Source organism: Tinamus guttatus, unplaced genomic scaffold (genome assembly GCF_059628265.1).
Source record: "Tinamus guttatus ecotype Peru unplaced genomic scaffold, ASM5962826v1 Tinamus_guttatus_pri_ptg000389l, whole genome shotgun sequence".
Lineage (NCBI taxonomy): Eukaryota > Metazoa > Chordata > Aves > Tinamiformes > Tinamidae > Tinamus > Tinamus guttatus.
Window position 1 is genome coordinate 6304214 of NW_028288923.1, and position 144179 is coordinate 6448392.

General features: G+C 39.5%; 1 protein-coding gene across 3 annotated transcripts; it reads right to left on the minus strand.

Annotated features, from left to right (window-relative positions):
* Window positions 1-15105: 15105 nt before the first annotated feature.
* TOX3 (TOX high mobility group box family member 3) lies at window positions 15106-79262 on the minus strand. 3 transcript variants are annotated; one of them, XM_088530878.1, is made up of 7 exons: window positions 78894-79262; window positions 37253-37318; window positions 33410-33661; window positions 21349-21618; window positions 20408-20635; window positions 19004-19084; window positions 15106-16981 (listed from the first exon to the last, which is right to left on the minus strand). In XM_088530878.1, the coding sequence occupies exons 1-7, from the start codon at window positions 78978-78980 to the stop codon at window positions 16241-16243; spliced, it is 1725 nt and encodes a 574-aa protein (XP_088387004.1). In that variant the 5' UTR covers window positions 78981-79262; the 3' UTR covers window positions 15106-16240. The 3 variants fall into 3 exon arrangements, with proteins under 3 accessions (XP_088387004.1, XP_088387003.1, XP_088387005.1); XM_088530877.1 differs by having other exon boundaries at window positions 33410-33664; XM_088530879.1 differs by lacking the exon at window positions 37253-37318.
* Window positions 79263-144179: the final 64917 nt, after the last annotated feature.

Here is a 144179-nt window from a genome sequence, read left to right on the forward strand (position 1 = left end):
AACAGAAATCTCTTCTGTCCATCAGGCTTACACAGAAAGTTTGGGTTTTTGTTTATTTGTTTGTTTTTTCTTTTTACTTTTAACCAAAAGATTCCTGATTTGAACCAGTGTTACCACTTGTTTTCAAGGTAAAACTGAAATGAGCAGTCAATGCAAAGAGAGCCAAAGTTTGTTTTGTCTCATGCTACGTCATCATCCCACAAGCCTTTACACTGCTCTGTAGCAGGATCCCTGGCTGTGGCAACAACAACGATCACCAAATTTATTCTCTGCTGTTTACTTTGAAAAGCTTCTGCCTTTTGGGTTGCAATGGCTCTTCATCAGAGAGGTAGTTTTGCTTGTTCCTCCCTCCTTGTGTCTGCACAAGGTTTCTGGAAATGTTGATTTGCAAGTGGGAAGATCTTGGAGATAGTCCCCATGCAGGGACACATGGGAGCACTTGGGACAGGGAGAATAATCTCCACAGAGATGCAGCCCAAGTGCACAGATCTGTGACAGAGCCACTGGAAAGACCAGGTCCCACTTCTTACAGCTATTGCTGAAGGCCACCTGACTCATCTGGAAAGAAACAGAATGCCAGGTTGTCCTCAGTTTCAGCTGCCACAGTTTTCTATGGGGCCATGAAGATAAGGAGAGGCTGGAAAAGCCCAGGTCATAATTCTGCGTTCCCTGGCAGATTTTTTAGCTGTGGCATTATGTGAGAGAGGAATCTGTCCTCGGGTGCCTGCTTTTCTCCTGCCATAAGTCATGGCTTGTAATGCCGCATTCAATACCAGTGAAATGAAAAGAGCCCCTCTCTGTAGGAGGCACTGGGACAGACTTGTCACCGAGCAAAGGCCTCCATGCAGGGAGTGCTGCAATGCGATGAATGCCAGTGTTTATCCGGCAGGAACCTGGAGCATCTGAATTTCTCTTTTGTTTTTTTTTTGTTTGTTTGTTTTTTCTTTTTCCTTCTTTACTATCTTTTCATCTGAGTGAAAAGTTTGTGAGGAAGAGCCACTGTGCAGTTTAAAAACAGATTAGAGAGCAGATGTTCATCTAATTCAAGAACCCACCATGAATTTTTGTTTGTTGTTAGATTGCGTTAGGACCACAGGAAAAACAAGGCTGCTGCTCAAGCATGTTTGTGTGTATTGCTCATCAAGCCATCCTACGATGGTCTTTAAATGACAGTTTAAAGCAGAGAGTCTAGTCTTGGCAGCACAGCCACAATAACATTCATTAGTAGTAGCTGAGCCAAGCTGTTCCTCCGATCTCCTGGTGCCACCTGAGTTTACACAAGCCTGCACAGCCACATGTGTCACTCCTGTCACTGTAAAGTATGACATATAGTCCACGTTATTATTACTTCGGCCTTACTTTTTAGTAAATGTTTATCTCCTAATGATAAATTTTTTTAGGCTCTAGGAACCAAAGCTCCAGATGGGACCTACCAGCACATGGTTGTCTGGTCATGGCTGGTGTCCATCAGGACACATTTCCAACTTAATCTAAATCACTTTAGATTTACTATTTGTTTTCTTTTTCCTCCCCACAGGTTGAAAGCATTTGATATGGCATCCTGGAAATCTGTACCTTTTGACTATAGCACTTGGCCAAAAGCCAGTGGATCTTAGTTATGTCACTAATCAGTCAGTCCCCAGTTCAAAAGGCATAAACAAAGATACATGAGTCAATGCTAATAAAAATATTAAAACAAGGACTCCCAAACATTCTTCATCTATTGATCAGACAAGGAAAACCACAAAAACAAGAAAAAATTTAAGCCAGTTTCCAATATGGCCATTCAGGGACTCCAAACTTACGGTGCTCATTCACACAAAGGTTACTGATGCATTGCTCTAGTGATTTAAAGATACATCCCCTCGAAGGGGATATAAATATGAAAACCTTAAGGTCCATTTGTATTGCTGGAGAGCAGGGAAAATGCCCTTAGGGTAAATGAGAGTTAAGATAATAGATTTTGAGGCCAGAAGGGATCTCTGTGATTTTCTAGTCTGATACGGAATGGAATGGAACTTTACTTAATAATTCATTGGCCAAGCTGATGTCTTCTGGTCGAAGGGTTGCATGTCAGTGCCACTGGTAGCCACCACACAGGGAGCCAGGAGAGCATTTTGCAGTGCACATCTCAAAGCCATATGATGTAGAGAAGGTTTCTTGGGGCATTCAGATTTGTAAGAGCTGGAGTCCTTGAGCTTGGGAGAAGATTTAATAGCCTGGGAGCGCTAAGGATATGCAGCATTGCCTTAGCATTTCCGATATGGGACACTGCAGCAGCAGAAACAGGCAGCAGGACCAGTATTCAGAAAAACTAGCTTTTAAGAATTATTTTCTTGCTACTTAAGGCAACTGCCTTTATAGACATGGAGACCACATTCATCTTCACCCCCTTGCTCAGCTGCCAGCAGTCACGTTTTGTGGTGGAAAGAAACATGGTACTGAAGTGGTCGTGGCGGAAAGCGAGGAGGTGGAGAGACTCTGGCTCCAAGGGGAATGCAACAGTTGCAGTCTGAACCACCAGACCTTGCCAACGCTGACCTTGAGTACGAGCTCCCAGCATCAGAGCTACAAAAGTTCATAGGCACTTTGCTGGATGAAGCTCTTTGTGCTTTAGTCGACCTACTTGTAAAACATTGGATCCAAAAGTATGGCCTTGCCGAAAACCAGATGCAGCAAGCGAGCTGAGCAATCTTGAGTAATTAAATTGTAATAAAAAAATTGCTTCATTCATTAACTATGGTAATTGACCAAAAAGCAATAGGACACCTGCTCTTTTCATTATAACTGCCTGGCTATAATTTAGGGTGTGATCTTTCTGTGAAACAGGTCATTTAGGTTTAACATGACTTTAGATGGTTTTATTAAACAGCTCATTAATGTCCTCACTTTTTTTTTTTTCCAAATCATTGGTTTCAACAGAGTTTGACCAAAGACCAGGATTTATATCAAACAATGTCATCAGATTTCTAAGAGTATTCTCATTCCCTTGTTTCATTTGTTTCATTGCTTCCCATTCCTGTCTAGCATCCTGTCTCTCAAAGTTCGCTGGATGCTCCATTCCATATTTTTTTATTATTTAAATGTGATAGCATACTCTCTCATTGTTATTTTTATTTGTTATGTGCCAATACATGGAAGCGTCTCCTATACAGAGTATGGTCTGACAGACAGATGTATTCGAGGTGTAGGATTTTTATTTTTTATTAGAATGTTTTGTTTTGTTTTGTTTTGTTTTTACATCCTGCACAATTAGAATTTATTCTCTAAGTGCCTGGATCTCAATACTGGGCCAATTCCTGGTGCCCTGCTTGGACAGAATTCCTAGGATAACACTGTACTTTTCCAGATTACAACCACTCTTGCAATTTTTTAACCAAGAACTCAATCAAACACATTTCTCTGAATTTTATGTAGAGACAGAGCCTGTACTAAGAAACAAGGAAAAGAAGTCAGATGAATTCATACAAAATAGCAATTTCAATGTTTATAGTGTCAAAATTACCCCATGTCCTCCGATTATGTTTTGAGAATTTCTTCCTAGCTGTTTCATAAGGGCTTCACTTATTTTCGGTTTCAGCTGTACAGCTTGTACTGCACACTGAATGATTTAAGCAAGCAGATTTAGAGTTCAGTAGACAGTGTTCTTTGTTAGATTTTAGTCACATACCAAATTCAATAGACTCTCTGCTGCAGGCGTACATCAAAATGCCAGGAAGGCATGAGACATTGTTGAATATGTTGGAGTTTATTGTTTAGAAAAAAAATTAAACTTGGACTCTCATTCAATCTTTAATTAAATAGTCATACTCTCAAGCTCAAGGGACAAAGGAGGAAAAGGAATAAAGGCAGTTGTTCTGCAAAATACAACAGCTATTTCTTTATCTCTGTATTGAACAAGTCTGTATATGTCATCCTCTCTGAAAATAAGTATCAGTATTTTGGGTAAATGTGTTCCAAGCAGCAAATTACCATCACTACTGCTAGCTATTACCTACATAAGATCATTAACGAACAGACAGCTTTTCTGTATAAACAGAGCTGTGTTTGTTTCCTAATAAGAACTGCCATCATATTCTCTGTTGGTGAGTTTTGGAAAACAAGTCTTAGATCTCTGTGTAAAGATCTCACACAAAACTGAACAGCGATATGTGATAGCTAGCTAGAAAAACAGCCAGTCATTTTGTTACTCCCTGTCTGTAGATTTGTCCTTAAATATGAACACAGAGCAGACTGTCTCTTAAATCCTAAGCATGAAGCTTAAATTGCTTAGACTGAAGACCTGCCCAGAGTCTGCCAAGCCCACAAGTTCAAGCAATGTTTTCCAAGGCCACTATTGCTGATCTGACCAGTAATTCTGCCAGCAGGATTTGGAGTGGGAAGGCCTGAAACATGCCCAAAATGTGGACGAGCCCTGCCACAAGCGCCAGGACCTGCTCGCTGTGTCACCACAACGCCCGAAGCGTTGGCCTTCGAGCGGTCACCAAAGGACACACACTGCTCTCTAGTAGGCAGGAACGCGTTTCTTGTGTAATTCTGCTTTAGTGTGGAGGCAAGGGTTTAATTCCGTGCCATCCAAGCGCGTGGTCCTCACAAATCTATGCAATATCACATTGTCAACCAACAGTGAAAGAACAACGTCCTTGGCTGTTCTCTGATGTTGAATGTGCCATCATGAGAATAACTAATCGAAAAGAAAAATCTCTTTTATCCTAGGAATTGATAGAAAAAAATATGAAGCAACATCCTTTATTTCAGCTAATTTACTGAGAAAAGGAAATGATACAAAATGTAAACTATTCAGTCATTAAATTGTAATCTTGTTTTCCTCCTTGCAGGACCTATTCAACAGTAGCATGCAGCAAAGTAATCAGTAGCACTTTAAACCAAGCTTCTTAATGTTCATATGCTTAATAATATTTAATATGGTTAGTAAAAGTTATTTATGTTTCTTCTGCAGTTTTACAGACTTATGGCCAAAATACGTGCCATTTTCTCACTTTGAATTGCAAAGGTCAGTAAAATCTCCTAGTTAGTTGTGTGCTGTGGCAGCAGTGACCAAAGAACAACCATTAAAGCTGTGTACTGCCGACTTTATTAATGTTTGGAAAATAAAATATGAAAAGACTCCTTCAGTGCTTGGTAATTAAACTAACAACAGAATATAAAGCATTTTCCCATTTTCTTAGGCTCTTGTTTTTACAATGTTACCCATTCTGCAAAGAGCATTGGTATCCCACTCACAGATGCTCTGTGGACAAGTAGTGCAGGATCTGACCTTTCCCATCCATGTGTCTAAGCTGATGAGGTCTTTAGGTGAGACTACAACACCTGTTTGGCTGTTTGGTTCAGTTCTTTTAAAGCAGAACCTAACTTTTTTACTTAATTGAACAAGCTTGAAGTAAATTCTACCAATGTTTATTTTCAAACTAGAATAGCCAATAATCATTTGCAATCCAGGTGCAGGGGAGGTACACGAGAACCTTTTTAAATGTAAAATAACATGATTCTGTGACAAATAGAAAGGAAATCATTTTCAGTCTAAAAGGAGTTGGAAAATTCATGATGTGTACTCATTAAAAGCGCCTTCAAGATATCAAGACAGGCTTTCTCTATAAATGCAGGATGAATAAAAATGGTAAGTAACAGCTATGATGTGCAAAACACTTCAAGGAGCACATTTGTTTTTGTTTTGTGGAGTTTTGCTTTTTAATCTAAGCAAACTTGTATTGCTTTAAATATATATATATATATGGATCAGAAACAAGAAATGGAGTTGGGAAGAAAGTCCAAATCCACCAGTGTTGTGAAGAAGTGCCGGGATTTGCCCCCATCTTCCTCAACCAAAGGGAGGCCTCTCTGCAGCTCCACATATTCTGGGCAAATCTCCGTGTTCGGAGGAGATGGGGATTCACTGAACTAAAATAGTGGTAGGATTAATTCAGCTTTGTAACTGAGGAAGGCAACATCTTTCAGTGATGAATTCTCAAGTATCCTCTCGGGTGAGGGAGGTGAGACACCAGGCTTGCAAACACCTGAATCACGATGTGCTTCACAGGGAAACGACAGCAAGACCATGTCAACTCTTCTCACGCCAACTATGTACCAAAAATGTCCCCAAAGTTCAGGACTGTTAGCAATTGTTAATGCCGCGTTGCGAAGTTAAGCAGAGGCACTAAACTCAGTGCAGGCACCTAAGCATCACTCTGGGCTACAGTAGTTCTTTTAGTTAATAAAATATTGAAGCTAAGGCGATTCTTTTCCTGCTCTATTAGGACCTGATCCAGCAGCACTGAAGTCATTGAGAGCTTTACCATGGACTTCAAGAGGGGATGGCTGAAACCTGTCGCTGAAATAAAACTATAGACTGGAAATACTCTATGTACTGCTGTAATGGGTTAAAGAATCTTTTTTCAAGTGCTGCTTAATTCATGGAGGAATCATCTGTTTCCAGTTAGCTGAACAACACAGCTTCAAGGACTAAGTTTCTTTTAGTGCCTGACCAGCAAATCTCAGTCACAGCAACATTTGCCCTGAGCTGCAGATGATTTGCTTTGCCACATTTGCTTTGCCCCTGCTTTGCCACACATGAAACCCAGAAGGATGTTTTAAAGAAACATGTACAGTTATCAGCACTTAGACAGTCAAGACTTTAATTAGTCACCAAGAATAATAACCTCCTGCTCCAGTGTTTCCTGGAGCCACCTATACAAACTGCTCCTTCACATTTAATAGAAACCTCCATAACAAACTTTTCTTCTCACTCCACTTTCACAGAGCAAAATCTTTAACAGAAGTGAAAAATAAAATAAAAGTGCAACACAGATCCTTTGGGAATTCTCATTATTTCCATTTTGGATGTTTGAAGAAAGATGAGATAGATAGATTATAATCGGTTACAGGCTTTTCTACTGTTCTTAATTATGTTTCCTACTCAGGGATACACTTCCTAAGGAGCTTAACTCTTAAGCATGTGCTTACAATCATCAAATCCAAGTAGTAGAAGGTAGGGCTGGGTTGCCAAGAACCAGAAATGGTCTTGTAGTTGGCCATAGATACGTCTGGTTTATCACCAGGTTCAAAAGGCAGCAAGGGGCCATTGGTGCCTGAGGGAGATTTAGATTTGTTTGATTTGATTGGGGTTTTTATTACTGTTTATAATTTTCCTGTAATTAAAACCTATGACATTTAAGCATATGCCTAAATACAAACACATGCCAAATCAATCAGCTGAACATCAACAGGCTCCAACACAGGAAGACCCAAATATAATTAGGCAGCCTGGAGGGATTAGCGTCCCCTACCCTGTCCAAGACCCACCATCCATCACCGACCACCCAGCCAACGCGCACAGCTCAGCAACACTCTCCCTCTCAGCACCCGAAATACGCTGATCCCGAGAACGTTAGCGAATTGCCTGGAGCTGTTTCCTTCTCTCCAAGCGTTTCACACCCATTACACTAAGTAGCCTCCTACGTGTGTGCGGCGCCTTGCAGGGACTCTGTGATTCTGACGTGCTTATTGCCAGCCCAATTTTATGAGCAGCAAATACAAATCTGGAGGAATTTCTGCAGCACATAAAAACTCATGAAGTCCATAAATTTGAAGGCAAAAAAAAAAAAAAAAAAAAGGTTCAGGTTTTTGGCATGTTTTAAGAACCCGAAAGCTATTTGAGTTCCTTCTTGGATGGTTTCTTGGCTTAGTCACAATTTTTTTGCTTGTTTTCTCAGCTGAGGCAGTCCCATGAGAAAAGTTTTTTTTTTGTTAAGCACTACGATGGCAATACACAGTGCCCATGGACCCTTTACACCTCCTTGGCTCCCTGCGGACAGCTGGAGATGCGTGAGATTAAACGCAGACTTCCCCACACAAACGCTCCCTCGGCTTCTCTGCTCAGAGCAGAGCAGCAATTGCTCTAGATTGGGGTTTCTTACAGGTGCAAACTAGCCCAGAATAGGCAGTCTATCCCAGAAGAGGTGGACGAAGAAATAGGCTAGCATTTCCTTTCTCCAAGCTTACTTGCAGGTGGCAGCTTTTGCATCGACCGGCTCGCTCCAGCGGCGTGCGGCTCCCTGCAGAGCAACCTCCGTTTGCTGCTGGATAAACACTACCTGAGCCCAGGAGTCCGTGCGTCCTCGTGTGCTCCTGGCTCTCCGGAGCGGCCCAGGAGAGGCAGATTTGCTCCCAGGAACAGGAGGGAGGAGGCCAAGAGCCGTTCAGCCAGGACAGAGGGCCTCGAGATCCCCCTTCGTTGCGCTGGACACACTCACCTTCAGCCAGGAACTGGCCCTGCTGCTGGCAGCTCCTGTTGAGTACAACTGCATGACCTTCCCATAAAATAAAACAGAAAAGAATATTGTGCTTTCCCAGTTACACAACAGCAGTGGTGAAGAATTATACAAAATCTCAGGCTGTTTACGGCTCTTTCTGGGGTTGTGCTTGCGTACACTATATAAACACCATCTGTACAAAAGGGAAGATGCAACCACGGCCTGAGCACAGATGTACAAAGCTGCAGCCTCTCCTCAGCAAGCACCCAGTTAAACCAGTATTGCCTGCATCTCGCCCCAAACTACAGCCTTTCAACAGCTCACCGTTGGACTCACACTCCTGCTTGTTGCAGGGAAGCACACTTATCTCCAGGATTTGCTGGGTTTTTTTGCCAAAATCTCTACACACGTGGCCTGAATGTCAGTGGCCACCTCCAGGGCCGGCTCTGCACCAGGGGTTATGCAGCACTTTCCAGATTTCCCCACGGGAATAGCCTGGGAGGTGTTTGGGGAGACAGCTGCTGGCTGTGAATACCAAAGTAGGGGCTTTTCCCTCTGCACAGGCCCCTGCTTAAGCAGAAAGTACCAACAATGCAGAAGAAAAGCAATAAAAACGAGAGACTCTGGGCTCTGAATGCTTCCTAGGGCCAAGCACTAAACCCCCTTTAGACAGTGACACAACCCACGCTTGTTCTCCTCCGGAGAGCCTGACCCCAAGGAAGCAATCCAACAAAGCGCATATTTTGTCTGCAGTGGCCAAATACTTTGCTCTACAGCAACAAACACCCTTCAGGTAAGACACAGAGGGCAAAAGGGGGAAAAAACCTCCCAGAAATGAATTCTTACTACAATTTAGGCAAACTTTTTTAAAAGAGTAATGTTTTTCTAGTATTATTGACTTTGTTTTAGATGACAGAAGGTTAATCAAAATAAAGCATTACATTTTTCTTCTGTTATTGATTAATGAAGGCCAAATAGCATTACACATAATATACAGCATTTTACATAATGCATTTATATCAAGAATATTTTCTCAGATGCTCAGCAGTCACCGTGCAGTTTTCAGTGGCAGTTGTCCATGTATGGAAGCATCAAGCCTGGACAGAAACACTTTGCTGTGATGGTGGCACATGCCCAACAGTCTGCATTTTCTCATTTCAGTAGGAAAATGGCTTGTTTTCCTTCCCCTGGCAAACATCTCTCTTTGTACAGGATTATTCCTCCTTCTTCTGGAAAAAAAAAATATAACTGGGCATATATCTGCTGCATTTCAGCACTGGTCTTCAGCTAAGGCCTGCCCAAAGCCCCCTGAAACACCCCAGCGCGTCCCTTGCCGGGTCCTGAGCGAGCTCCCCTGGCCACCTTGCATGTCGTGCAGCTCAGCTCATGGAGATGCCTGATCACAGATCAATTAGTTTTCACTGATCAGCAGCTTTGAAACAGAAAGAAATAATCAGCGCAAACTAAGCTTTGAGTTACTTGCAAGCAAAGCTACAGCAGGCTTCAACAGAACCCAACAGATTTTTATTACTATTATTCAAATATTACTTTATTCAAAAGTGTTTAATTTGTTCAAGCTTGCTAGCAAGTTCTGTCCATCTTCTGAAGTGAAGGGTTTCATTTGTATTGGGATAAAAAAAAAGGAAAGGAAAAAAAAAGGGGGAAAAAAGGCTTGCACGTATCTTATAGAGACATAAGTACCTCTGAACTGACACTTGGAATTACATGTATTCCACGAGGAGCTGAAGGTGTGCCATCATATGCTGTATCTGCTGCAAATGACCAAAACTCTTCTAAATTTACCTGTCATGATGTAATAAGGGAGAAAGTCCCTTTACAAAAGGATGATACGTATCATTATCATCATCTATATTCTGCTAGTACCACACTGTACTAAGCAATAACAAAATCCTACATCGGGCCTTGCTATAAAGCACCTAGGAAGATCACACAAAAAATCCCCAGTGTGTGCATGATTTTTACAAACATTTTTCACATACAGTAAGTGTACAGACATGGGCATCTCTTGATACGACTCAGCACTCTCATGGCACACCAGGAGAGGAGCTTACAGGCAAGGCACATACAGACATTGTTTGCTACTGTCATTTCATATATATGTACATACATATGTACACATATATACGTACACATACACACATCCTTGCATAGGTCCATCAGCGCATCAGAATCTTCTGATCAACAGCTGATAAGGCAAAATTTTCAAAAGTGGCCTCTGGTTTTCAGACACTAAACATTTGACACATCTGAAAATCAGGAGCAAGACAGAACTCCAGCAATATTACAGCTGCTTACCAATTTTTAAATATTCATGCTGTCTGGTCAGTTGGAGTACCAAAACCAAGTCCAAGGTTAAGCACCTTTAACTACCAGCAAGAGAAGTAGCTTAAGTGTACAACAGGGGACTTATTATTTATGTAATTGCGTTAATACAATGCTCACATTTGTTATCAGCACACTAGGGGATGTAGCATTAAATTAAATTAGCCTGAGGCAATGATACCCTTTAGGTTTTACAAATATTTCCACTAAGTACAACACTGTTTTGTTTGACTGTATTTACCTATATGCTTTGTAAAATACAAATACGTTACATATGAAGGCATCTGCCTAAGCAAGAGCAGTGCCTGCTGACCCAGGTACAGGTTTTCAGACACGTGCACTGGTGAAACATAGATCTAGATGATTGTGTGTACAAATGATTAGTTGGATGGTTACTTCTTCACACATTTATCATGGTGCAGTCACTGAAGCAGTCCGAAAGGGAGATAACTAGGCTTGAGAATCAGCCCAGTAGCTAGGTTAAAATAAGATTTCATACAAGAAAATGCAGCAAAATGGAAGTTGGGTTATGTGAATATCCTGTGCTGTGCATTCTCATTGCTGTTCCTTGGAATTGTTTGGAAAACTAATACAACATTTTGCAATTAGACCTCCCTGATCTGTGCATGCACTTGAGCAAATGTCTAACTGTAAGCATATGGCTAGTCACTCTAATGAAATTACTACTTATATACATGAATTATCCTCTTGTTTTAAGTGATTTGCTGGATCAAAGCCTTTCTTTTTCAATTAAAGCAGTAGAACTAAACTAATACAATGATCCTAATTGGAGGAAAAAAAAGAACTGAGTCAGAGTGGCTGCATCAACACAGATACCCAAACCCCCAGGCAGAGAACTAGCACATCTGGAGAAAGTGCCCACAAAACAACAACTGCAAACACTGCAACGTTCCAATGTTTTTTTGGCCAACGGACTAAAACATGGAGGAGCTGGAAATATTAACACCTCACAGATTTAGACACAAAAACACAATTTAAAACACTACCTTTTGGCTGCAGCCAACACAGCACCACATAAATCACAGAATCACAGAATGCTTGAGGTTTGAAGGGACCTCTAGAGATCATCTAGTCCAACTCCCCTGCTCCAGCAGGGTCACCTAGAGCATGCGGCACAGTGTCGCATCCAGGTGGGTTTGGAAGATCTCCAGAGAAGGAGACTCCACAGCCTCTCTGGGCAGCCTGTTCTAGGGCTCTGTCACCCTCACAGTAAAGTTCTTCTTCATATGGAGGTGGAACTACCTGTGTTTCAACTTACACCCGTTACCCTTTGTCCTGTCACCAGCCATCACAGAGAAGAGCCTGGCCCCATAATAATGAATCTCTCATGCATCTTATTTGGGTGTCCAAACAGCTCACTTAGAGCATTCGCTGCCTCCAGCAAGTCAGCACCATACAAGCGCTCCCTCGCGTGGATGCACCAGAGAAGCATTAGCTTCCTGGGGACTTTAAGAACCAAGTCCTTTAATATAAATCTCACTTTTCTCTCAGGCACTTGAAAACATTTAGCATTTTTTTCTGCTGAATGTAGCGCTGATAACAGAAGAGCTCCGGAGGCTGCCTGACACCCCAGACAAAACCAGGAGCAGCCACACCCGAGGCCAGATCCCAGATTCCCCCGATACTTGAACACCATCTCAATGACCAATTTGAGGACACCTTTGCTTCTCCAACACCAGTCCGGGTGCTTGATTTAAACTTTGGGGCGCTGCGTGCTCAAGTGCGGGATTTGCTCCATCCCTGGACCAAAGCCCTGCCACTACACAGCAGATTCCTCCACAAGTCCTTTCCCCACAGCACTGTTCTTCACTAAGGAGGCTGCTACCGACTTTTAGAAAAGGATTCACTTTAATTTTCCCTCCCGAAGATGCATGAGGGACCAAGGCTGCTCCAGCCGCGCAGGCCCGCGCCTCAGCCCCGTCACGGCACGCACACTGAGGCACCGCGGCACCGGCGCACGCGTGGCGCCATCTCAGACGGGCTCAGAGGAGAGGGCCAGGCGCCCTGCCTCAGCGCCCTGCCTCGCAGGAGGCCCGAGCGGCTCCGGCCCGCGGGCTGCGCACGCGGCCGCTGAGCAGGGCAGGTGGTGCATAGACACCATTCAGGCCGGCCTATTCACTCTCGGCTCCTCTAACTCTCCATTCATGCATAGCAAAACACCATCTGGTCCTATTTTGCCTCCAGCAATCACAGCTGACCAAAAACGATAATAACAGCTGTTGCGAAACAAAAGCCAAACAAAGGGGGGAGGGAAAGGTTAGAGCCGAGGCCGGCGCCGAAAAACACCCCGTGAAGGCAGGGGTGGAGAAGGAGGCCCTCAAAGAGGCGCTCCCCACGGAGAAGGGCGAGCGCCGGACTCCTAGTTAAACTCAAGATATTTAATCCATCTGTCCGGCTACCCACAATGGTCAGGTGATAATATAAAATTGAGATTATGTTGCATAGAGGTATTTAGGGCCTTTGTTCTCCAAGTGAGGAACTAATGACCCTGTGTCAGCTAAAAATTAAACCTCCTTATGTTCTTTCATCGCGTGTCAGCCTGGGTTAATGCGAAGGGAGAACGTGGTTAACTGGGGTGATAAAGCAGCTGAAACCTTGGGAAAAGCAGGCGGCAGTTAAGTACTTGTAAATGATTGGAAGCAAAACGTTATTAAAAAGGTAGATGACACTGAAATCATAGAGATGCTATTTTTTCACATAAATGGCATATTAAGTGATCTAAATTAACAGTTTTAAGTACGACCTATGGCAGAGTTGTTTACTCAGACTCAGAGAATACGAACGCCAACTTGTGTAGTTTGAAACACAACGGGCTCTGCAATATGCTACAGTGGGTAACATAAAACACGGTTTTGTATCAACGAGGGGGACACTCTGGTTTTGCCATGACTCTACTCTTGATATTTAAAATGTACAGTCCCGCCTGACGCTTTTTTAATTCTTTTTTTTCTTAACTCCAGTAATTAAAACTATTTTTCCTGGAACTGACCAACAGTAATTCAGCAGCTCTTAATCAAACATGATAAAACCCAGGATTTATGAAATCATTTAATGAGTGTAATAACACCTGCTTCTTGCTGCAAATAGTTGAAAACAGACTTCAGTTGTAATTAACTCTTATCACTAGTGACATTTTTCCAGCGATACTTCATAGGTCTTCAAAATGACAATTACCAAACTAATACACAATTACTGTCACATGCAGTTTAGCAATTATTTCTGAAGACATTTGTCTCAAGGTTTCAAGAAGGCCAGAAAATGTTTCCCTTTGTTATGTAACATTGCTTAAAACTGACACACACACACACACACGATCTTTGCTGACCAGCTTCTGCTATGACATTTCCAAGGCACGCAAGCTCCCTCCTCTTTACAGTAAAGTCTAGCTGTCCCAGGCACTATTTGATACATTTGATACAATGGCTATTACAAACACGGGGAGCTGTCAACTAGCAATAATTATAACAAACTTCGATTTATACTTTTTTTCTTTTTCATGCTCCAAGAAATCTATAAATTTATAATTAGCATCTCTTGCTGTTCAATATTTGTACATAATAAACAGCGTACTGAAGGATTATGAAATATTAAAAGGCAGATTCATTATTAATGACTCACACCGTACAGTTCCTCTTCCCCAGCTCAGCTGCAACTTCAGGGGACTCCACAGATCCCCGGTTTTTGGAGGGGTCCCGAGTGTGGTAACCGTGGACACCACCGCGAACAGGATTAGGATTCTGCTCAGGCTTGACGCTTGCTGTTTTTAATTTTCATTTTATCATAAGCAGTTTAAGATTGTTGCCAGTGGTAATTTGCAATTTTTATCAAGACCTCTTCATTATAGCTTCTGACAGGACAGATGCTGTAATTAATCATGCAAGACAACTGGGGATAGTGGTCAGACAGCACTCACGGCACGGCTACTGCCTGCAAAGGAGGAAATAAAGGATTTCTCCTCCCTGTCAAGAGTGAGAACGTACAAACAGCACTAATATCCCAACAACGTGGCTGTTTCTAAACCTGTCATCCAAGATCCTTCCCCACCCATCCCTATCTCCCACGTGCTGCCCTGCTGAGGTCGGGCATTGGCTGCATTTGGAAGGGAAATGCCGAGACACATGCAGGAAGCCGCATTTCACACTCAGTGCCATCTCCGAATGCACCTGCTCGTGGTCCCATTCGTCCCAATATCTGTAACGTGGCCGAGGTGAATGTTGGAGAGCTCTCTCACCTGCCTTCGCTCTCTGCGGCCTTCCAGGAAAACCTTGGAGAAGTCGCATGCAGCTCCGTGGCCATGAGCACTTACGGACACCGGAGCCTTGCGCACCTCGGTACCCACCTACCCGGCGTGTTCGGCAAAACACAAATCCAGAAAGTTAAATAAACTTCCCCAGATAGCATTCTGAGGAACAAGCACTTCTATTCATGTTTTTTTTCTTTTTCTCTCCATCAAAGACTTCTGGCCCACAGGTTTTACTGAAATGTGTTTATTCTATAGCAAGATAAAAGCATTTATTTTAGATAGGCAAAATACAAACAACTTAATTGCTGCTATCATAACTCATAAAAAAGTATAAAACAGCATAAAAACACAATAAGCAATGTAGCAATTAATAATTCATGTTACCAGTGTTTACATTAAAGCCTCATTTATGAAAACTTTACAACACATGATATGAAAACTTACAACTTTTAAAGAAAATATTTACATTGATTATTCGGTCGTGGAGTTTCTTTTAAATATTCTACTGGTTTTACAGCGTATTAAAAACTCTTGCATTTTTTTTTAATCTTAGCTTTTTTTCCTAATAACAGTTTTATTTAAGTGCATTTCCCTTTTAAAAATACAGTGTATTAAATCTGAAACTCATCACTTCGACACAGAATATAATATTCACATTTGTTCTGTAATCGGAATTAATGTCATAGGGTAACCGTTAATATATATTTTTTCATGGTGGGTTTATTTGGAGAAACAAAGTGAAAGGATGGGTCCAACATTTAGGTTTAGTGATTTGCATTTGTTTTTCTGAAAACATTTAAGAAAGAAAAAATTAAGAGCTTTGGCAAAAATCTGTGACTTATTCTATTTTTTCATGACAAAAAATGCCATCAACTAACTCATGTCATACAAGTATGATTGTATGAAATCCAATCACCATTTTACAGGTAGTTACAACTGTGCTTTAAGGGCTTCATGAGTTCCTACTGCCTTGAAGTGCATTATTCACTTTTAGAGAAACAATTGTTATATTATATAACTCTGTAAGACCATTTTGCAGTCATAAGGTCCAGGTATTTATTAGGCCATTTGATTCACATATTGTAGGTAAAGCTTAAATAAATTAAAAAGGCATCACATGAAAAAGAGCACAGTTTTTTTTTTTTAAAAAAAAAGAAAACAAGATGATTTATAGTCAGCTAAAAGATGATACACAGCTACATTGTAGTTCTTTATTGCCTATCTAATAGACACTTTAGAGGATCATTTGATCTGTTATGCATCCCTGCATAACAACCATCAACAATTTACAGTTTCCAGCCAAATATGGTTTACCCCTAAGCCCCTCGATAAACGCACAGCGACGTCGCAGGATCATTTATCTTCAGAAAATACTGACCTGGGATAATACTTGAGTCTGTGCCTGAGGCTGTATTTGTGCCTGGTGCTGCTGAGGTGCTGGCTGCGGGCTCCCCAGGGCCGGGATGGGAGAGGTGAGCTGCGAGGCCACCGGAGAGTGCTGCTGCTGCGGGGAAGGCTGCGACTGGTGTTGCATGTGCTGCAGCTGCTGCTGCAGCTGCTGCTGCATCTGCATGTGCTGCAGCTGCTGCTGCAACTGCTGCTGACTCATTTGCTGCTGGAGATGCTGCTGCTGCTGCAAGTGCTGCTGCATGTGGTGCTGGAAATGCTGCTGTTGCATCTGTTGCTGTATTTGCTGATGCATCTGATGCTGGTGGAGTTGCTGCTGTTGCATCTGCTGCATCTGTTGCTGCTGGAGTTGCTGCATCTGGTGCTGCTGGCTTTGCATGGAGGGACTTACTTGAGATGACGATGGTGTTGCCACCATGTTTGAGCCCATGGAGCTCATCAACGGAGCTGCAATGTTTGTGGGCATGTTTGGAGCAACGGTAACAGAAGCTACAATCTGATTCATGGGCAGTCTCATGGTTAAAGGCTTGGGAGCAATCGCCCTGGGAAGGGACTGCTGAAGAGTTTGAGGAGACGCAGATACTCCTGGGTGTTGCGAAAGAGAAGTATTCAGAATGAGGGAGGAAGACAAATTCGTGGATGCCAGTGTTTGCTGGACGGAACGAATGGTCTGGGCTTCAGCAGACTCTGCAGCCGCCTGTGTTTGGAAAAGAATTTCAAGAGCTGATACTGGAGAAAACAAAGATCCTCTCACATCAAGACTCCAAATTATCAAAATCCCTTCCTGCCCTCCCATGCCTCAATGTAAGCAGCTCAGCATGCCCTTGAGGGCTGCACATTCATCCCAAGAATCTGTACAATTGCTACAGTGGTCCCACTTCAGAACATGCAGAACATCCTCAAATAAGCTTTCATAAGCATATTTCTCATTTCTCCTGTTTCAACACAGAAAATCTAGCTGATGGCACTTAAGATATTCAGAAAGACAAGTACCCTGGCTCAGTATCAATCACAGAATCATAGAATCCTTAAGGTTGGACAGGACCTCCAGGATCATCTAGTCCAACCCCTGCACACGCAGGGTGACCCAGAGCACGTGGCACAGGGCTGCATCCAGGCAGCCCTTGGAGATCTCCACAGACGGAGACTCCACAGCCTCTCTGAGCAGCCTGTTCCCGTGCTCCATCACCCTCACTGCTAATACGTTTTTCCTTAAGTTCCTGCGGAACTTTCGGTGTTTCAGATCAGTTTAGGATATCTTGCATTTTTTAGCAGAACAATCTTGTTGCTTCCTATACCAGACAAAAAGTCACAGGTAATCAAGGAGACTTTTTCATCTTTTTTAATCAGAAAAGACCAACCAGCAGTCGAAAGATCACTGTTCTGGTTTACTGCTGCCTTTCCCACACCTTGATCAGTACCCTAGCGCTCTGGACATGGAACGGATATCAAAAATTCCCTGGCAACCTCTACGGTTTGTTTGCTGTAGTTCCTTGCGTCCAAGGCATCAAGTCCTCAGTACCTCCAGCGGACACAGGCCTAAAGGGAAGGCTTTCAAATGCACACGGCTGAAGCAGCCTGGCCACACTGGAAGCAGAGCATTGCGAGATCGGGAACTCTCATCCCTTTAAAGACATAGCTATATTAGGTGTGTTTTAAGATACTGGGTACATTTAAATTAGGTATATTTAAGCACAGCGGTGAGATTCCTCTCACCAAGTTTTACATGCCTACACTGTACACACTACATCTCAAACAGCTGCCCAGAGTCCCTTTAGAGACAGTGGAGAGGAAAAGTCTCTTCCAGAGCAATTATCTGACATGCTTTAGGCAAGTCCCCTGCAATGTGTCAAATCACACTTTAAAAGCAGCTCTTCCATCCCTGCTCTCAGCAATAACCTTGGCTGAGAAAGCTACAACAAGGATGTCTCAAGTTAAGGGAGATGAATTCTGGATTTAGAGCATATTTCCACTCCCAGTATTCCCAAATACAACCCAGGCACTCAGCAATCCAAGTCCCATGGATTCTGAAAGAAAATGTGACTTCTGATGGTTTTGAGAAGGGAATTTAGGATTAAAAAAAAAAAACTGTCAAAGTTATTTAGAATTCCAGCTGCCATTTGACTTAGCATCCTTGTTTTCATCATATGCGTTTTAACTAAAATCTGGTAAAACACTCAGTGTGGCTCATTGGCAGCCTGTCCATTTTTAAGAATATCCCAAATTCAGGGCCACAGCACAACGCTCTCCCTCACCTGGAAGAAATACTTCTCATATAGCAACCCCAAGCAACTCTCTTTAAAAAAGCAGCACTTGGAGGAAAATAAATCTGCAAATAATTGGCAAATGTTAATGATGTAAAATCATTTTATATATATATATAAATAAAATCAATATATTTTTCATGACTAAATTCTACTTTACAGTCAATGACATAATTTTGCTTCCAAAGATAATTCTTCAGAAAGAAGAACTACATTTGTGTAGTTACTGTTTAGTAATCATTACCGTGGCATTAGAGATACTAAATATAGTGAAAGTACGTTTTTTGCAAAAACTAAGCATGGTTAAAGCAATAGTACCACATCTTTTAAAACTATATTAAAAATCCTAGAATATGTATTTTGTTTTTCAGAACAACTCCTTTTCCCACCCCCATATTTTAAAACCATTGCCAAATGTTTAACTTGCATTATACTAAAGTCACCTCTTGGCTTACCTTGGAAACAAGGCTTGCTCTATAGGCAGCAAGTGCCTTTAGGTATTCTTTTTTGGCAGCTTCAGTTTTTCTTTTGTACACCTATTGAGAGAGATCACAATTTCATGAACTCTAATTACAAAGAATTTTTTTCCAGAATGCTCTCAAAACGAGAAACAAAAAGCAGAGGATAAAAAACACCATATGCTCTAACGGTACACGTGTCAATTCCTGAAAGTTCTCAAGATCCTTGCAGGTGATCTCAGATTGTCAGGTCTGCTTGCTGGACCCTTTCACACTTTTTGTTGATTTATTATGAGTAAAGAAAACTGCTAGAGCAACCAACTGTTTTACAAGAACATGTATGCACCATTCATCTCCCAAGGAAGAGATGTCATGCTGACTGTGTGTACCAGGGAGAATCTCAGACCCTGAAAAGCATCTGAAGTGATCTGAAATAGCAAAAACACCAAGGCAGTAATCGCTTTCAGTGAGTATTAGAACTACTTGTAGAAAATCTTTGCATCTCTGTAAAAGGTGGTTTACAGAGCCCGGACAATTCACTTTCCCCAAAGCCAATACTAGAGACTACCACTGAGCGTGACAAGAACAGTTAGGCAGAAAGCCAATAAATCCTCAATCATTAGAAAACTTAATGTTTACCCTTAAATTATGATCACGTGTAAGATCAGACTAAGAGCTGCTAGGAGTGTATCACAAACTAGAGTTTTTCACACCATGCCAGAAAGGTCTTGTTCTTTCAGGGATCTTGACTTCCATCGCAGCTTCCATTAACTATTAATGGGAGCTGCACAAAAGTACCAATAGCCCCAAAGGAATATATTATTTTTCTAGTTCGTGTGTAGGAGTTACGTGTGTATAGAAAAAAGAATAACCCTCAAGGAAGAAGAGCTGATCTTTGAAAACTCCTCATTCTGCAGTGAGTTGGAGCTGGAGACAGCATTTCACACGCTGTATTGTTGTAATGAGGCATACAGCATTGCCTTCAAAGCTTCAAAATCAACAGGCTTTGTAACAAATTCATAAGGCAGATCAAAGGAAATGGTAAATGGGGTGTACCTTCCCCTTTTCTATTCTAGCTGCTAATTAATAGGAAACAAGGGCTTTGAAATAGGAATCATCAAAAGGTGGTCTTAACAGGCCTCTAGCACAGCATCACCCAAGCTTTCTACAAACTGCCCTTTAAAATTTAAAGACAAACAGAACTATTCAATACTACCTACAGGGTCATATAACAAAATGCATCTTAGAGGGCAAATCTTCAGCAAGTTCAAAATCAATGTAGCTCTACAGGGTAAGATGTCTACATCAGCAAGCAGCATAGCCCGCTCAGAGAGGAGGAGGATTAGTTAGGGGGATTACCGGGTTATTTCTTGCAAGATGTCACTGCATCAATTTTTTTACCTGTTTTTGTTCTTCTCCTAAACTGTCCCACATGGAGGCCACTATTTTTGAAACCTCTCCAAACGTGGCATTCGGGTTCTGCCCTTTAATTGCAGCCTGGGTATCCCTGAAGAACAGCGCATATGCTGACACCGGCTTTTGTGGCTCATTGGGATCTTTCTTTTTCTTCTTCTTCGGAGTCTTGGGCTTCTTGCCAGAATCTGGGGCAGCTCTTTTTTCTCCAGTGGCCTGGGAAAGAGGAACAAAAGCACAGTCTATATATGCCTGAAGTATAAGTCAGAAGAGTTCTGAATGGTTCCGGACAGTTTGGTTTAATAATAAATGGATAAAATTAGCGTGCAGGCAACATTTTGGAGAGTCCTGTTGTGCCAGCCTTACTCCTACCAAATAGGATTTACTGTCAACTTAATCTCATCAGCTCTACTGCAACTAAAAGCATAAATAATTGCTCCTCATTGTGAGCAAGACTCAGAGAGTCAAGGCTCAGAGCCTGTAAGCTTAACCTGAAAAAGGTTACACTACTCCCGCCACTACTTGTTTCTACAAAATTTAAGATCTAATCCACAGTATGTTTTGAACTGGCAACCTGTGTTTTCCCATAAAGATGTAATTCCAGCAACAGAGACTCAAAGGAGCTTGGAGGCATTTCCTTATTCCCAGTCTTAGACTGTCAGACATGGGGCACGGGTGAAAACCACCCTACCCTCCAGGCGAAAATCAGGATCAGTTCTCAGCTTCATTCTGCAGTGGACACCTGCTGTGGCAACCAGCCAGGTCCCCCGCTCCTCGTGCGGGGAGGGGGCTGCGCGGGTTGTCCCACTTTTATTGGGTTAAGTGGACATTACGGCAGCAAGAAGATACCGTAGCTGAAGAAACACCTCTATGGCAGTCATTACATGTTGATAATTTAAGCACTTACAACAGCACGTGGCATGACTTACCCTATTTGATTCATCTGCATCTTCCTCGTTGATAGAGCTGGACGGGGAAGGAGTGGCCGATTTGCTTGCTGGAGGGGAGGGAGAGGTGTGCGGCAAGGCCGTGCCTCCCAAGTTCAGCCCCAGCTGGGCGCTTAGCTGAGACTGGTTGATGGTGGTGAGCTGGGCAGGAGGCATCATTCCTGAATGAGCTGCATCCGTCATGTGCACAATGGACCTCATGATCAGCGAGTGGTCTTGGCGATACTGAGAAACCTGCACGTGACTCTGATCCTGAAAGAGATCCAAGCGTTTCATCATCAGGTGGGCACAGGTAACGTGCTCAGGTAAAGTTATTTTATCAAGGGGGCAGAAGTGCTGCCGCCGCCTTGCAGCTTGGGTCACCTCTCTTTCCCGAGTTGGCACAGTGAGGTGACCACACTTGCCCCAAACTCCACTTCTCTTGTTTCTTGATGAAATAAAAATTGCATTTCTCTATTTCTAAACATGTCTGTTTTTTCCCTCCTGTGGCTGTGCGAAGCAACCACATAAACAACAGAGAAACCGGCTGTCTGACTACACCCAAAAATACTACTACAGTGAGGACACCAACTGCTGTCAAATGCAAAAAGTAAACAAATAAATAAAGGGTAAATAAATAAATAAGAACAGGAAAAGAAAAACATTTTCATTATTCAGAGTTGTTACTAAGAACAGTGGTAGGCGAAAGCAATTCTGTTTGAGTGAGATTTTAAAGCGATCTTAAAGAAAAGCAGAGGCCCTACCATGTCCCAGCACAGTCTGCAGCATGGGACAGAAGTCACTCCTACAGATCCTGCTTTCCTGGAGCCAAATTCATCTTTAATCCAGCAATCAGATATGTATGGAACAAGCAGGCCATGCACCAATCACCACTGAATTTTCTTGCGTTTTGTCTCTCAGAAGTTCAGCATTTGCAGGTTTGAGTCAATAGCATTTCTCAGGAGCAAGAACTATGCCTTCTCATGCATCTGTATATTATCATATTTGGAAAAAAAATTGTAAAACGTGAGGCCCTGAAGGGAAAAGTCAACTGGAACCTGATTATGAGCTACTCAATTTTGTTATTTTTAACTACACACAGGAGATCAATATATAATAAAAGAACATTTAAGGTGAAAAGAAGATTTTCAGAGCAGTTAGTAAATGGAGAGAATAAATAGCTCCCAAATTGATTCAGCAACATCCCTAATCTATATCCACTGCTCAAACAGAGAAAAATGAGAAATAAATTAATTTTCGAAAACTTCCATCATTAATAACCTACACTGCAATTATTAGCAAGTACAACAAGTCTTAATGAAACAACATAAAGCAAAGCAGCAATGCTGCAAAGCGCCCAGCCTGTGCACCACCTCGCTTCCCCAGCGGATTACCACTTTTCCAGGACTATCCTACCACGTGCAGACATGGCCAGGCCAGTTTCCCAAAACCTGCACCAGCAGCAAGGTAATTCAGCCCACGCCACTTGGCTCTTACTTTGTAGGACTTGGTCCCCAAAGAGGACCTCTGAAAATCTAGGATGTCACAAGTGCTGGCAGGGCCAAGCAGCAACACACTTGTTAGAGGTGACAGACACTTAGAGCTCCGCACAATTCGTCCATCCGAAGTCAGACCGATACAGCAAACTGCTCCTTGATAGCACTAAATTACATTAACTCTAAATTCGGGTTTCATGCGTGTCTGTGCTAACACCTCTAGGTAAGAGAGGAGAGCTACTCACTAGCACAGCAGGACATTTATTATGCCAGATGTTTCACCTGGATGCAGTACGGTTGAAGCACATGCTCATGATCTGGATCCTATACATGACATCTCGTTCCTCCTATAGGAGTCCTCCTTTTTCCCATGCCTAGCTCCTTAGAGAAGGGTGATGTGCCAGAAGTGGAGCACTTGATGCAGGAAAGATCAAAATATCAGACTTACTGGTGGAAATACCTATTTGCTCCAGGGCATCTTTTTGTGAAATTTCCTATTGTTAACGATAGGGTCATTTTGATCCAGAATTATGTTGGCAGGGGCATCTGGAAGACATTCAAAGTCATTTTTAAAGGATATCACTTTCTGCATATTACTGCTCTCTTTTTTACTTATAGGCATTATTGTATTGCATGGAAAAAAAGCTCTCTTTCTAAAACAAAAGTGAAGATAATCAGAATGAGCTTCCCTCCTAGAAATTAGCATTCTTCGTTAATCTTGCACTCAGTGTTTCCCTGGAGGCATTCCTGAAAGGCTACTTTCCGATTTATCTTTACTGTTGTGCAAAAGGGCTTTTTTGGCTTTTACACCAAAGGAGCAGAATATGATGACATGGGTTACAAGTGACTTACCCTAAGTCTTGTCATTTTGGTTGCATCCATGATTTCACGGAGCCTAAATTCTCTTGACTTGCACTGACCCAGAATCTAATTTTATACACAAGTCCATGAATTCTTAACTGTCCCTTCTTTTGAAACTATTTGATGTCTGCGTGGGTTTCCATACATGTTTTATTTTCTCCTTTTATCTTTTCAATATTTTCCCCTATTTTTAAGCTAATTAAAAAAAAGAAACTTGAAAACGTCCAGTAAAAGCTATAAACATCAACAATAATATTTTGTAGTTGGCCACCTGACATCAAACAGATGAGAAATAATATATGAAAGACAATATCTTATAGCATTTTTCATTTACTGATCACTTAAAAAAAATATTCTTGTGACAGGTACAAAGAATGTATTTGCCGTGCCTTGTATATAGGTTGCATTGCTAATCACTGTGAAAAAATAATAAGGAAAGGAGTGGGAATTTAACTCTTATTGTGTGGTATGGTGTGGCAGAGCTCCATAGACCCATGTGCAGAGAGGCTTTCAGAAAAGGCAGCATAGCATTTTTCACTTGTACAATAGTTTGCTGTGCAGCAAAAAGGCAGCGCAGCTGGGCATTAGTAACATTCGGTGCACAGTCCTTGCACACACCTTCTGAGCAAACAAATCCAGCTAAATCAAACTTCCATCGGCTATCCTTATTTTTTACTCGATCCTTCAACTTCCTGTTTATTCAGTTTATTCAACTTCCTGTTGAATAAAAAGGATCTTCAACATTTCACTCTCTAGGCAATAATGAGAAGCACCACATACCAGGAATATTCATGGGAATAAAATCAGAATTGCACTAAAACATCTGCATGGCACTCTAATTACATTACTACCCAAATGAAAACTGAAAAGTTAAAAGGTAAAGCTCGTATATGCAGAATAAATCCCATGAGAATACTGTGAAAATACTACATAGTATCATATGCTCATTTCTTACATAAATTTAACCAGAACAGAAGTGATATTTAAGTATTACAGGCACTCAGGATTTTTATTACATTACTCAAAACGCACAGATTAGTTCTGGCAAAAAAAAATCATGAACTTTCAAGTGGAAAGAATCAAGTTTTGAATGACCTTAATTTTCTTTATGGTTTTGGATTGAAATTTGGTGATTTTAGCACAGAGCCAGGCAAAATGTAACAGCTGGTTTTCTAGGCTTGACAGTGAAATGGGAGCATAATGGAAGAAAATGAAAATCCAGAGAGAAATAACTGGTGCGACTCCTTTGCAGCCTAAGGGAACTTAGTCGGGGACCTCTCTGTAGTTGCTCTGCATGGTGCTACAAAAACTGAGGTATGGACACACTGATGCAGGGGGAACGCCAGCCATGCCTCTGGTCTCCTCTTCTATATTGCACAGAAATGCAACACAGGGTCCAACAAGCCTTCCCCTCTCAAAACCACTTCATGGTGGCTCTGCTTGGGCACGCTGGCTTTCTGTCGCCACAGCCTCGTGTTGCTGCGAGCCTCGAAGGCAGCATCAATGCAGTGAGAAGAAGGCAGGATTGAAGGACCTCATACGACGTCCATCCATCAAGCCATCCTACTGTCGTCTGTTTAGAGACAAAATCACCTCTGTCTTGTTAGACGACAGTAGTGCCATTTCTCCCATCGTATATATAGCTGATTTTATTTTGATTTATAAAAGTATGAACTTCTCAAAAAATGACAGAATATCCATCTTCCTCAGCAGCTCACGGAAAGCAAACAAGACAAATATGGGGAAATGAGATTAAAAAAAAAATCCTCTCACATTTTAATTTATATGGCACTTTCAACTGTTTTTTCACAGTCAGTGTATTTAAGCGTGCCAAAGAGAAATACAATATTGGGTGGTATGGGAAAAAATAAGGTAATAAAAGACAGTTGGTTCTTCTGATATCAACACACGAAGCCTCCAGCAGAAACTACAGCCAGAAATACAGTATTTATCTTGATAGCAAAATGATACGAAGGGCCAGCAACGACCTGCAGAGATGCCCTAATTTCCCCTTACCCTGCATTTTGAGTGTCATTTGCATTCAATAGCTTTATCCTGGATTTCTGCCCTGATACAATTTTAATCTCTATGAACATTCAACATGATATTTTAAAATATAACTTAATCTAGGAAATTACTTTTTAGAACATTGTGAGCAATACTGAAGCTCCGACTAAAATCAAAGTCTAGCACATCCAATCACTTCAATAGGCAATGCTTCCACCCAGCCTCTTCCTGAGCTCACCAGGATGGAGCTCAGGGAAGCAGGACCAGGAGCTAACCCGGTACTGCTGGAGCCACATTTCCAAGGAAAGATTTGGTAAAGGTGCTGCTGCAGTTTGAAGTGGGGGGCAAATTTGTTAGGAGATGAATCCTCTTGCGTTCTATCCAACCCTCACAAGTCAGAAGGTGGCTGGGCTCATCTCTTAATAGGGATACCAAGTACTGTGGTAGCCACAGGCCTGATGCTGGCAACACCGCATTCACGAACAATCTGGTGGCTATAGGTCCCACTGCCTTCAAAACAATCAGTCGAGTTCATGAGTATCATGATTTATTCAAAGGCAACATTTAAAAAGTAGGTTTTGGATGTCAGTAAATTCTCTACTACGGCACAGGATTCTTAGCTAGCTCTAATGCACAAATGGGAATAGTGACTCACCCCAGAAGATGGGAGAGTGTTCTCAATCTCACGGAGCCTCCTCAGGCAGCGTCCCGACCCACGGGGAGAAGAGAAGTTTAGCCTGTTGACTGATCCAGAAGTTACGGTGGAGTCTTCCCCCGCTTCTCCCCTTCTTAGTTTACCTTTTATATTTTTTTTAGGTGGAGCTTGAGTGGCTCTAGTCATACTTACTTTTGTTACTGATTGGTGCAAAATTCTCTCGCTTTTCATTTAAAGGCATAGTCAACCACCTCGGAGGCGGGTAACTTTTGGGAGGGAGATGTGTGTATCAACATTATAGTTAGGTTATAATGAGTAAAGCTCAAGCAAAGTTCATCCGAAGTGAGTGATTTACCACTATCGCTGACCCAGCAACAGGCATCTTCTCATATATCTCCCATTCAACAGCTACTGTGTGGCTTATCGGCTGCACGGCACCATCAGGCTCCCACCTCCGCAGGGAGTACAACCGCGTTTGGCTGGAGTGTCTTCACTCATTCCATCCTCCGTTACTCCTCTTGGCACGTGCTAAGAGGTAGATTGGGTTGTCTAGGGAACCGTGGAGGAGTAGAGTCCGTGCATGCCAACCATCCTAGAAGTTGCAACTGTGTCTCAGCCCAAGCAAGCCTCTGTAATGCTTCTGTTAAACCCTAGTTTTTCCTCTAATTTCCCCTTCTCGAGCAATTTTTCCATACATGCCAACAAATCTAACTACGCAAAGCCCAACATTTACAATTATGCCCCCTGTACCCTGCTTTTGGAAGGCAACTTGGAACTTAATACATTTTACTACCTTAGGAATATGTCACTGTCAGTGCAATACAAGCTGAGGCAACATGTTAAAGGATGAATTGAAGTTGAAGTAAATGCACTGCAATGTAAAGAGTGAAATCACCACTGCCCCTGCCAGTCAAGCACTTTTGGATAGGTCAGTACATCTTTACAAGAAACCCTCAACATTCCTGCTCTTCACAAATAAACTATAGATAAAAGAATCCATTATTCTAAATCTTTCTAAGATTGGAATTCACTGCCAACCAAAACAAACGGGATGCTCTTCTCTGACAGAGATTAAGTTCCTAGTGGTCAGAACAGGACCCTCGGTCCCACCACCACCAAAGTGTCCTCTCCGCTCTTCACTGCTGGTGATGCATAAGAACCCTAGCCAAACTCCATCACAGAAAGCCTTACCTAATTTAATTCCCAAACAAGTGCCACAACATCAGACTGTACAGCCTAGTTCAGAAGAAATTGTGCCTGCAGATGGATCTGAAAGATTGGTTGGTGACAGGAGGCTTATGCACATTCTGCTGCCTGGAAAACGCTACAAGCAGGCAATGTCCCGATCCCAGTACTGCTGCAATTACCTTTTTTTGTTGTTCATACGTAACCTAGAGAAGGGCATGGGGGTGGGGGAGACCTCAGGAAGGCAGCAGGGTTTGCTCCCCCCTGGCTTTGGAGGTTTTCGTAGAGATGGGACACTCCACAGCTCTCTCTCACAGTGGCTGTGCACAGTATATGCACACATGGATGTGCTCTTTCCTGTGGTATTACAACGTGGAAAAGTCTGTGCTGACCAAGAATCCAAGAATTCCACAAGAATTCCACCTCCCACTGGAGGTCCAACTGCACAACATGCCAGCCACCTTTTCCAACAGTCCGTATTCGGTCAAGTGTCACTGATCCAGCCCCTAAGAGCATCACTTAATGTGCAATTACTTATTTGGAGATTCATTTCTCCTAGTACTACAAATTCTTAAAAACCAGTGGCTATAACTGCTACTATTTATGTGGGAAACCAGAACCAGACCACCATTCCTGATTTGAAGCTTGAGCTTCGTAGTCACGGTTCCTCAAAGGAAAAGCAAAAATAAAATAACTATTCTCCCAAATAATTATAAACTTCCAGAATTAGCTGTATTTTTTTTGTATCAAAGATGGCAATAAACATGTTCATAACAATAACAAGGGCTTATTTTAATAGAACGTTCCAGGCATTAAACACATTAATGACCCATGAAATAACTGTTTCATCTGTAACGCACTAAACAATGTTGTTATAACATTGCATTAACTGAAAATCTACTCCATTCTCCTTAAATATATGATCACAGACTGAATTTTAAAAGAGATTTGAAAATAAGTTTTTTGTAATGGAAAATTAAACATACAAATTAGAGGCAGGCAGGCAGGTGCATGGTGAAATCAGGGCTTTTGCCAATTTTCAAGCAACTTTTTTAGCTTCTGTTTTTTCTGGTAATCTATTATCTGAGAAAGTAAATTAGTAATTTGGGAAGGGACTCAGTAAAATTGAAGATTTTTAAGTAAAAGGCACCACTATTTTGAAACGTTAATGACATTCTGCATTGCCTTTAACAAGCTAAAATTAGCAACTCAGTTCTTCAAAGCCGCATCATTGAGCTGTTTATTTAAAGCCTTTTCTTGAAACAGCAGCAATAGCCACCTTTAGTGTTTGATCTGAGCACAGTGCCACTCCTAAGCAGCAATATAATTAAAGATGTGCCTATTCCTCCATGAATTAGCCTTAGCTGTGCAGAAGCCTACACAGACCCACAGCACTGCAACCATTATAAAACATAAACGGGCTCCAGTCTTCATCAAAGAGGGAGCACAATTTCTCTGAAAGCTTGAGTAGTATAGGGACCAGCATATGTAAAATTAACAGTCTGTTTCTGGAACATCTGTACTTTTTTGAATAAAAGGAAAAAAAAAAAAGATCAGCCTCAAAAGAGACAATTATTGTACTGTCTTTCTTAGATATCAGAGAAAGAATTTTGAAATTCATCAAAGCTAACCTTCTGTTATGTACAACAGGCTAAGCTGAAAAGAATGTTAACAAGTTCAATTTTCATTCAATCAGCACTACTGCTCTCTGAAATGTTTCATTGCAGGAAAGAAATAAAAATAATCTATATGGTAATTATGAGGATGAATCCCCCAGTAACTTTCAGCTACATGAAAGGTCAGTTCTATTCAAGATATTTTATCAGTCCCCTGCACATACTCCTGTCCTGTCATTTTAAATCTGAACAGCATTTTATTTTCCCATTTACAGCTACCTGCAGAATTAAGTACTTAAGCCAAATAAGAAAAAAAAAAGGGAAAAAAAAAAAAAGAAATGTTGAATGCTGGCAAAGGCTATAATAGCATGGAGATAAATCGTTCAGCTGCTCTCTCTCAAGCCTCTGGGGCTGCAGATTTTTCTTCTCCTGGTGCACTGTGGGTATTCAAAACTTGTTCAACATGATTTCATTTCATTTCAGGCACTGCCTGAGAAAACTAAATTACAGAATCAATCATACAGAAGGTCAGAGTGAGACTTCATTACAAGTATTGCATGCTTGCATGAATATCTTTCATTTATGACTGACCCAATATGTCACAATAGCTGTCTAGTAAAAATAATCCACTTTCTGAAATTGATGTACTACTGATGTCAATGCTACTCAGCAGGCTGGGCAGATTATAGAGAGGTGTTAAAAAAAGGAACCCTCAGGAGCACCGGGTGTAGTTTTATAGAATTGCCACATTTTGCAGATTAAATAATTTTTGTATGGCCAGCTCAACAGAAAACAGAGCATTAATATAAAATAGTGAGGCTTGATTTTTAATGAGGATATTGCTATTGATTTCTACTTATTTATATTCAGGTATTTATACGAACAGCATTTGCATCGCATAAATCCACAGCTTTCTTTGAAGTCAAACATACATCAACGCTCCATTTTTCAGCAGTTCATTTTTGAGTATCAGGATTTTATTTGCATATTATTAAAATATGAAAGTTAATCAAACTGTCTTCATTTTATCTCCTCTTTTTGTTGCTGTTGTCTGTTTTTAAACGCAGTAAAAGACCCTTAAGTAAGATAAATGTGTTGTGTTTGTTGGCAATATTAATGAAGTTAATCAGTATCGTGACAAATTGTCACTCTATAGCACAAGCATCACGCCTGGATATGGCTCTTGTATATCAGAAACCATCTTGTTCTTAATAAAATGGCCAATTGTTAACTCACCAATACAGTCTTCTAATAATTCCTAGGGCTGATTTATTACGAGAATAAACATTGCTCTTGCACTGTGAATTAATTATCAATATAATGCCCCCAATATGTTAAAAGATATATTAAAAGAGTATGTTAAAAAGAATTATTTCTTTTTCCTTTTTTTGTTTGTTTGTTTTTTGTTTTCCTTCCTGCTCTTCCTGTGGGAAATATGTGAGGTACTTGCAAAAGTATTATGAGGTAGCTAGCCAACTCCATACCCTAAGGGAGACATAGGAGACCTTGACATAACCTATTTTTAACCATGCCTCCGGCGATTCTGCATTCAAGTTTATAGGTGAACATGTCAGGTAGTACATAGAAAAAAGCCAAAGACACATAGTATTAATCATAATTCTGTCCAAGCCCATTTTATTTTTTCAACATTTGTGATTTAAAATCTCATGACATTTCTTCAAGGTGAAATTCTTCTACTGGACTTTTCAACAGGGCAGGACTGCATTTATCTAAATTAAATATTGCTTACAGTAAAGCTCCCTAATGCTTCAGAAGATAAGCAATAAACTTGCTGTAGTTCATATTACAATAATTTAACTTTGCATTCAGCTAAAGAAGCTTTAGTGATTAGCAGCACACTATTAATACAGCCTTTAAATAAGACTATTCTAGTATCACTGCAAAAGAACATTGTTCTGTAAGTGTATACGAACATCATAATTATTTTACAGCCCCATCTTTAGTTCTTTCAGATATAGTAAATTCAATTGACCATGAAATGAAATTTCATAGTCAAAATGCCTCCTTTACATTTTTTTTTATTGCTGCAATAAAGTTTTTATAGCTCCAAGGCAAGGTAATTCATGAAATGTCTAATTTAAAGATGAATTCTAATATTATTAATAAATATTTACCAGTTTAATAAAGTGCACATTTTCAGCATAAAATATGATATACTGTTTTCATTTTCAGTTTTTGAAATACAGATTAACTACTGGAAAAGCTCAGTACTAAAGTGAGCTAGAGGAGTCCAGGGCAAACCTGTGCAAGAACCCTCTTAATATTTTTTAAGTTCCTAAGTTACCCAGCATTTATGAGGAGCACAGAAAAGATGGATAACTAAAATACTAGGGAATGGGTCCTTCCACCTGGCACCAACACGCAAAACTTCCAGCAAGAGGCAGGCACCTCGCCCACATATCTACCCCTCTGGCTGCTCCCTACAAGCATTTTCTTATCTGGGACCAAATATTCCAGTGGGACAAAGCAACACACAAGTCCCCAGATCACATCTCTGGAGTGGCCACTACCCTTAAAAACATGACCGGACTCTTGATGGTACGCGGTCCTGTAGGCCCTCTCTTCAACATGTCCTGGGTCAAAGTCTTGCCATTGAAGCCAACAGGAGCTCTGTCATTAATGTCTGCATTGCACTAGCTAGAGAAGAGGCAGGAGGGAAAGCCTCTCATCCGCTGGGAGAGGGGCTGAGAGAAGTGGTCCCTGGCTAGAGGAGGCGTCCTCAGGCAGGAGGTGCGAAGGTGACACACAGCCTTTATTCAGGAAGATCACATTTTAGTGAAAGCGTGCAAAATGAAAAGCCAAACCTCTTGCAGCTTACAAACCACATGATAACACAGAGAAGACTGTTACACACGTCACGTAAGACTGATCTAACCCACGACATTGACTACACGTTCCTGAGTGCCTTTCATCGGATTCAGCGTACGCATACGCTACCACTTCAGTTTTCGTACACAAAATCCCTGGCTCTAAAACCTATGGCATTACTAGTCTTTTCATCTTCTGTGACCCAACATGTCCTGGGCATGCAGAAAGCCCAGGCAAAACGAGGTGTGGCAGGAAGGGTCGTAGCCATCCGGGCCCACCATGACTGCAGAGGCACCAAACTCTGCCTGCGGACCCTGATTACTCCTCCACACGCGTTAGCTGCTTTGCGGGACCTCAGAGGAAACATTCACACTTGCAGCGAAGCCTGCAGAGTTGCAGGAAAACATTTGCTGCACAGACTTGTAAATCTCTAATTAATTGTCACTCACCAGAATAATTAAACAGAACAAATGATTTACGTGAAATCAGAACATGTCAACACGATGACCTTTATTATAGACAACCAATAAATCTGCAGTTCCGTTCCACCAACTTTAGCAAAATGTTCTATGAAACCACTGATCAGAATAAATATAGTCAATGTAAACTGTTCAGCTAAACACTTGTCCTCTCTTCAATATGCAACACAGAAACTAATGCTAATTGTAGCCATTGAGTTTGAAATGCTAAGTATGACTCAGAGCTACATCTGAGCATGGGGAACATGAACACTGCATGTGCCAGCTCAGGGAGAACCAGGCATTGGAGATCCTCTCCAAGGTGGAAAGGGAAAGACAGGAGGAAAGTGGAAACTGCTCATGCGCTGCCGTGAAGGCAGCAGACACCCGCGGTGGCCACGCACGCTCCACCGTCGTGACTTCCACGGCAGCTGTGGGCGCAGGACGGTCTTTTTACGGCCCCATCCTTCTACATGGGGTGGTGGTACTGATGGTACCTACCACCTCTTTCACAAGCTTAAGAAATTGCATTTCCATTTGTATGGATCTATCCCATGCAACACACAGAACAAAAAGATTTTTATTTCTTTACTTATTTGTTCATTACTGCTGGCATAGTACCCATCTCCCTTTCTAAGCTACTCCCAACAGAATGATTTCAAGAAATCTCTGATGACCATGAAACCTAGTCCCCGCATTTGAAATACGGACAGTTTGCACACAATGTGGTAGCATTACCCTATATCTTAAGAGCGATGTTTATCTCCATTGATCCACCAATATGAAACACTTAAACACTTGCCGGGCACCCCACGAACATGTCAGCACATACCGTCCCTCGCCAGGCACATGACTGCTCAATCACCAGCAAATCCTTGGTGCACCAAAACACCAAGAAACCACGCGTGCCTCCCAAGAGGTTAGCCGAAACCAAGAGGCATGAGAAACAGGTCTTACCATGTGCAGCCCGTTACTGTGGACGCCGCCGTCTTGTTCCACCAGGTTCCGGGAGATGGTGATGGAGGGCAAGTCCAAGCTCTGCGGAGGAAACTGCGGTGTGAACTCGCTGCCCGGCGTGGGCAGCTGCTCTCCCAGGCCGGTGAAGGGCAGCAGGACGTCGGCCATGCCCAGGCCGGGCTCCGCCTCGGGCGGTGGCGTGATGGGAGGGATTTCGAACTCCTCGTCGCCCAGGCTCGGCGTGTGGAAGGTCTGCTGGGGAAAGCACGGCACAGAGATCCATGAGGGCATGCTTGTCCTGATGCCGCGTGGGCGGCCGCCATGGCCTGCTCTGGCCACGCGCCCTCCCAGCGCCCATGCTGTGGGTCATGGCACGTACAAAGGGCTTTGCAAATTGTTCCAAGTGAAGATTTAGGTCTCATTATCATACGGCTTTAATAGGGTATCAGTATTAACAGTTTTTTAATGCGTGCTTAATTAGCAACATCTGTCTTTGTTGTGAGGCTGAGTATCAGCTATGCTGGATTTGGCTGTATAACAAACTGCCACTTTACCGATACGTCAGGGCAGTAGCACTGGCAGCTTCGGCCACACTCATGCTCCATCACACCCCGTCTGTGCAGCGCTCACACCCCAGCACCAACCCCACCACACCTCCTTCCTTTCCTTTTTAGCCACTAACAAACATGAAACAGTACAACGGCCTCAACACCTGTTAGCTCTTGTGCCTTGAGCACGGCACTCGCTGCCAACTATCTGCAGGGCTACGCGTGCACATGTCTGTCAGGGATCATCTTTACCCCACAAGGGTCAGTGTCTGGCTGCAGCAGCACTGTCTTGTACTTGAAGAGCAGGCAAGCTCCCCTCATTCAAATTTCCTGTATTATTTCAGCCCCACTGCTGCTTAATAATAGCAACACAGAGCTTGAAATTAGGCTGTCTTATACGTACTCAAATCGAGACCACCTCGACAAAATGGGGCAGTTGGCAATCCTAAAAGAGGCACGTTGTCTCGTTTTGGACGTGCAAGGGGGTTGGTTTGTTTGTGTTAGTTGAGAAATTGTGGTTGCAGGGAGGGATTGTTTTATGGATTATTTACATTGTTTGAAAGAGTGACTTAATGCCAGTTAATTTAAAAATGGTATGTTCAGCGAAAGATCTCATTAGTTGTCGTAAATTGTCATCCTTCAAGCTGTTAATGATGATATAAATTAATAACCGCTTGAGAGAAGATGGAAACGGAAACATGAGGAAAACCTTTGCCTGCATATCGAACCTGTCAGCTGTCATTACTGGGCTCACACCAGAAGTGATGAGGTCCCAGGCTGCGACATGGGAAAAGGCAGCAGAGAGTCTCCCAATGGAGCTCGGCAGCATGTCCTGCAACTCCGGCCTGAGCGGGAAGGCTGGGCCGCAATCTGTGGACACAGGGTGTCCATGGCTCCATGACCAAGGGGGGAATTTTCCTTTCCAGGGAGCCCTGAGTTTACCAACACAAAGGACGGATTGGCCAGGAGAAGTGGTTGGCTAATGAACATCATGGCTGCATTTGCAGTTATTTTGGCACTAATGTGGTCTAGTAACAGATGCAACTGTAATTTGTGACTCATTTGCTACCCCATTACTGCTTAATGAAATCTAACATATCACATTAACAATACGGATAAACACTCATTCTTGATATGTGGCATTTGGCTGTTTTCATTACCACTGTAATTAACACTTGAAATATTATTTCAATAAATATTTAAGGTGCTTTAAAATGGGTCATGGTAATCATGACACAGAGACCAAAAACAAAGCAAATATGTGGCTTCTTAGCCTGAAGATTTACTAGGATTATACCATTAAGGCATTATTTACAGGAATAAAATGGACTTCCAGCTCAGCCGTGCTTACGTCCACAATCATAGTGAAAAAGCTACATTCATGTTAATGTAAAAACACTATAATTAAATATATTGTAATGCAGTAATTGCATGTTAAATTCATGCTTTAATGCACGCACTAACACTTAATCATATTTTTATTCCTTGTTCAAGCAAAGGTGTTCAGTGAGATCAGTATTATTATAGTACCTCTGAACATCTCTTTACATGTCATATTCATGAGATAGTAGTAATTATAAGAATTGAACCTTCCTTCCCCATCTAACATGATAAATCAGACACAGCTGTATAAATATGTAACACAGCTATACAATAATACAATATTTTACTTCAAAGCTGCATTAATCTTAATAGTTACGGCTTACTAGAAAAAAAGAGTACATTGATGAATACCTTAGCATTTTGTAAATGTGAATTTAATTCTCGCAATATAACTTCTCCATGTATGTATATATCTTTTTTAAAAAAACATATAAAGACCCTAAGAATGAAGATGAAATAGATGTAATTTAAGAAGAGAAAAAGCCACTCAGTGAAGTAGTCTTAAATCCAAATCACTGGGCTATTCAGACTGTAAAAAAGATCTGAATAGTATGCAATTTGGGATTGCAGAGAGGTGCTGTGATGACCAAGATGCTGTAACATTTGTGGGATTTATCTTACCAATCGTATTTTTGAAGTTATTAACTCTTCAAATATTTATATTTTACATGCTTAAAAAAAACTGTGTGCATGGTTAAATGCCATCTGTACTGAAATGTTCAAAACATTTGTTCCTTTTGATAAAAATGCAAATCTGGAGAACTGTTGTATCAACATATAACAGCCAATGTCTGACACGGTGAATTATCACAGCTGGAATTAAATTGTCTCTGAACAGCTGCTGGCAGCAGAGCTTTCATCAATGTTTGATTCAAATGTAGGAAAGAAATTCAACAGAAAGAAACATCATGTTGTCATTACAGATGGGGTTTGTGTTCATTATCACAAATAACACTGGAGCCAGTGCCAAACAATATTCCCTTATCTAAGCAGTCTTGCTGGGGAGGAAGAGATGGTGACCATTGTATAAATGATTCATAAAATACTACTCTTAATTCTAATGTTCGCATTTACCGTTACACCTTTTTACTTATTTTCTCCCAGATAACCTTTTTAAAAGCGTACAAGGCAAAGGCAAGGCTGCCCATTTTTCTAACTACTCCTTATGTTTGAAAGATCATTTCTGGCATTTACCCCACGCGTGTGCTTAGCTCTGCCTGCTGCTGCCAGGGCCATCCTGCCCCGCGCGGCCCGAGGGAGCAGAGCTGCTCTCTCTTCAGCATGGGCCAACGGGGCTTCTGCCTGGAGCTGCGTCCTGCTGCAACGAGGTGCCACCAGAAGAGCAAATATAGGAACATGGCAGGTGATGCACCGTCTACCTTGATGTAGCTCCTTCTCAAAGCCAGTGACCAAATGGCCAGCTCGACCCGCAGCGCTGACGCAGGGCCTTGCTCTGCATCCTTGCTGGAAGTTTGACCCCTTTTCACCCAGCACACGTATGCCAGGCAACAAAGTGGGTTTTGTTTTTCTAATTTAGATGAGCATTAAGAATCCAAACAAAAATTTTGCATCCTTGGCTGGAATTAGCACATTAGCTAATAAGGCATATTACTAAGCTTGCCTTCCAAACATACACCTACTGTGCCTTTTGTTTCCTTCTGCTTATATTTTTTTTCATACATAAAGCAGATTTGTTTCTATTGACATGCTATGTAAGTAACAGCCTTATGGGCAGCTAAATTGACTAGTAATGGAGAGCTGTCAGGTTATTTTCTTTCTCATTAAAGTCTTTATTTTGTGCTCCATAAAACACACACAAATTCAGCACTTCACTCTTCAGCCATTCAAAGTCTGTTAAATTATCAAAGCAAACAGCAGAATATGAACACAGATAAAAAGAAAAACCATCTACCTCATTTGCGCCAAGAAATGCATTATTTGCCTCTGCCATGTTCATGTAGTTGTTATTGTTTCCAAACTGGAGGAAAAAGAAAAAAAGAATTTTAATGCATGCCATGACAAACCTTTCTTTACCCCATCACTACTATAGAAAAGGACTACTTCTGAAAAACAGGTGAGATGTAAATTTGCTGATGTTGTTCTGAAATTAGAACCAAACTGAATTTTAGCATTATTGTTGTTACCACACAGACCAAAGGACACAGGCTGCAGGTGGAAGACTTCTGAGCACAGCTCTTCAGCCTTCCCTGGCTATGGAGCAAACTCTGGAAATTAAGTGTCCCTTGGAGAAATACTGCCCTCCAGAAAGGGCATTTTCACTCTTTGGCATCTTTCCAAACAGACATTATTGTATTTCTACAGATGATCCTGATCTTGAGGATGGCTGTAGCTAGAAAACCTATTGTAACATTATTCAGAGTGGAGCTGGTTTTAAAGAGATGAAGGTCAAGAGGGGAAGGCAGAGAGTCTACAGCATTTCCTTTAAATCCCAATCTCAACACAATAATAAAAAGCTAAACAACTCCCCTTTGCCCATCCTTCCTTCCAGCTGAGCTCCCACAACCCCTGGGAACATTAAGGCCAGAAGCTTTCACTGAGGGTTTTACAAATCCAAGAAACTGAGACTGCTGAGATCTTAGAGGTGTGAGGGGGGAGCAGGCTGAGTGACCGCTCCACTGAGATGCAACTCATGGGCTCTTGTATATGGATGGTCAAAGATGCCTCCAAGCACCCCATTGTGACCATTGATTGCTAAAGGTAAATGCTTTTCTTTTAGGGAGTGAGCACAGTAAAGAAGAGATGATCAGCATTTGGCTAAGTGGCCCTTAGTTTGCCTTATTCCCTTAAATGGCATTAGCAAAAAAGCTGGCAGTCTGGGAGGTATTTCTGCTCATTTTCTCAGAGGACACAGGTACTCTACAGTCCTTACTTCAAAGAATCAATACCATGCACGACACAAGCTGCCATGTAAACACTAAACCACCAACTTGCACTTTTCCACGTTTCTAATATATGATCAGGCACAGCATATTGTGAAGCAAAATGAAAGCAACAGAATAGAGAAAAGTTTCTGTGCTGTCTTTACAATGCCCATCACTTCCCTCCTGCTGAAGTCACACTGAATATCCTTACCTTAAGTCTCTATTTTTGAGTTCTGCAACTCACAATTTCTAAGGAAGGCTTTATCTGGCCAGGTCTTTAGGAAAAAAAAAAAAAAAAAAGATTTTTTTTCTCTTTGTCAATACATTAATAAATATAAGTGGCAAACCCTAGCAGCAGGCTAACCTCTGCCACAGGTGTATGACAACAGGTAACTACAGAGATGACAGAGACTGTTTGTTTTCCATCCTTCCTTATATAGTTCTCTCTTCTTCCTCTTTTACTCTGTTTGGCTCATGTCTGATCTTGAGAAATGGATCTGGGGGCTTTCAGGAAAGGGGCTGCTCTGGCAGGATCCCTCATATGGCCACCACTGCCCTGGGGTGCTGATGGGGAGAGTGGAGGTCTGAGACATTTCCACACTCAAAGGCACCTAGTGCTGGGGAGGTGAATTGAGCTGGGGGCAAGGGAGACATTTCCTCCCAGGATGTATTCCTGACATCCTGTGATATCTTCTTTGGGAAAAAAAAAAAAAAAAAAAACAGATGGACACGAGTAACTGGCACGTTGTGCACATGGTGAGGAAACTGGCTGAGAGGCCAGGCTGGCCAAACAGCCAAAACCGATGACACCCATGCAGAGCAAGGAGAAGTGGACTAGACAGCCACCTCTTGGAGCAACCGGACTTGGATTCCTCAAGTATAAAACTCTATTCGCATACTCAGAATTTCAACATGCAACATGAGCTAAGCATTAGGAGCCTAACAAAATATGTAGCCTTGTAGCTACTTAAACTCTGTCATCCTTACTCGGTTAGACAAATACTCAAGGAACATCACCCATTTTTAATGCCCAAAAGTTGCCCAGTCTTTTAAATTAAAGAAAAATGCACAGACAAGTTATTTTTTGGCAAACACGGCTTTGTGTGCATGCATGTGTGCACATGTATTTTTGGCACAAGGACTTAGTGCTTAAGCTCACCAGTGAGATCAACAGGATAGACTTCCGTGCACGTCAGAGAGGAACTAAGACGTATTTACATGGGAAAAAAAAAAAAAATTCAAATGGCTGCAAAGAAGCTTTTCTTTCCTAGAATAACTTTTTAATACAGTAACTTCTCCCAGCGTCAGTTTTTCAAATTATACTCAAGTGCTAATAGGTCCAACAGGCAAAGGTGGCTCTTGCTGAGTAAATATTTGGGAACAAACTTAGCTTGTTTTAATGAGCTTAACTTCCCAGGAGCTATAGCATCTCAAAATGGGAACGTATCTGATGGGATTTTTTTATGTTGGTTGGATCTACATATGTTCTCCTACTACAGGCACTGCTGATTCAAATGCAAAGTGTTCTTCTTCCTTTGTTCTTTATTAAAGTAAAACAATAGAGAAAATGACAATTTTCCACTTAATATTAAGAGTGAGGAAGGAAAATGAAGAAAAATAAAGCAAAAAGTTACAGCTATATGTCCTTACATTCACTCTGTTTTGAAGTTTCAATATTTAAGAATTTGTTGTATATGAATCAGGCACTGATATCAGAACCTGCATAGTTAAGCTTTTGTTAGTATGGATCATAGCTAAAACTCTTTATTTTTCCTCTCTGAATTAAGGATCCACTTAAGGCACACGACAATTATCAGTGAGCATTTTTAAGATTAAACTTCCTTATTATCCAATGGTACCTAGAACAATGAAAGAAAATAAAATGGTTATTATCTTAAGGACCTAAACAATTCAGAAAACAAATTAAGCTTAGAGTGAAATAAGAACTGGGTTAGAAATCCTCTTCTGAACAGTTAGTCTGCGAATGTAATTACTGAAGAAACTACAGCTAATCAGCTGTGAATTGTATCCATTAATTAGTATTTGCCCTGGAGAAATGAGAAAAATCAGTAACAATGTTAACACTGCAATGCACTGATGAGTACTGAAACACAGGGCCCTCAGCATTTAGTCAAGCAGGTGGTTCCAATGGTCCAAGTAATTTAAAAAGCTCTCACCTGAAGTGCAGAGCTGGAATTACAAAGCACTTCTTGCATATCTTTGTATCTATATAAGGCTATAATTAATGGCTTTTAATTTAGAAACACTTTGTGATCAGCTGGGAACAGTTATAAATCACTCTAAATAGAACAAGGGGTTCTTGTCTATTTTAGTAAAATAATTTTGGAAAGATTTTTTTTTGGTGAAATGACTCTTGTTGCAGTCAACAATCTTCTGAAGCGTCACCTGCCCAGACCCCTCAGAAACAGCCCTGAACATTCCTGCCCTTGGCAAGAGGCAGCCAAATTAAAGGCCGCATGTGGCACTTCACCCTGCTGAGGTGTTCTTTGGGGTATCCCACCTGCTGCACTTCAGTGGGACACAAGATGATTGAGAGGCAGCATCTAGCCCAACTATCTGCTTGTCTCAAAACACCTTGCGAGCTACTTAGCCATAGTAATTAGTACTGTTTTTCACAAACCTTTGCAGCTCAGGGTCTCTAAGCACTCTAACTCTTATCGCTACAGGGAATAAAACCTGTTCAGCCTCCTTTGGCAATACACATCATAAGCCCATTTTTACCAAAATAGTCATAAATCCTGCATTTTCAAGCAATATCTGTGATGGCATCCAAATAAGAGGCACAGCAGTCTTACAACCCACTATTTGTTTTCCTTAATTTTAGAAATTCAGCACAGCATTCTAAGTTTTGATAAACGAGATTGGAGTAGTGCCACAAAAGAAAGACTACACCAACATGCTGATGTTATGGAAATTGATTGCAAGCAAATGAAAACTTTTCTGAATTTTTCTGTGAACTGCAGCTTTCATTCCACATGAAAATCACACCATTAAAACTATGGCAGTTTAGTCCCCTGCCCTTTACGGTAGAAGGGCAGTTAGATTTCAACTTGGCTCTACTGAAATCTGCAAAAATGGACCTGAAGGCTGCTATGAGTTTGACTGAATGTCTCCTTACCAATGCCCAGTTGACGGTCTCAAGAAAACTGATTATTTCTAAAATAGCTTATTGAAGCTCTTCTCCTAGCTTCAACCATCAAAACTGAAGCCCAACATCTAGCTTCATTCACCTTTTATCGGAAAGGTGCATATATGTAACACTAAGAGAAAATTCACGTCCTCTCGTCTTTCCCCAGCCTGTGCCCTAGCCAAGACCAAATCAGCAAGTTGAGCGTGCCCAGGCTTTATGGGTTTTACAAGGGCCCCATTTTTACTAACCACATGCTTTCAAAAAACAACTATCATGAGCCAAATCTTAAGATACCAATCTACAAGTCATGAGATTTGCTGCTTTGAATCATCACAGCACCGTGCTGTCTTCTGCATTTACTTAAGCTTTTTTTTTTTTTTTTTTTTGGTCCTGAAAGCCCTAAGGCTAATGAATTCACATGAAGCAAGAAGCTGGTGTTCTAAGATAGAAGTCTTACATGGTGAGCTTCATTTAAAAAAAAAAAAAAAAAAAAAAAACCCTTAGGAACTGGGAATGCAGATCAGTGATTAAATGTTCACAGAGTTCAAATTCCTGCCCCCAAAAAATCTTCAGTAATCTCAGAAGGTTAAATAAAGGCTGTTGGCTTGGTGCTTCTTTTGAACTGTGATGAGTCAAAAGCCTCTGCAATAGAAGTTTACACTGTAGAAACACTCTGGTGTCTGCAAATCTGAGTCATCATAGGCCATGACTGAAAGGAAGAACTTTGAAACTGTTATAGATACACAGAATCACATTCTGGACTTAAAAAACATTAGTGGAAATTTTGCTATTGACTGATTTTAATGGAGAAATTAATTACTTGCAATGTTTAGTCATTAGACGTCATTACAACTTTTGCACATTTCTGCCTTAAATCAGCCAAACCTAAATTAACTTCAAAACATTAGCGCTCACACCCACTATTCCGTACCCCAAAAGTGCAAATATGGAGATGAATAAGTAACTTAAAATTGAAAGTACAGGCACCCACTTATTTATCTCCAAAGAACAAAGTTGTATTTTTATAATCATAGTATTTTTGTGCTCAACAGTCAAATTAATCAGGCAAACCCATTAGACTTTTTATATAATTCTTCCTCCTGGTTAATTTAAAAATGCAACAACAAGGAAATCAATACCATGGGAAGACTTATTGTTGCTGCAAGGAATAAAAACCAGAGCCCTGGAATGTGAATATGGGTTACAGAAAGAAAATTTCAAACAAAATATTCTGTAATGGGACTGAAACACATTTTATCATCTCAGAACATACCAGGATGCAGGAAAGATATTTGGCTTAAAAAGAAAGCGAATAATTCTGCACTAAAAGATTACATTTCATAAACTAGGGAATAAATAAAAGATTTACTAGAAAAGATTACAGAATGATTTTATTTGAAAAGCTTTATCCCAGCCCTTACTGGGAAACAGAGTTCAAGTTTAACAATCACTGATAGCCCTTCAATAATTAATTGTTATTGGCAAGTCAGAATACTCATTTCAAAGTTTCTCAGGATAGTGTATTTACACTAAATTCACGCTGGCTTCATGAAGAACTATGACCTGAACTGGTACTAAACTAGTTTCTGTCAAAGTACTATGCAGATATCTTCTTGCATTCATATTTTAGATAGTTATACATCCAAATTTATCATTTGCAATGTCAATATATTTCTTATGGAAAGTGGCAGCCTCAAAAGATTAAATTTCCAGTACTTCTGCAGTAAAATTACAAGCCATATTTTTAAAATATGTCCATTAATAAAAATCATTCTTTTATGGTATGAACATGCTCATACTTTTATACAGAGTAATATATACTGGCACAAATATATATTATGGCAAGGATCTCAGCTCTATCTTCGTATTTGGCAAATTAATTCCTCAGAGGTTATACTATCCTTATGAGTAAAAAGCAAGATAACAATCCCAAAAGATGTAATTACAGACCAAAACTAAATTACTTTGCAGGTCTAAGTACTGTATCTTAATAATTTCACTGGAGAACATCTTCACTGCATTTGGGCAGATTTGATTTTGCTGCCTGACCAATAATTACAGCTCTGGCAAATACAATGTCTGATAAGGACATCAATTAAGAATAAGCATTGTGTTATTCAAAAAAAAAAAATCATCATGTTCACAGCCTGTCTGATTGAATGAAATGCCAAATTAAATTAATGGAGATTGCTAAGTCTAGCTGGCTGGTGGGGAACCATGCAGAAAGTGGGACAGCATAGACAATAAACTGTCTGTAATTAAAAGATGAGAAGCTGGACTAATGCTACTTCAGCCTGATTACGCCAAACAAAACAATATACACTAAAATTATTCTAGCAGCAAAAGTAGAGGGAAAGGAGATTTTTTTTCCCTTAATATCAACTAGCATTATCTACAGACCCCACTGTCCTCATCAGAGGCATTAAACACTACAGAAAATAACATCTAAGTATTATTTTTTCTCATCATGAAACACAGTTTATTTCCCTAATAAATGTAAAGTAACAGACTGGAATTCTCCAATCACTTCTATATCTATGCAGCCAGCTAATCTCTGTAGAGGCTTTACTGTTAAGTGTGATGTGTTCATAGCAGGAGCAGAGTGCTCTTTCGGGGACAGGAAGTCCTTCCTGACAGCTGCAACACTTCTGAAGCAGTAGGTGGTATTCATATTATCTTATAAAATACAAGTATTTTATTTTTGCTAGTAGAAATGATGAGGCAGATCTTCATAGTTGGTTCACAGATATAATATCAATGAAGTTGTTAGAGATTTATACTCTTAGAGATGAGTGAAGCATCTTTCTAAACCTGAATTTTAAAACCTTATAAATAAAAAAGTTATTTTAACCCAGATAAAGCACACATCCTCGATTTTGACACTACTTAAGACACTCCCAAAGAAATCCGGGTGGTTTTCTGGCAGGATGTATTTGAAGAGACAACGCTCATTGCCAACTGCAAGGAGTATTATTGAGCAGAGGCAGCCAGCCGCCCCCGGGGCCGAGGCTGGGGGATGCTCCGGGGTTTTGAGGAGCAGGAGAGCTGGAGCAGCTGCAGCTAAAGGGATGTCCATCGGGTCGGCCTGCAGGCAGCCGCCCGCGAGCGGATAACGCAGCAGACAACGCGCTCCGCGTACACACACGCTGTGTGCATAGACACACAAAGAATGTATCTTTGTTATCCAAAGATACAGGTGTTGTAGAAGATGCTGATGCTCCAGACTGCAAGTTAGCAGGTATTATACGCGGTAAGTTGGCCCTTGAGCCTTTCAATTCACATGCTCACAGCAAATGTATACTAAGTAATTATAATAGCACAGTACGACAGAAATTAGCTTTCTGAGATCCATTACAATATTGCTCTTATTTTCAAGGGACAATATCTCCTGGACTTGGTTCCTTCCCTAGTAGCTTCTGCCTGCAAGTCTCCACTGGGAGATCATAGTGCACGTGTGAGAAAACCACCTGGGGAGTGTTGGTCTCACTCTGTCCAGCTAGCAGAACTTACACACAGCGGTTAATTCCATGAGTTTCTTCCACAACAATTTCTCTACGATATTCCACAGGTTTCCTGCCTTCTGCTGAGCTGTGCAGCCACACAGGCCCCACAGCCACCAAAAGAGGTTTCTGCAGCGGGTCTTGCGCCACAGAGCTGCACTTGCTGAGGAGCACGTCCATGACGAGCAACTAGCCCACAACGTACAGGACACAGCATGTTAAAGCAGGTGGATCTCAGCCCCTAGTGCTGCAGTCACATCCCCGATGCTGAATTTCAGACAGATGAATAATCTCATTACTGGTTCATTAATTATTAAATCTGTACATAAGTGTCTGAACAATCATACATTTGACAGTCTTTTGATATTTAAAATCTTAAAAGCCTTTAATTCAGTGGGACCATTCAGATTCCTATATTTGAGTCTTAAATGTCTTCAGCACTAACTTTTTTTTTAATGCATTCTCTATGCTTACAGCCAGAAAAGAAATCGCAGTGGAATAAAATACTTGAGCAATGTCCTAAAGAAAACAGACATCTTTATATTTTATTCATATATCCTCAAATCGCTGTCAGACACACTGTTTGCAAATACTGTAGATTTAAAAGTTTTAGGAAAGCAATTAGAATGAAAATATTTGAAATTACTTTAAAAGCTTTCAGCCAGCAAGTAATAACTTTGACAATAATAATAAAAAACACTGAGTTAATCTCTCTAATTCCAGCCAAACTCTTTAATATGAACTCCTTCAGTGAATTCCATGGCCAAAAGCAGTAACTGAATGATATTTTGCCAAGTATGATACTGTGCTAGTTTTAGGAACAGTAATGAAAGGAATATTTAATGGTCTCATGTTAGACATTTTCACATCTCTTTAAGAAGGATACAGTCGATAAAAATTTTTATATGCAAGAAGTAACTTTGTATGAATATACACAGTATTATTTTGCTGATTGACAGTCAAGGCAATTCAATATAAGATAGATTTTCAATGACACTTATTCCATGTTTCAATGGATACATATTAAATGTAGTCCAAAGCACACTCTTGATCCTAATATTCACACAAAGTTAAGGTGTTGTAAAATTAGTTTTTATCTTGAAAGCCCTCTCCAAGACAAGCATAGCCAATGTTTTGCTTACACATGTTCAAAGAGCTTCAATTCACCATTTCAGCTTTTTGTAGACAAAAATGCATTTTCCATTCTGTCCACCTGGGCTCCAAAGGCAGTATAACTGAGAACTGATTCAGGGGGTATCTCAGCAAACGCATACATAAACTGTTTCTCCTCTGTAGAAGATTAATACAAATATAAACCTTAGACCAACCAAGTTTCACATAAAACCCAGCTTCACGAGACCCACAGATGTTACTTCAAAGAGCCATAATGTGCAATCTCTATCATCACACCCTGTTGTAGCCTGAAGCTTAAAACACATGAAGAGACCAAATGTTAAAATAAACACACTTAGTTACAAAGCCAAGGAGAGGCCACTCTAGTTAGGAGTGTTTTTTTTTTTTGTTTGTTTGTTTATGCATTAATATTTGAACAACATGTTTTTTCTTTGCTTTTTAACCCAGACTTTTTCCCAGTGATGAGCTCTGGAGCTATTTTCATCATTATGCGAGTGCCTATTTGTTACTGGGATAAACCACAGCAGACATACACGTTGTGGAAGGAATATGTTGTTCAATGCAGAAACAATTTCTTTGTCCAAGTCTCTCTCCACTCCTCCCACGACTCACCAGGACTAAAAGACACCCCTATACCACCACACTTTTATCCCCTACAGTCTCTTTCTCAGTGATACAAAGGATATTTTTACTTTTTTTTTTTTTTTTTTTTGGATGTGTCAGGGGACAAACCACAGATATAGAATTGCTTCTGCCACATGAACATACTCATTTCACTTTCCTCCTCTGGCCATTACGCTCATACAATCATGGGGTTAATCACGGCTACATCCCATATTTATGTAAGCTGTCTAAGCATTACTCTAAGCATTTCTTAGCATAATGACAGTGTTTTATTCTTAGAATCCCAAGAAATAGTTTTATATCACTATATTCAAGATTACCGTAACATTTTCTCGCACGAATTTAAAGTGATGTGATTATACTGCAATTGGTCTGTAAGTAGCTTTTCGTGGAATCTTATATCGAATTTCACTCACTGGCGAAAATTGTAAATTCCACTCTAGACTGTGATTCAGCTCTACTCCACTAGCAAATTATATCAAGTTTTAAATGCAAAATTGATAGAGAAAGGGTGAAGCAGATGTAGACATTTTATAATAATCATAATGGAGGATTAGTCAAGACACTTTCAGGCTAAAATCAGTACATGCCTGAAATCTTAAATATCTCCGTTCTCAGTCATGTTGATACCACGGTGCCTATGATTTTTTCCAGAGATTAAATACTCTCCATTTTTGAAATACTAATCGGAATCAAAGAGAAAAATGATATTTTTAAAGCCTGTGTTAATTCTACTTCATTATATGCACAGCTGTAGAAAGCAACACCGACAGCAGCAGAGTGCTTGGCTCCTGATCGCCTGGCCACGTTTGGGACCACCAAGAGCACCAGCCAGGAATGGGTCCTCACCAGCGCCTCAGCCCAGGTTGGTGCCCCCAACCCAATGGGGCTCTTGGGCACTGCGTGGCCTACAGGGAATTTTTCACTCGGCTTCTTTGGTCCCTTGCAAGCTTGCTAGGTGCATGATGGAAACATCCGTTTGTCCAGTTCCTTTATCTTACATCAACCTTAAATCTGGAGGATTTCTCTGACATTTTTAGTGGGGGAATAATTACAAATCCCACAATAGTGAGGCCTCCAGAGAGTCTTCAGCAACAACCAACTTTATTTAAACACAGAATTGAACTGGCTGCAGTGCTCTACAATAATGGTAAAGGAGAATTAAATTTAAGAGTAGAATAATCCCTCCTGCTAGCTTGTACTCTTAATTTATGCCACTGAGACTAATCAGGCTTAATTTATCTATCTTTAGCTTCCCGCTGTTTCATTACAACCTAAAGGCAATGTTTGGGGTTGTGGAAACTTTATTTTGTAGGTGGGTAACCTACTTTAATTGCATTTTCATCCGTTAATACAGTCTAGCATTTTTTCCACTTAATTAGGTCACTGTATTTCTTCTTATAGGTGGGCACAGAAATTACTTCCAATATTGGCTACAGCCCTGAGGTTCTGTGGAGATGAAGACCCTGCAAATTCCAATTATGACTAGTGAAATGATTAAAGTTTCATTTAAAACCTTTACTTCCAATAAAAAAGAATGGTACCCTAATGTTAAAATACTGAAAAATATTAAGCTAATTAATATCAGTTAAGAAAAATCAGGTTACTCTTATAATTTTTTTTTCAAATGCAACCTGACCAACAGCCTCACACATGCACCATTCACAAGCTAGCCCTCTGAAGCGTTCAGGTAGAGTTCAGCACTGGTATTTCAAAATGCTAACGTCTAACTGGCATTATTATTAAAGTACATATGAAAAAAGCACACCAGACATTTGAGTAATATAACTTATTTCAGCTGTCACAGAAAGAATACTGCTTTTTAAGATATAAGACTAAAAACGGGCAATAAAAGCTGTCTTGAACAGTGAAGTGCTACCCTTCCTGTCTTGATGTAAGCCAGCTTGAACTTTGATATATGCAAATTCTTCAGTTTTGTTTTGCTTCTTGAGGTATAAGAGACACTAGATAGTAGGGTGGTTTTTGACGAGCTGTTCCACAACTCATAACTCATGCCCTGAAAATACTCTATTAATTCAGTGGAATAAGGCAATTCACTGCCTCATGTTAGACTAAAGATGTACAAGAAGTTGTCTATTTCTTACTTGAATTCAAATCATCAGATTTGACTCTGCATTATTATGTACCATATCTATGAACAAGCAGTAACTTCCCAGGAGATTTATATGATCCCTGTTCTTTGAATGCCCAAGAAACTGTATAAGATTCCTAGAAACAGCAACTGCTTCCAAGCAAGGTTAAAAAGGAGAGGTCAAGTGGGAATAGACACAAGTTTATATTCAAGTAACAATCTATTTTTCATTATTGACCAATGTTATGAAGGTGATCTGAGCTCTACAGAAATATTTCTTTGGGTATCTCCAAGAAAGCAAATATTTTTCATGCAGAGACCCTTCCGAGAAGCAAACAAACAAAAAAGCTTTGCACCAAAACAACACGTTTCTGGCAGGCAGTAGTGTGTCAAAACTAGCTAGCAACTGCTTTTAATTGTCTCATTTTTATTTTATATTTTGAACCTTCTATTTACTTCTCACTTCTAGAAAATAAAATTTTCCAGATATTTGGAATCTTGGTATAGCAGAAGTGAGAAATTAATTCGGAATGCTCTTAGAGGAGTCCTATACACTTTTTTTGAAATTCCCTTGGCTAGAGCTATCTCATTGCTACAGGAAATTTTTGCTCACATAACTTCAGCAAAGCTTTTTTTTTTTTTTTTTTTTTTTTTGGACAAAGCCAGATTATGTTTCCCTGATATCTGAGTTGCATAAGAGTTGAGACCTGCTAATCCCACTTACAGCTCTGGCAGGCAAGTAGAAGGATGCAAAACTGTGCAAAGCAGCAGGAAACTTGACAACTGCTTTGGGAGGTTGTAACAAGAGCAAATTGCAAGAAATCCATGAGGTTGGGGCCTTTGCTGTCTCTGAAATGGAGATGACCATCTCAAAGCTTCCCAACACTTGTGCAACCTGACTTAGAAGACCCTGCACCGTGTTGGTGCCAATGCAAAGGAAAAGATGGAAACAGAGGAATAGCTGTGATGCTCTAGCAATTCTCTCACTACCAAACAAAATATATATTTTTTATTATATGTATTATATATATATATACACACACACACATACAACTACATAAATAAACACTTTTTTTTCACTGGAGAACTGACTTCTCAAGTATGATAGACATCTTGGTTTTGAGGCGAGTGTTACGACATTGCTATAAAACAGTGCACAAATGATGGGTGCTCGCAGGCAGAGAAGGGGCAAAAAGAAAGCAAAACACAACATCATAGTGCAGTGTGATGCCTAACAAAACAGGTTAGTAAAAAATTACTGTATCAGCAAGATAAGGAAAGAATTGAAATAGGTAGGAGAAAAGGGAAGAGAAACTAAGGAGAGATTAGCACCTAACAAAGGATGATCAAGCTTTCCACACTGAAAGGAAAAAAATGCTTTAGAAGCTTGTGATATTATTGTAAAACACCCAGGAAAATAAGATGAGGAGAAACCAGCAATGGATCTTGCATAGGACACAAAGGGTGAGGGGTATTTGCAGAGCGAATAAGGCTCTCCTGCTTAATTCAAAGGTTGGCAGTGATCCTGTGCTATATTCTAGCAACTGGAATATTATCTGCACCTAAACTAGCTACAATAAAAACAAAACAATAAAAGGACTATCAATTTTCATGTTGACATATAAGTATGCCGGCCTCTGTGATCCAGGAAAGATTTCTGCCACGCAGTAATGTTTACCTATCTATGTGCATGGGAGATGAGAAGGGCACGCGTGTCGACTGCATTCCTCGTGGAGGAAGAGATGGAGACACTGAGAGCTGCACAAACAGCTAAATGCTGAACGGAGAGCTCCCCTCCATGCTCCGGCGAGGCTGTGCAAGCCCAGCAGCGCGTGCCAGTGCCAAATCCCTTTCTGCTGTGCTCCCCTTGCCTGCGTTTTCCTCCCACAAATATAATTTGGGGAAAGCCTTCCGCTTCCTGGCCTGGTGACCACCTCTGCAGTGCACTCCTCCTTGGCAGCCCTCTCGCGTGCAGCTCTGCACAAGGGTGCTTGGCTTGCCAAGGCCACCGCAGCTGGTTATTATCAGGATCTTGATTATTATCAGGACTCGCTTATTATCAGGATCCAAAAAACATCAATTTCACATACAATCTACAAAGTGACTTGATCTCTAGCACCATAGAAATGAAACCCACAATCCTCTTAGCCTACCTTAAGTTCAGTTCCTGGACCACCAAAACATCATCATCAACACTTAGAACAACTACCAGCAACACAGATGGAGATTTACAGTGCACCGACTGCTTCCATTCAAAATACATATGGAGAGGCCAGTTTCACCTGCCAGCAGGAGCACAGACAAAGCAGAAGCACACTCAGGTGACCCAACAGTAAAGACTTCCCCACCAGCTTTGGCAGCCATGTGGTTCAAGGGAAGATGACTTACTGTGCATAACGTCAACTTCTCCTTTACCCCATTGCTGTTCACAGGATAATTCACTATCCCTTTGCTTATGCAGATACAACTATTTTTGATGTCACATCACACCACAAAATGAAACCCTCAAATGATTAGGATGAGGGGAATTAAAAAAAAAAAATCTTTTCTCTGGATGAGAAATAAAAGACTGAGGAAGGAATTCTTTAAGCTATTTACACTGACAAAGCAGGCACATTAGGAAGCTGCACATTTACTTACCAATAAAAATGCCCAACTTTCTGGGTACAAGGAGCTTTTTTGAAAATGTCAGCTTTTACATAAAAGCTGAATTATTAGAAAACTGGCCAAGAAAGGAAGAGTTGGAAAGGAGAATTATATAACAAATCTTAACTCTTCTAAAATAGGGCAGCTAGGCTATATAAAATTCTCTCCTGACTAAGTAAAATGCATATGACATAATGGAAGCACTGATTGAAATGTATGCAACCTGTACATAAATCATCCTTTGCTATTGTGTGCCAACAATAAGCTTATGGATTAGTTCAGGACAAAGAAAGTCATACCCATAAGAGTTAAAAGTTTAAAAAGAGAGATCTGGCTTACATCAAACTGACGTTTTAGATAAGAGTCCATGCTATAACAGGTTATACTTGCAAAAATAACTTTGATTGGCATATCATTTATACTAACTACTGCTTGGAAGTTATCCAGAATATGCAGCATACTATAAACTGTTGGGAAATATATCTGTATATTGTTCAATATTTACATTGTGCTTTATTTTGTAAATAGCAGACCTGGTAGAAAATGTAGCGTATTAAAATAGATGTGTTTAAAAAGAATCCCTTTTTCTCTACAGAAAAGTATTTTACTAACAGCAGTTGATAATCTTGTACAGAAATATTCACAGTGAAGCTAAATAAAGTTTCAATGGGAAATATTTGATTGCTTTGTTCAGCTGCTCAAACAGATTTCTATCTCTCCTTATTTGCATATTTCTGAATATTCCCTTTCAGACCCACACCATTTTTGTTAGCAAAATCAATTTTCTGTTGGACAAAAAGTGAGATTTGGTCTAATGATTTTAAGCTTTTAAATAAACATGAACTGAATTGGTGTAGAGAGCTCCCCTTTAAGAAGAGATCTTTGCTGTTTGGAAAGAAAAGAATTCCTCACATTCACTGCTATCAATCGTCAGCAACACATTTTAACACGATGGGAGGAAAAAAATATACAAGGGCAAAACAAAAAGAACGGCAACCAAATTCTGTAGCTACAAAATGGATTGATGCTCAAGTTAATTTTTAAGGAACATTATGCTCCCATGCTCATGCACAGAGCATAAGAAACACCCAACCATGTTATCAAAGTTTTACTGCTGCTCTCCTAACGCTGCAGCAGCGGCCACATTTGTGAAATCATTTCCCCTGCACCTGAAAGAAGAATTGTTCTGAAACTCAGCAGTGCTGCAGAGTCCTTTGCAACAAATCCCGATGAAATGCGGTTTTTCCCAGGTCTGCTCAGTTCTGCTAATAGTTATTGTTTGCACAACTGTAACTAAGTACATTACCAACTAGTTGTTCAATCTATATAAATTTAAGAAACACACATTGCCAAGGAGTGACTCATATATCAGTCTATTATATGCTACAGAGCTGACTGTATTAAACAAATCACTTTCCCTACAGCTGAAGAATAGAAGCTATATACAGAGCAGAGGTTATTGTCTAATTTAAATCTTGGCTCCCTTCCCAGAGCTGTACAAGATTCCAATTTGTGGAAATGTTACTCTCTGCTACTGCCAGAAAGGCTACAGAAAATGGTATTGGGTGCCTTCCAGAAATATGTCTGCAAAATGCCAATCAACAAGTCACTAAAGATTAACAGTATGACTGTACCAAATTAATTTAAATTATAGAAACATATGGCTAGGATGTTTGCACTGCACTTAACACAACACCTGCTTCACAAACAGCTAAGTTGCCTTCTACAGTATGAAATAATATGTCACACACCTTGAACCTCATTCTTATAAATGAGAAAAAATCAGGTAAGAAACAGTCACCAGGGGTTACCATTATTCCCTTTAAACCACCATTTTGCAATGGTTAGATCCCTCTACTTATTTAAAATGTTAACATCAGTTCCAATGAAGTGGTCTTCTCCCGTGAAAGTAATGAGCAACTGCATAAAGCAAGATGAAAATATGACAGAAAGAAGCATCCTGGTATTCCATTTAAGAAATCCGAAATGGTAGGCTCTGGTAATCCAGCTCGTACTCATACATCAGTCCTTCAAATAGTGTCACCAGGACTTCTCAGCAGAGGGTATAGAAAGTTAACATCCCTACATAAGAGACATTCCTCAGAGGCACCATAGACTCATGAAAGTGTTAAAGAATAAAAAAAATACCCAACAAAAGACAAATATGTTAATATTTCCTTGATGTTGCTGTTTCCATTATTTTTATAAAACTTTTTAATATATATGATTGTGTCATTGAACACAAAAAAATGACAGTCCTCAAAATATTTACACGTTAGTGTATGACATATTTCAGCTAAACAGGAAAGGAACTGTTTTATGTTTCTCTCCACTGCTTTTCTATTATTGCCTAGCTAATGGGAATACATCAAACAAATGTTCTACAAGAGCAATAAATACTAAAGTTGACCTATCCATCTGGAAGAAATGAGAACAATACTGCTCACTTTTAGCCCAAATATGACACTGATAAATGAAGCTGTGAGATTCCATCACACTCGCAACAACTTGGACTAGGCACTCACCACGTGACTCCTGTACCAGCAATTTTCCCCATTCATCTTCATTGGGCAGTCACTTGACCTGCCTCCTCACATCCCTGTCCATTTTGAACCTTCGGGACTGTTGTGCTTTCTAGCAATGTTCTCTAAAAGCTCTATTCCCTTTTGAAAAAAAAGAAAAAAAGCTTGGATGAACTTAAACTACATGAGCCATTTCTACTGGAAAGAGAACCTTTAGATGTTAGTCACGATTGAAAAAGAGTAATCACAGCACTGTAGGGGGAGCAACATGTACCCAAGCCAAAGCCAATGCACCTTCCGGCAAAAAGCACAAATGTGCAAGGGCAACCATCCTTTGGATGATCAAAAGGCTCAAATGAGGATGCATATAACAGATCTGCACAAACGAAAAGCCTCCCCTTTCCTTACTCCGTTTTCATTGCTTGAAATGAGCTGGAAGAGGCAGTCATAGTGTTCCTAAACCAACATCTTAAGAGAGTTTCATGGCATTAGTAGTTTTGTATTATGTCCCCATTATTTCCTTTTTCAACAGTACAATAATAACAGCACAGATTTGATTATTCTGTAATGGTGAAAATGAATACCAATTCAATACGAATTTGCTGCTATAATAAAAAGCTCCTAACAGGATTTTTAGAGACCTCCTGGAAAGACTGTTTATAACTTTACGATCACTTAGGGAAATCAGAAAGGCAAAAGACACCAAAAGGATTTAAGCTTTTTGACATTAAAACTATCTATCTCAGGCTCTCATGCAATTGTAGTAGCTTCATTAGGGTAGAGCTACAATGTTTATCTGATACATGTATTGACTGTCCTTTTTCTACAGTGCCCAAGCCACTTATCTTTCCTTTTCAAACAAGCCTTTAGAATTATGAATGTTGTAGACTGTCATGGTAATGTAGCAATTAAAATACTTCCAGATAGATTTCTTTTAGGCACTAAATTCTTCAGTCTTTTCTCATGTTGATGAGGTCTCACATGAGTGGTTCCATACAGCTGCTAAGCGCACCCGGGATCTAGTCATCTAGGAAAACATTGCTTAATGTACATAAAGACTGCAGAATCGGACAGAAAACACAGAAAGATAATACAGAAATGTTGCCTTCTACAGGCAAATGACCAATTACCTCTTGGTACTTCCATAAACAGGTTCTTCAACTCTGCTAGCTGGGATTTATTGCACAAAGATTTTTTTCTTTTTAAAAGTGCTTGTTATTTTCTGTCATTAGTTTAGAGAGTCCTACATGAAACAGAAACTATGCTGAAATACTGAATACATTTTCAAAAGCATGAGTGAAAAAAATTAGCAATATAATGTACAATTTAAAAAGCAAGATCCAACTTAGGTGTGCTTATAGTAGTTATGTTCCTTGACTGCAGGAAGTGTTACAGGTACGAAGGAAGGAATCACCGACACCCTGGAGCAGTGTCACAGTCATGCTGATTTAGCTTCTTTCCAATCATATTTACACATTCTCACATGCTTCTCCATGAGAAAGCAGATTTTGCAGAAAACCCATCAGTGGGTGACATGAGATTTCTCTAGTATTACTTGTACCAGTACCTGCAGATCTGCATTTCTACTCCCAATGGCAAATGCTTCTAGCCATATAAACTGAGCATCTCTTTGGAAGACAGAGACTGAGTTCTCTCTCGCTCATCTGAAATGCTGCAAAATTCACACCTTTTACATCAACTCAAGTTCAAAATGGTCATATAATTTCTTCAGTAGTGTCGACAGGGGCCTTGGCCATTCTCTTCGTATGAATAGATTCATCTTTGATCAGGAATGAGTGAATGTTTTAAAGGCCCTTCTCTGATGAGAAAGAGAGAAAGAAAAATCTCACAAGTGGTTTCCACGTGTGATTCAGCCTAAAGCTGCTGCAGACAGTAGATTCAGAAAATCATCTGGAAAGACTAGACTGTGAATCTTCTCATTCTCAAAATCCACCATACCACCCGAATGTACTATTTCTGGTTGTCTGAGGGGTGTCCTTTCAAGAAGGTAACACCAAAGTTAGTAACAAGACAAATCACTGGAACCCTTGGTTACAAGAAAATGATGATTTTGAAATACTCTACTGCATTACCGCCCTGAATGAAGCGTTATGCCACTAAGATTAAAACAAGTGTTTTTCTGAGGTTGGGAGTTAGAGAAAAGCAGGACAGTAGACAATAAAAAAGTCACTATCAAAAGAGGGGATTGATGTAGTTGTCAGGATACTTGTTCGAAAAAAAAAAAAAAAAAAAAAAACACCACAATCTAACACCTCAATAGCTCTCAGTGTGTCTCCGCAGAGCAAGAGATATACATTAGAGTCCAAGAAGGTAATTCTGGAAAACTACTCTTCAGTCGAAGATCTGATTAAGGTAAAAAAAAGCAGCCATTTCCTCTGCTTCCAAGAAGCCACATCGCATTGTGGGGAGAGGAGAAAAAAGGAGAACTGCTATAGGCTAAAACGAAAAAGATACTCCAAGAAACGAAGTCAAGCAAGGAGAGAAACGGATTTTCACCTCCGCTGGTTGACGTTCGCTGCGGAACATTTCATCCAAAGTGATGATGTTGTGTTATCCTAATGTCAGCTCCGCTGCCACCATAATCTGTCACGCACAGTTACTCAGTGGCTCTTGATGATGAAGCAGCTCCTCAGTTCTTCGAGACTGAGTGTTGTTGAAGCAACCTGTAAAAGGATTTGCTTAACATCTTCAGGAAAGAGAAGCAAAAATACTCTGCATTGCTCAAGTTAGCATACGCAGACTTTAGGGCAATATTCTGTTAATTTGGAACTAGTTTGCTCTGAATAAAAACTCCAGCAAGCAGTTGTGCCTGCACTGCAGACAACTCATCTTAAATTTCATTAATTTCTCCGCATACCTTTAACTTTATTCAGAAAGCCCTTTCAAACGTAGCTCAGGCCTGAACTCTATCATTTATAGTGCAGCATTGTTTGTGTCAAATCTTTGCAGCAGGGTTATCACTACGGGTTAATGGATTTATGTTCTGAAAAGCCATGATTAGAATGGGTTTACCAACAGTGACCCGTATTCTGCATTATGCAGTGAGAAACATATCTAGCAGCATGATTGTTATCAACCATCAAAAGAGATAGTGAGAGCTGGGTAAACAGACAATGCTAAGCTCAAATGCTTCTATTGCTCTATATAGGTATTTTACAGCAGTTCAATTTGACACGTACAAATTGCTGAAGCGAAGATTAAGAAAATAACAGTATTGAGCTCAATGGTAATGGCTTAATTTAGAAAACAATGACGTGAAAGACTTCAAGCGCAGCATGAATATGTATTTAGGATATTCATGGCATTTTATTGAACATTATCATTAGTAGAAGTTATAACAATAGGAAAGAAATCTTAAATTTCATACCAGGTATGATGTTATTACAAGAATTTCATGCAGTTTGAAAAGGCATTTCCTTACTGATGGAAGAGAATCAACACAATTGTACTCCTCTTCTTATGTGTACCATTAGAAATCAAGCATAACATAAATATAATGCAATATTATTTCAAAAAGACTTCACAAGTTTTCTTGGTCCCCTCTACGCATTTCTTAAGGGCTGTTCAATACGCAGCAGTAGAAGACTTACACTGTCCCAGTTTTTCCTTTCCTATGTTTAATTGGAGTATACTGCCTGACATTGAGAAAAGAAAAATAAAATAAAATAAAATAAAATATATTTAAGTGGAATACACACCTGCCTGCTATACCAGCAGAGCATCAGAAATATAGGAAAGCAGGCAACAGTGATTATAACATTAAAAAAACACTCAAGGTAAAGGCAGCTTATCACCCGGTGAACAGCAGCACCTGTGCTCAGCACCACCTGTGGCTACAGGGCAGGATGAGAGTTCCAGGCAATGACGGATGCACTCTTACAGCCCTCCTCTGCTTCAAAGCAAACTTTTCTTGCTATTTCTTTTACCAAATACAGTGATTCTGCATTGAGATACTTCATTCATTGATCTAGGGAATGCACATCAATAAAAAAGAGAATGCAAGCTAGGACCACAGCACACCAGCTCAAAATCTATGCCCGATGAAACTCAAGCTAAAAACGTCATAGGATCATGTCTTAAAAGTTATTAATGCTCACAAGAGCTTTACCTAGCAGCTCAATACACTCTCAATTTCTGCAGAAGAAGGGATTCTTTCCAGTTCAGGTTCAATGCACTTAGAACAATGTGAGCATAGGGGGCAAAACAAGCTTTCCTGATCTTTAATTTTGCCCAGGCTTTGACAGATTTTGCCCTGATTTTGGCAAGTGCTTGTCCACTATTCCAACCACAGGCAGGTGAGCCTGGCTACCCTTCCCAGGAGCAGCTGTGCTGAATCATCGAGCAACACAGCTGCTCGGGGACAACCCAACTGCCAGGAGCTCCATCTTGCAGGTTTTCTGATATGAACCTGCATTTTATACTGAAATAACATATAATATGCATTAAAAATATATATATCCCAGCTAGTAAAGTTGGCAGCTGCTGAGTTGAAGCACCAACATTACCAGGGTCTCATTAGCAGCAGGCTCACCTGCAGGCTGATAAGGCATACTATGCTGCTGACTACAAAATAAGGATACTTTATTTTCCGAAATTCAGATGCTACCATAAATTGTCTCAATAAATAGTATTTTAAATGTAAATAAAAGGATATAATTTAATGATGCAAAAAACACTTCACTATTTCTCAGGAAGAAGTAGATAAAATAGTAACTTCTCTAGAGTTAACTGTTTTGAAATCTGCACAAAGGAAATATAAGAAGCTTTGATTTTCAAAGGATACATCTTAGTCCTTAACTGCCTTTTTGGGGAGAGCTTTTGCTACTTAGCAAATAACTTAGTTCATAGTTCTTCTTATTTGACCGCAAGGTCTCTTCTTGGGAAGAAAAAGAAACAATTGAAAACATCTAAACAATGTCCACTTCAAGTAAAAGCATATTACTGGAAGTACAACATGCTATAGAAGACCTCGCATTATAGGTGACCTTATAGGTGACCTTATAGGTCCAGCTTTGCGGGAATCCTTGGCTGGAAAAAGGGTGGGGGAGGATTCATTTTGAGCTTTTTTGAACAAAGCTATGTGTTATTTAAGTTAAGATCAATGCTGGAAGCATCTATCCTTGAGCACCAACTAACAAAAACATGTTTCTGTGAATTTTTCTGGCACAAGAAGTTATTGCTCACATCTGCTACAGCTGATTTGGAATCACTACTCACTCCTGGAAGAAAGATCCTTTTATTTATTTCTTGAACATAATTCTCCAAAGAGATGCCTCAGACATGCAAATTGGGTACCCAGGAAACCCCTACATGTGCCAGGTATGGGGGAAATAAGTTTTGTTGCCTCAGTGCAAACTCATGAGCCCAGGGAGCTGAATCCCACATGGGCACTCTAGTTCCTTCCCTGGGCAGTGCTGCATACCTGCAGCTCTCTCAAGGGAGGTGGCTGTTGGCTTCTGCACCAAGACTCCCTGCCTCAGAGTAAAGTCTTTTTATGCTTCTGTGTCCCCAGATCTCCCCCACTCCAGAAAGGTTTCGGTATATTCTTTTATTTTTTTTTTCAAATGAGACAAAAAAATTACTTAAAGGTCTGTTTCCACAGTTCCATTTTGTTTCAAATGTGTCCGCCTCCCCTTGGGAGGCAGGATGAGGAGAGGAGGGAGCTAAGACAAGACACGCACAGTTCCCAGTCCTGCCACCTGAGTCCACACAACCTTGGTCAACTTACCTAATGCTTCCCAACCCTTGGCCCCGAGTGTCTAACGTGAAGACTACAACTTGATACATCAGAGGAGACAGGTCTTCAGCAGCACCAAAACGTGAGCAAATTAAGGGTCTGTTGCTCCAAATGCAAAGAGAATTAAGTGAGAGCATTAGGGCCTGAATGGATAAGAGCTAAAGCAGGCTTCAAAATACAGTCACCAGGCCAGATGCCAACCTTCAGTCCCATATCAAATTAAGAAGAAAATATATATATATATGTACACACACACACACACACACCATCTCAGTGTACAGAAAACTACTGATTAGGAATTAATTCTTTGTATTTGCTGCTACCACTGTCACCTCAAGTCTGCCAGACCAACTTAAAGCAATGCCAGAAAGCCACATACACAGAGGTTGTGTAAAGATGCAGCAGCCTTTCCTTGGAGAAACCCTGGCATTGGTTTGCCCCTTAAGCACACCAGGGCCAAATTTAAACCATGAAGTGACATTTTTGTGCGCTTAGAACTACATGTGCAAAGCGTGGTGCCCTAGCAGGTAGCTATTCCCTCAAAAGCCAACAGAAAGAGCAGTGGCGAGAGACCACAGACCCCATCCCAAGCCATTCCCTCCATCTAGGCAGGGATTCAGCATCCACTTTACCACCATTTAACCCAGTTTTCTTCTGGTGTGAAGGTACCAGTTTCATTTTAGTCCAGCAAGAACATAAAGGTCTATTTTCACTGCATAGGCCTGAGTGGGAAATGCAGAAGAAGTCATGAATGCTCAACCTCAGATTATTTTTATACCTTAAACTGCCCCATTCCCATTACAGATTCTATTTATTTACATTACTGGTGGCCCAAGTCAGGGACTCCAGTGCTTCCTGCAGAAGGCAACCAGTGCTCTCCAGCCCTGGGAGCTTTGGCTCCTGCGAGCTATGAGAGGCAACACTGACACATCTGAAAGGTTGCTGAGGACACAGGAAAGAGGTGGAAACTGCTGTGGTGGAAAATTGCTCTGCAATGGAATAAATCATAGGAAAGCCACAGGAGTTGCATTTTTCTCCTTTCCATTTTTTGCTAAGATAGTGAGACTGCGGCTGGCCCAGGAGACAGGCTCCAGATTGCCACATAAACCGTAGGCAGTTGTATTTAACACTTGGATCAATTACCTTGCTTACAGTGTGCATGATTTCTCTCGATAAAAACAAAGTAGCTGAAGGGTAAAAAGAAATTCCTTGTTTTGTAGATGTGAGAGGCTTGTATTTTTTGTCTCTTCCAAACTCTAAGTTTAAATACATTTTTTCTTGCTTTGACAAAAATCTTTCCAACTGCACTTGGAAATAATACTCAATGCAGAACTATTTATATCTCTCTAAACCGACAGTTTATAATGCCTGTTCTCTTATCAAACTAGCGTCACTACAAAAGAAACACAAAGAACTCTCCCCAGCAAAAAGAAAATTAGAAAGCACAAAAGATGTTACCTTCACAAAACTCCAGCATGCAGATACTAGATTATAATTAGGCTTCCATCCTAAGTATTTCAATGCACACTGTTAACCTTAGACAACTGTGCCGGAACCTTTTAATTAGCATGCTATCTTTGGTGCAATTAATATCTTGTACCTCATATGTTATCTTCAAATTAAAACTTTTACTATCTGAGCCATATTAATTAATCAATGCCGTTCTAAGGGGGAACAGACATCAGTCAAGAAAATTCAGTATTTTTCAGTGTTTTTAGAATATCACATCCACTAGTATTTATTTGTCTTCAGATACTGCCTGGATACTACCTTAAGCTACCCTGTCTTCGTATAACATGCATAGAAACAATTATCACATTAATTATTTTCCATCTATAAGCACAAATATTTTGTTGTGTTTTACAAAACATCTAGTACTGCTTTGTCAATCGAGTTAATTTTATAGCTAAAAATACAGGGTTTTTTTATTCTTAATAACACCCTCAATCACAGTCAATACTATTCCCCTCTATCAGAGTCTGTTGCAAAGCATACAGCATCAGTTCAAAGAAAGATTATTTCACCCTGAAGATATCAGCATAGATGATCATCTTCTACAAATCCCTGCGTCAACTTGATTTACTCTGATGGATGAATAAATTCATAGCTTAACAACTTGTAGCAATACCTTGATTTGAGAAGTTAAAAGATGAAATCATTTTTCAAGATGATTGTTCTTATAAAATACCCAGGAAGAAATACAAATTTTTCATTAACATAACAGATTTAATAAAAGTAAACACAAAAAACATGATGTGGCTAATGTCTACTAACAGGCAAAGTTATGTTTTTAACATAATTTAACATTTCCTGGGCTTAAACCAGAAATTTACAAGACATACATATATGCATATTTTCTTGCAACTGCAGCACATCATATTCCCAGTTCTGTTCTAAAATCACTTTATTCTATACCGCCATAAATCTGAAAATTTAGGACAACCAGGCAGTTACTTATCATACAATATTACTATCTTCATAATGTCGCAAAATAAGCTGGCTGCATTTACTTTGCAATTCCAATTAAGAGAGTCAACAGCTATCTTAGCATACATCTTCAGTTATTAACATCACATAAAATAGACTCAAAGTATAAATAAGGTTACAAGATATCTATTTCGAAAAAGTTCAAAAATCACAGAGTCTGACAATCTTACTGAAAATGCCTGCAGATTTAAGGGGAAAATAACCTTCCTCCTAAACCCACATTCACCTGCAATCATGAATGATACATCCAATGAAATGTCACATACAAGAGAAGATAGTCAACCATGTTGATGCCTATTACCTATGTACTTATAGGCGATGTATAACACGTATGTTACAGAGTCATGGCTGTAGAGCAGCTTTTGCAGTGGTGCCTGAAGGGCTCCCCAGAAGCTTCCACAGAGAGCAAGGAGCTAAACTTCAGAGCAACATCAGCATATGATCCCTACCGATGATCTTCCCTGTTTTCATGGAGAAAGCCAGTGAGGAATAGGTGCAATACACGGCTTGCCCAAAGTCACATAGCAAAGTAATAACTTAAATGCGATGGGAAATCAAATGTCCTGACTTTTATTTTTAAAAATACACTGTGTTTCTTCTGTTATAATACAGGAGAGAGAGAAAACATCCGTTATTTTAAGAGAACATCCTTGCTAGCTAGAGATAAATCAGGTTTGGTTGCTTTATTTGGAAAAACAATCTTGGACTGGGTTTGAAACTGTAGGGAAAAGAAGTTTGGGACCACTAATGAATGAAAAGGCTAACACACGAAGAGTCTATTTGGATGCTAATAACTTTCAAACATTTCTAACCCATAAAGAAAAAAATAATCATGCTAATGGCTTATTATAAATTCCTACAGTAGCAAAATTACAGATTCTCAACTACTTCCTCCAAAATAAATCTGTTTCGGATTGAAATCATCAGTAGAGAAAACTCTAATGGAAAATAATGCATGGAAAATAATGCAGGGAAATCCAGGTCTACCTGGAGAAGCGGCAGGGGGCCTGCACAGACCTCTTTTTCTGCCATTCCAAAAAAGCAAACTTTTCAGAGATCCAACCCACAAAAATCCCAGGTCCTCCCAACTGTCCCTGACGGCACAGGGCCACCTCTACAACTCGCAACTTGGGCACACTCTTCCAAAACCTCTTGCCCAAAAGGAGACCTGACAGGTTAGCCATGGAAACAAGGCAAGGACAGGAGCTGTGATCCCTGCACCTGGCCACTGCTGGGTTGGGGACAGGGAGCCATGTTCAGTGATAAACCTACAATTTTTACACTTTAAATAGTCCAAAGATTTTTAATTACAAAACACAGAAGCTTTACCCAAACTCCAACCATGCCAAAAGCTCTCAGCACTGTTACTGACTCACCTACCAATTTGTCAATTCTCATGCTTGTGAAGCTAGGCTAATAACATCAGCTCATCACAGGAATCAAATATCCTCAACTAATCTTAAACAGATCATTGCTGAACTTTGTAAGAATAAGCAGCATTTTATAACCTATTTTTTAAACTTGAAAACAGTTACTTGGTTATTCCAACATTTTGTAATTTCTGTTCCAAGATAATGATGATTCTGGATAAGAAAAGCAATTTACAAAACTCTGGGACAAACAGTTTGCATTTACCTTTAATAAATTTAGGATATAAATGTAAATAGGTGCTTATGCAGATTCAAACAGCACTAAGCATCAGTTAATCTAATGCTACTGAGTAAATGTTATTAACATTTTTTAAAGATTTCCTAAATATTAGATTTGTTGGTAAAGGACATCCTGCATATGTAGGGTTTTTAAAGGATGTGAGTAATTTTCTTCATACAGTAACAAATCTTCAGGCAGTTCTTCTGTCTGGTTATAGAAAGCTGCAATTGATATTTTTTCCATATATGCTTAACCTCCTACAGATTTATTTGATTCTCAATAATTACTATTCTCTGGTAAGAGGCATATGTTATTATAGCACACTGCACTCCCACAAGCTGTCCACTCAGTGTATTTTAATAAATCTCTGCCAAAGCTGTATAAATTTGATCCTGTTTAAATTTAATAAGGATCAGAATATATCAAAGCACAAATTCCCATGGGAGAAATAGATATTTTGCATAGTTATTGAGTGCCCTATTCAAAAATACAATGTATAAGACCCAGACCATCAACCTTGAATTAAAAAAAAAGAGATTATTGTGTGCAAAGGCAGCTACTTCCTAAATAACAAATGAAATTAGTGCTTAATAAAACATTTTTCCTTATACTACTGTTAAAGATAGCAGCACCACTGCAATTTTAATATAAGCATTCTAACAGTATACAAATATATTTTGAGGTATCTGGTTTTTTGTTTGCTTGTTTAAAGATATATCCACTTAAGAACAATATAAATCTCCAAACATAACCCCAATTGCTTTTCTTTGTGTTACACCCAACCCTTTTGTACGTAGTTTTGCCTTACACAGAAGGCAGATGAGCTACCAAGAGGCACTACAATTATGCAACCTGAGCTATTTTAGGGCATTGAATAGCACACACCTTTATTTTGATACCACTTTTTTTTTCCTTTTTCTGGAAGAATGTCTAGAAGTGGAAGAAACTCTTCAATGCTCTCTTAATTCTAGCTTAATCATAGTGCTTTTCCGTAACACCCTACAAAATTTTATGTTCTTCTATTAAGTAAATCCTCTTTTTAAAGCTTGCTAGGACAAAATACTAAGATATAACTATGCAAATAGATGATAATCTGGCCATGTTATGATAAATTTTGAGGACCACTGCCATAAATACAAATACTACACGTCCTCCACAATTATACACATTTAGACAACTGATCAGTTCTTCAGATTCCTTTTTTAAAGTTATTGTTTGTATACAAAAAAATATGTGTATGTTTCAACCAACTTGAAACTATTCCTGACAGCTGCTAGTTCCAGAAATGATTTATTACGTTTCCCTAGGAAGTCTGTATTCTTATCACTGCTTTCTATTAGCAATTGTGTATAATTGTGCATGCAATCCACTGCCTTCAAAACAGTTCCATTTTCTCCCATCATCTTTGATGTTTACATGATAATAGGCATGAGAAAGAAATCAGACTGTATTCATCCTGAATTAAAATTCGTGTTTTCAGAGCAAGTGCAGGAAAGTCCAAAGACAAATCACTTTCCATGAAGGAGAGCTCTTTCCCAAGGGGGGGAAGGCAGGAATGTACTAAATCAATTTACCATTGTGTTACGAACCAGCCACTGAGGATGAAATCACGGCTGCAGAAAATGGGAGTTTTGCCATTGACTACAATGGGCCAGGGGTATCATCTGCAGTACTTCACTCGGGGTGGAAGCCTGATGGCAGAGCAAGCACAGCTCTGCAAAGCAGAACGCAGCACAATTCCACCCACCCAGTGCACCCAACGCCAGGATCACTTCATCACTGCTGCCCCTCACATGCAGGATGAGATTCCTGTTTTGTGTTCTTACAGATGTTGGAGCCAGAAAAAAACCTCAGCCACGTTCGCCAGCAAGATTTCTCTATCCATTGTCAATATTATGTTGTTATGGCAAAAGTAAAGATATACAAAGAAGCTGAAAATTCAAAATTTTATCAATGGAGCTGTATGGAAACTGCAGCAGTGCCAACATAGCATTGCCAGAGTATTGCCGTCCAAATTAAAGCATTTAAAACACAGTTACTTTGAATTAACATCAAACAATATCATAATCTAAGCAGTCACCCCGGGTGCACACATGGCTGGGTCTTTTATGTGCCACCTGTAGCACAGGGTTACAATCTGGCTTCGTTTTCCGGAACTTTGGGAAATACAGCACATCCAATGATGGTAATGCTGGATCTGTTCTTTTAGTGAGATTCAGTGTTTAAGCATGGAGAGGCTGTGTTAGGAGTACAGTGACTTAATTTCCTTGCTTTTATGGCTTATGTATGGCTTACATCTTTCAGCTTTAATGTTATTTCAACAAAGTGCTTTGTGCTTATTACAGAGATATCTGCTGTATTTCCCTTTTCTCAGTTCATGAAATTTTCAATGCAACAACAACAAAAAAAAAACCCTCAAATTCCTATTTTGAAAACCATATTGCCATTTTTATTCAGCCTGTATTTTAATATAGCATCAATATTTAACTACTTCATTAAATGAAGTGTGACTTTTATAGTGAAAATGTCAGTCTCTGCAGTTCATTAAATTCATTTAAAACATAGCTGCTTGATTTTTTTTTCCTGAAGGAAAGAAGGACTATTAACTTAAGGCATAAACTTAGCATTGGCACATTTTTTCCTTCAAATTAACATGCAAGATTTGTATCAGTCTTCACAAATCTAAGGGATTGTTTGTATCTTTTTGCATTATCTTTATTTTTACTATAGATGTCATTTTTATAGCATCTACAACTGTTTATCACAGTTGGATATGACCAGTAGGATGTCACAGAGGATATTAACATGTCATGTGCTATTATGAATCTCCAGAATTCTGCAAGTAGTATTAAAAATACATTATTTTGAACTGTGGCATCTGGAAAAATAAACTGTATATGATGTAAAATGTAATAACTTTTGGAATCCAATGGGGTTTATGAGTACTGTTTTTGTGTTTCATAAAACATTCTTTGATGAGTATCCTTTCTCAAGGAGGGTTTTGATTAACTAAGACAAAACAACACAGGGAAACTTTCATTTCCACCATGGCAGCGCCATGTTTTTGCCAGATGTAAGGAATCCTCCTTCTCACTCTCTGGGACTTCTTTGATTAATGCTCGTAAAGCTGAGAAGGCTAATTATTCCTCATTAATAAGCCTATGCGATTATAAAACATGTTTTAGGAAAGAAGCTGCTTTGAAACTTGGTAAGACATGAAAGCAGTGATGCTTTCTGTTCACTCAGGTGTGGCATTAACATGTGAGTAGATATCAATGACAACAAAACCTTGGTTTTCGGACAAACACCACAAATTCTTCCCTATTTTAGTGCTGTTCCTCCCCACAACAGAGCACTCTGATTAGGCACCTGCATCAAGCCACAAGCCCCAAGCCTCCTAGCAATGGATAGCACCCAGCAGCTTTCTGGGTTTTGTTTTTTGGGGGAAGAATGAAAATGTGACATCTTACATCGATCCTTTGGAAAAAAGCAGACCCATTTCCAGTTTTCCAGTGCCTTACATACAGAATCCAAAGTACCTTACCACGTGCAAATGTGTCACAGTTACCACAATGACTTAACTTGGAAGTAAGAAATATCAAATTATTCAACCTGTAGTTTTAAATTTCACTACATTTCCTAATTCCTCTCACCCATAGACACTTTTGCTTCTATGCACCCAAAGAGAGGTATCAGAGCAGAGAAGAGAAGGAAGAAATGAGGAATGGGCACATTACTGCCTGTAAGTTAAAAACATCCTTTAAGGGCTGTTCTTCCATTAACCTGTGCACAACGGTCTTACTTTCTAGGAAATCTACTTTGCATGTCCAAATTGGTGCTAAACTACTGTGATTTCCTCTCCTACGAGCCAAAAGTAACATGGTTTGTAAGCAATACCTGTGCTGAACCATCTTCCTCTAGATGAAGGGTACCAAACAGAATAAAAGATAAACATATCGCACAATTTTAATTCTGAAAAAGGAAGAAGAAAATCTACAAACTACTTTCAGATGCAAGGACCAAACACTCACACAAGTGCCAGCGAAGAGCTAGCATATAGCAGTGACACTTACTCGAGGCTACAGGTGAGGACATAAACAGTTTTTACACACATTTCCATGCTGTGACATCTACCAAGCCTCGCTGATGGGTTCTCCCATGGGAGCAAAACTCTTTGCCAACAGAGTTTTTAAAAAGCTACCCCAAAGGGAAACAAGTTCTCTCTTCTCTCACTCCATTAAAATTTTTACATCACCTACAGTCACCTTTTACAAAGTCCAACTTCAACAACAAATGAACTACAAACTCAGAAAGCAAGGAAGCTAGAATCCTACTTTTAAAAGTATGGTTTTAAGTTACACTATTTACCAGTCCAAAGGCATATCAAGTAATAACAACAATAAAACTCAACAGTAAGACTTCTACACTCAAAATTGCCTTAAATTCTCAAAATATATTCCCAAATTTGCCAATTCCAGGAAACCATGCTGGAAACGCAAATAATGAGCACCCCTGAAAACACGAACACCAAAATCAGCCACCCAGTCCTTAGAGAACTGAATGCTAGCAGGTGTGTGTTACTTCTTAATTTTTAGGGACTTTCAAATTTGAGTCTGAGACTCACAAAAACAGTACAAGATTACAAAAACCCAGTAGCCTAGCAGATTCAAAGCTACAAATGCAGAGTCCATTGCAAAGGACTGTGATTCACCAGTTCTGACCTCAGTTATATACTCTCATGCCACCCATTTGTGCCAGTTCTTTTCTAAGCAAGAAAAACAACTAATCCTGCTCCAGCACCAGTTTAAGATTTCTTATAATACTGTTTGTTAACACACTAGTCTTAGGTATTCGGTTATACCTTTAACTACCTTTCCAAAATTAAGAAAATGAACTGGGGGAAGATTCTATTGCATCCAGACAACCATGCCAAGAAGTAGCAAAATATTCTCTCTTAAATGAGCAAATATCTCTCTTTCATTTTCTGTATATCATGCACTTGGCTAATGACAATATATCATAAGGCCAGGTAAAGGAAGTCTAGCAAAAGATTTCATGAGAGAAAAAATACAACACTAATCACAGACAACAGAAGAAAGGAGAGGTAAGAAATGATCTTGTTTTTGTAAAGTGGACTAAAAACAGATACAAACAAGCATTATCAGGCAGAGTATACAGCATATTTCCTGGGACTGTTGTATTCTTAAGAGAACATCTAATTTGCTTACGGAAAATTGCTGCAAGAGCTCTTTTAGGACTAACTTCTAAATTAATGGACTGATTTGGTAAAGTCAGACTAAGAGAGAAGAATCCTTGCAACTCTAGCCAAAAACATGCACTTCATCACTATGGCTGCAAACACAAATGCTCTATAAGATGACAACGACCTATAAAGTTGTATAGAGTGCATCAGCTTACTACTAAAACAGGACTACAAATGGGTCTTTTTAAGAAAAGATTCAAAGAATGTAATTACATTGTTCCAATGTACCTTTAATATAACCATAACTTAACATAATTCATAACTTCACTGCAATTCTTAATTTATCCTGCTGTAATTCTACTTTCAACACATCTATAAAACAGCTGGTATTGTCAACATTTTCCCTTAAATTCAAGATATATAGAGGCCATTTTCTACAACAGTGGAAACAATTGACTCTATTGGGCATTCAGAGTTTTCCTGCCACACAACACTTGTTGTTTGCCACACAAGTCAATGAGGACAGGGTCCGAGTAAGGACAAGGCCAAACTTGCGGGGGACAAAAGGAGGTCTACAGCAATGCTGGCAAAAATGTCTTACTCAGACAGGACACACACTCCAGCTGCATGGATGGATGGAAATAAAGAGATATCCACTATGATAGGTTTCCATTTTCATGATCTCAGAAGAGGTCACCACTCAAATGCAAGCGGATGCTACAGCAGGTCTCTTTCAGGGAGCAGCTGTTTCAGCACCCAAAACATCAGAGCTTCCAAACACATCCTCCCTGCTGAGTTTTTTCCAGCAATTTTTTGAAGCTCAGCTCCAAAGCAGAAATACTACTCTTCTTCAAAGAAGGTATTTTGCTGTGTGCACATATATCTTCTGACTCCACAGAAGATTTGGGAAAGCGGGGATGAAACAGCAGCAGCTGAACATGGTACATGCAAAGTTCATTTTTTTTGTTTGATTGATTGTGTTTTTAAGATAATCGTAAATCTTCTTCATAGAGAAAACATCCGCAGTCTGGATCAGTCAAGCCTCAGGCCTTTCTCTACTGCGCACACTCAGCTTCACTGTCCAAAATCTTGCTTCTCATCCCTACATTCGGAGATGCTGAAGTTCCCCATAGGCTGCTGGCATGAGCTCCTCCACTTGGGTATCACAGGCAAAGCCCACTGCAGGAAGGCGAGCATCTCGGTCAGGGTGGAAACTGCTTATCCCTCAAAATGGAAGGGTGCAGCAGTGTCTCCTGGCCATGGGTCCCTCTTGCCCTCCTTGCTCTGCAGCGGCTCCTCCTTCCCGCCTTGCACTTGGCACATGGCGCTTCCTAGGACAGCAGAGTTTGCAATGTCGGCCTCCAACCACAGAGGTGTGCGAGGTAAGGAACAACAGTACCATGCAAAGAAAGAAATGAAACTCTGTACTTTTGGGGAGAGAGAAAAAAAGAAAAAAGGGAAAAGAAAAAAACACAAACACACAAGCAGGAAAGATTTCTTGCCATCAAAAGCCTGTGCCAGATGTGCATGGTGGGTTGCCTGTCACTCAACGTAGGTGCAAAGTATCAATCCAAGTCCAGGACTGACTAGAATTGATTTTCCTCCATGGAAACTGTGCCCTCCTTTTTACTTTAAGATTTATTTTAAAAGAAGAGGCTGCATCTTGGGGATGGAAAAAGCCAAGTGCATCCTTGGTGTCACTTCCCATCCACGCAGAGAAGAAACGAAATTCAGAAGAGCAACAAATACATGATATAGACTGAACCATACAGATTGCTATTGTATTATGATTTATAGATTTTATCTTAGCCTATGCATTTTAAGTAGTACTGATAGCATGATATTTTCAATGCAGCTTATTATCCTTTCGAGTCACAGGAGCATGAGAATAAGGCACAGGACCACCCCGTTTCACCTGCAGTTTGGCACAGTACGATTCAAGCTCTGTGTCACCCATCTCTTGCTTTTTCTCATCATGGGATAACCTGAAAAAAATCATTTTGAACTAGTCCTGCATAAGCTGGAAGCAGCCTTGTGCTTACTTAGAGTTCAACTGTGAAAGGCAGCCATAAAATTGCACTGTAAAAGTCAGTGGTTACACTGTCCGCTGTAAAGAGAGGACAATGACTTACATTAACCTTACATGTGAAAAAAGTTATTTCTAACCCTTTTAAGCAAAACTACAGGAGGAAGAAGAAAACAAAAAAAGCCATCTTGGGTTGCGATAAGAAACCACGACTCTCAGGTATTTCACTGGGGCACATCAAGATAACGATAGCCCTGTATTCACATGACTGCCTGTCACTAACATCTATTCATGCACCAGCTTACTAGGAACCCACAAAGTAACCATGCTCGACTACTAAACCAAACACAGTGCCAATTTTCCTACAACTAATCAAAGTCTTATTTATTTTTAAAAAGCCAATTACTTAAAAAAAAAAAGGACTTTAATTAAAACATTTCACCATTTCACCAATACAAGTACAGTTTAACAAATGCACTTCTATAAATACCAAACCATAAGCCCGCAGTATACCAAAGCATGTGAAATTCAACTATTGGTATAAACCTTATAACAGAGTAGTGTAAAAAGAACAGGCGATAATAAGCTCTGAAAATAAGCTACTCTCCTATGTAGCAATTGACTTTTTTTTTTTTTTTTGCAATTTTAACACAATTTTAATATCGAAAGTAGACAGCTAATCAATACTGAGGTGTTTGAATATGTCCTGAAACTACAAACCATCATATAATTCAGTGACTTTAAAATATAAGCACTGTCCCATAGGAGTAGCAAGGCTGATTGACACAACTTAGTTTCCAGACATGAATCCCTCAAAAAAAAGAAAAAAAAGCCTTTATGATGCTTTACATATCTATTTAATTTTTAAATCCATAACTAATTTCTATTTACTATTTACAGAATTATTGTACAATGCGAATTCTGTGCCCTCTTCTTGTTTTTCTCGGAAAATGATCTCAAGGAATCCAAATGGACAGAGACCATCCTGTGCCCCTTCTCACAAGGCTCCTTCCTAATGAAGTTATAAAGAAAGGATGGAAAGGAAAAGAGTTCTAGGACTGAAAACTGCACCTTTCTTTTATTGCTATGGGTTTGGGGGAATCTTATGTCTCAATGAGCATTACAGAAAGACTCAATGTCTGAGGACTCCTGAAGAACGAGCAGAGAGCCATTCCAAAAACCTTGGGTTGATCTTTCTGGTACAGGTGTGGGCAGCTCCTGTCACAATACAGGCAAACCCAAAACTTCTCAGATGTCCCTCTCCACTAGACCAATACCCAAACCCTTGTGGCTTGGGGAATCAGAACAATTAGAATATCGTATCTGTGATATCTAGAGAGAAGTGCATCTGAATGCGTCGGTAAAGGCAAGGTTCTGCTTGAACAGAATGATTTTACACACTCCTCCCTGAGGTACACCCTTCAGAAAGGGCAAAGCAAGGGGATACTCACACTCTTGTCCCGCAGCTCCCACCTGGGCCAGCAGCACACGAGGTCAGGACACAAAACCCCGCAGAGACATCACTGCACCAAACACACCCTTCGCTCTGACCTTCCTCCCTCTCCCATCCCGCTCTGCTCCATCAGAGTGGGGCTTCCCTCTCCCAAACCTGTGGCCAGGAGCAGAAAGAAATGGTCAAAGTGACCCCATGAGCAGCTTCTTTCCTTGCCAAGAGCAAGCCTGATCTAGCATATGTGTAAGTAAATGAAGGTTTCCACTTTGAACTGGGCTCCAGTGATTATAAACAAGGCTGAGAAACAGAAGTGCCCGCAAAAAAAAAGAAAAACATGTTAGATTTCTTTCTATCCAAGGGATTGTTATATCGAGCCTAAAGGGATATACTAATGGATACACTCAACTCGTAAGTTTTGAAAATGGACTGCTTCAGAAAACAGGCTTTGCTTTGGTGGCCTATCCTCAAGCATGGTTTCTTCATCTTTCTAAAGATTTTTCTTCTTTTTTCCACTCTTGATACTTATACATGGCTTTTCAACACAACTCAGGCTGACAGAGAAGCTGGCCATGCAGGAGGAAAGAGAGAAAGCAGATGCCAATACCCGGCACAGAAGTCACACAAACAAACTGAAAACCAGACAGACTGTTTGTTTAAAACACTTTTCATTTTCAGTGATAAAGTAATACTGGCTAATTCCAGCAGTGCACCTTTTCAGACAGCATCACATCTGCTATACCAATCTAATGCCAATCATATCTACAGTACTTAGTTATTTTTTGTGCAATTAAATAATCTGTATTTTAAGTCTGCCTGCCCATTACTGTGCAATGTCTGAAAGTTCACGAAAACAGCTATTCCAATACGCAGGGCGCGTATTTCCCAAGCCCAGCCTTAGCAACAGCCGCCCCCTTTCATTTTCACTAGCTCAGCAGCCCTGAAGCTGCCTTTATTTTTCAGCATATTGTTTCAGGTACCAACAGAGAGAATACACATTCAAAACAGATTTTGGATTGGTTTGACAGGTGCTAACATGCGGTGGAAAAGATATGAAATAGCAATCTTGTTACGAAAATAAATAATGAATAATGTCGCAGCAAGTGCGGCCTCATCAAAACCTTCATCTTCAACCAGCGCAGTAGCAAAGACCTGGAGGCTCTCAGGTGACATCGTTATCTAAAGTCCTGATTAGATTTTCACCCCAGAGTTCTCAATTTTGGTAGCAATCATCACAAAGATACTATGGTGACTGGCACTCTATAAATACATCACTCGGACAGGTAGCAGTATAGAAGGCTGCTATCAGATAAGAGTTTGAAGCATTTGAAAATTCAACCCTGCCATTAGTTTTGTATAACAGCACTCAATTTTATGGCAGTAGAAATGCGATTACAGATAAAATGGTAGGATTAGCGCTGTACAAATTCTCCTCTCATCACTCAATAGCATTAGTTATGTTTGCAGGGAGTGACAGAATTCAACAAATTCATAGGCATAAATTAACTGCAAATTCAATAAAAGCCTGCAGCACAACCCAAAGGTCATGCTTTGATTGGCCTTGCTGTGCTAGACACTATACCAAACTGTACCACATGAGAGCCACAGAGAACTTGCAACGGCATTAAGTTACTCCCATTTTGAGCATCTGCCAGAGAACATCAGCAGTTATTTGCTGGGTTATGATTTCAAGCTTTATTATTGTACTAACCTGTACTGACCCATTATGGGGTACGTCTAGACTCAGTAACCATATATGAAGTGCAACAGTAAGGGTAGACAACGTTACAGGAATAGGCTCTCATTGTGTGAGTGGGTTTGCTGAAATTTTGCATTTCCCTCTGCTGGAGCCAGACATGCGAGGAGGAGGAGACCCTGCCCATGGGCATGTGCACCCCAGAACTGCTCTTGCTCTGAATGATCACAGTTTTAAACACTCCCATTCATCCCGTCCACACATAGCACAAGCACTCTCGATCATCTGTGGGCATGAAACTCTCCCTATTACTGTAAATTACTACAAATATCTTGCTGATACAAGTGGGATCCACCATAATGAGAATATCTAAACTACATCTGAAAAAAGCTCGAAGACAACTAGTCCTAAGTAAACTTTGCTTACAGATAGCTAGATATTGATTACAAGTGGTTTAATTTAACATCAGAGTTGCATTATTTGAAACACAACAACCAGCAAAAAATTGCACACTGCAATTAGCATCACCATTATACAAGCTCCCCTGAACCTCGCCGGGCTTTGCACAGTGGCTGCCCTTGGCGCACAGGGTCTGCTCTCCAAGCCAGCTCCTCCAAAGAGCCACGTCACCAGCTGGCGGGACAACGGCTCCTGCGAGCCCGAGTGGGAGCACAAACCGTAACCGGGACGCTCTGGGGACACGCTGCTCCTCTCGCTCCCCAGGTGGGCAGAGGGACACGCACGCTCAACATTTTAATGGCAGGTTGCTCGGTCAAATGTTTGGGGGAGCTTTTTGGGTCCCCAGCAGCAGCTGCCCACAAAAGCCCCATGGCACCAGCTCCACACATGGCTAATGGGCTCCTGGCCATAGCCACCAACACCCTGCTGGGACTAGCCAACCCAAGGCTTCCGCATCTCAAACTGTGTGGTACAGGTGCAGGTTTTTCCTGCACCTGTAGAACCACGATAGATTTAAAAGAAGAGCCATTTTCAAGCATTTGTATAACTGCAATCAATTTTTTCTCAACTGTGTGCACATATAGGCCTGGCTTATAGCCCTGTTCCAGCCTGCAGCTGAACAGAGGCTACCTGCACTCCACCAGTGGAAGAAGGGGGTAAGTAACCTTCCCGCTCTGCTTTCGTAAAACACAGATGGTTTCCACCCAAAACACTCAGCTCTGGCACACCGCTAGGTATGCCAGTGCCTAGATGAAGGTATGGGTGTTTGAAATGAGGATCCTTGAAGGACAATCTGCGCAGAAGAGATAAACCTTATGAAAAGTAGACTGCTACATAATGAAGTAAGGATTTGGGAATTCAATATAGCGATAACTCGAGCATGGAGCTGCACGCGTTGAGGCTTTGGAGCTCTCCTTTTCCTTTTTCAAATAGCATTTTGAGAATTACAGCTCCTCATAATAATAATAAAAATCTATGTGCTATGATCAACAGTAGTTCCCTAAATATTTTCAGTATAAGACATGTGATTTACTCAATAAGTGAAAAAAAGTTTGTTTAGAGAAATCTTCTAAACTATGGTCAATGTCCAAAATGACTCTCCATCAGCAGAACCATAAAAGGGCTCAAGACAGAAGCAGAGTGTTTCACAACAGCTGGTTTCCTTCAGCTTTCTGTAATTTTTTTACAGCTCCTTTTTGGTGATTTCTTTGTGTATACAGCAGCAGGACTCTTCTAGAAGCAGGCAGGCTGGGATTTCACCCATCCAGCACTGGGAACCCAAGGTGGAGCTCCCTTATCCAGAACCACCACCAGCAGGCACAGGCAGGGTCAAGTTGTATGTACTCTCACACCAGCACTGAAAACTTATCAAATATGGCCCTGATCCAGCAAAGCACTTAAGCACATGCTTTACTTTAAACATGCAAGTAATCCTATTAGAGCAAATGAGATTCAGCATAAACCACTGGACTGCATCTCAGAATACCTCGGTTTCGGCCCTGCTTAGGTCAGTGACCGCCTGCCTAACCTTGGACAAATCGCTGTCTTTCCAAGCCCTTAGCTCTTCTCTTGCCCTGTGTGTGTTTACCATTCTGCCCACCGTCTCCACAAAAATAATCCCAGGCTGCCCTAGGAATCACTGTAGTGCAGGTCACGGCAGGGATATTCAGGTACCTTAGCCCCGTTTCCAATGCCTGCCATACACCCAAAGGTAATGCTGCCAAAGAGAACAAGACAACACCCGGCAAGTTTGGGTCTATTTATTCACTGCTGATGACAGATTTCAGCCTGGAAAGCAGCGCTGTGGAAGGGAACAGGCCACCACATCCCTACAGGAGCAGGGCTAGGACAACCCCCAGGCTCTTTCAGGTCCAGCCCCACATCTCACATCGTCCCAGCTCCATCGCTGGTCTGCGCTCACAAGGCGAGATGCTGAGCCCTGCTCAAGGATTTACAGGCTGGGCTGCAGTGTTTCTACCCATGTGGCAGGAAAAGACAGCATGTCCCCAAAACGTGCAGGTAGAAGACTTAGTTGTATTTACCCATCCGTAGGGTGTATTTAAAAGACCTTATGTTCAACATGACACCAAACAAGAGTTTTCTACAGGTAACTTATATGCCCTCACCTCTGCAATGATCTTACCAGTATTTTTATATAAATAACTGTGCTTTACAGTACAAGATCCACACGTGCAGTGTGCTTGCTCCTGCCACGCCACTTCCCGTGGCCCGGCAGTGTCACTGACTTGAGGAGAACCGGATTCGGGGTGGAACAAAGCGGCACGCGCGGATGAGCGGGCAGCGTCATTGAACGGATTTCAGAGAGACTTGGAGGTGCTTTGGTCCCTAGCGAAATCAATAACACTTCTCCCATTTACTTCAGTGGAGTACATATTTCAGCTCTTGCTTCTATGCCTTCTGGTCATCTCCGTGCCTAAAAGAGTAATAATTTATTTTCCTCGGAAAGGACAGACTGCATGGAAAGTGAGGTAGGGAAGATTTCAAAATAGACTTGCACTAAATTAAAAAGAAACCTTTGCAATGATTCATAAAGTGATAGATTATAAGAAATACAGAAGATGAGATGAGATTTATGCAATTAACACTCTCCTTTCTAGGAACTCAATCCCAGGTTCCTCCTCTGCTCTTGAAACACCTGTACACCAACCACATCACTCTCCCTCCGCACCGCGAGCAACAGAACTGCACATGCACCGGCTTGCCCAGGATCCAGCCTTTCATATGCAAAGAGGTCTCTTATCAATTATCTGATATATGCATCATGGGCTGAATACTTCATTAAAATATCTTCTACTACAACTTGGAAGCCTGGTCTACAAGATACCTGCCAAAATTATATCCAGGAGGAGCAGAGCAACCGAATTGCATTTTTAATAGGTCAAAAGTTAGTTAGTCATGACTTTTTTTTCTAAATGCATGCTCTGTTCTCATTGTATGAGGAAGGGAAATATAGTCAAAAGAATACAGATAACTCCATGTGCATCTGCAGCAAGTTAGAGACCACAATAAACTTCTGGTTTTGCAACCATTAGACATTACAAAAAAAAATCAAAAAGAACTACAACAGATCTTGAAATAAAAGCATACCATGCACAACACAAGACAGTTACTGAATAAGTGATATTTACGGCAAGCACGCTGACTGTCACCACGCGCTGCAAGTTTCCAAAATTAGCCAGCATCTCAGACAACAGCAAATATTTACTGGGCGTTTTAGAGCTCCTGAAGTCCTTAGCAGCACTCAAAGTTAAGGCTGACATTTCATCTTTAATTCATGCTCCTGTGTCCTCCTGTATTAACTCCTAACAAAGCGGGATGCTCCGAGGCGGGCGCATGCGCTGCCCGCACCACGGCCACACACTGCCAGCCGGGGCCGAGCTGGGCGCTTTGAAAAGCGAGGCAGCCCCGGATCAGCACCGATAAACTTGCACATCACGGCGACTGCGCTTCAGATTACTGTAAAGAGCAGCAGAACAGCATGCTCGGGACTCCCGCTCCGAGGCGCTTTCTGCAGGAGAAAGTTTTCTTCAGATGCCACTTTGCGCCCGCGTTATTTCCCCCCCTGAGAGCAATCTTTCTATTGCCTCAAACTTTATCCGGCCGCGTGTAAGGGATGCTACAGAAGCAGATGTGAGCGAGCCTCGGCTCTGGCAGCCCTTCTCCCCCCAGCACGGCGCACAAAAGGCCCCAAGGTTGGGCAAACAGAGCACCAGGAGAACCGCGCCGTGAAAGGGATCTTTATGTGCGCGGAGAGGGGGGGCCGGCGCTAATAGCTCAATGCGCTATTGACACATCGCAGTGCAAACAGCTACGTCCTTTGCAAAATAGCGCGAGTCACGGTTTCGCTCGCAACTTTGCATTTCCCAGATTTGGGTCGTTTGCGAAACAAATGGTCTCGCTATCCGCGAAACGCGGGTCTGCGAATAGAGGCGGTCTCCGGGGCACGGCGGCGGCTTCTGCCTGCGACGTTTGCTCCGTGAATTACTCAGGCCACCAAAACAGGGGATGCAGGGGCGAACCCCGCCGCAGCCCCCGGGTGGGGATGCGCTCGCGGAGCCCCCCGCACCGCTTCCCCGCGATCGCGCAGCGCGGTACCGAGCGCTCCGCCAAGTTGCTCGCGGAGCAGCGGGAGCCCCGTGCGCGCCCGCGGGCAGCCCGTCCGCACGTGCGCTGCCTCTGCCGCCCGCACAAAGCCCAAGCCTCATCCAACCCCCCCGCCCCCGCCGCGAGCGCGCCTCGCCGCCGAAATCACCTTGTTGTAGCTGTAGTAGCCCAAGCACTGGGCGAAGTCGAGGCCGGAGGGGTCCCCCGCGGCGGCGGGGTAGAAGCGAACATCCATGGCCGCAGCAGCGGGGCCAGCGCCGGCAGCTCCGCGGCCAGGTGCCGCCGGGCTCCCCGAGGAGCGCGCAGGGGCGCGGGCCGCCGGCGGAAAAGTGCAGGTAAACAAGGGGAGGAGAGCGCGCAGCGCGGGCGGGGCGGGGAGGGGGCGCCGCGCAGGTAGGTGCCGCCCGCCTCGGGGCGCTCCGGGGCTTCAAAAGCGGGGGCCGAGCCCCGCGCCGCACAAAGGAGCCCCCCGCGCCGGGCGGCCCCGCTCCGCGCCGGCTCCTCCGTGCGCGGCCGCTGCGCTGCCGAGCCGCCCCCCCCCCTACCCCCCCCCCCAGCCCCGCGGCCGCTGCGCGGGGCCAAGTGCCGCGGAGCGGAGCGGAGCCGGAGCCGGCGCTCGCCCCGCTGCTGCCCGGGCGGAGCGAGCGCGGAGCCGCCGCGCCCCGCCCCGCTGCGCCCCCGGCGGCCGCCGCCGGCCCGGCCCGCGGCTGCGAGCGGTGCTGGGCCGGGCCGGGCCGGGCCGGGGCCGCCGTGTCCACCCCACCCCGCTCCGCGGGCGCTGCCGCCGGCCCCCGCCTCTTATTGCGCTGGAGCGGGGGTGTCGGTGCCCCTCACCGCGCCGTCGAGCCGGGCAGCAGGCAGGGGGTTCTCTTCCCTAACGCGCGGCCGCGACTCGGGGTGCAAACCGCAGCATCCCTTGCAAAAGCGGCCCCGAGGCACCCGGGCACCGCACAGGTTCGTGGCCGCAGCGCTCCCTGCCAGCCTCCCGCTCCAGAAGTTTTCGAGGAAACGGTAGCGGAGCAGGAGAAGCCGTTTCCCTGCTCTCCAGCCTCGTGCCCTAGCAAGGAGGGAAGAACAAGCGCTCTCCACGCGGGGCTTGCAGAGCTGCGGGACAGCAGGAGCCAGCACAGCCGGACACGCACGCAGCCCCTTCTCGGCTCAGGGGCACGGTAGCCAAGGCTGGGGGAACACCAAGTCCTGTCCTGAGGCTGCTCTCCCTGCGCTGGTGTCCCATGTAGTGGCACCAGCCCCACATCCACGTGCTGCCACCCCTTGTGTCCTGCAAAGGGGGGGCACTCACGACACCGGAGACCAGGAGCAGCCTGCGGAACAACCAGCTTCTACCACGACATGTGCAGAAACTGAATGGCTCCTCAATTCCATTCCTAGAAATCCTACTTCAATATTTATCGTGGCACAAGTGGCTCCCATTACCACAGGAGAGACCACATGGCAGTGAGACCTTTAATGAGGACATGGATCCTGAAGTGTCATCATTTAAAGCAAGTTCTCTAAAGTGCTATTTGCTCCAAGAGCAAAATCAGGGATAGCATAAAAGTACATCTGTATTTACATGCAGCCCATACAGTTTAAGTTCCTAGAAAACTGTATACACACAGGGGAATGTGCCTCTGTAGAGAGAGGGAAAAAAAGAAAAAAGAAAAAGCATATTGGGCCAAATACTTTACCCAATTTCATATTATTTATCAACTGCGTTTAATAATAACATGAAATAAAACAAACTCTACTTGCAAGAAGGGAAGTGGTTGGGAAACACATTCCTCATATGCAACCCCCAGACCTGCAGCAAGAAATATTCCAGCTCACAGGAAGGATCAAAGCATGGGCAGCGAGGCCCAGCAAACTCATTGCAGCATTTTGGGCGAGGTCAATAAAGTAATACCCACTTTGTTTTAGTCATTAGGTAAACACTGCTGAGGGAAAAGTACTTGTTAAAATAAGTGGTTTCTAAGGGCTATGAGCAGGTTGCTGCTACCAAGTCCTTCTGAGGAGCTCGACTATGTGACCTTGCTCTGGCTCTCACTTTTAGTGAAAATCCGAACTGCTCTTGTTGCAGGAAGAATCCCAGTGAAATCAGAGGGAAAAAGCTCGAATGAGTGAACAGCAAATGAGTGCAGATTTAGGGTTTGATCCTACTTTTGTTTTGAAAAAAAATAAGGCAATTGTGGAAGTAAAATAGAAAAAAATGGTGATTTTCCAAACAAAGGACATTCTAGCTCCTGACCACAGTCTAGGTTTGGCATCCCTACCAAGTGCCAGAACTCAGTCTCGCGCAGTGCTAGAAGGGCTGCAGTGACATCAGTGGATGCTTTCATGAAAAAGAAGAGAAGCTGGGAAGTATACACTAATTTCCTTTTCTTTCTTAAACAAAATATTGTGTTTTATGTTACATTGTTCCAGAGACATTTTGGCAGCCTAGCAAATTAGGCAGGTGTGTGTTTTCCTTTCTCATGCCCTCTTCAATTTGACTTATTAAATAAGCAAACTTAAATAATTTCTGCTACAATTTAAATCCATATATATGGCATCACTCTGGTCATTAGTAGCAATGTGTTTATCTCAGGAGCACATTAAAGATAGAATAAGAGCCAGGGTATCTTCTTGTGCTTGAGAGGAATCCAGCAGTTTTCCTCTAAAGCTGCAACACATTTTCAGAACCTCCATAAAACCACAGATTTGGGATTCTGCTCTCATTTTTCCTTTCAAAGCACTTAGAAGTATAAGGTATTTACAGTTTTAAGTACAGTTTAAGTACTATTCCCTGCTTTTCAGCTGCTTTAATACAGGTTAGGGTTTACCTACCGCTGATGCTACACCACAGCAGATTCCCTGGTCCCAGCTAGCCTCGTTTTTAGAGAATCACTCAGGGAAACGCTGTTCCCTCAGGATTCAGACATGCACCTGCTAATGCCAGCAGTTATGATTCAGCCCATAACACACAAACTGCGACTTTTTTCCATCTTCAGCTCCACTTTCTTCTGAGTCATCATCACAACCCAGGTCTGAAAGCCATTAGGAGCCCCCAGATTGCTTTCCTGCAGCAAGAGCAGATACTGCCTCCAAATGCAGCCACCGTCTACAAACTGCAAAACATGCACATACAAACTGGCTCTGTGTCGGAAACATGGGATATAGGGAGAAGCAGGAGCACAGACAAAGGTACTGGTTTCATAGTACAGAATCAGCCTTAGAAAAGCCCCAAGTTCATTTTGCCATCATGGGGGCTTCAAGTGATGGCTCCTGCAAGGGGGAACAAAATGGGAGCACTACATCCCTGCCGTCACCTCCTTGGTGTCCATGTCCTTCCCCTGCAGCAATGAAAGGACACGAATCATAAAGAACAGGATAGAGGAAACAAAGGTACAACACCAGCCTGCACTGGGTCAGGAAACCATCAGAAACCTCTTTGAATCACTGTGAAATCCCTTTAATTGATTGCAACAGGCTTTGAATTAGTGGGTAGACTACTTATCAAGCCCAGCTGCTGAGAATCAATAATATTTTGCTTCACCCCTTGAAGCGACAACAACAGCAGTAACTTTTGGCTAACAAAATGTGAAATTAATTCATTACGTCCCTTGCTCATAAGATTCTAGGGTCAGTTAGCATATCTAAGTCATCAAACAGGCATAAATTTCCTGTACACATATGTATTCACACATATGTGAGTCAGTAAAGAAAAAAAACCTTTTGTTTCTAGCATTAATTCAGATCAAGTGTTCATTGATATCTCGTTTCACAGCAGCTCTTTCCAGCAGAGAGAGCTTTCCAAACATCTACAAGCACCACCTTCCCTGGCTTTGTAGAAGGTTGAAGCCCCCTATTTTACCAGAAGTATTGCACCACTTCAACCCATAACTCACAAATTTTGACCATATTCTAGCAGAAAAGTAAGTATTCAGGTACAAAAGTTGTTTATGGAGCAGAGAGGACCACTACAGCAGAAAGGTTTCTGTCACTTTAAAAAGAAGTACTTCTGGAGCCTCCAAGATAACCTGTGTGTAATGGACAGTATAGGGTTACTTTTTGGCAGAGTAAATATCCTGTTGCTATTGAGTGCAATGTTACAGTATCCTGACATACTAGTACACAGTTATTGTGAGATAAAGACCGCGCTGAAAAACAAACTGATTGCAGTCTTGAAAACAGAAAAGCAACTGTCCGATCATATAAAAATTAACTTCTTTAAGAGGACAATGCCCCGAGCCGTGTCCTTTCCAGCATTACCATTAAAGAATAAATGCTCTCACTGAAGCTGAGTTGTTGCAATGGGTTCCCTTCCTTAGGGCTGCCATTTTCAAGCAAGATAGGAAGCCCTGGTCAGAGATGGCTCTGTATACAGGGTTTGCTTGTACAGCATCTTTTGATAGAAAGCTGTGGGAGCAGAGAGCTATGCTTCTCCTTGGGGTTTCTTTTCCCTATTCATACACTTGTTGAATTTAGACTAAGACAATTATTAAAAGAAAGGGAAAAAAATTACTGGTACCTGCTTTCTAGAAGGAATTTACAAGGATGATGCTTGCAAAAAGAGATACATGTGTTCCTCAAGAGCTCATGCTCTTCTTGAACATCTTCAAATTTCTGTGCAAATTCAAAGGAAGCCATCAGGGAGAAACTTCAGTTTTTACTGTAGAACTAAATCCAGTTCCCTAAAGAATTATTTTAATGAAATTTATCTGAAAAGTCTTGGTGAGAGATAGAGAAGAATTTTTTCAGGAGAGAAAGGTTATATTTAGGCCTTGCACCTGCACCGGCCCCCCTCACACACGTTCCAGTGGAACAGAGGGGCTCAGGCGGTCACCTGGACCTGAGGATGGAATTAGGGAGCACCAACTTTGGGACTCAAGGTAAAAGGCCACCAAGAAGGTGCTGAGAGCACTGCTAGGAAGCCAGGACTGACCTGTCTGTGAGGCCAAGCCGGCCTTTCCGGAGCGCTGGGTATGGGTGGCCACTTGCCAGTATCTCCTTCACTCCACTCCCACCTTCCAGTCCTGCCATCCTGCTATGGGAAGAAGTAAGAAGCATCAGGCTCCTGCTCTGAGGTCCCTTATAACAATGTCACCTTGCACCAACATAGGTTAAAACACAACATAATTAGTGATCAGTGTTAGAGAACATGTGAAAATGTATAAAAAGAAATAGCCACATTTGTTGAGAAACACAACAGTATTGGGCTAGATCAAATCCGTTCACAAACTGGAAAGAGTTTTCCCAAGGACTCATGAGTTAACCTGTTAGGTCTATTAATGAATGTTGTAGTCTTCTGAGAGCTTGCATTTTTAAAAACTCATGTATTAATGGCAGTAAGATGCTAGGTGAGAATTAGAAAATAAAATGTCTTTTGTAACTACTCATATCAGAGAGTTTGGGGCTTAGTAATAGGCACGTGCATCAGATTAAAAATTAACAAACAGATTTCTGTAAGTGTGATCCAGGGAGCACAGCAACAGTTCCAAAACAAACCACTGTGCTGTCCTGCAGGAGGCATAAGCTCTGTTTTATGGAGCAGAGATTTATTTCTGATGCTTCTAAGGGCTGGGTTTTCCACATGCAAAAGTTGAAAACAGATTTCACCCCATTCTCAAGACTATTTCCCCAAGCTCATAAACAGTACGTGTCAAGCTGTTTTCAAGAAACAGCCCTTTCTTCCATGAATTGCTAATATTTAATAAAACATCTAATCACAAAACCAAATCTAGAAAAAAAGTACTAAAATAAGACTGCAACTTGCTACTAAATACAATGTTCTTCAATATAAGTCCATTTCAACTCCATTTATTCCAGGGTTCTGCAGCAGTCAAAATAATCAATGCAAAATTTTCCATGTGATTTACACATTGCCTTTTAAAATGAATTGACTGAAGCAAAAAAAATGTTTATTTCTGCTGCCTGGGTTGTTTTCTAAAACATATTCTCTTTTAAAGTGAGAGAACAACCTCTGCTTCAGGAACAATTTTCTGAGACAGTGTGTTTATCAAATAGCTGCTCTGCTTTCATGAAAACAATTTATTTTCACTGAACTCTTCAAGATAAGCATCCAAGTTGGGAAGAATGTACAATGACATTTATAATTATATTCAAGAAACAAATATTTTTGCTCCAAGAGAGGTTTGGGATTTTTTTCTATTGTCTTTTTTTCAGAAATACAAACCCGCTGCCATCCTTCACCATACCATTTAATAGCATTTTCATCCTGAAAATACAAACCTGTGTTTTTAAATGCAAATTCAGTAACTAGCAATGCAAAAGCTGTCCATCAATTTGGGTAAGGGCTCAGTTCAGCTTGCATGGCCCAACTGGGTTTAAAAGATGTATTACAAGCCAAAACAATCAACACCCTTTAACTTACAGGAATTCATTTTAGAATTAAAAATTTCAGGTCTGGTTTATTCCTTGTCAGTCAAACCTGAGAGCTTTTTATTATTCCATTTCTCAGTGCGTGGAGATAGTTCTCATTGTAGAGATGCTCTGATAAAGTTCTCCTCTGGAGACGTACTCTTTTGGAAGGCTCAGCTCGTGAAGAAATATCATTCATTTGTAACACCCATCAAAGAGGTGTGGGGGGGGATCAAAAGCTGCCAAAAAGAGATTGTGTTTCGCTAATATACACCAAGGCTTTATTTAAAATATACAGTGTTAAATTCGATCAAGTATCAACCCCCTATTCAGAGGGAAATAATCTCTTTTAATTTGCATGTATCTCCGTGCGCCAAAGAAAAGCGCGTTTTCTTTCAAGCAGGTGCACCTCCTGCTAGGACTAAATCTCGAACTCATCAAATTGCTTTAACAGGGTGGGACATGCCCCCCCACTTTTTTTTTCCCCTGGAATACCTTCAAGCATTTTCCCCAGCATTTCAGCCACCTGTTTACTGAGTTCGTGCTCCAAAGGAGACACATGCAATTAGAAACAAGGAAATGAAAATAAATGACCTTGTTTGTTATAAATAACAAAGAGACTCAGCAAAATTAATGCAGCGGAGCCTGACCTCCTGGCCTGAAAGAAACGTCACCTCGTTCCCCTGCAGCAGGGCTCAGCGCTTCCTTCCAGGCCCTCTTCCCCAGCTTGGCCTCTTTGGGCACCCGTAAGGCGTTATATTCTAAATCCCGAATGTTTTACAAGTTAGAGCAGGGAATTTGCATTAAAAAGCAGGTGGAAGCTAAGGCAAGAGAGCAGCACTAGAGATGATAGTTTTAGGAGCACAGGTGAACGGTGTGCCTGTTCATCTGTTGTGTTATGTTTTTTTCAGTGAAAAAATAAAGCAAACTCTGACGTTGTAGGTACCACTGAGACATGGAATGTCTCCTTCAGTGTTCACTGAAGTGGTCAAGAAAAAGGTTCTAAACTACCCAAAGCTCCTTGTATAGATTGTTTGCGCTCCGATGATCTGACTTTTGAGGGGACAGCGAGTGTTAAGCTGAGGATCTCTCCATGTGGCCCATGCTTAGACTAGGAGATCTGTCTGGCCCATAAATTGCAAATTCTCCCATGAACATCTATCCTGGACAGTTTCATCTACCTCGCCTTGGTTTGTTTTTAGTGGCTTCATCCATCTGCTAATGGAGTTCTTCTCTCCTTGCGAGTAAAAAGTGGAAATAATCGATTTCCTTTTGTAAACTCCCATGTTTATCCCTTCAGAATAAATTCTGGATGAATATTCTCCAGCACAGTTACTTAAAATTCACATCTATTATTTGTCCTGAATCTCAGCCACCAAAGTATTTGTAGAAATTCAGCTTAAACAGTGTGCCATTCCAGACACAGCAATTCAGGGCTCTTCAGCAAAATCCTATGCATTTTATTATAGTCTCAATATAAGATCTGTTAAATGAGAAAAATAATATTGCAGGTATTATATTGATATGTGTTTACTCAGGACAAAGCTCACAGATACCTGAGAGCTGCCTGAATAGAAACATTATAGAAATTGGAGTGGCCAGATTTCCATTTATTCTTACTCACCATTAAAGTTTTCCCACTCCAGTTCCAGTCCAAGGATAGGGTGAGGAATGCCGGGCACAATCCGAGAGGATAAAGCCAGTGTCCAGGCCAGTGTCCCTATCTCAGCCAGATGGCCCTTGCTGCCCAAGGCTCTGGAAGCTCTTGCTGAGCATGTAATGGTTTGTCATTGAATCATTAAACCTACCACGCTCCAGACTAAACAACCACAACTCATGCTAGTTCCTCCAGAAAATGCTTTGCTGTTCCTTCAGAATGAGTTCTGTAATAAAATTGCATTTTAGCACATTCCATCACTAAAGAATATCTCATATGTATTAAACTGCCTTGTAACAGTCATCTGTTCTTCTCAAAAAGAGACATTACTCTGAATTATTTGCTATATCAGCTATTGCTCTAGTAAATTGGCCCGTTGCGCTGTGCATGATAGAGCTGCAGAAACAACTCGGCATTGATGGGAGCGGAAAATTGCCCAGAATGGCAACCCCCTGAGCACATGGTCCTTCGGCCACGCTTGGGCCTGGACAAACCAGCCTTTCTTCTCCCTCTGTAGCGGGGCTGCACAAGGGCCTGCGTTGGCCATGAGTCTAAGGAAAGCCTTCAGTGAACCTGTAGCTGTTGCTTGCATCGAAAGAACACACAACATTCTCATTCTGGGTATGTCCGTGCAGCAGGCGCTGATGCCCATGTTTTCCCTGGCTGGAAATCTGGGTAAACAGCTTGCCTGCGCCGCTGTGGCTACACTACTATCTGAGCAGCCAAATTTAAAGCCACTTTGGATGCGCCTGTAAGAGCTGAAAACCCAGGGTCGGCACTGCGAACACCTGGATGGCACGGAGTCCGCTCCATTGCAGGAACAGCTCTTCAGGATCCTTTAGCTTCAGCTTTATTTGCTCCATCATTAGCTATTTACTTACATTTCTACCCATCTTTGTATTATCAGAGACAAGCAAAAGAGAAGCTCCGGGTTTTGGCATACCATAGGGACTTCTGCTGACAGCTACTCTGCAGATGGCCATCTGTGGGGAACAAAAGTGGTTCTGCATGGGACATGAGCTTCAGATTTACCGTGAAGGTGCAAACCTGATAGAGCAAATCTGAGGCTGCACCATGGGCCCAAGTTCCCACCAACAAGAGCCTCCTCTGAGCTCTGAACATCTCCCAGGTACAGCACCAAATGCAGCACGTGAACAACCATGCAGCCTACAGAGGGGCTTAACTTTAAAAACAAAACAAAACAAATCATCTGAACACACAATCCATTCCACCATCCATGGCTTACACCAGGGCAAGGGGCGCAAATATATTCAGTGAGTCATTTTTACTCCCTTTCTACACAACACACATTAGTGTGCTGCTGGGAGATCACTGCAACAAAACATCCACCATTCTGAACTGTACTCACCTTTGAGTTAAAATTTCTTTTCCAAATTTTGTCTTCTCTTCTTTATTAGCTATTAAAACAGATGCATAATCATTTGCAAAGATAACAGCTCATTGCAAAAGCAAATGTTATTTGCCAAGATTTTTTTACACGGCAGATACCTTAAATTTGTAAGCATTATTTCAAATATTTCTTCCTGTTGATGCCATTAGTACATTATTTTATACATACACTTTCTTCCAATTTCTATAAGAATTTTAAGAAGTTCCAACTAAATATTTTTGCCAGACATTTTTTCTTAGTTCATGCCCCTAAATTTTTGCATCTCAGAGAGTTCAGCTGGCCCTGGAGCATTTATCCTCTTACTCCCTCCAGAATTATCTCTAGCCCAATGAGATGACCTCTTAATTTCCTCTTTTTTACAGACCTGCCTTCTCAAATAAATAACTAAGTACCGTATTAGCATCAGTTTTGAAACTTCTATGTTTGTATGGCATTTTTACCTTTATTTTTATCTTTAAAAAATATAGATTAGTCTCTTGGCACTACCAAGGTACTGCCATCTCTCGCTGACATCAGACCGCATGGTGTAGCTGTACCTGCATTTCAGAATTTGCTTTTATTCCACATTAATTCTCTTCCTTTTTTTGTCCTGAATTCCTTGAACTTACTGCTGTCCAGTGGTTTGTGTGGCCTTTAAAGGCACATTTTATACTTCCTTTATTTGATTTTATACTTCCTTTATTCGTGAGCTCACAAGCTTTTCTGGTCTCTACCAGTCTCTTCCAGTATTGCGTCTCTTCCAGTATTGAAGTCTGCTTTTGAAAATTGCCTCTACTTTCACCTCAAAAATGTCATTGGATGTATGTTTTTCCTCCTTCTGGGAGGATTTCCATATACCTTTTTGTAGTTACACGGGATGGTGATGAATAGGATCGTATTACTTCAGACAGAATATACAACCCCAAACTGTGTTGCCCATACAGAAAGTCATTGTGTCTAGTTCTTCTCTCTGTTTTTACAAGAGAAAACTTTGAACTAGACCATGAGACCATTGTGATTGGCACAAGCACTGGGAGGACTTGCTCTGGCAGAGCCTTTCTCTTCTTGGGCTGCTCTAGTTGTTACACTTAGGATAAAGCGTCCCACTCGCATGCAAGTAGGACATGTCCTGTACCATCCAACACTACCTCAGCTGCGTCCTGTCTCGACACATGACATGCTCAACATCCTCCTGCTTCTTTTAACTCCTCCCCACAATCTCAGATGATTTTATGAAGTCCCAGATGTTATCAGTATTCAGATTCAGTATTAATTCTTTATTCTTTTTCTGTGTTCCTCTATGTCTTTTACTTGTCCCTACCTGATCTGAGAAAACTGAGTCAAAATGTTTAACATCTGAAAAATGCATTTCTCCTCTATCAGTAGGTTACCTTTGCTGTGTGAAACTATTGCTTTCCCCAGTGATCTTGTGCCGCTTCTCTATTCAGAAAACCTCTTATCTTAGCCCTTTGCACAAACCCTTTTATTTTGTGCCTTCTCCTCACACTCTTCACTTTTTCATGTAATCTTTCAATCCGGCCCATCAACTTTATCTTACAGATGTTTGATATATGTACTTCAACAGTCTCCACTGTTCTCTTATCCCAAATAAATAATATACTGAATGTTAGGCATAATCACCCACAGAACTTTAGCTTTGAATACCCTCCAGTTTCATTCTCCATCCATATCATTCCATGATGCTCACTCTTTTTAAGACTTTTCTTTCTTCAATTAATATGTGATTTAATTATCAACCTAACTTGGTGGTAGGATCTCATATCCAGATATTCTGCTATACCTGGTATGCAGATCCAAGACAAGGATTGCTCCCTTTTTAGTCCATCCTTTTAATTTGTGTAAAGAAGCAAATTACAGCATTTGGTATGTGATGTAGGCTACTCTCCCAGACTGAACTAAAGCTAGATAGAGTGGCAGCTCAGGTATGTCACATGCTTAAAGGTCTCTGTGTGAAAGAAAAAGAAATCTATAATGCTACCCTCAGGATTTCAGACAATGATATTCCAAGTCTGAAAGAAAGGGCATAAAGGAACCAAGAAAGGATACACACCACTGACCAATCAATTGAAACTATGATAAATGGAAAACAGAAACCTCCCTGGGTTTGCCTGCTGGGCTGAGAGCACTGGCTTTGTGTAAAAAGAGAGAGCAGTTGTGATCCGCTTGCTCCTTGGGACAGATAAATTAGGTTTTCTAAAGCTGTAGCCTACTACCGTAAAATCTAAGGTGGTGGGGAAATGCCCCCACTCACAGGGACGGGAGGGGAATAGCTCCTCATCCTCATGGACTACAACTCCTCACCATGCAAAGGGGACCATGGTGAAACCCAAACGCTGCTGAGTTGCTCCAGCTCTTGCAAAACTGCCCCTCACCGAGGACAAGGGCAACCAAGGCCCAAGGCTCAGGAGACTTCCCTGCCCCTGCTCCAGACGCCACAGGCCTTGCCACAGCAGAGAGGCCTTCTCCTCCCACCAATCTTGCCACTGTCTCCAGTGGGGATGCAGGCATGGGGAAGATCCCAGGAGGATCTGCGGGACCAGTCCAGAAAAGCAGCAAGAACAGTACTCGCCTTTGCAAAGCTTTTCTCAAACAACTCGAGTGCATTTTGAAAACCCACAGTACACCTTTTGGGTTCAGAGACACTTCAGGCAACAAAAGTACATAGGCAAATATTAAGTGAGGTGACTCAAATGTTTACGCAAGCAAAACCATCCTTATTTTGTCAGAAAACAAAGTTCCTTGCTGGCAGAGTTTTATAAGCCATCACACTTCACTTTGTTTTTCCGCTTCTTTTTCAGGGCCTAAACTGGAAAGAGGAGGTCACCTTGGTGGCTGCTCCAGCCACATACAGCCTCTCCAGAAGGTCCCTCAGGATGTCCCGTGGTGGGGACATGCGATGGACACTGCTGGGACTGTGCCAGTGTGTGGGGCGTCAAGTTGGCACATGGAGATCAAACCAAAACCTGGCCTTCCTTTCTGTTCATGGCAGTAGAATGCACACTAGTGATATTCCTGTTTTATAAACCCCACATGGAAAAAGGGAGACGGAGGTAACTTTGGTTGCATTTCAGTCATCAAAATGTCCTTCATATCCAAAGTCATGGCTTTTTCATTAGACAGATCAATTGCTATCAGGTTTCTCAAAAGCTGGGAAAAGATAATGAAAAGATCAATTCTAATGGACCAAATACATACCTTCCTTTAAAACAAGGTAAGAATTACACAGCAGGTCTACAAAACCTGTATTTAATTTTAATGAAAAGATACGTGTCAGAAAAAAATCAGGTCTTACTGAAATACCTTACTGTCTGAGTTTGGGACTTTTGCAGTTTAAGCAATATAACTTCAAGGAAAGACGCTGAAGGGAGACTTGAAGCCAATAGCTCTGTTCCAAAATGAGGCATGCAAAGGTTGTACAAATGTTTAGTGGATAGTGCCCTAATTCATTACAGAATGGGATTCGTATACTTACACAGTGAAAAGCTCAGATTAGGCACACAACATAATTTCCATTATGTTAATGTTGCTTTAAAATATATTGCACAGAGTGCTGCAACAATCAAATTATCAATTATAATGTCTGCTCAGAGTAGAAAAGTGTTGCAAACAGAGGGCTGATTACTGCTTCAGTACTTCCAATCTGCATACTCATTGTTTAGTACAGGGAAAACAAATTATCTTGTGTTGGCCCTAGTTCAAATTTAATTAAATGAGTGCAAAGCAATTATAATAAAGTACAATAGTATAGTAATGAAAGGAAAATAACTCATTAACCTATTAATCTTTATTTATGTTCCTCTCAAATAAGTATGTAATTTCTTTATCACTGCATCCCATAAGAAATAGCAGGCTCTCACTGCTCGTGGCCTGCTTCAGTGGGGGCTCCTTTTGCTAAAGATCACTGCATGACTTCACATCTATATAAACACGCTGTTTAGGTAGATTTTAATGCGTCTGATTTTCTCCCTTTCCCTGGCATGGCATATTTTCAAACCCTTTCCATCAACATCTCTGGGACGCAGATTATAAACTTGTTCTCTCCCGCCATGTCTTTTCGCACTTGTCAGTAGTGCAAGGTAAGGTTCTCGTCGAGCACTGCTGTGCTCCCACAGCAACAGCTGCAAAAGATGATCTTACATTAAGACATGGGATGAAAACACGTTATTTCTACAAGGACCTGACAGAGCTATCGCCTTTACAATCTTCATGGTATTACAACCAGACCCATCCTTTAGAATGTGCTTTTTTAGGCTCTCCATTCCATGTTTTACCTAAGTTGCAGGGGAGTTCTGCTCTTCTAACAAAACTCAAGCTTAAGGGAAAACACTATTTTAGACAAATTAGTCAAATATTGCATCACAGTACATTTCAGCTGTTATTGCTGCACGCCAGCTCTCATTATGACCTTATCTCTCCAGAGCTGCTGGTTTTGTTTTCATTGACATCTTACATTCTGGTGTGTACATTTAATGTCACACACCAGTGCTTAGCTTATTGCAGCCAGTCGGAGATCATTCTATCCTTTCACTAAGCTAAGCCATGCAAAAAAAAAAAAAAGAGGAAAAAAAAAACCACCCACCAAACCCTAAGGTTTGAGGAAGCAGCAGGATTATGAGTGAAAATATGTTTCCAAGATTGTTACTAGGTAATGCTTTCTCCTTATTGTGCTAGGAAATTAAATAATATTACCATTAAAACTGCTAAGTAAAATGAAACTGAGGTGATGCTATGCCACAAAAAGTGGAATTATGCTACTGTGGTGAACGGACAACATTGGTAACAGATATATATACCGTGACAAAATTACATTAGAACTACATTTTCAAGATAAAGCTTCCAATTGTGCGTTCACAAATGCAGTTATCAGCACATAGAGAAAACTAGAGGTACCTGTGTAAAACATAACTCAGAGAAATAGAGTCCTGCATATGCATGAAGTCTGAGTGAAGGCTCCTTTTGAGAGTTAGGAAATAAAAACTTCACAAAAGAGTTTGCAAAGTCAGATGTCCCTAGGCTTTCTTCTGATACAGCCTGGATCCTGGACCCTTGCTGCCTTGCAAAATTCTGGCAGAAGAGCTTCCAAAAAGTTATTAACAGATTCTCCAAGAGGATGGGAGAGGTGCAAAATTGCAGCTCAGATGGCTGGGAAACACACGAGTTCACCATATCCTTCATATCACACATCGCAAAAAAACTTCTGCCTTGCAGAGTGTATTTCTGGTCTCACAATCTGCTGCTGAGCACTCTGTTAGCAAGAAACGCAGCTCTTTAATCTTAATGACACCTAATGAATCAGCCTATTCTTTGCACATTTTTAGCCCTCTGTTCTTCGTTTCGCACTTGCTGCTCAATTTGTGCTGGTGCGCCGGGCGGGCGCTCGCGCGGCCGTGGCACCGCTGCGCGCGGGCCCCGAAAGTGCAGCGCCGCTGCCAATAGGTGGCACGTTTGCATTTGAGGAGCACGGTGCCAAAACCCAACTGTTTGCTTGCTTGTTTGTTTGTGTTGCTTCTACAATGATCCCTTGTTTTAATTACAGCATTTCGACATGTGAAGTTAATGCTATCATTAAAGAGAAAACCAAAGCAAAAAAACAAACAAACTCCCATGTACAAGCATCACTATCTCACACAAATTGTCATTTTTTTTCAGTCCAGAGCAAAACACTTGGCATTGAGATGGATTAATGTTTAACTTCATGTGGAGCAGCCACTGGAGGGGAGTTTGACACCCATGCTGCAGCTCACAACCACATGCTAAACGGCAGGGAAATGTAAGAAGATAACAAATGTCAGGTAACTACACATGATCATCACGCCAAAACTAGAAATTCTCACTCTCTTTCCAGATTACTGGGTGAGATGATTTCTATCTGACTTGATAAACTCTTCTGCTAGTCACACTGACCTTGTCCAACTTCCTGATACCTGAAATAGGGAGATGAGCCTGTAATGAGCAGAGGCGAAGACTATGAGGATGCTCAGTAATGAACTAAAATAAAATTGCCTGAGAGGAGACTAGACATCACAATCATTGGGATATAGGACACTTAAGAAGGAAAGAGTCTTTTTCTCTCTTCTTCATGCCTACAAATCACTATCCTGCCATGGCATCGGGTAAAGATTTCCAAGTTCCTACTAAGCCCAAAGTATCTTTATACTCATGTCTGCCTTTGTTATTTGCAGCTAAAATATACATCTAACTGTCCTTGCTGTTTCCTTCCCTTCATCTTGGTTTTATTTAAAGTGAAGCCTTACTGCTCTGTGTACCCAATGTACAGTGAAAAGGTCAGAGTTTCAAAAAGTCTTAATACTCCTGTGCAATAGTTATAATACACATCCTGGTGAAATTTTCTTTTAACACAAACAGGCATAGCTTCCCTGAAGTCAGATGCAAAAGCATGGGGTTGCACTTTGTTCAACTGCAGATATTTTTAAGTGCAGGAACATATCTGTCACAAGCAGAAAGAATTGGGGGGTGTGTGTGTACACATATAAATATGTACATGCACAGACACATATCATCTTTTTCACATACTGAGTCTCAGATTTACTATTACTGATCTTCAGAATAATGGAAGAGTGCAGATGAAAAATAATAGAAAAGATAATGCATCTTCTCAGAAAGAAATGAATACACTGCACATTGCTTGTCACAAAGAATGTATTTAATCCATGCTTTTATTTATAGCATCAAAATGTTTTTGACAGTAGTTAGGAGAATAAAAAGTCAACAAACACAAGACAAAGAGAAAAAGCAAAACTGTACACAATTTAAGTCAAACAGTATTTAAAGGAATATTAATCATGTAAGAACATGTAAAATATATACCTAAAACTTAAAGCTGTCTCCTATTATGAGGCCATTCCTGGTGTGTGCTGTAAGACACTATCCACCTAATTCATTCTAACACCTACCAGTGTAAATTGGAAGTTATTCCACTGACAATTGATTTTTTTTTTCATACAGTTAATGCAAGGGACAAATTTGACCCCACATCTGAATATCTTCCACTAAAGAGATAATCAGTGTACACAGGTGTGTGTGTGTGTTTTTTTTTTTTTTTCCAAAAAAAAATGATGTGGAAGTCTAACCAGTTCTAAAGGCTATTTGCTTGACAGACAGGAATTTATTTTCCTCAGTAATAAGCTCAGTTTCAAATGGACATGCTTTTTTTTTTTTTCCCCTCCAGAAAATAGAAAGGAAAACAATATTTCAGCGTATTTTCAGCAGATATTTCAGTCTTTCTTATGCCAAAACTGCAAATGATCCGTAACAGTCTTCCACAGCCCCACTGCATCCATGCAATATACTGCAGCCAGCCCTTCAGCAAGGCAGCAGCATCTTGAGGGTTTGCAAATGTGCTGAGTCTTGCACCTTACGGTCTCCACACACCTCCCACAGAGGTTTCAGGGCAGCTAATAGAAATCAATAGACAAAATAATCCAAGAGCATTACTTCATGGTGGCAACTGTATAGTGAAAACACTTCTCATGCCAGCCCTCCCCTCAGAGATACAGTTCAGTGGAAGACAACACAAGTGGGTACACAATCTCTAGTGATGTGACCATCAACCTACAGAACCAAACATGCTCCACCAGCAGTTTGTGCAGGCTACATCAGCACCATGGCTATATGCACTCTCCTTTGTAGATTAATTCCTAGCATCGACATTAAGAATGTCTACTGTGGAGGGAGGTTTAAAGATCATAGTGTATAGATGCATCATGAAATAACTATGAGTCTGCAATGTAACACTGTCCCTCACAAAAAAACTATGGTGATCTTTAAACAATTAATGAAAATGGCAAAAGGAGCATGTCAGTGCTGCCACCTGCAAGCCTTCATGTGAAACACTAGAGGTTACATTCTGTTGGGTAGTCTACATATCAAACAGCTTCATAGATGTGCTAATAGGATGAACATGAGCATGGACACCTAGTCTCACAGGAAATGCTCATGAATTTGCCAGGCTAGCAAAACAAGTAACTTGAGTTTAAAAAAAACAAACCACACACACACTTAAAATCACTATTTATGAAGTATGATTCAGCTGTTTAATGGTGACAATGTGTAATCCAGGTGATGGTGCAGATAAGCCCAGCTTTTTGATAGCTCACAAGACAGACTGGCTCACAGGACAGACAGACCGACAATGACCTTCTCTTTTTTGAGACAATATTCGCTGTTCATATGCTATAATATAGAATCAAGATAGGCAAGGACCTTATTCACCTACAGAACTAACATTGGAGAGACTTGGGACATAGACAGGTTTTTCTTTAAGTTTAGAAGTTCATATTTTTCTGTTGTCCCCTTAGGAAAGAAAAGGGCGAGGTCAAAGTTCAAAAGCCTACTAAATAATAGATCTTAAGCTTTAAGATAGAACAGGATGATTTGGGGTCAGAGCAGTGATTCCCCAACAGCTGGTATATGTACTTCGTAGTATTGTAGGTTTTTGGCAAAGGAATACCTCTAACTCTGGATTCTATTCTCAGTGCTGCCTTTCCCCAGCTTTTAACCCACAGCAATTTACCTAACTTCTGTTTGTTCCTAGTTAGCCATCTGGTAAATAGATAATATAATTGCACCTCTTATAGGCTCATCATGTGACTTAATTATTGAACATCTTTAAGGTAAGTTGAGCTTCTTGGTGAGGAGCTCTACAATCTATTAATAAATGATAATATAGGGTGACTAAGGGGAGGGAGAGCATGAAACTGAATTGTTGCATGGGATAAACACCAGTCAAATGGAGGCAGCAGAAATAACAGAAAGCTGAGATGATCCAGAAAAGGGCATGAAATGACTAAATTAACTGCACTAGAAATTGTAGGAAAGGAAAATGAGTGAAACAGCCAAAAGAAGAGAACTTGGGCAAACGGGAAGGGACTGACCTGCGGACCAGAGTCAAATTTGTCTTGCTGGAGAGACGGTGACATTGGGCTCAGCCAGGAAGCCTGTGTTGATAGTGAGGAGAACCCCCCAGCACCTCACAGCTCACATCTCCTCCTCCATCTTGCTCCTTTCCTCACAGTATGGCTTACACATGCCCTTCTAATAGACAGCACTGCCCTAGGGCATGTGCCCTCTTCTATCTCATCTGAAGTGGGTGGTTCTCCAGGGACTTGACAGCTTCTCCTACATGTGTGGCATTTCTGGGACAGACATCTGCATGGAAATCTCCCTAACAGCCTTAGGGAAACATCACTGACTCTCTTCACCAGCCTGATCATCTGCAAATTACATCATACACTCTACCTAAGCATAATTGCCCTAAGTGAGTCGCTGATTGCTCTCTGACACTTAGCTTTGCTGCTTTCATTTCCAGATATTTCTGGTTTTGTCATCCCTCATAACTCCATTTTATCGCAGATGTGGTAACATATATTTAAAGGACATGACCATACTCAAAAGTAGGAACCATATCAGATAACTGCAATAGAGAATTGTAGTGTTTGGAGCTACTGCAAATTCAATAGTTCGCAAAAAAAAAAAAAAAAAAAAAAAAAAAGGCTTATTGCTTATTCAGTCTTGATCAAAAAAGTTGATTTCTATACAAGAATTCTTCATTGCCCAGGCCATGTCATTCTGACAGTGTGACAGCAAACAAAATCTCTTCATTTAATTTTAAATAAATACTATTTGAACTTCAAAAAGGGTTTTGTTTTTTTTTTTTTTTTCCTACAAGTCCTTATTTGAATTGGAAATCTTTTGCTAAAATTATATTTATAAGACCCCTAGCCTTGTCTTCTACTTGTTGCACAGTTTTAAATTATTGCCTCCTCCTACTGTAACTATAGTGAGTATTGGAGATATCATTGGATTCAGTTCTGCAACCCTTATTTACATTTAGTGTTATAAAACACAAGCACCCGTGTGAATAGAGAGATAGTCTGAGTTAGGCTACACAGCTGGAAGTCAAAGATAAAGATTTTTTTTTCCGATCTATTTCTATAATCAAAGCAAAGCAGGGCCATTGCTCTTGGATTTATTTTTTAAGAATCCACACCTTTCTGAATTTTTCAGGAGTACATTAGCCAGGTAGTTTTTATTTTGGGAATATTGAGGGATTGCTTACTATGAAGCCAGAGTCCACAAAACTCACCTTTTTACTAATATTTCACTAGAGCATTGCCTCTGTACTAAAAGATACAAATTAATATTAAGGGAAAAAAAAGTAAAAAGAAAATGATGTTTTCTACCAATCCTCTGTAATGCAAGAAAATGAACAAAGATGATCTTCTTTCAAGAACATTTTAACCAAACTGAGACATCCCTCAAATGTATGAAAGTATTAAAAGTATGAAAAGTCATTGGATACATTATAGAGAAAAATAGCTGATATTAATCCAGTGAGAAGGAGCAAAGACAGAGTAGAAAGAGGATGTAATATTTTCCAGTCATACGTCTGAATGCATGGCACACGCCCTGAAAGATATTGTGCAGACAAATGATTCGTTTCCATGTAGTAAATTTTGACAAATTATTTGCCTCATCAACACACCTCAACACCAAATCCTGTTCAATCTTATTCTTGAAAGTATACATGTGGCTCAGAGGAATTCTATTCCTTTTATCTCTAAAATATTAAATATCAACATTTTAGTTTATCTTTTATCACTCTACCACTTATTTGTTTGCTATTGACAACAAAGGAGTGTCAGTACCAATAAAAGTCCATCCTATCATTCATTTTTTTCTTGAAAAGAAAACAGGTGAATCCTTGATCTGTAAAAGATAAATGTCATTTTGTTCTAGTCTGACCAGTCTATCAATGACACTCATTCATCTGCTTTAGTAAAGTGAACAGTGAATTTGCTAACATTGCATCTGCCAGTACATTTTTCTTTGATAGTAACTGAGGCATAATAAACCTTGATCTTTTATACACTGATTTTTGTTTGAGAAGTATGATTCATTGGTTATTTACTACCACATCTTGCCCTTCTACAGATTCAGATTCTGCAACCACAGCCAAAAAAAACAAGTTAAACACTACTTAACAAATAAAACACTTATTATTCTTAAAGAAAATAGAAAAAATACAATGCTCAAATTTTAGATCTTTGTTTTCAGGGCTGACACTTGCAGAGTGACACATGAGAGAAAGAGGACTTATTATCAAGAAGCTTCCCACTGAATTCCAGTAAATATCTTCCTTTTCAACAGCTTATTCAAGATATATGAATGCGATGAAATTCTGTGTTCTGTGTGAGTGAACGCATTTTCATTTTCATTCAGCAAATAGAAATCTGTAGCCCACAAAGACATTAGAAAGAGCATTTGTCTTTGCAGTGTTCTATGGAAGTTGTTTGAACATTTCTGCAAAAACTTTTTAAGTTAAAAGCTACATTCATGATTACTTACCTATAACTAATTGACCACTCAGAAGTTGAAAAAGTATTCTTAGATCATTCGCTGCGGCATTTTCCTAATAGCATACATTTCAACAAGTCCATTTCAAAAACAACTTCACTTCAAAAATAGTGTAGGGCTATTTTGGGGTATATTTTTATGCAAACACAGCTTTCAGCTGGTGCATACTGCTGTATCTCATCTGAAATTAATGGATTCACAATAATTGACACTTACTCTGAATCTGAGACAATGTGTCATGTGTGTTCAGGTGAAATAATGCTAATTAAATGAAATCAAAACAGAAGACAGCAGGAATGTTCCCTGTAAAACATACTTCATCTGTATATAAGGAAGCAATCTGAAGATTAACTTGACTCCACTGCCCTTTCTCATCCTGAGATGCATGTGAAAAAGGTTTCACAATTACATGGGATAGGTTTCTCCCACTCCAACATAGATATTCCCTCGAAAAATAAGTGAGTGCAAACTTTATGAGCAAAAATTGTGTTTGTTTTAAATGTCATATTACATTACCTACATTCTGTTTTTTCATCTTGGCCAGTGGAAAGTTAATATAATTTATTATCTAGAAGCATAACATTTTATAAAGAAAAAAACAAGTAGCTATATATGTCATTTTGAATAATGTGATATGTAATTATGAGATAAGATGAAAATTAATATACTTTTGTGTGTTTACTGTAGGAAACAATTTTTCAACACTGTGCAAGTAATTTCTTGCCCTCCAGTTCTTTTACTTCTATTCCTACGAGGAAATTTCTCTCCTAATGTAGACACTCTCCAGAGAGAGACTACAACTGTATTTATAAATACATAGGAGCAGTACTCTGACACACTATATTCTTAATTGATTTGAATCAGGAATCACAGAATGGTTGAAGGAAGAAGATTTGGAACAGTTTAACTCGCACAGAAGACGTCTTGCGGAGCAACTTCCCCTTATTAAAAGGCAGACATAACAATCATTTATACAATAGCAAAAGCTCATTCCCATGAGCTTTGTTAGCTCATTTAATACTAAACTTCTCTCATGTATTTGTTACAAGAGGCACTTTTTCCTTTTTATTCTGCTGAACTCTCTTTCTCCTTGTATAATTTTCCATATTCAAAGCAGCAAAGAAACATTTTAAAAATATCATCCTTACAAACTAACCTGCCCCCTTATATTTGACTTATATTTCCAAAGTATTGTAAATATATCTATTTAGCTTTCATTTTATGGCAGCAGGGAGGAAATCAAACTGAGGCAGTATTCCCTTGCATAATGACCAGGGCAAACAGCAGCAAAGCAATCCTTTCTCCAAAGACATCACATATAATCAAATTATCAAAATTAGTAGCACTGATCATATTGTCTGTCTGAAAAATTGCTTTTAAATTAATTGGCAGATGTCACATCAAGCACCAATTTATCATAACTTGTAATATAAACTGTTTTAGGACAGAAGATCAACGCTTCCCATCTGTAATTATGGGTTGACTTTACTAAACTAATGTCTTAGTATGGGCCTAACTCTTCTGTTAGAGTAAAGGCAAAGCAGGCATATCATCTAGCAAGAGTGCTTGCCTAAAAGCAGTCAAGGTACACAAATTTAACTTTACCTTTAACTTTACCAGATCTTTGAAAGAAAGGACTGGGTATTTTAGTATATTAATTAGTGGTCATACACTTCCCAAATTCTAGCAGGTCTGCAAAGCTTTATTTCAATTACATTGCCAAACTTCACTTCAAAAATAAAACAAAGCAATAATTATATTATTAAAATACATCTTGTTACATGTGCATGCAGTTTATATGCACAGAAATTTATGCAGCTTTTCTGTTCATAGTCATCTTAACTGTACAGCTAATCACAACACATGAATTTCTAAAATAATCATCTAGCAATGCAAATGCCTTACCTGCATGTGTGGTGCTCATGCTTTACCTCATAATTTCAGAATGGCTTTTGTTTAGAGATTTATACTCATTTCTTACCAATAAAGACTAAAAATATTCCCACTATAGAGTACCTTCCCTTAAATTATTAGGCTTTTCATATGCACACATTCAATCATTAACCATTTCCACATCAATAATCAGCAAGGTACATGTCATGGGTTAACCTGTTAGCAGAAATATGCTATAGCATTCAGCATCCATCAGCGTTGAAAGTACTAACGTATACAAATGCTTTGCTATAGATTTAAACATTGACCCAGATTGAGAATCTTTTCTAAACTTAAGGGGAAAACGAGGTCATAAAACTGCAGAAGCCTTAATGCAGAAAGCTGGGTTAGTATTTGCACTTAGGTTTTTACCAAGAGCAAGCTAAATAATCCTTTCGCAGTATTACATGCCAACCAGTGCAGATCAATACTAGACCATGCAATTAATTCCTAATCCAAAATGGTAATGCTTAATTTTCAGAATCCTCCTACTGCAAAAGAAAGCACTCGCCTTCCAAACCGCTACGGTTTTTGTCTTGGTGTAGCTGTACCACAACGCGGCCCCGGCCTGTCCGTGAGCAGCCGTGACGAGCTGGGCAGCCGGGTCCATCACGCTGGGCTCTGCCCATGTCACACGGCTCCAAGGGCCCAAAGCAGAACTTACAACTCAATGTCTTTTAGATACAGCTGACTTAAGCAATTGAGATGGCAGAGTCCTACAACACTCAGGATGAAGCACACTGGAATAGTGAATTAATAAGTTATCTGATGTTGAGCTCCAGATGTTTCTTACACTGGCAAGGTTCCTTAAGTGATGATAAGCAGATTTACATACTAAGCTAATATGTTTATTTAAAGAAAATTTCCAAATTCAGACTAACATCCAGATTTCTTATTTGGCTTCAGATCAAAAGACATCCTATCAGTAAGGATGGCATCCAGGAAAAATCTTTTCAACATCTGCTTAGAACTAAACAACAGATAGTTGGTTTTCTGCAAATTTAATTGCAGACCAAATTTTACTTCATCCAGTACTTTTTATACCCTCAAGGCAGTCTAACCTAGTCATTTTGTATATTCAAGTCTCAATTACTCAGGAAAAACTGTTGTAGCTTGTAGTTCGCATTTAAAACACTATGAACAATTTCATTCAAAGACAAAAAAAATTTGCAGAAACAAAGCCCTCCCCCTGCAATATCAGCAATTTAAGGCAGCAGGTTCCAAAAAATCTTGTGTTCCTTATGGCAATACATTTAGACAATTCCATCCAGCTTCTGCTAGCCCCTAGTTTAACAGCTATATCCCACAATATTAATTCCTCTAGTTCCATTCCCAACTCCTCTTCTGTTTACTTGTTTGGCATTAGCAGTTCCTACTCTTCTAGTCATTTTTTTTCCCATTTCATTCCGCACATAGAGACCCATCCCCAACTCTTTCAAGCTGACGTCTTTCCAGCAGCAGCTCACATCCCTTGCTACCTACACCTGGCACAAGCACAGAGCATGTCTTGTAACATCCATGCTTTCTGTTCCTTCGGGATTTTGAATGCATCACTAGAGTCACCTCTTATCTTCTTCTTTCAGGGCTTTTGTTTCCCTGATCTCTCTTTCTACACTCATGTTCTCCAAATTCCTGAACCAGTCTAGGCTGCTCTTTCTATATCCTTCTCTATGGAAAACACAAAAGCTTTTAAACAAGAAAAAACTGTGTTGCCACCAAGTCCTCTCATTTCATATACTTACATTTGAAGTTCATGCATTCTCCCTTCTTAAAATTTGCATTTTATAAAAGACATTATGATTTAATGTTTTGGCATCATGATTTCTTCTTTTATGTTGCTGAAGATCCCCATACACTTCACTGTATGTACTACTATGAACAAATGTGCCTCGATGAGGTGGCATTAGCACACAAAAACCACCTTAACTCCCTCCAGCCATGGCAGGCACTTCAGTGGGTCCAGCTTGACTTTGGACCAGTCTTTACTACTGCAACACCTTAGCAGAAGGCTAGCTCCAAATATTACCAATAGCTGCCCATGAACCACTCCATATATTCACATACAACAGACTAAGGAGAAAATCAAAATGGTATACAAAATTCCCAAACTAAGTGGCATAGGAGCTGCAATACCACTCTCAAAAGTGACTTTGAACACTAACATTAGATTATTTGTGTTAAGAGACTTTGAAAACTGTAATAACTATCAGTAAATATGTAAGAGATGCTGAAAATTGTCATTGTCAATAATTATGCATTTCTCAGGATTATGCTATATTTCTGTTTAATTACTCACAACCATTTCTGCAATTCATTAATTTTCTTTTGAAGTAGTAGTGCATTATTCTGAACAGTTTACTACAAATTAGATACTAACTACTTATATAGTAGTATAAGGAGGTTTATAGAAATAGTCTACAGCTAATTCCTTAATGGGGCTCAGGAAAAGATTTCCAGAGAGGAAAAAAAGCTAAGATGTAGAAAACCACCCTTGTTCCTAACAGAAGGAGCTTTGTTTGCTATCTGCTTTGGGATACTGGGACTATTACAACACTTGGGCCACCTGATGAAGGAGAAATTCCTTCATACAAAATTCTGCATACGTGGCAGAGAAGCTGAGCAAGGACAGGTGTCTATCTAGTCCTGAACGATGGAAATGATTATAAAGCAAAAGCAGGACACAAAAGCAGTGTCCTTCTTCCAGGGAAAATAAGAACGACTTCCTACAAGCTTGAACCAATGCTGCATCCCACCTACCTCAGCATCTGTACCCTGCCCTGAGGACCAACCTCGTGTTCTTCTACTGTCATGAACAATTCTGCTGTTCTTCCCATTACTTTTTTTCCCTATTGCTGTAGCTACTTTGTTGCCAAAAAACTCCAGAAAGTTTGAAATGCTCAAAAGAGAATGAAGATATGAAGTTTAACATATCAAAGTGCTTTCGATATCAACCCGAGAGCTCCCCCAGCCTCACATGCTAATAAAGCAGCGTTCCTTCAGAATTATAAAGTCATCAGACCACGGTAAGGGAGACAAAATCACTTCCAAACTCACCTGGGGTCTTGCAGCTAACAACACAATTACACATGATGCTGTGCCAGAGAACATTGGAGGGAACGTTAGGAGGTGTTTGATTTGTATGCATTATTTCTATACAGCAGTGTCAGAGCTGACAGCTCAAAAGCATTTTCCCAAACTCTTACTGTTTAATAATCTACAAACATGATTGAAGGAAGCAGTAGGAAATCTAATAAAAATGAATGCAGAAAGGATTAAGGAGACAGCTCCATGACAATTTGCAGTTCTACATAGTAGTTTCTGGGTATGAGTTCTGATAAGATAAATCTTGTTTACAGTGTGTTAATCCCATGTCCCAAATAATGCCAGTATGCTAAGGATTCAAGCCTATCTTAGAAGACTGAAGCTGCAGTCACATAAAACGAGCAGATGAAGGTAGCAGCAGCCTGAAAGAGAGTGCCCAACGTTGACGGTCACTCAATATTACACTTTATGATATTGCTGTCCTTCAGAAAACCTTTGATGTAAATTGTTTGGATGTAAAGTATAAGCAAAGCTTCACTTGAGCTTTTCTGGGTCAACCATTAACTTTTATTATTCTCAGTAGAGTGAAATTAAAATGTTGGCTTTCAGGCTGTTTACATAATAGAGATTTTTATGCACTTCCTGTGACTAAAGTGGACTTATCAAACAAAGTAACTTTGGTCATAAACAGAGAGTGTGTTTGTAGGGTATTGGATACTCTTCCAGATCAATTTCAACTGCGGATGTAAAGTTTTGTGTTTGTCTTTGCATAGCCAATACAGTTCATGGACTACTACTATTTTTTTTTTAATCTCTCTATATCCAGAGATATAAGTCCTGACATTTCAAAATATTAGCTAATTATATAGCATCCAAAATATTGCCCAGAGAGGTAGTGGCTTGGCCCATATGAGACACAGCAATTGAACAAAGAAGCAAGATCATGTTTCCAGCTCTGATATTTAATTTTCTGGTGCCTTTAGTCAGCTTGCTTTCACATTCTGTGAATTTTTAATCTTCAGCCTTTCTCATATCTATGTTGACTGTAAGAGTAAAGAGATTCTCATTCTGTATATAGCTACCTCTCATAGTTTGGAACATCCAAAATCTACTAGAGGAGAAATAATGATAAAATCCTTTTGAAAAGATGGGTTCCATTCTAAGAATCTTGTTCAGAGATTGATATTTGCAGTTGCTGCTTACTGATAATAACCATTCTCTTTTACAGTACTTTGCTCATATTTTTGAAACTTTGAAGATAAATGTTTCTCTATAGACTATACCATATGTCACTGATGAGAAGTTACTTCTCCAATAGAACTTTTTTTTTTTTTTTTTCCCTCTCTCTTTTTTTCCCTCTTTCTCCACAGGTTATTCTTAGAAGCCATAAGCCAAGTTTCTTCTCTTTCTGCCATTTGAGTGCCTACACTCCATATCAACTGCTAAGTAATCTGAAAGCTATGAAGCTGCATTCTTCCTAACCACATCTGTCATTAGAGGAGATGGTCACCTTAGCAGAAAGATCACTGTAATGGGGTTGCTAATGGACTATTAAGGGGCTCTCAAGTATCAAGATGATCATCAAAAGTAGGAACCGAGACCCATTCTTTATTTCTGTATATTTTTTTTTTTCTTCAGTAATTCCATGTATTAATAATGCAAGGTTTGTGCACCTCAGAAAACTGTTTCCTCTTTTCCTACCATATACCATGCATATTCAGTAATTTGCTCTTGATTCCACAATTTTAAAATAAGGTAACACTCTTTCCAAGGACGGGGAAAATAAAACTGAAGGAAACTAGTAGATGACATGCTTGAAAGTGTCTTAAAGAGTTTGAAATTACCTGAAATTATATCCACTTGTACCCTGTAACACTTTTAAAAAGCACAAATGCACAAAATATTTCTACCCCAAAGCTATTTTTGTTTCCTTATCAGATGAATTTCCAGATGCTAACACTTTAGAGGGCTTTGTAGACTATACAGAAAAGCTCCACGCACTGCCTAAGCTCCTTCTCTCAAAGTCAACATCCTTTCAAAAGGAAGCAGGCGACAGGGAAAGTGGCACGAGACATTCAGACATGGAATACTGAGCTTATGTTCTTGCTTACATAACAAATGAAAATGAATAAAGTGGGTTCTTTCCAGTCCCAACTGGATATGAATCTTGTAACAAACTGTCAAACAATTTGACTTATGTCAGATTTTGCTTAGATGCAGTTTTCAGTTTCTTCTGAGCTGAGCAGGTTCATTTCACTGATTGGCAACAGAATAAAAAGGTTTACTTACACTCAGACCTTTCAGCTCTATAGGTTACTCTTCCAAAGTTGTACATATATAAATAAACTGTATATATGTGTGCATACACACACAAAGCTTTTTCCTGCCAGCTATGCCCTAATTCTCAAACACTTCTTTCAAGTCAAATACTTCTTTCTGTCTTCTTTTGGATTTGCATGCTGATCAACACAGTCAGCATGTCTTACATTTCAATTGGCTTTCTGAATTCACTCTTGCAGTTCTGCCTGTATTTTCTGACAACCCAAGGTCATCCCACATTGCATCCCCTCTCCTTTACCTCTTCAATATTATCTTAGCAGATAAGTGTCAGCAGGTGTAAAGGGGAAAAAAGAGATAAGTGGCACCATTATAGCATTGGTTTCTCTCAAGAGGGGCTACTTTCAGAAAAGAAAGCACTTGCAGCAACTCTCCTTTGATTGGCATCATTGTCTAGTGAAGCTGGCATACCGTCTTGTGAGCAGGCACAGCGCCATCCTAACAGATGGGCTTGTGGATAGGAAGCCAAAAGATAATGTATGAGTACCAAATGTGTGCATTGGAGGGCAAGCTTCCCAGGCAGAAACATCACAATGGCAGTTTATAAGCTTCAGCACCTATGTTTAAGGAAGCTAGTGTACACATTCCACCTTCACATAAGACAGCGTGGGCAACAACTTGCAATAGAAAGAACAGATGAGTATTACAGTGCAGTGGCTGGAGAAGGAATTATCATGTGTGGAACTTTGGACTTAAATCAGTCCAGAGACAGCATCTTTATAGCTGCAAGTGAAGATTATAAACTAATGAATCCACATGAGTCAAACCACAGTTCTTGCCTGTGACACTGAGCAACAAGGGAATAATTCTTTAATTATTCCCAGGAACCAGTCACTGGGCAGAGGGACCCTGTCCAAGGTTTGCCTCCCAAGTTTCAGCAGCCAGTGATTTACAGACTTTGAGTTGGAATTTGGATGCAGACCACCATATGCAATAGTAACTTAACTTTGTGGACCTGAATAAAAGCTTCTTGAAATCATTTACACTTTTAGCCCCCATGATAGCTAATATTAGCGAACTCTACAAATGAATTATACATTATAAAATGAGCAAGCACTTCCTATGATTTCAGTTAAACTTGCCACTTATTAGTGCCACGGGGTAGCAGCATGGTGCTTTTGTTATCAGAAATAACTGTTTCTTATTCCTCATTTCTAAATCAATTTTGTATATATAGCCCTCTACAGTAGTCCCTGCCTTATGTTTGTATTTCTCAGTCACCATTTTTAGGCCTACCAGGTTTCCCAAAACAGTAATAAGGATGGGCAGTTTTTAACATCTCTGAAATCCTGTTTTGGATAGAATTTGGTCTTTGTTTACTTTTTTGCTCCCCTGCTCCACCATTGCCATAGCTCATCTGGTCAACAGCAACCTTACAAGGCGTATAACACTGATTAAGGAGCCAAATCACTGACATGATAAATATTCATGACTGATTGCAGTCAGTTCAGGCTTGGCAGTATTACACATCTTCTTTGAAAGGGCTTGAATCACAAGGACAACCATGTCTCACCAAATCCGGCCATACTGTACTGCAGTCTGAAACCACATTCTTTGGTCCCCTAAGCACATGTACTTTGTGAAGCCCTGAAATGCAGTAGGAGAATATAAAAATAATATATAGCCAGGAAGAATATGAGGAGTTCTAAAGTAGGTGACAATATCTCTTCTTCAGCAGTGAAACAGAGACCGCATCCGTTACCCATTTGTGACATCCCATTGCATAACACCAAAATTACATGAAGGCATCCATTCATATTCTCACCTCATCACTAAATACTCCCTTAGCTGTAAGCCTTTTAGGCCTTATTATTAGCCATGAGCTGTGATGTAAATTTTATAATCAAATGGGCTTCACACCACCACAGGGATTTTCAGTGTTTCTAGCACGTATAGCCCTAGACATATAAGGCAGGGCAGAGCAATGTTCTCCGTTATTCTCGTGAACAACAATAAACAGATAACTGCTATTTAAATCTAAATGCTTCCATTTTACTTGAGTAAAATTTCAATAAGCTCATACAGTAATGGATTTTTTAATACATACAGCACATAAATGATACTTACCTTTACAAAGCAGACATCTCCCTTGCTAGTGTAGCATCATCACAATACTGTAACAAAATAAACTAAAAATCTAAATCTTGCTTTTCTAATCCTATATAGGCTCTCCTCCAGTACTGCATTGTGTTTAAAGACTCATGTTATATTCATGTTATTATTCCAGCACCACTGAGTACATACATATGAAAACTTTGTTTTAATACACCTCTGGCTTTTTTTTTAATCTGTTTATTATACCTGAAGACATGTAAAGAGTCATCATCAGGTTTCACCGACCTTATTCTCCTGAAAATAAACCAAGGCTGATCTACTCCCTTGTTTTTATACATGTCCTCATACAAACACATTGAAAGACATTTTCTTTTCAGTCAGAAAAAGTAAAAGATAAAGTCTATGATCCTTTTTGGTGTATGTGAGAGCATTTTGCTGTCTTCTCTAACACTCAAGGCAGAATAAGTGATAATCAATAGTGATACCTGCTTGAATTGAGAAGGCTTGATGGTGGTGCTTGAGAAACACATCACAGTGCCTGGTTTGCCATAACTTAGTCGAGTGTCCCTACCTCTGCAGCAGCACTGCCTCTAATTTATACCAGTTGTTATCTGAAATCTATTAAAGATTATTAGTAGCATTTCAACATACAGTTGTATCTAGCTGGTTTCTCTCTTGTTAAAATTGATTATCTGGTTTAGCTCTTTTAGCATCAAATCTCGGATAAAATGGAATTTGCAGAAGTCACACAGGTGTCGGTGACACCTGGAGCCATTGTTATGCTTCATTCCTGGTTTTGCTCTACAGCAAAACATCCCCTCTGGTTCAATGGTTTGCCTAATAACCAGGTAAGTACATTACATTTATATTACACTAAATCAACCTAAGACACAAGCAAGTTCTTCCGTAAGCCAAAATAAGCCCCAAATGCCATAGTCCTTACACTAATATATCTTGTTTGAATGGGCAGCCTCTAAGACAACAGTAGTTTATGGTGTTAAATCCATTAATTTTGGGCATTTATGTTAAGAAGCACCTTTGATCCACAGTTTTTTTTTTTGTTTTTTTGTTTGTTTGTTTTTAAAAAAAACAATACTAGACTTGGCAAACAGCTGCTAACTGAGGAGGACCATGTTTGACTTTCTGGTGAAAAGATACTAATAAATCTTTGATCATTTTGCTCTCACTTTTTCTATCAAACCAACTTAAATGTATTCTGAAAAACAAAATAGAAAAATTATGGTTCTAGTTTTATATGATAAATGCACACAACGTCCTTCAAAATATGGCACATATTGACATATTTTAAACTTCAATGTCTCAAGTATAAGTTTTTGAAATATGTTTTCTATAGTGCTCTTTTCTACAATAGTTCACTTGCTAGAACATAAGTGCATTCATTCAAAACATTTTTGCCAATACTTTTCTCAGAAAAATGCATATGTGAAATAAGAATTGTTATTTCTAGAGCTCCTATTTTGTTCTAGACTTCCTATTTTGTTCCTGAATTTATCACATAGTATTTTCTGTAACAATTCTACTTCTAATGCTTTTATGGGGAATCTGCTTGTATCTAATTTAATTTTAATTTAATGGGAATTTAGAGCTAGGTAAAATGCTGCTTACAGAGTGTGTCTGCCAGAGTATAAATTGCTCAGTACTAAAATGCCCACCCTCTAGAGAACAACTTCTGCAGGTACTTTATAAACAACTGCTGAGGTTACTCAACCTGTTAATTACCAATGAAAATTGAGCCTGGTATACAAATTATGTATGTTACAAAGAATGCTTATGCCAAAGATATCAGCAGCAAGCTACCTTCTCCATCCCACCCCCGCTGCCACTATGAAATGTCCTTGAAACTAAGGAGATTCAGTGTCGGGGAGGAATAAAATGAGGAATTCATCAGGACACGCAAAGGCTGTAGGTACGCATGCTGTAATGACAGCCTCTTGCTCTGTAAGCAATTCTTATACATCAGATGTTCCCAACCTAAGTTACACACCTAAAAATAACTGCTCATGTCAGGGGGTTGTAAAGCAGGAGGAACGAGTATTACTCCCTCCAAAGCCCCTAAAACCAAGCGGATAAATACTCTAGCTTTCATAATTGCAACAAGGACCATTTCAGAGCACAATTACAATTGATCTACTGACAAGATTGGGTTCAGAAAAGGCTACTGACAAAATTCCCCACCTCAGGATGAAGTTAATGAGGCTGTCGAGGGAGCAGCAGGGCCAGATTTAGTGCCAAAAAGGCACCAGTCACACTAGAGAGATACTGAGGGGGAAGAAAAGGCAATGCTAAGTGATAAGGAATGGTGCAGCTCGGTGGCAGATAGATTTAGCCTCCTTAAAGTCCAATAAACAGATGACAAAGATTGTTAAATCAATTCATAAGAATTATGCTGAATCTTGACAAAGATGCACTTCGGACAAATAGTGCAGCATTTAGAGTCAGGAAATATAAGAAGTCAAGAAGGTAATCTATGTGTCACATGAAATATGAACAAGGAAAGTCTCTCAGGTTCCTTGGAAGCAGTTTAGCACTTTTTTGCTGAGCTATAGTGAATGTCTACCATCACAATGATGCCCTGGCATCCTTTCCCCTGGCATTCCACAGGCCCAATACAGAAACAACTGCACGGATCTTAAAGGCAGAAAGGCTCCTTAATCAGGAGGCACTCAAAGCTCAAGAGAAAATTTCCAGTTCTGTTTCCAAGCATTTCTGCATAAAATTTTCCAGCTGGACTGGAAGAAGACAGATAAGGCAGAATGTACAATAACAGAGAAGTTATACTAAAGTCATTTCTGTTACAAAAAATAAAGTCCACTCAAAGTCCTTCCAGTGAAATCCTGATACCAGATACCAATGCCAATAACCGCAAGTGCTTATAAGCCTTAAATCCACTCCAAGTTAGTCAAACTGGATTGGAAAGTCAGTCTGGGCATTTTCTCAAAATAGTGCGAGGGCAAAAACTTTAATTCATCCCAAAAGGTACATGTTCAAATACAGCAAAAAAAAAAAAATCTTATTTTCAGTTTTGAAACCACGTAGATTTTTCATAAAAGTATTCACCTTCCAATCTCTTTTGACTTTTTCTTGTAATAAAAGACAACAGTACTTAATGATAACAAAATCTAGTAACAGGTACATCTCATGACCTAAATTAAATGAGGTAATAGAATTTGCAGAGAATCAAGTTCTTCAGGTTTCCCAAGTCCTGATAACTGTAACAAGCTTCCAAATGGCTTAATAATCTAGGTCAAAACCATAGCAGAAAAAAATCAATATTGGTAAATGAAAATTAATGTAAGTTGTAGAGATAATGGGAATTAGTCATCCCTTTTAACAAGTTCTAAACTGATATACTCAGGGACAAGCACCTAAATATTACTATTAGTAGACCCAAAGGGAGGCCTGTAGCATGAACATCTTGTAAAAAGAAAAAATGTGTGTTTTAATACATAAGGGAAATGATGAAATAATGCAGAGAAACTTCAAATTTTCTGCATCTCAGAGGATATTGAAGTTATGGGTTTCACAGAAGTAGACAAATATGATGAAAGCAAAAAAAAGTCTTAGATAAGAAGAAATTGCTTTTTAAACTCGTATTTCGTTTATTTTCTTCAGAAGATGACAAATAGGAACAGGCATGACAAGAAGTGTATTAAGAAGTAATGAAAGTTATAAAGAAGGTCAGTTGGGAGCTTTTCTTCTCTCTTTCCATAATACAACAAAATGAGGTACTTATTAAATTGAAATGCGGCAAATTAGGCGCCGATAAAAGGAAAATAATTTCTCTCACACAACATGTAATTAGCTTCTGGAACTCCTTACCACGGCATTTTGCTAAGGCCATAAATTTAACAAGATTCACAAAGGAATTAGATTTTATATAGACAAATTCTTGAGATAAGCAGTCGTTGAAACTAGGAATTTTACTTAATGTTGACAAATAACTACTCCAAGCAACCTAAACTTCTCTGTTTTGGATATTAAGATAAACTTAACGAGCACTTCATGGATGACCTGTTAGTTTGAATGTAAAGCCAGGTCATACGAGACCTCTCATTCCACACAGTTATTCCCATATCCTTATGCTTCACACAGGTCCCTTCAAGGCTGCAGGTCAGGATTTGCAGTGCCCAGCTGCCAGGCTGCACCAAGCTTTATTAGAAACCGGGAAAAATGGGACCCTGGACATAGAGGGAAAAGTCATCCACCTTTTCTGCCACCTTTGGTTTTTCTCCTAAATTTTGAAATCATGGTGATGTTACTGGATATCTCCTTTTTCAAATGCAACCATGATCAAGAACAACGTTAGGCCTTTCAAACCTATTCCATTCAGAGTGGAAAAAATACTTTAATTCACATAAAAAAGGCATAAAGTAGGTGCTTAGACAATTCATCACAAAAAATAAAAAAATGCCCATTCAAAACTATTTCAGGGATGAGAGAAACAAGAGAATGAGGTGAACAACTGCAAAACCTGACCGACAACGACAGAGATCCGGCAGCTGGCAATTTGTCCTTACCTGAATCCAGACCAGCTTGAACACCACAGAGCAAACGTGTCCTTAACAAGCACACAACAGCCCTGTCACATACAATTGTTGGCCTCCAATCCAAGATAAGATACAGGTCAGGTATTTGGGTCAACAGAATTTCATTTCTTTTTGGTCTAAGTTACAATTCCTTATTGAACTCCATTATTGATTTACTTCCAGATCACACAGTGCACCCTCTTGCACTGCTGTTTTTTAGGTAAAGGCTAACAACACTACAACATGGAGCTGATCCAAAGCATTTGCTAACTCATCAGTAGTGGGAATCCTACATGTTCTCAAGCAATTCATATTACTTTGGCTGCTACACAGCTCTTGCTTCTTTCAAACACTGATGGCAAGGAACTTTTCCCAGGACTCATATCAAGTACTCATTTCAACAACATTAATTTATGATGTCTGTTATTCCATTCTACCTCATACTACATGACTTATTCAAAAAGCAAGCAATTTTCCTAAGTAAATGCTCATTTTCCATTCTGACTATGATGTTGTTCATGGATTTTAAGAATAGGGGGGCATAATGAGGAAAATCTCTTTTCTACTTCTTTTTTTCTTGGAAAACACACTATTATTAGCGATTCAGGGTATACTACACACTTTTTTTTAGAATGTGAAAATTGTCTGCTGCACTGTAGCAATTACAAGTGTAATTACAAAGTACAATTTTGACTTTCCAAAATAAATCTCTTCATCTACTTTTACTGTTTTACTGTTGTCTGCTTGCTTGGCCTCAGAACACTGTAGGTCATTATAGGATCACTCAGCTTAAGAAAAAAAAAGCACAGCAATATTTCTCACAACAACATTGAAATAATTGTCAGCAAGTCACTTAACCTCCCTAACAACTGGAGGGAAATGCAATGCAATTCTGCCCTTTTGTGCTGGAGCCAACTCTTCCCTGCCATCCCCTCACTGCCATGCTGCTTAGTTACACTCAGCTGAGTTCCCTGGGACTCCCTTTCTGTGTATTCCCTCTTCTTCGTGATGTTCACAGGAAGGTTGTCACAACTCGGCACTAGTTAACTCACAGCAGTGATCAATAACAAAGAAAGGAAAATTGAGCTGTTAAAAAATCATGAACATCTCCAGAAAAATCATGAACACGAGTCCCCAGATCAACACAGGCCAGCTAATATTAGCCCTACAAGCCAGCATTTCTTCTTATGTAACCCAAGGGTTGGGATTTCTGGCCAAATTTGCAGTTCTGTGCTTAAGATCTGTCACTTGAAAGACCATTTAATTAAGATATATACACAATACAAGATATATAGGAATAAAACTGCTAGCTTCTACAAGTTTTTAAAGACACTGCAGATTTTGAATATAATACAGCAAATCCGAGAAATATTCAGACAATTAAAACTTAACAGCTGATGTTGTTGGACAGGGAAAACAAAGTCTTATAACCAAAACATCTGTGATACCAAAAAAAGCTTGATGCTGAGAAAAAAATCCAGAAAATGGCTTATGCCTGATTCCTCAATAATTCTTTGAAAAACACCTTTTAAATTTAAATTGACTTTCCTAAACATTTTTAAATTATTCGTTAACTGACAGAAGAGGAGGTAATAAACAATAATTCTTTTGTCACAAACACCCTTGTTATCCTCTGTCTGAAAACTAATGACCTAAACTCAGTTAATTTATCTCTTTGTATCAATTTTTAATTTACTCCGTGTTGCTATCATGGTCTTTAATAGAGTAGTACTCTGTACTGTATTATCCTATATCCAAGTGTGACTTCCAAAACCTATGAATCAGAATTATTCCCTCCATCAGCTCACAGTTGAAAACGTGTGTGCGTGAAGGAGGAGCTCAGTATCATGCTGATAATTGCAAACAAAACACAACCGAAAAGAGGCAGGAACTTCAAGAGACTGGCAATTATTTCTACCACACTGATTACACAGGACAATTTGAGTATTAAAAAAGTTATCAGCATGAAAAATGCATATATTATTATTGTTCTGCTATATCTAAAGAATAACTAATGGTTTTTGCAAAGATTAAGCAGTTTACCATTTCTCTAACCATACTGGTGATGTCATAGCTATTAATACTTCCACAAGAGTAGTATTTGTCCTTAAGAACGAAGTTCCTGGAGACATTCCAGGTACTCAGGCTGCACTAAGATCACATCCTTGCTCTGCAATCCTATTGCCTAGCTATTGGCACCAGGCACTAATGCAACCAACACACTCGGACCCACAACTGGCAGCCTCTGCCTAAGCAAAATAAAATTCACATAAACATCATTATTTAATTTGGGCAGGGAGAAAAGAGTAATAGAAAAAGACTACAGAAAATATGTGAGGGTCAGCAGATCACAACATACTCCTCTGTTTCAGTTTCATGGTGAACAGAGCTAATGTGGAGTTAGCAGCATTCAGCACAAATATCACTTGGAAAAATTTGTAAGATGAATTGCCTCTTGCACTATGGCATAAGGTGGCGTAAGGTGATGATTTTACATACATGTCATAGCTTCTGAAAGCATGCTAGAGTTACAAACTGGATGTATAGAGGAGATTTATACTCAACAGCAAAAGCAACCCGAGCTGATGTTTGAAACGTGTATACACAAGACAACAGTTTTAAGAAACAGTTGACTTAAGACAGACAACTGTTAAGTAACAGTTAATGACAACAAAAACTTTTAGGCTCCCTACTAGTATTTAATTTCTGGAAAATTAATGCATAAATTCATTTTCAAGCATTAATGACAAGGCCTTTTAGAAGATGCATCAAATTTCTACTCTGCAAGAATAACTATGTCTATGCAAAAAAAAAAAAAGTTCTATACAACTAACCCATCAGTTCTATTCACTTCCTAGAAAAGAAAAAACAGACTAAGCAAACTTACATTTTTTTGTTCTGCATAATCATTTTCCTGTATTTAAAAATAGTGTTAAAATCCTATTTAAAAAAAAAAAAAAGTTGATTTTGTTCAGCATTGTTTGAAAAACAGTGTCCCAAAGGAAATATTTCAGTTTTTGTCAAGGACTAGCTTTCTCCTCAAAAAACAAATGAGGAATTAGGACCGTCAACTTTCCTTTCAGAATAACAATGTTATAACAAATTTTTAAAAACAATTTTTTGTTTAATTATATTTTACATAATTTATACTTAATAACAAATATTTTTTTTAAAGCCAGTGAGCTGTATACAGATAGTATTTCATAGCAAAAGATTTAGATTTTCCTACAGAAGATGTAATTTTCAAATACTTTCTAAAAAAGTCATTCTTGCTATATTTTTCTCTTAAATTTAATACTGACCTTGAACAAGACTGAATAAATTCTAAGCAGATCAAATGATTACTAAAATAACCCATTTATAAAAAGGAAGCTACACAACCATGGAAATATTTATAACTAGATGGTGCATATAGAAATACAAAAACTGATTTTGCAGCAAAAGCATGATTTTAAGAGATTTGCAGCTGTTCTCAACCTCTAGCATTGCCTATACGAGCCAAGAATTTTTTTTTGTAGTACTAAAACTAAATTAACTCCATGGCTTGTTTTCTATCCCCTTGGGTAAACCTCGAGATGTACACTGTGCCAGGCAAAAAGCTTTCCCTCAATTTCGTTTTCCCGAAATTGAAATGCTTTAAAAAAATAAGCATAAATGTATTTCAAAATCCAATTGCCTTGGCCCTAAATCTAGCTTTTCTTGGCAGCATACACTTGTTTTTAATCTGAATGCTAATATTTTGCAGTGTGGCATCAGATATAAAACACTCATTTACATTGTGCCAGAGATCTATAGTATTTCAGCAGTAGTCAATCAATAAATGATTGGAGTAGCACTTTTTTGTGTGTCAAAGGATCATTGCTAAAGCTGTAATGTAATACTACAAATTATTCCACAAACAATACATACTGAAATGTCTAGAGCAAAACAACCCTATCCATTATAACTGTCTCAAAGAAAAAGGGAAGCAGAATAGGAAAAAGAGTATTATGATTATAGATCAATCTGTTGAGTATGTGTAAGGTACATATGTGCATTAGCTTCTAAGACTAAGATTTTTATGATTACTTCAATGCAAATTAGCTTTGAAAACTGGAACTATTTGCAACCTTGGAGCTTGCTTTACAACTTTTATTTCTTTCCACGTTTTGCCACAGCAGGGTAACAATTTAAATTGATTCACCCTTACGTGAACTATACTAGGTAAAAAGTTACTGCATGTAACATGGATTTAGGCGCAACTCCTGACTGGACTTTCCCATGCAGGATTGCAAAACAAGTTGTAGGATTAATTCTTTGACCTTGGTTGTATTTCTTGAATATACCAGATTACATGCATTCTATCAGAAATAAGTAGCCTCATAGTCACACTAATCAGACTAATAAGCCTTACACAGTCCCAACCAATGTCAGAAACTGTGAGAATTAGAGAACAGTCAAGGAAAAACACAAGCTGAAACCAGGCTCTTAGCTTCCTACTAGCTGAGTAACTATAACAAGAAAGCTGAAGCTTTCTTCCATATGAGCAAATTTTTTTCCACAGGCACTAAGAAGATTTGCATGTATTTTGAAAAGATAATTTTGAAAATGTTATTTAGGACCATATTATACAAGGAAGTCCTTTTCAGAAAGTTTACTGACAATTCTTACAGCAAAAGAAAATTTTAGCAGAGAACAACATACTGATTTCTTTGTGACAGTAAGTTCTCAGCAAATACGGCTTCACTGAGTACTCTAGATTTCTGAATCTGGTGGGAAAACTTCCCATCAGTGGGAACTATGTTCAGTGACATACCTGGACTTCTGCACTTCTGCATAAGTGAGCTGATATACTGCTACTCAGAGAAAGACTTTTTTAGTGTGTGTGTGTATATATATGTATATCATATGCTATCATATATGGTTTTGATGCTTGAAGTATTGTATTTGCATTTTTCCATTCCTGCAGTCTTCACATTTTGCCATGCAGAAGTTGATTTATAGTATACATTATATGTTGTTACTGTGGTGTGTGCTGCTTTACCACATGGGCTTTATACAAAGTTTTACAAAGAAAAAGCTTGTTTACGTCATCTGCTTTTAGTGTGGATTTTCATTTTAATACTGGAATTTGGTTTAAAAGAAATTAATAACCTCATAAGCCCTAGTAGCTGACCCAGGATTACAAAGTATAGAAAGAAGAATATTATCAGTTTGTGCAGGATCACAACCGAACAGGAAAAATCTTGGGAAGTTTTAAATGCTATCTAATATTATAACTGTGAATCCACAGACAAATTAATCTTGCTACCATCTATAGAATATGTACAAGAAAACAATTTTTCCAGTGGAACTTTCAGAGGAAAAGCTTTTGATTGCTATTGCTTGCTGAAATATATACACAGATCCAGCAAGCCAGCTTAGTTTTTAACTCTCTTGCTCACTGAAACATCTGCAATATCTGGAGGCCTAAGTAAGCCTCTGTGTTCGCTCTGCTTGGAATTTTTGTACTTGGTTTGTACTTTTTAATTGGTTTTTTATTTTAATATCTGATTTCCTTGAGTCTGAAAAGCTACTGGAAAAGCAGGTGAGTGGCCAGGAGCCCGCCCAGCTCCCTCTCCTGCCACAGAGAACTAGTTGGCAGCTTCTTGACAGTGGGCTTGGGATTTTCTTCCTCTAGCAGCAGACACATGGAAGAGCAGATGCAAGACCAAGCACATCTCCTGTGAGGTGATTTGTATGGGATTCAGAATAGTGATGGAAACATCAAAATCTGAATCGGGAGAAATATAAGTAGCAAGAACATAATTTTTGCATATTTTTACCTCCTTGTTTAAAATATGTTTCCTAGGTTATTGATATAGAATTCTTGGGATCTGCCCCAAGCAACAACTTTTAGGAAACTTTGGCTAGGAATTTAAGGAATAGAGTTTTTTACTGCAAATGTGTTATTTTTCTCCCCTACTTGATTCTGATCAGTACTGCTTCTGCAAGGAGGCACTGAGTAAATAATTTCCTTACCCTTCCTATTTAAAGTTATCCTTTTTTTTTTTTTTTAAATAAGGTGCATTAGAAAATTTCTTCTACAACATGTAAGAAATGCATCATTCATTTCTACTCACAATTACATGCCATATTTGTTAGAGTATGTCCTTAAATTTGCCATATATATCTCAGGTAACAATAAATACAAAGACAAAGTATATAGAGAATCAGGGATATAAACAGAAATATAATCAAACTAAAAATAGATTTATGGGCCAGATAAAGCATGAATACTTCAAAGCTGAGTGGAGCATAAAATCATGCAAGCAAAATAAAGGCAGAAAATGAAAAGAGCGGTTGAGAAATCCCATGTTTTTAAGGACACAAGGAACCAGAGATTATTACAGGAAGCAGTATGACTTCTAGTGACAAGGGTATTTTGGTGACAAGAAGCAAACAGACAGTAGATACTGCTTCTCAAAAATGAGATGAATCATTCAGGGAAGAAAGAAAACCTGCAGGAAATCAGGAGCACGGCAGAAACTGAACATCTGAAGACTGACAAAAATTACAACATCAGAAGCCATCTAAAGACAAACACTTCACAGTCCTAGATGAATTAATTTTAAGGGGCAAGAGACAAAAGAAACATTAATAGATATCTTGGGAAGCAAGAAGACAGGTGACAATTTCAGGCTGATAGTATCATCTCTCTATTACCATACATTGCCATAAATTACTGCCATTTCCTTATTAAGGCTTGCTTTATTAGAAATAACAGCAAAATTCACTAACATAGTAGTTCATATAAGCAATACACAAGCAAGAAGAAAACTAAGTTATTTCAGACCAACCACTAAATCAATAGTAGAAGATAAAAGTTAAAGAAGTGATAGTTTACATTGCCTTAATTGACAAATTTTAGCTTTCTCCATATGGTAACATCATCTTACCCCCAAAAAATAGCATAAAGAATTAGGCAGTAATTGTGATTGATAGTTGCACTGTCCAGGTCTTTCACCATTAAACTGAAGAGCATTTTGGATCAGTGCCCATGATGAGCTAGTCAAATTTGGGTAGGTTTGCACACAAATTCTGAAGTCTGAAGAGACTTGTAGTTTACCTGTTCTGAAATCCTCCTATAAACCAAGTCCCTACAATAGCAGGGATGCGAAACTACTGGGACAGAGGTACATTTTCACATGCCTTTTGCTTGCACACTGTGTTTTTTTTTATTCTACAGCTGCTTTCCCTTACAACTTACATCCTTAAAGGCAGTTGACAGTTCAGGAATTTCGTGATCTTGATTTCTGTTCTTTTAATTGACTTTTAGAAAAGATATGCTGTTTTAGGACAGATTGACTTGCCAAAATATGGCAGACACAGGGTCTGAATCAAGAATTCCAACATGTGATTCATGTAATGTTATTGCCAGTCAAAAGATTATTTGCTCTACTCTCAGGCAAGAGACCAATTAAAGACTGTGTTCCATATTCAGTTTTGAAACTATGAAATACCTTTTTTAGCAACCATGTTTTATCCTCTTGTATCAACAGCCTAGCCCAGTGTGCTTCTTACTGAATGCAGGGATTTCTGAGAATCAGGAAACGCCACCTAAGCCCTTGCTATTTCATTGTAACCCGTGTTACTAAAAAATGATTGTTTCCTTTTTTCCCCTCTTATTTGGGATTTACACATTAGCTATTCTCACATATCAGTAACAGAATTTATATTTTCTTTGCTTCATCTGGTTATTTCCTGAAACAACCTTTATCCTGTCACTAGCTGTGGTTTCAGTCACACTTAAGAGACCAGGACTAGTGATAAAATACAAGACTTAGCATTTTTAAAAAAGCCAAAGGGCAGATCTTTTCTTGTTTTTTTTGGGGGGGGCGGATTTTGCTTCCTTTAAGATACAAGAGCAATAGAAGACCGACACTCCCTGAATCAGGCCGAAATTTTCCTTCAAGTATGATCAAAACGAGGTTGTTGCCATTAATTACTCCATACGAAAGTATGGTTAGAATTGGACAGCTTTTGATTTGGGTTAAAATCAAGTTGCTTAAATATTTATAAAGCTTTAGAGCAAGAGATAAAATGTGGTATCTGTTTTACGTATATGCAACAGAAATATGAGCAGAGAGCAGGCTGAGCTCACTAGTCACCTGAAGAGTAATACATTTTATTTGTTTGTATTTTCTAAAAAAATAAAAAATAAAAAAATAAAAAAATCCATCTATTGCATTATGTTAAATACCCCAAGGGCTTAGTATAAAACATGACTGGAATGAATATAAAGAAAAAACTTCGTCTCATTAGATGGTCTGAGTTTCAAAATCTGTTCTAAAAGTGTTGTAAAGTGTGTAGTGTTGTAGATTAATGCACTGAATACATTTCCACAGTGCTTGATGTGTTTCATAAAAGGTCCATTTCAGAAGTGTGCTGTATTATAGGTGAACAGTCGCAGTAAATAATCTTGTTACAGAAACCTAAGCAATTTTTACAAGGCGTATTTCTGGCTGACTGAACAATTTATTCTCCAGATGTCACATTGTATTTTTCCAATATAAAATGAAACAGCTTTTTTTTTTCTTCATTTTTCTTTTTCTTTCTTTCTTTTTTTTTTTTTTTTTTTTTTTTTTTTTTAAGGCAGACTCTTTTGTTCATGAGACTGGATCAAAAGTACTTCCTTAAAGAGAAAAGCCTATTTTAAAAACCTGCTGTGATATAAAATTTGCACTATATATAACTACATGCAGTTTATCATTTAATTTGATCTGGAGATTAAGATAAAAGATTGCACCAAAGTGTGAACAGAGCTGAAGATAGCTATGTGCACTTCAAAAACAGGAATTAGGAGGACTAGCTCTCAAACTGACCATGAATGTTGATCTTGCAGGTAGCTGACACCTTGCCTAGCTCTATATAGAGTTAAAACCGCATCATATCAGACAGTTAATAATTATATGCCACAATATAGAGTCTGGAAGATTACATGATGATGTGATATGAAAAGAACTGCCTACCTTGAAGGCAAGTTCAATTAAAAACATTTTGACTAGGTAGTCTTTATCAGGAGAGAGAGTTTCAGAAATAAGCTACATATTGCAAAAGTTCTTATGCAGGAAAATTTACAGAATATCAGCAATCTATTTTTCCAAGAGAAAAAAAAATGGAGGACGGAATACTATGCCCTGGTAAGAATCACACATCTGTATTTTATTGTCCTGTGGCTTTGATTATAAACATGAATTAATTGGTATTGAAGGATATTTTGCTAGATTTTTAAAAATACTTTCCTCGACTCTTCATTTCCTTTTAAGAATATACTGTATTTCTCTTTCTGCCCACGAATCTAACTATGAACTAATATAGACCCTTATAAAACTGCCAAGCAATTGAATTCTTGAAGTTTGATCCCAGAAGTCTATGTCTGCTAGAAAAAAAAGCTACACAAAACTCTCTACAAACAAATAGACATTGGGGGTAATGGATTTCCAAAAGTTTCTTCTCTTAATCTGATTTTCACAGAAGATAGACTGAAGTCAGCTTACTTTGAATCAACTCTGTCATCAGTTGTCATATATCAGTACCTTTTTTGTGGACACCACAGACATAGTTGGGTTCTGCTACATCCATATCACAATGCAAGTGTCATCTGATCCGTCTCAAATGTTTTTTCGCAGCATCCTTGCTCTAGTGAACATATTTTTTTTCAGAGCCTCTCAATAGCCAGCAGCCCTAAAAGAGAAATGCCCAAAGGCATTCACAGAAATGCACTGGTTTAATATCCTTCTGTCCGTGTGATTTTCAGTGAGTCATTAGCAAATCTCTTTGCACACATGCATGTGGATATATAGATGGTGTCTATCACTAGCATAAAACCACAACTTCTTACTCACTTAAAAGTGAATGTAAAGTGAATACAGCAATCCTTTCAAATCAAACTTCCCTCAGCGGTATACACCTGTGGCTAGCTGTTTAGCTGATACCTAGTGCCTTCCTCTTTGAAACAAGCAGGGATTTCTGCACCCCTATTTATTTTCTCCCATGTTCTTTATAAGCATGCATCTCCTGGATGGGTTACAATTTCAGTCATACATGTTAAAACTAATTTCAATTGTTCTTGAAGGTGGCCTACACAAATTCAAACCCCAAGTAAACAAATATATAAAGATACCAGAGAGTTCATTCTTGTTCTATACAAGATGAGTCTATCTTAGCTTAAACAAAAGGCTAATACATTTATAATAAAATGAACAATAAGATACACATAACAAAATGAGCAAATTATATTAAATTTACTTTCGAGATAGCATAATCTGTACAACCACATCATTTCTCATCACACAACAGTGGAAAAGGTGAAATGTACTGCAAAAGATGCAGTCATGGAACTGATACCAAGCTGCCCTCATATCAATCTCTCACCATCCTCTACTGGAACAGCACTTAACTGTGCAGAAGGTATAACATAATCTATTGCAAAACAACAAATAAAGCCTTGTCAGCAGGTACCAGATGGTGATTCTGAAGCTCTGAAGTGCTCTGTCAAAGATTCCTCTCTGAAAGCACTGAAAAAGTGAATCCAGTAGTTTCAGGCACTCAGTCTGATTACCAGGGACCTGAGGCCAGGTGCTCAGCACTGTGAAAGAATGAGCCTATATTACCAGATTTTAAAAATTATTCTAATAACTTTAAAGTTAGTTAAAGCTGGCTATTAGGATTTTACATGTACCTACATCTACCATTCACTTGCTTAAATTCCTTTAAGGATCATTTCCCACTGAGCAGTTTGTTTAGTGTAGGTCTTAACTCCCTATTTAAGTTTGAGGGGCACAGGCTTGGCATCTATGAGTTTTAGACCACGCCAAAACAGTGATAATCGAGCTTTTGTAGGGAACTTGGCATTTAACAACAGTAAAAATTATTAATGGTAACTGCAGACAAAGATGTAATCCTTCCTTCCTGACACAAAATAAAAACTATTCAACTGCAAGGACATGTCAGCAATACAAGACCCTGATTCTGGGTTCTTATGCAGGACACTGCTTAAACAGGACTCTGAGCTGCAGCCCAAATAATTTGAAGGAGAGAAGATTACCAAGACTCTTTATAATAGACAAGTACCAAAATCAGTTTATCAAAAACATTCATTTGGTTTCTGTAAATTTATGTACTGTTGCCTCAGAACACCTTCCAGATATTCACTAAACAGCGTTAGGTGGTCTGGGATAGGTTAGGGTGGATTTGGGATTTTTGTTTGTTTGTTTTGGGTGTGTTTTCTTTGTTTGCTTTTGCTTTGAAACAAAGCATGACATGGGCTGGATAAACTACTGAACAAATGCTATCTTCTCCAGCTGTGCATGTCAATCCTGATCATTGAAAGCTCTAGTGTATGCAAGAAATAAAAATATCGACTGTGGTCTTAAATCTTTGATGGCTTCTCAGACTTTCTGAGAAATAGGAATGCTTGAACAAAAAGCCTTTAGTTAAATTTTGGAAACCATATGCAGAAAGAGTTTTTCTGACAGTGCTGAAGAAACATTTAAACATCTTTCCGTACTAACTGGGTTGTCCAGAGTACTGAAGATTTCACCTATGACTATAATACAGCTGAAAAGTGACAAAGAGACCTTATTAACCAAGGCAAAATGTTTATACTCCAGGACAGAGTGGAATCTAAGTAACCAGAGATGACAAAGCATTTTTTTTGAGATACCTTGTACAACCTTAGTATCCAAGGTCATTGCTGAACTGGCTAGCTTGCTCATGTGCACAGCTGGAAACTCTTCCATCTGCTCTTCCCTACTAAGCATCACTACCTCTACCTCGCTGCAGCTCCAGTTCACCAAGGTATCTTGTGCACATCATCAGAAACACCGGACTCTGTGGACTGCACCCAAGTTTGTTGCTGCCTGTTTATTTCTCACTGTTATTTGAATTCTTCCCCCTAATTTTCATCCGGGATGGCCAACATCAACAATGCAACAGGGCTTAGAAAACTGAGACAATCTGTGCAACAGCGAGACAATGATTTGAGGAATTTATCATACTACTTACTTCTGGCTAGCATTGGCAAAGGCTCAAGATGATGGCTCACTAAGACTTCAGCTTCTCATTCCATTCTGTTATCCTGCATCAGGCTTTGGAATTCTGTTTGAGTCCATTGTTTTTTGAGGTTGAATCAGGATAATTGGTCTGGTCTGTCTTCTTGCCAGAGAGCTGGAAGGTCTCTCTCTGATCATCATCTTATTAAGGTGATAACCTGTCAAAAACATGAATGTCTTATGAGTGTCTCAGCTTGACAGACAGTGCCTTCTGGCCTATTGTGTGGGTTGCATGAAAGTGCAAGGGAGATAAACAAGGAAATTATTTTGATGCTTTTCTATACAGGAGCAATTATTTTCATAATCAGATATTTGTAAGAACCATTTTGAATCCTTTTGTCTCTAGTCTAGGAATGACTAAAGAACTATTATGTTAACTTTTGCTTCTTGTTTAAGACCAAGTGGACTTCAACCATCTTTTCTCACCTCATACAGACCAAATTGAGGTACAGAGGAACCTTGTCTGGTTATGATTTTTACTATGACGAACATCAACTCCTGTTGTGTTGCTGTATGTTCCATGCTACGGATTCATTCTATAACTACTTAACATCTCAGATTCAGTTACTTCAGTCAGATTCCTTTACTCTGAGACATGATTCCCCTATGCTAAGAACAGCATAGGATGTTGGCAGAGAAAAGCAGGGAGACCTGTCACACAGCATGAAAGGAGGACCTGGACTCTGTGTGTCCCAAAACGAGCTAGAGCTTTGGAAGTCATGAAAGGTGTTGGAAAGCCTAGGAGTTGCACAGCAATGGACCAAACACCAAAATAATTCTCCAGAAGCAGAAGAGGAAAAAAACTGCCAATGAAATATGAAATTAGATATTCCCTTCCTTAAAATAAGCCATCTGGGGGGTCATTGAACCCCTTTTCCCTTCTTAATTGCTTTGCAAAAGGTGTAGAAATGAGGGAGAAAGGCAAAGTCAAAGCACTAGCAGAGAGTAGAGAGGCCCAAAGAGCAGCATTACACAGCTGAGGCACCCAGGACCCAATAAAGCAGTCTCACCCCTTAAAAAAAAAAAAAAAAAAAAAAAAAAAAAAAACACACACACACACACGCTTTGTTTTCAAGTTTGCAAGCATGATAATTAAACCAAGGCTCATTCTCTGCTGCATCAGAAGCTCTACAAACAGCTGGACCACAAGAAACTCATCCCACCACGTGCCATGGAGAGGAGAGTGCCAGTGACAGTGAGACGAGGGCAGTGAGAGCCTGGGAGTTTATTTGGGAGGACCAAATAAACAGAAGTATTTAAAGCTTTAAATTAATTAGCATCATCTTTCCTTAAAAATCTACACTGAGCAATAACTGAAGGAAGAATCAAGAGACTGTGAGATAAAAATGGCAAAGGTATTGAAACACACCTATTATGAATTCAAAGTAGGGCTATTTCTACAAGGATTCTTAAGATAACTGAGTTTCTAAAGGAATAGAAAACTTCACATGCAGGCAAATTGGAAGGGAGCCCTTTCACAAAAATACCTTTAATTGGCCATCATTTTCCATGCTTTTGTTTTCCCTGACTAAAGATATTTGTGTTCCTGCTAACTCTGCCTCCCACACAGTCCAGTCTTTCTTTTCCCTGCTCCTACAATAAAGCAATAACGCTGCACTCATCAACTGTCCTATTACCATAGAAATGATATCAACGTCACAAATTCAGCAGTCTGATTCCTCAACAGGGTTGATTAGGAACAGATGATGAGCTGGAGAAGAGCTGAACCCTTGATTAAACACAAATAGCTCTTATATAGAACAAATATGTGAAGAAAATATGTTTAGGATCATGTGAAGAAAGAGTGCCTTCATCTTTTAGATGAGAAATATTTTCTACCTTTCATTGATTTTTAGAATTGTTTGAATTTGTTTTCAAAGTTGCCTACTTTATTTTTAAATCCCATGAATACATGTAATTGGTGGCCATATGCAGTCCAGAACATGCAAAAAAATCCCTGTGGTCACAATTTGTAAAATACTAGTTTCACCTTCCATTTCTTTTACAATAAATGAAAGTAGATGTACTTGAATTCAAAGTACAAGTTGAGTGCCTCTTTCTGATAAATTCTGACCAAACTCTTAATGAAGCCACCTCCAAAAAGGTCCCTCTGCACCTTGCTCAGGTTCTCCTGAAATATCAAGACCACCCTTCCCTAGTCTCAGCAGGGCCTTGACTCTGTAGAACAGGGAAACACTCATTTTTCACAGCCTCAATATCTTAATTAAGGAGACAAACTTAACTTCACCATCTTCTGACTCAAGACATTTATTGAGCCACCCTGCCATTAAAGATGGAGAAGCCTATTTGTCTCATTTCAGCCACGCTTCTCAGTAACAGCACCATCTTAGAAGAAGAAATGCAATATATATACAAATTTTAAAGTGTCCCAGTACAGCTGAGGGGCGGTTCTTTTGTTTTAATTCCTTGCTCTAAGCATCACTGGTAAATGTTTAGTTCATACTTAACTGGAGACTTGACAACTCTGGTCTCCACAACCCTGGTTTCCTTTATTGGGACAAGGGTGCAGCAGGGTATGCGTGCCCAGCTCCCAGCCATCTCTATTCCCAGGCCTGCTGCAGTGTTTCTTCTACTTCAGACTATTTAGTCGATGCCATTAATCAAAATCCTATAGCAGAAAATGCATGCATAAGTCCTACACATTTATTGCCATGGCAACAATTCAGGCTCTTGTTCATATGTCAAGCTACATCAGTGGAGATAAATTCTATTGTTTTCACACTGACAGTTCTCTCTGTGTTGGACTTAATCCATGGAAAAATATAGCTTTGCCTCTTATTAAAATAAAACACAGACCACCCAACTCTACGAATTCTCATTCTTTACGAAGTATCAACTGAGCAATCTGAATAGTCATAAAATTATAGTTTAATACTTAGGGTTATAATAGTAATTAAACTGTAAAAAAGGGCCCTGTCCTCATGATATTGTTTTAATATGTGGAATTGGTTGGGAATGTAACTCTTCATGAAAAGATGAGCTCATTGCTGTGAAGCCAAATAGCTATGATACCAGAGCACAGCATTCTTGAATTAGATTGCAGTATTTTAAAATAAATGCCTTTAAGCTTTGAGTGAAGTTGATGTAATTCATTTTTCCCACTTAGCTGTAGATCCTGTATTTTTCATAACATAAAAACTAATGATTAATGCATAGAATATCTTATCCAGAGAGAGACTTTATATTTCATTTAGCCCATGAGAAAATACAGCTCTTATATGGGTCATTCACAAAAGTGAATGAAAGATATGCGTCATTCTTCATGCATAAGCCTCTCTATATTTATTTCTATATACCGTACTATGAATAAGTCTTAATGCCTGACAATTTTACATGATTTTACTGCTCACTAAACCCCGGTTCTGACTCCTTGCCTTTCTGCAGATGCACATTACATCTCGCATTATCAGAGACTACCAAGAAAACAGCGTCTCATTAATAAAATACTTTTAATGCTCCGGAGTCCATTATTTCACATGCACAGTGCTTCCTCGAAAGTCACAAGCCTCCTCGCACCACTAAAGACATGTCCTTTCCGATCTGACCCTCTTCTCACTTCCTCATGCAGATTTAAGTCCCTGCTTTTGCAGCATGCTTCATATTGACAAAGCCTATTACCATGATATACTATACCAGAGTTCATTTCAACTAATATCCAGGGCTACATCTGTTACTGTCAGCACCTAATCTAAGTTCCTGTGTCAGTGAGGATGAAGACAACCATTATATTTACTTATTGTCACATGGTGTTATGCTGGTATCAGGAACTGATTCATATACACACAGTGTGTGACTTGCATCAAATACATATATTTTTTTTTAAATGGGGAGCTTTGTGCAATTTGTAAATATCTTGTGAACTTCATTCATATTAATGAAGCAGCGTTTGCACTTTGCTGGCATTTTTATGCAAATAGCAGTAACTCTTTGTGCACCGTGCCTCCATACATGACACAGGCCACGTCCTCTAAAAGCAAGACTGTGATTTCCCAAGATGAGCATAAAAATGCATAAATACATAAAATGCATTTTTAGGTCACCTAAAGGAGATAACCTAGGATTTAGAGGAGGATTGGAATAATTTTTCCAATATTTTTTAATCTTGACATGCTTTAAGAAAAAGACTAACAAAGTATTTGTCAGTGTCCATGCAACTGAGAGCAAAATTTCTCTTCTAGAAGCCAAGAAAGTGTTTCAATTTTTTTTCCGCTTGCCCCGGTGAAAAGCACAATGTTTCTTTTTGCCTCTAAACACACACATTGCGATTAAACAAATACCTTGTTAAAATAATAATAATAATAACTAGAGAAAAACAAAAACAGCTTTTTTCCACACACACAAATTACACACTAAAATAAAATTTTAGTTCCCAGTTTAGTACTGCCCTCTGGTGATGCAGATCTTGGCTAGGCAGGTGACCCGCTTCACTTGGCTAGGTGGGTGAGCCCAGACCTGGACTGGAGCTACATGGAAATCTGGGCACTTACATCAGAACCAGGGATTCAAAACATTTTAATGCTTTCTGCTCCAGGAGTCCCCAGATACAGGCCCACAGGGGGCTGGCAATCACAGCCATGCTCTGCCTTTGAAGGACTTGAATATCTCCTATCATACAAGCATTTTAGGCCGTAAATCTGTCAGAGGTGATTGCATGAGGGTTGCAGAGTCATCCAAGTCCCAGAAGGCTGCAATTTATGAAGGCTCCTTGCAGCAGATGGCTTTCTGACGAGTTCACTGCTGCTTGTGAATCTCATTAGAGGCACCCAACTACCAGACCATCACCAGACAGACCAGTGTTTCTCAGTCATTTAAAGCTTACTAAGGCCTAGACCTTTTGAAAGAATTCTTGCACCAGGATGACCAAGGCACAAGAAGAGGTTTTAAATATCGATTTATTATTATTGAAGGACTCTCCTGTCCTAATCCTTCTCAATATAACAAAAAAAGAATGGACCATTGTTCTCCTCATGTAACCAGTGAGCAATGCTCAATTTAGGCATAGGCGTTATGTCACATGAATTAGAAGTGGAATGGAAAAAGATCTGCCACATGATCGTTAGACATATTAACCTCCCATTCAAAGCACATCTAGGGATGTTGTCAGGTTTCTTGGAAAATCTGGCTTTTTGCAAGTGTGGCTCCTTCTGCCCATTGCTGAAGATTCACCAACAAGAAGAAATGGAAGATGGTGGCACCCAGGGGATAACATTTCAGCAAGAACTTGCAAACATAGGGTTCTTGATGAGCTGTCATTTTAAATATAGGAAGATTCCATAATAGTTTTTTGTTTGGTTGTTTTTTTTTTTTTTTTTTTTTAAATCAGACAAAACAATTTGTATATTTCACATCAGGGTCAAAGCAGAATAATATGAATATGAATAATGTGAACCTGATCTATGTCCTTAAATAATAAACCAAAACAAGAACGAAGTTTCTTTCCAAGTTCATTGCACAATACTTCACATTATTAATCAGAATTATGTCACAGGATTATTGCTCTGCTTAATAATGTGTTTAATGTAAATTTAATGTAAAAGATCCATGATAAAGGCAGTCAAAGCTCTATTAAAATCCTTTGCAAAGTTCAGTCAATGCATTAGTAGCTTTAGGCTAACATTAATTTGGATCCTAATCTATTATTTCACATGATATTTAATGTGTTTTTGTAATTAGATTTTTTTTAAACAAAGCAAGAAAAAAACCCACAGGTCAGAGTGCATGGCTGTCATTAACTACAGCACATTTCTGGGACATGTGTAATCACAACTTATGCAAAGAAATATTTTAGATTATGCTCTAGTCAACAACCTGTGTCTCATCCTGTAAATGAAAAAATACATGACAATCCGAAGTGATAAATACCTGCAGCTGTTCACACATACTGTTCCAATTTAAAAGGTTCCCACCCTCATAGATGGTCCAGAATAATAATTCCCATAACTAATCCTAACTCTTGTTCAGTCAAAAAGAGTTAGAGTAATACATCTCTGAAATTTAGTTAACTGCAAATGAAGTTTGAGAACAATTTGAGGATTAATTGCTCTAGGAGCAGTGACAAGGGGGAAACCTCCAGGAAAGAGGGTACAAGCATAGCCAAAGGAGCACAGGGGACCATGGCACAACAGGATAAGGAAGAGATGCATCCTCTTTCTCCAACTTGTGTAAATTAATCACTCAAATTGCATGAATTCTAAAACAGTGATCCAAGATACTATAGTATTCTTTAACTCAGACTCTATTTTATTTTGTTTTTCAATATGATAAATTACTGTAAGATTAAAAAACCTTACAATGTAAAAACACTCAGATTCAGGTAGAAAGGCTACAAGTTCTCTAAAATTCCAGGTTTGTGGATCAAGCTTTTTTTGGGAGGGGGGATGGGTGATATTACCATCAGGAATATAATGATACTCTTAAATGCTAAGGTCACTGACTCCATAGGAGAACCCAAGGAGAACTTCTGAGAAAAAAAAAATGGTTAAGTATTTTCCGAATTCAATACATAAGAAATCAAAAACAGTAGATGTCAAGAGTAACACTTTTGCTTTTTCATTTTAAGCTACTGAATATTTAGGTTGTTTTATTTATTTTCCTTCTGTCTCCTTAGGAATCTACATACTTTTTGCCTCAAGGAATAAACTAGACATCTGAAAACATGTATAATAATATTATGCCGGGAATCTGAACATATCCAAGAAAAGAATATCACTATTATTCTGTTACAAATAACAACATGATGGTACAGGATTTTGTGTTATAGAATTGAGCTCTAGAATATCCTAAAAATACACTCTAAAGGATGACACATTTAAGAAGGGTTTTCTCTCAAAGCATCATGAAGCAGACAGCCTTTGATTAAAAGACTGGATAACTCCTTAATTCACTTCTCAAATAACTCTCCCCCTGGAGCTGCAATTGGAATAGCTAGGGCTACAGCCCTGCCCTAAACTTGTTTTTAGCTTAATGCACTTACAATAAGGAAAATAGAAACATTTCCATCTTCAACTAACCATAACTTCCAAACCATACATAGACAAGAACGAACAAGAGAAGTAAATGTATTCATATTCTATTAACACTTAAAATATATAATTCATGTCAACACTAGTCAATTAGGTCAAAAAGTCTCCAGAAGCATCTTTGGGATGGGGCAGTTACGGTGAAAATCTTGTCTTCAAGGCTCCTAAATTAGCATAATCATGGACCTACCTAGGCTCATCCCTCGCCCACTCTCTTCTAGAATCCCCATGACATTGCTAGCTGGAGCAGTAGGCAGGGATTTCCCTTATACTCATGCTGCGCTCCATACAACTGCAGCACTTGCTGCACTGAGAATCATCTGAAGCACCTATAACTGCTGGCAGTATTTCACCCATTAGAAATATGTTAAATTTTCCTTTTAGAGAGCTTAAAGGTTTTCTGTTGTCCTTTATCACTTGGAATTAAAATTGCACAACATTCTAAGTGCTTTGTGTTGTACCTATTTAACCACAGAACAAATCTCTTGGAAAAAAACTTAATCATCCAGCAAATGATCTTTATAATAAATACGTGCATAAAATCTAAACCTGAACAATGCCCAAAAAGCTGGAAGGAAAAAAAAATTTCAGAGTTAACTGTGCAGTTTTTCACATGACAGTTAGCATGGGTATAATGTAGCTAAGTCAAGCAAGATGATTGATTTATTATATTGAAGTCCATTAAAAGTATTCCATTACAGTTTTAAAACCATATAGTCATTAAATATCTTTGAAAACACACATTCTTTTCCATCATTATAAGATATTCTTGACAGAACATCATTTTTAACGGCACCATTATAAACAGGATTGATAATGGCTGTTTAGTGTGTAACAGAATGGGAAGTCAGCAATATACAGACTTGTATTCAACATAATCTGATAACAAAAAGCACTGAAGAGAAGATGAGTGCACAATTAATATATGAATAATTATTTTGTGTAAAATGAAACTAATTTTTAGTAGTGTGTCAAGTAGGCATTAAAATCAAAAAATGAAGCTGGAATAGATTTGATGTACATTACTTACAAGTACAACATGAACTAGTGGTGCTGATAGATGATCTAAATAGGAAAGGAAAGATTACGCCTAAGGCTAAATGAAGTGATAACGTTGCTTTCTAATTGCAGAAAACTTACATGCTAAAAGCAGATCTCAGGTTGAATCCATGTGCCTCAAAACACAGCTTCAACATAACCATTGCTGCTGTTTGCAGTCTTTTCTGATAAAGGGGTGTGTAAACAATGATTTTTCATGACTTTTTTCCCCTTCAGCTGCATTGAGGTAATGGGTTTGGTAATGGGTAAGGGGAAACCTAAATGATCTCAGGAACATTAAAGCTTACCTTTAGTTAAGGTTTAGCTTAAGGAGTCAAGCACTTAAATAGAAAACAAATCCTCTATCAGATATCCAATAGGCAAGACAGAAAATTTTAAGAAAGGAGGAAATGAGAACATTCTTATTACAAAACAGCCCTCACTAAGAGCAGTCACAAGAGAACAAGGGTCTCCTGACTCTCTCCCCATAGAAATAGGCAGCACCCTTAGCAGCACCATAAGTGCTGCTTGCTGTTTAGACCTACCTCCCCAGGCAACTTCTCCCCATTGCTGTATGGACCTGGAACCTAAATTTCTCGTCTTGCACATGCGGTAATCTCCATATACTCACTTGTGTTATGGCTTTGCACTGTTTCTGAAGATCTTGTACAAATGAAGAAACACTGTTCTACCTGAATAAAGTAATTCAATACAGGAAAAATCTACTTTGGTAGTCCAGCTCCTTTGGGTATCCCAGGAATGCAGCTGCCAGAGCCAATGGATATCAACATACACTCTTGCACAGGTGGTAGAGGTATATATGGAACTTGTAACAGTCATGTATTAGAAATTATGGGCTTTTGAAAGTACTTTGAGAACCTGCAGTGATAGTGCAGATGTAAGAGCTGAAGCGATGAAAAGCCAGCTAAAGAAGATATATACAATCCTTATCTGCCACATTGGCCATTATGGAGCCACCTGAACAGCAATTGTTTCTTGAAACCACTTTTTCCAGAAGACAGTGCTAGCTGCATGCTCCTCAGTTCCAAGACTCACTTGCAACCATAAGCTTGCTCTTGGAGCCAGGTCTGTACAAACAAGGCTCTGAACACTTCAAACGACATGTAAAGTATGTCGAAAAACCAGGTCATGGGGAGCACCAACTTAACAGCCCTCAAGTAAAAATATTGTGACAATTACCTCTGAATGTCTCAGATCCCTAGATGTAAAATGGAGATATTACCATCCAGCTATTGTGAAGATGTAATTATATTGACATTTTCATATTATAGTGATAATTTCTACAGCAAAACCTATCAGTATTATAATTATCAGATTTATATCAGAAATATAATATTGTGTTATAAATTGGCTGGGCCAGAATTACATAAATAAGGCATAAGAAGCATATCTAAATACCATCCCATAACATTTCTGCTCGTGCTTAATTTGGATATTCTGTAGTTTTTATATGATTGACTTTTTAACATTAATAATACTGTTTGAGTATATACCCATGTTATGTGTGTAATATATGAATGACCTTCAACTGTAGTGTCCTTGTAGTGGAACAGTAGCATTTACTATAGATTCTATTATAAATGCCTTAATGAAATTCTAATCAATAATACTTCAGAGAATGGTAAAGGAATTGAATACATTCATAGGTAAAAGGAGATGTTATTAGTTCAGTAACTATGAAATAGAAAGATGAAAAAAGCCTGTTTTTCATATTAAAACTGAGCACAGCTGTACAGTTATATAATAAAGTATTGCTTGTATCCATGGCAATAGGGAGTAATTGATGCACCACAGTTATTTTTATAAACCCAAACAAAAATTCAACTGGAAATTTCTTTTCCAGCTTTTTGGCATTGTATGTTTTTTATCTGCACACAAGGTACAAATTTATAGTCTGAATATACTCACTGATCTGACATGTTGAATAAAACATGCTCTTTTGTTGCTGCATATTAAAGAAGATGTGGAACCCATATCCAACAACCAAGTCCTTTCATGGAATATTTTATAAAAAATACTTCATGGACCAAGATACAGTATCACATAAGTACAGACTTCTTTGAATTTGGGAAATATACATATTAGGCATTTTTTTTTATGATTAAAATTTTTTAAAATGTTGTAGTAGTAAGTTTAAGATCATTTTAGTCAAAGGAAATCGACAACTATAATATGAAGAAAAATTAATGGAAAATACTATTGTATTCTGGACTTTGTGATACTGCCTTCAGTTTTAATTTAGTCCTCTTGAGTAAAATTATGTCAGAGTCTATAATGATTTAAAGATATATCCATACTTTCCAACAGCTCCATTTACTTCTTGAGCTGATATCAGGAAAGGATACAGCTAATAGCCTTTTTAAAATCTAAATTTTCACCTATTAGATAAGTAAAAAAGTATATTTTTTGCTAATTATTCCATTAATAACCCTGCCTATAACAAAAGAGAAACAAATAAATCCACTTTCCTCATTTTTCCAGATGCAGATCCATATACTCATATGGGGTTTGCATTGCAATCATAAATAATTTCTTTATTTCTAAAGAACTACTTAGATAATGATGCTTTGCTGCAAAGTACTCGGTCAAATGCATCTTGAACTTCTGCCTAGCACATTTACTTGCAGCACAATTTTCCAACAGCAGTTAGGTGACCTTAGTGGTAATAGAGCTTGTGGTCAACTTAATTTCATTTCCCGTTCTTTAGCTTTTTCTAATTGCTTCACATTCAAGATGATGCATGCTATTTGGTTTCTGTTTTTCTCTAAACTATCTTCACATGAGAATTAAGTAAAAAGTGTCTCCATGATGAAAGACAGGTAAGACACCGTGAGGAATTTTGATTGTTTTTAAGACATTACACATACCATAACAAAATATTCCCTAAATACAGATTTAAATATGGAATATTTGAATACACATTTGATACTGTATTTCCTTACTTCAAATAGCAGAGCATCATCTCCTTTTCTCTCTTTCCCATTCACCAGGATCCATATAAAACTGTTGCTTATCAGATACGTGGCCACAAGTCATTTATTTATTTGCAGATTAAAAATGGGTAGTCTTTTAGAAATGACAACTGCTACTGTTGAACAGAGATCCTGCTGCTTTGGAAACTCTGCATCACCATTTGCCTGAGCAATAACATCCTTACAACACTTTTAATGAGACCTGCCAGAGTACCTTGAAAATCTGGAGTAGGTGAGGATAAGGGTGAGGATGTGCACAAGATTCATATGCCCACAGATATACTTGCTTTGCTCCATCCTGGAATTTACAGTTTATTTTACAATTCACTTGGCCTAGATCCCTAATATAGGACAGCACCAGGTCCTACTGATGCACCAACTGCAAGGCACACGTATAAAGGCGTGCTTTTACACAGTGTAAAACAGTTTTAGTTTTTACTCCCCTCCATGATTCAAAAAGTGTAGCCACTTTCAAGAGAATTCATCTTTTGATTAACTGGTGACTACTCTTTATTGTGTTTATATTTAACAAAAGCACATAAAACATGGTTCTCCTCCATGGTTTTCTTTTTGGGATATTTTCCCTCCCCTCCACTAGTATATCACAATGCCTTTTTGTCTAGGGATACTGAACAGGGGATTGAAATGTGTTAACAAAAGAAAGGTTATGGACTGTGAGTCAGCAAGAACAAAAGAACCAAACACATCATGTAAAAGCTAATAATATTTAGATAGGAAGCCCAGAATTTAGCATTTTCATTATATTTTTCAGTTAGCATGAAAGTCTAATCTTCCACTAATCACTTAAAATGTAAAATAAACAGAGCTCTCAGCATATCACAGTCTATCCGCAGAACCCCAGGAGAGGGAAAGCCACAAAAGGAACCTAACAACATGATGCTATATATTCTGAGATATAACCATTCAATCTGATTTGCCACATGCCCATACATTTTAAAGCTGACTTCATTATGAAATCTCTTCTTGATTAATCATTGGTGAACAATGACTAAATTGCACGCCAGCATCAGCCTGAACTGGGGCTTTGTTAGCAGCAACATTCATCTGCAAAGCCTACCAGATGGGCTGAGAGGAGGTCAGGATGGTACTGCCACGGCAACAATGGACAAGCTCATAAACCAGGGGCAAAAATAGTTTAACTGAGACTATAGTATTTTCACAGAGCATGCTATGGCACTGCTTTTTGTTTTGGTAACTGAGGCTAAAAAAAATGCATTATAAAAATATGTAAAATACTTTTATAGCCACCACAGTCTACAAAAGAGTAAAAGGCATAAAAAGCTGCTGAAACATCTGAAATAAGTATAGAAAGACTTTGATAAACACTCTTGTACATTAAAACTATTAGCACACAATTAGATATTTTTTTCTATAAATATACAGTGATGCTTAACATCCAAACAGATCACAATCTGATCAACTCCCAAGTACTGCAAGACTTGGAACATAACTTCCCTCAAGCTTTCTAATTCCTTCTTCCAGTATGTGTTAGCTTATTACTACCAAGTTAAAGACTTGCCTATATAGCCTCTAAGAGATGCTTCTTTTTGATCACTACCTACATCATCCTCACTGCTGTGAAACAAAAGCTCTTTCCCCCCGCCAATTTTAAAAACAGGTAAACTATCTTTAAACATGGACAACTAATGGACACTTGCAAAATAAAGAATCCTACCAAGGTGCTAAAACAGAAAATCCTCCTCAAACCTACCGTGATTGCCATTTTGTCATCAGAAGGGCCTCACCTGCTACGATAGAATATGCTCAGGGCCCCTACAATTTTGACAGTCATTCCTTTGTTTTAATCCCGTTTCACAGTTTAGTTGATCAGGCCCCTCTGGGATGGCTTTTTAAAGGCCTTTTGGACTCTTAATTTGACAGACAAACTGCAAAACCATCTAGAGCGTTTCTTCCCATGCCCAGTTCAGCACAGCATATGAGCTCATTCAAACAGTGGAGTAATGAGGAGGAAGGGAAAAAAACTCTATCAGGTACATGGAAGTGGTCACAAGGTGTCTTATGGACTGTTTCTGCCTGCTCAGAGGCCTGAAGATGCTTGCTCAATCATGTTATTTTTTACAGTGAATATCTACAATTACCATGTTTCTCCAAGCTAAAAATACTACTGCTACGGAGTCTCTGCATCTCCATTAAACTTATATGCCCCCAAGTATCTGATCAATACTGCTCATTTATTGATACTGATCTCATGCTACTGAGCGCAGTTAAAACAGATTGTCTGATGATTGCAATTTTTTAACACAATGAAAATTTGCTCTGCTGTAGTCTGATATTCTTTACTACATTGAGCATATTTCATCACTAATAACATCTTTTAGCAGAGTTATACTCCGAAGTGACTAAAGGAAATGTCATATGTAACCAAATGTTTGACCAAGAGAGGGAAAAAAATTACCAAAAAAATAATTTGGGAGCTTTGAAAGACCATCACCCTCTCTTCCTACCACTGTAAGCGTAACTCAACACTCCTCCTAAATTCCTCTTTGTTCTTCATCTGCCTTTCTCCACATCAAATCCTGCTTAACAGAATCAATACAAAGACTAGCAGGTAGATCAGACAACTAGATCATGGCCAGTATAGAACCAGGAAGAAACCATCAACACATCTGTCTAATATTTTGTAATTAAACTCAGCACATACATATTTCTAATGAAAATATTTATGGGTCCTTTAAACTTATACAGAAAAGAATAGTTGCGTTTTTCCTCTCGTTTGCTCAATTGTCTTTAAACTAAGAGCAGCACATGCTATAAAAAGTTGGCTTCTGTTCTCAATAGAGTTGCTGTCCTTTCTTAGAGTCACAGTCCTCAGACTGGAACAATCAAAATCTTATAAATATGGCTTTCCCTTATATGAACTCTATATCCAAGTGACATTTTAATTTTGCATATGAGAATTTTTATATAAAAATAGAAAGTGACTTTTAAGTCCTGTTTTATATTAGGGAAGTAGGGCAGTAGGTGTGACAGGTTATTATCATACAGAGTGCTGAGAAAACAAAGTTTATAGAAACACCGCTCAAGCACTGATCATAAAATAGCCTCCCTGCACCCTGTACTTGACATTACAATATTATTGCAGTAACATTGCTAGCTGAATAAACCACTTTCAACTACTGCTCACCCAAAGAATCCACATATATACACATGCACACAAATATATATGCTATATACATACATGCATGCACACATTTATATATACATGTATATAGACATAATAGACATGTGCAAAAATACACTTGCTTTTCTTTAGGAAAATATCCTTGTTAGATAAAAGTCATCTTGATTTTGTTAAGATAGGTATATCATGGAGCACTCCAAGATGTTGGATGATTTAGTTATCTATTACAAATGATTTGACAGGTTTGAATTGTCTGCTGCTTTCCGTAGAGGTTGCTCCCCCATGCTGTAGGCTGCAGCATCACCAGTGAATTACACAACTTCAAAGTTTCTGCAAAGTTTCTGCATCACACAAGTTTCTGCATTTGAAGCCTGATGTGCTGCCCAGTTCCTCAGACTACAGCGTTTCCCAGTGCACCACTGCATTTTCCAGTCTCAAAAAGCAGGCCTGCAATTGAAAGTTTTCTAACACATCACATCCGGGAATTATTCCAGGAATTTCCCTTCCTGCTGACCTGCTCCCTCTGTCTGCTGTCAGGGGAAAGGTATTGCTTTGCAGAATCACTCTCTTCCCACATACGACACCAAAAATTTGATTAAGCCAACTATGAACCAAGCAGCAGTGACATATCCTCTGGAGAAAGGGGTGAGGAGTAGTTTCCTGTGTTAGTGCAATTACTGAATAGGTGATATTTAGTCAACTAAAATACTGATTAAGTTTTTTAATGATTGCTATTGTCTGGATTTGATGTAACACCCATTAAGTCTCATAGGAGACTATCTTCAAATTATCCAGGCTTTGGGTGATCCTTTCTGTATTATGCAATATTATTTTTTGTAAATTACTTCAAACATTCCCCCTCAGCATTTCTAACTAGAATCAAGATTTCCTGATACTACAACTAAAGGAAAAAAAACATTTTTACACTGAAGAGATTTGGTTTAAGTATGACCTTAGGGACAGGTGCCTACCTGAGTTCTCAAATACAAGTATGTGTGTGATTCATATCTACCATTAGGCAACAGTAATGTAGCGTCTTACCAAAACTATGTGCCTGCCCTTAGGTGGAAAGGATGGCCCACATATATACATCTTTTTCCAGATACCACGATGGATAACAAATATAGACTGGTTTCACAGCACTCAGTGCCATTACATTCCTCTCACTAACAGCTTGATCTAGAAAACAGCAAACTTCACCCTTGGAGAGACTCATAAATAGTTAAGTATCCTCTATCAGCAGAGGATAAAAAGGAAAAATAAGCAATAAAAATACATAATGAACAACTGCTGAACAAACAGAGCTGTAGCTCTCCAACACAGCCATGTTATTGCCTAGGCTATTACAAGGATTTTACAGTAATATCATTTGATTTTCTAGCTTCATGGCAATTAAATCAAAGGTGTTTTACTTTTTCAGATGTGTATCATTGCTTTAAAATAAATTCTATTATCAAGTCCAGGGTGTGAAGGAACAACAGCAAAAAGTTGTTCAAGGTCACAGATAATCATGTTTAATGGCATATTTGCCATTTTTGCCACCCTCCTTCAATTCCTAGAAGCCAGCTGATGATATATTCTGCTGCTACTTAGAGAATACAGTACAGTACAGCCTTCTTTTATCACTATAAATAGGGAAAGCTCAACTTCTTGATTCTGGATGCAAATCGGAATTTGCACAGTTCAGGTTAAATTGACTTTGGCTTCATCTCACAACACGTGAAATCATACTGCAGTTCTCCAGTGCTTTTAGGACATAATTAGATAAATTCATAGATTAAGCTGCTCCTGGCAGTACTTGCTCTGCTGTGAATAGTGAACCAATTGCACAGCACATTGAAATACAAACTGTAGTTGTAATATCAAGTTGGCAAAGACTCCTTGCTGTCAATTGTTGTGTGCCATATGGACCCACTTAAGCCTCTTCCTCTTTTGGCTCCTCAGGAGAAGGCACCATTGTGGCCAGTCATGAGGTCAGTTTGGAAACCAAATGGCCCAGGTGCAAAAACTTCAGCAGGGACATCTGGATCCATGACTGCTTTTTTGGCTAGATTTATCCCTGCCATATTTAGACATGGTAGCTGCCTTCTTGCATAATTCTGCCATTTTCCACCAAATAGAACCCAGTGAGCCTGTCCTAATCTGTACCGTATTCACAAAATAAACTCGGTATATTGTCATTCCTTCTAGCCTGTTTATTCTTTTGCTTCGAATAGGAATTCTTTCTTAGACTGTTTCTTCAATTGGAAAACACACATACAAGTTAAAGCTCTCACAAATACAGGTAGACTCAAGTGTGGATGGTATTGCCTTTTTAAAAAGTTTGATGCCCTCCACCAAAGGAAAGTAGAGGTATTCAGAGGAAAAAATAGAAAAGTGTAATGATAGTGATATTGATATTGCTACAGCCTCAAACTTGGTACCAAACACAAATACTTTATGCTTTGATACACAATCCTTAAAAAATATTCAATAAATGTGAAGGAATCAGGATTTTGTGCTCAGCGTTATCACAGTTAACAAGTATCTACGAGATATTTGAATTATACCTACATTTCAATTGATAATTCTCTCCAAAGCCCAAATATCTGTACTGATCTCTTGTTTCTCACCTCAGAAAACCCTTAAGAAAAAATACAGACACTTATCACCTGGCTATAGTGTGTTTCAAGGGTAAGCAAAATAGATCTTAAAATACTCTTGAATCTTACATATTAATATTATTCTGCTTGTACAATATACCACTGTCATTCTTCAAATGATATATCTACTATATCCTTCAGTTTGGACAAAGCACATGTCACCTGGGCAAAATCTCTATGAGAAGCTGTATCATTCAACTTTTACAGTGCTCTGGCAGCATGCAATGCAAAGAATCACCCAGACATAATGGATCAAGGTCACAATATTTGAGAAAGGCTTTCTAAAACCTCTTTAAAAAATTCTCTCAAAATATATGAAACATCCACATGTATCTATACAAAACTTCTAGGTATGCCCTATGTCAGAAGTCTGTTTTCTTACCATAATATAAACTATACTTCTGGTTTCATACTATACATTTATACTATACATTTCTCGGTTCCAAAATGGATTAAACAAATCCTTTCTTTCATTGGATCCAGGGGAAAAAAATGCATCTCTAACATAATTCATCTCTGCCCCGCTTTCCCTTCATCTTTTGTGTCATTTTGTTACACAAAACAATTATGTCACATAAGTTATTTTTCCTGAGGTAACAGGACACAGAATCTACAGAAAACTCAAACTTGACCCTGAGGCAGAAAACTTCTACAAATAAATTACAGGACCGAAGAGTCTTGTATCAAACTCTTCAGGCTGGAGTAAGCCATGCTGGCATGAAGATCTACTAGCAAATAAGAACGCCAACAGGGAGCTGCACCTTGGTGGGAGCAGCCCTCAACTTCTAATTTTGCTTCACAAAAGGAAGCGCCAAACTCCCCTCCGAGGGTTAGCTTTAAGCCTACAGCAGTGGCCTTAACTCTCTCCACAGCCCTTCAAGAAATTATTGTTAGGCAAGTAGATTCTGTAGTCTGACATCCCCAGAACACATCTGCAAAAAATGCTTTTTCTCCCAGGAATGCAGAGAAATGAACAGTACAGTCTGGAAAGAAAGTGACCTGGCAGTTATTTGACATGGAGCCTGTGTCAAAGCACTCACAACAGATTTCAGAAATACATGAGCAGCAGCAGATCTGTACAAGCTTTTGGAGAGCTTTGTAGGTGTTTTATACCAAGGATATGGAAAAAAACAACCAGGAAACAATTCTGAATTCCAGACACGTGCGCAGCATGCTGATTGGCATCTCAGCAATGCCAAAGTAATACACAGGTCTGTTTTATTTTTGTATGTGGATTCTGCTTCATATTAGTAATGAGTATGTTCCATCCCAGCCAGTGCATTTCAACATTGCACAGCACCCCTTTGGTGATCAGGGTCTGCCTTTGAGCTTCAAGTTTTAAAACATTATCTAAAGCACACAGCAGTTAACTACCTTGCTTGTGTGGACTATATTAAATATATGCTTACATATACTGCATGTTTGTTTGCTATTTAGATTCTTTTTTGAACCAATAGGCAACAAAAGATTTGCAACTTATTTTCAGTTTAAACAATTGTAAACTACCACCCTCCTATAATGTCAGAAAACAATAATGATTTCTTTCTCTACTTATTCATAGATAATAACACAGAATGAGGAACATCAAGATGGTGATATCATCAAAACTTGAAATGCAAAGCCCATATTCAACTTCATTGAACTAATAGCAATCATAGGAAGCAAGCTCAACACAACTTTTCCAGCATGGCTTACAAATATCACAAGTGTTCCCTTCTGTGCTGTACACATGAAGATGTGTGTGATGGCCATGCCATCTCTCATATCAGT

What these genes read in the sequence shown, in the direction of transcription:
- TOX3 (XM_088530877.1), bottom strand. Translation starts at nt 78,980, where the DNA reads ATGGATGTTCGCTTCTACCCCGCCGCCGCGGGGGACCCCTCCGGCCTC. An exon ending in GCTACTACAGCTACAACAAG is followed by an intron (nt 37,319 to 78,893) that starts GTGATTTCGGCG and finishes TTTTTCCTCCAG; the next exon opens with TTTGGAAACAATAACAACTA. An exon ending in GAGCAAGCCTTGTTTCCAAG is followed by an intron (nt 16,982 to 19,003) that starts GTAAGCCAAGAG and finishes TTCCAAACACAG; the next exon opens with GCGGCTGCAGAGTCTGCTGA.